The sequence below is a fragment of the Jaculus jaculus genome, chromosome X (assembly GCF_020740685.1).
Source record: "Jaculus jaculus isolate mJacJac1 chromosome X, mJacJac1.mat.Y.cur, whole genome shotgun sequence".
NCBI classification, from domain to species: domain Eukaryota; kingdom Metazoa; phylum Chordata; class Mammalia; order Rodentia; family Dipodidae; genus Jaculus; species Jaculus jaculus.
Window position 1 is genome coordinate 54,536,466 of NC_059125.1, and position 144,179 is coordinate 54,680,644.

Here is a 144,179-nt window from a genome sequence, read left to right on the forward strand (position 1 = left end):
CAAAAGCTTAAATCTAGAGACATATACCCTAGGGGGAAACCTACTACTGTGCTTATGCTAAATGGACAGTATATCAAACTGCCTTCTAAATACCCACATTTGTTTTGTTTTGTTTTTTTGAGGTAGGGTCTCACTCTGGTCCAGGCTGACCTGGAATTCACGATGGAGTCTCAGGATGGCCTTTAACTCATGACGATCCTCCTACCTCTGCCTCCCGAGTGCTGGGATTAAAGGCGTGCGCCACCACGCCCGACCCTACATTTCTTTTGATAGATTAGTACTCCTTGAAGCATCAATCACAGATGGAAACAATGGACAGTGGTTAATGCAGAGGTGCATAGCTGACAAAATTGCTGAGAATAAGTGACTATTGTGTACTCAGCCTCAAAAAGAACATCTAAACCACCCCCATCCAAGGCTCAGGGGGTGGAAAGAATGTGAGAGCAGGAGAATGGGAAGGAGGGCTGCTAAATGCTGTCTTCTGGATAAGGCATGGCCATTATACTCATGAACTCACAGTGGCTGTGGTTTTCAGGACAAGATTGAGCCTGTGAATATATCACCATTGATGAGGGATGGATACATAGAACCCAGACCTCCCAGAGTAGCTGTGGCAGTTTAAATATATGGCCTTATGGTCTCAGGCTTGAATTGTGAGTCTCCAGTGGTTGGAGCCCTACTGGGGAAGAGGTGTCACTGTGGACAGATCTTGGAGTCCAGCCCTAAATTGTTTGGTGGGTGGATCTAAAATCTAGCCCAATGGTGTGTTCAGAGTATTTTGAGTTCTGGCAGTTTGTGCTTGCTGGTTTTGGTGTTTGCTTGGTGTAGTTGTTTCTCTCTGCTTGGATATATGGTAATAAGCAGCTTCTTCTGTCATTGGAGGAACTTACCCTGGACTCTGTGAGCCTGAAATAAATCCCTTCCTCCCATAAACTATCCAGATGGATGTTTGTCCCAGCAAAGAAGAACTGACTACAACAGTAGCTAATGGTTACTGGGAGAGGGGGAGTCAGGTTCATCAATGATGTAGCCACTGGTAAATTGCCCATTCTGCGGTAAATAACCTTTAAGCCATGATCATGCAAGCAACCCTAATTAAACTCAATGGGTTTTATAAAGCCATGAAAGTATGATGGGATTAATGGGGAAGAAAAACTGTGTTAATAGGAGGAGAAAGGGATTAATTTGAAGGATAAGATCAAAATACATTATATACATATATGAAAATATAAAAAGTGGGAAATAATATTTAAATATATATATTATATATATATTATAAAGTTACATAAATTAAAACAGTATGGCAGGACTGATAAAATGGCTCAGCTATTAAAGGCACTTGTTTGCAAAGCTTGTAAGCCTGGGTTCAATTCCCCAACACACAAGAAAGCCAGATGTACAATGTAGCACATCATCTGGAGTTCATTTGCAGTGGCAAGAGACTATGATGTGCCCATTCTATCTTTCTCTTGCTCTCTCCCTACTCACCAATAAATAACTATATATATTTTAAAACAAGATGGCAATAGTGCAGGCAAAAACACTCAAATCAATAGAATATAAGGGAAAAAGTAAAAATAAATACAAAGGCTGGAGAGATGGCTTAGCAGTTAAGGCATTTGCCTACAAAGCCAAAGGACCCAGGTTCAATTCCCCAGGATCCACATAAGCCAGATGCACAAGGTAGCACATACATCTGGAGTCCATTTGCGGTGGCTAGAGGCCCTGGCATGCCCATTCTTCCTCTCTCTATCTGACTCTCTCTGTCTCTCTCTCTCTCTCTCTCTCTCTCTCTCTCAAATAAATTACATTAAAAAATAAATACAAGCACATATGAAAACTATGCATGATAAAAACAATATTTCCATTCAGTTGGTCCAAAAAAGTCATTCAGTCGATGGTATTAAAATAGTAGACCTAGCATTGAAAATGAGAAGCTAGTTCCCTGTTCTAAGCACAACTCAAAATAAACTCCACATAAATCAAAGATTTAACTATAAAATTGAAACTATGAAAGTACTAACAGATTTTGGTTGAATCATTTTAATATGTAATATTTGTAATGTGATGGGCCTTTTTGAAGCATAAAATGAGACCCAGAAGGCATATAAGAAATTATCAACAAGTCTGACCTTTAAACTTTAAATGGAATTTATGTCTATATGACAAAGAAAATGTTAAAAATAACAAATGGATGTGAAGAAAACACACATGCACACACATACACACACACACATATATTTGACAAGAACATTTATTTCAGTATTACTTCTTACAATAAAAAGTTGGAAAATAGTAACCATTAAGAAAGTTCTGGTTACATAATATCCAATACAGCCATATATTGAAACACTGTAAATTTGCATCATTTTAGTGGTAGATCTTTATGTACTGATACATAAAGATGTTAATAATGTAGCTATGTGTTGTGCAAAACAACACGGTATAGAACTGCCATTGCTGTATAAAAAATGAAATGTTCATATTATCTTTATGTAGAGATATGTGAATATTCATATATTCAGCAAAAATGCCTGGAAAGAGATAGATGATCCTGCTAACAGTTAGTGTCTCTGAGAGTTGATATTGGGTGGGAAAAGGATTGACTACAGACTTCTTTCTTAGTTTAGACATTTATTCATTCCACAAATATCAGTTTAATTTCCACTACTATTTTAGGTTTGGGGGATCCAGATGAGGCTTCTGTTCTCCTTTGTTGAAGAAGAATCCTACAATAAGCTACATACCTGAAGAGGAAATTTTAAGCAGTAAGAAGGTCTAGGTGGAAAAGGGCAAATAGTGACAGCAGAAGGGGAAGAGTTGGGTGGTGATTTCTTGTTGCGTGGTTGAGCAAAGGCCTCTCCGAAGAGGTGAGGTGAGAGATAATCAGAGACTTAATTACATAAAGAAGCCCACCACTGCTGGAAAACCAAGGAGAAAGGTGTTCTAAAGAGAAGGACCACTCAGTGCAAAGACGCAAGTATAAGATAAACGTTAGTATATTCCAGAAACAGAAGCTAGTATAGCTGGAGTTCAGAAACTGATGGAAAGAGTGGGAGCAACTGAGTGACAGATCAGATGAGATTAAGTCTGTATATTTTTTACATCTTTATAAATAATTAATTGGTAGTCATTTTAAATAACAACTATCTATTCATACTTCTAAAACAGATTAAGAGAATCAGACCAACCAAATCGCTTAGTCAAGTTAATCTCACTAAGTGTTGGTTTCTTCATTTGTAAAATAAGGAAAAGTGCACTCACCTCAAGGGGCCGAAGCACAAATTAAATTTAAACCTAAATTTAAAGGACTGTTTTCATTAGTGCTCTTTTGGATGCAAGGAACAGAAACCAAATGGAGCTAGATCAGGAAGCAGGAATCCAAAGACAGGAAGTCACAGACAGATAGAACTTGTTACACTTGAAGCTGCAGAATATTTCTGGATATAGTAGCATGGTCCTCTGCTCTAGAGCTGTGCTGTGAACGTAACTCCATGCTACATGTCTGTTTCTCTCTGTACATCTGCCTCATGGTCTCTGCTCAGCCTACCACCTTCAACTGCTCCCCTAGAATTTCAACAGGGACTTAAGCTAGACCATAACACCTTCATCCCAACCAGCATCTTGGTATACTGGACCTGTTAGCCTAGCTCCCCACAGTTAACTGGTAACTGCTTTCTAGATCTCTTATTTCACATTCCCAAGACAGCAATCCGATTGGCCCGCTTCATCTACTAAAGCCAGCCATACAACTCACAGGTTGTGGGACTGGCCTTGGATCAGGTATTGTGCTTAAAGGAAGAAGATGAGTACATGGTTACTCCTTGCTTGACCATTTGGCAAGGGTCGTAAATAGAGGTGTCCCCCCCCCCCACACACACAAGGATGTTAGGATGGGCAGAAAAGAAGTGGCGTCCTTGTATGAGTATCACAGTGTGACTGGCACATGATAACTGCTCCAAATTAATGATTATCAATATCATTATGCCACCTCTTATAAGAGAACTTTCTCAAGCTTGCCATCCCCACCCCCAGATCAGAACTTTAACAGTAGAAATCATCCCATTAACTAACTAATGAAATTCCTCCAAACAAGACCTACTCCTGAAGTTTTCAAGGTGTAGAGTACAGTGCTGGGTACTGAAAGAGGGATACACAAATGACTCAAGCCCTTATCCTGGCCTCAAGGACTTTCCAGAGTAGTTCAAGGTAAAAAGCAACTTGAGACCGAAGAAATCCAGATACGGAGCTTGGGAATTCAGAGGAGAGTGGACTGTTGTTTATCCATATGTACGCTTGTCTCCTGGATACCTCCCCTTAGATGTCCTTAAGGCACTTGGAACGAAACATATTTAAAATTGATCTCATCTGTTCCCTCCCAAACCTGCTCCTCTTCTCAGATTCCCTCTAAGTGAGGCAAGTTCTTCCAACTCACTTGTTGACGCCCGAAACCCGAGCTGCATGGGCTCACGTCAGCTGTTGCAGTTGCTAAAGATGTCCCTGAACCGTTGGTGTGGGTTTGCCATGCCCCAAAGGTCAGAACTAAAAATAAACTTGAGTCGGGCTGCAGGACAAGGGAATTAAAACCAGCCTAGAAAGAGCCCCAGAGTCACCAGAGTTCATGTCTGATTTGGACTCTGATGTCAGTGGGTAGGAGCCCTTTTGGAAAAGCGGGTTGACAAAAGCCTCGAAAATGTTCGTGCCATTTTCCCCAGGGATTCTGCTCCTAAATCAACACCTATCTACCTCTAGTCCCAACTAGGAAAACTTCTAAGTTTAAAAAAACAAAAAAAGAAAATTATTCTTTTTTCATATGATCAAGTACTGGGGTGTAATCTTAATATTCAACAAAAGAAAAAGAGTTAAATGAACCATGGCACAGCTGTCTAGTGAAACATTCTACAATGATGATTGAGGGATGACAGCTGTGGGGATTCTATAGCAACAGAGAAAAATTATTATGCTGTAACTAAGGATACAGGGTTATGTGTACACGCAATTGCAACAATGTAAAAAAAAACGCATGGGCTCAGGATCTGCAAGTGGACATTTAAAATTTCTTCTCTACGAAGTAAAAGAGAGAGAGAGAGAGACATAAACTTCCTTTGGGTTTTATAATTCTATCAAGCTATTTATTTAGTCAGTCTCTTCTTTCAGCTAGCTGTCTTAACAGTTTTTTCCTGGGTCCTGCTCATTCAAAGGTTGAATCTCCCACTATCCCTTTTCTCTGGTATGGCAGGGCAGGAAAGGTAAGATGCAAAAATAAATGATTACAAAACCATATGGGGCAGACTAGTTGAGCCCATTTGCACACGTGCGCAGGCACGGTCACCCCCTGGCGGCCACCTGTCTACTTGCCCTTGGATGACTCTAACCGCCTCTTGGACAGCAACTTCACTTCTCTGAAGCCAAGCCCTGGCTCATTGTCCTAGAATCTCCTTCTGATCTCCCTCTTAGCAAGCATTTCTGCACCCTGCTATCCCCCTCCATCAAAGCTTACGTGGAACTATGATGACCAATAACGGAACGTCTCTGCTAAAGACCCCAGGGTTCTCCCCTTAACTTTTTAAAAATATTTATTTATTGAGCTGGGGAGATGGCTCAGCAGTTAAAGTGCTTGCCTGAAAAGCCTAAGGATCCGGATTCAATTCCCCAGTACCCACATAAAGCCAAATGCACAAGGTGGCACATGTGTCTGGAATTCGTTTGCAGTGGCTAGAGGCTCTGGCATGCCTATTCTCTCTGTCCATCTGCCTCTCTCCCCCCTCTCTGTCTGTCTTGCTCAATAAATAAATTAAATATTTTAATATATTTATTTATTGATAAGTAGATAGAGGAGAGAGAGGAAGAGTGTTATGGAGAATGGGTCCTCCAGAGCCTCCTGCCACTGCAAACCAACTCCAGACACATGCAACTTTGTGTATTTGATTTTATGTGAGCACTAGGGAATTGAACCTAGGCTGTCAGGTTTTGCATGTAAGCACCTTTAACCACTGAACCATATTTCCATCCCCACCCCTTTAACATTCCTAGTGACAGAAAAAGTGATAAAACTACACTAGTCATAGGGTGCTGCACACAGACTATGGCTGTAAGAGGCAATGCCAGCCGGGTATGGTGGTGCATGCACGCCTTTAATCCCAGCACTTGGAAAGCAGAGGTAGAAGACAGCTGTGAGTTCGAGGCCAACCTGGGACTACAGAGTGAATTCCAGGTCAGCCTCAGCTAGAGTGAGACCCTACCTCAGAAAAAATAGTAGTGCCTGACACTATCTACATAAGACCATCATAAAAGGAGGAAAAGACCATGATATCAAAATAAAAGAGAGACTGATTGAAATGGGGAGGGGGACTTCCGGTTAAGATGGCGGCGTAGGTACCACGCCAAAACAGCCTGGGGGGGGAAAGACCAAAATAAACTCAGCAAAATACACACTTTTACTAAAAAGTGAGGTGTATAGGAAGTTGAGGCGGCAGCGGAGAAGTGGAAGAGTTATAGAGCATCCAGAGCCTGCACAGCCGGGAACAGCGGCTCCGGGCCGCTCGGCTACCCGCCGCAACCGCGGAGCGGCAGAAAACCGCCGGTCTCTCGACTCGAGCCGCAGGACAAGCCAGGTGTGGGATTTTCCCCTCACACCGCGCTCTCCGCAACTCGGGAAACGTGAGGGGAGAGCGGCAGCGAGCAACGGAGGGAGGAGCAGACCGCGAGGTAAAAGCACACGATACAACCAGAACAGCCGCGGCTCCCTCCCCTCCCCTGCCGCCTGAACCCAGCTCCAGCGAACACAGCAGCGGCCCGGGACCCGGCCACGCCAACTTGGGCTGACGGCGGGACCCAAGCAGGAGCAGAATTTGGCAGCAACTTCAGCGGCTCCAGCACCGGTACCAGTGGCCCCAGCAGCAGCGGACCCAGGACAGCAGCGGCTTCGGGGTGAGCAGCAGCGGTGGACACGACAACGGCAGCTTCAGCAGTGGTGGGGGCTCCGGCGGAGGCACCTACAACAGCTGCAGAGGCGGCCCAGTTTGCCCCGTAGGAAAAGCCAGTGCCCAGCTCCAGAAACCAGAACAGCAGCCCGACGACCCAGGCAGCAACTTGACTGAGACCACAATCACCCAAGGTAACTGGGATTGCACCAGGGAAGGGTCTCACCTGGTCACAAGCTGACTTGGATACCTCAACAGACCAGAAATCTAAACCTCTTTGTTGATAGAGGATCTGGTCATTATAATAACTACTCTTGCATACATACTCGGGGCTGTTGTTGATGGAATGGGTACAGTGTTTAGCTAAATTTTAGAATCTACCAGTATATTATTCCACTCAGCCTGCTTGAATACTCCTATAGCAGGGAAACTCAACCCCTAAGAACATCTTTGTAGATACTCTGAGAGTCTTAAGAGCCACACCTAATACCTTAAGGTCCTACCCTGAAAATATTTTACACCAAATCAATTGATACAGCTAAGAATACACAGCTAGCTAGAAAATCCAAGCATTAACTTAATCCAAGATGCAAAAATATATACATTATAACACAAGAAACACTAAAAAGCAAGACGATATAAATCCACCTAAAAGTATTAATGCATCAGAAATGTCCTCCAGTGAGAAAGAGTTAGAGGAAATGCCTGAGAAAGAGTTCAAAAGAATAATTATAAATATGTTCAAAGAGGTCAAAGAACACATGAATACAACCAAAGAAGAAATCAAAGAGGAAATCAAAGAGGAAATCAAAGGAATCAAAGAAGAGGCAGGACACCAATTTAATGAAATAAAGAAGGCAATACAAGACATAAATAGAGAAATAGAAATAATAAAGAAAAACCAGTCAGAATTATTAGCAATGAAGAACACAGTTAATGAAATAAAAAACTCTGTAGAAAATCTCACCAGTAGGATGGATGAGGGAGAGGACAGAATATCTAAGCTAGAAGATCAGGTGGCAGACCTAATGCAGTCCAACAAAGAGAAAGACAAACTTATAGAAAAGTATGAGTGGGAATTTCAAGATATTCGGGACACTATGAAAAGATCCAATATAAGAATTCAGGGCATAGTAGAAGGAGAAGAATTCCACTCCAGAGGCATAGTAGGCATCTTCAACAAAATCATAGAGGAAAATTTTCCCCAAATTGGGAAAGAGGTGCCAATACAGATACAGGAAGCCTTTAGAACCCCAGCCAGACAAAACCCAGAAAGAAACTCTCCTCGCCACATTATACTCAAACTTCCAAACACACAAACCAAAGAAAAAATATTGAAAGCAGTTAGAGAGAAAAATCAAGTTACCTACAAAAGCAAGCCCATCAGGATTACAGCAGATTATTCAACACAAACTTTTAAAGCCAGAAGGGCCTGGAGTGATATATTCCAAGTTCTGAAAGATAACAACTGTCAACCAAGGTTACTTTATCCTGCAAAGTTATCCATCCAAATAGATGGAGAAATAAAGACATTCCATGACAAAAGCAGGTTAAAGGAATATCTGAAGACAAAACCAGCTCTACAGAAAATACTTGATAGAATCCTCCATGCTGAACAAAAGGAAAAGCACACATATAAGGAACCTAGAAAAAACCAGCCATACTCAAATACCAGTTAACAGAAGAGAGCACAGGTAGAACAAGTAACACACACACACACACACAAATGGCAAACATAAATACACACCTTTCAATAATATCTCTTAATATCAACGGTCTCAATGCCCCAACGAAAAGACATAGATTTGCAGACTGGGTTAAAAAGCAGGATCCTACAATTTGTTGTCTTCAAGAAACTCACCTTTCTACAAAGGATAGACATTATCTTAGGGTGAAAGGTTGGAAGACGGTGTTTCAAGCAAATGGGCCTAGAAAACAAGCAGGGGTTGCTATCCTAATATCAGACAGGGTGGACTTTAGTCCGAAGTTAGTCAAAAAAGATAAGGAAGGTCACTTTATATTGATTAAGGGCACACTCCAACAGGAGGACATTACAATCCTAAACATATATGCACCTAACATGGGGGCTCCCAAATTCGTCAAACAAACACTATTAGAACTAAGGTCACAGATAACACCAAACACGGTGGTGGTGGGTGACTTTAACACCCCACTCTCATCAATTGACAGGTCATCCAGGGAAAGAATAAACAGAGAGGCATCTGGACTAAATGAGGTCATAGAAGATATGGACCTAACAGATATATACAGGACATTTCATCCAAAGGCTGCAGAATATACATTCTTTTCAGCAGCACATGGAACATTCTCTAAAATAGACCATATATTAGGACACAAAGCAAATCTTAACAAATTCAGGAAAATTGAAATAATTCCTTGCATTCTATCTGACCACAATGGAATTAAACTACAAATCAGTAGCAAGAAAGGCTATAGAGCATACACAAAATCATGGAAGCTAAACAATACACTACTAAATGATGAGTGGGTCAATGAAGAAATCAAAAAGGAAATCAAAAAATTTATAGAGTCAAATGATAATGAGAACACAACATACCAAAATCTCTGGGACACAATGAAGGCAGTTCTAAGAGGTAAATTTATAGCCTTAAGTGCCTATATTAAGAAATTAGAAAGGTCGCAAGTAAACGACCTAATGCTTCGCCTTAAAGCCTTGGAAAAAGAAGAACAAGGCAAACCAAAAAGTAGTAGACGGGAAGAAATAATAAAGATTAGGGCAGAAATTAATGAAATAGAAACAAAAAGAACAATCCAAAGAATTAATGAAACAAAGAGTTGGTTCTTTGAAAGGATAAACAAGATTGATAAACCCTTAGCAAATCTGACCAAAAGAAAGAGAGAAGAGACACAAATTAATAAAATCAGAGATGAACAAGGTAACATCACAACAGATTCCAGAGAAATTCAAAAAATTATAGGGACATACTATAAAAGCATATACTCCACAAAGTATGAAAATCTGAAAGAAATGGATGATTTCCTTGATCTATATGACCTACCTAAATTAAATCAAAATGAGATTAATCACTTAAATAGACCTATAACAAACATGGAGATCCGAGCAGTTATCAATAATCTCCCAACTAAAAAAAGCCCAGGCCCGGATGGATTCACTGCTGAATTTTACCAGACTTTTAAGGAAGAGCTAACACCATTGCTTCTTAAGCTTTTCCAGGAAATAGAAAAAGAAGGAATCCTACCAAACTCCTTCTATGAGGCCAGCATCACCCTGATACCAAAACCAGGCAAAGATAGAACAAAAAAAGAAAATTACAGACCAATCTCCCTCATGAACATAGATGCAAAAATTCTCAACAAAATATTGGCAAACAGAATACAAGACTATATCAAAAAGATCATTCACCCTGACCAAGTAGGCTTTATCCCAGAGATGCAGGGATGGTTCAACATACGCAAATCTATAAATGTAATACATTACATAAATGGGTTGAAGGACAAAAATCACATGATCATCTCATTAGATGCAGAGAAAGCATTTGACAAAATCCAACATCCCTTCATGATAAAAGTCCTACAGAGACTGGGAATAGAAGGAACATATCTCAATATAATAAAGGCTATTTATGACAAGCCTACAGCCAACATATTACTAAATGGGGAAAAACTGGAAGCTTTTCCACTAAAATCAGGAACAAGACAAGGGTGTCCACTGTCTCCACTTCTATTTAATATAGTTTTGGAAGTCCTAGCCATAGCAATAAGGCAAGAGACACACATAAAAGGGATACAAATTGGAAAGGAAGAAATCAAGTTATCACTATTTGCAGATGACATGATTCTATACATAAAGGACCCTAAAGACTCTACTAGCAAGCTGTTAGAGCTAATCAAAACCTACAGCAATGTAGCAGGATACAAAATAAATACACAGAAATCAGTAGCCTTCATATATGCTAACAACAAACACACAGAGGATGAAATCAGAGAATCACTCCCATTCACAATTGCATCAAAAAAAATAAAATACCTTGGAATAAACCTAACTAAGGAAGTAAAGAATCTATACAATGAGAACTTTAAGACACTCAAGCGAGAAATTGCAGAAGACACTAGAAAGTGGAGAAACATCCCTTGTTCCTGGCTTGGGAGAATCAATATCGTGAAAATGGCAATCTTACCTAAAGCAATCTACACATTTAATGCAATCCCTATCAAAATTCCAAAGGCTTTCTTCATGGAAATAGAAAAAACAATCCAAAAATTCATTTGGAATCATAAAAAACCTCGAATATCTAAAATAATACTGAGCAACAAAAAAGAGGCTGGTGGTATCACCATACCTGATTTTAACCTATACTACAGAGCCATAGTAACAAAAACAGCATGGTACTGGCACAAAAACAGACATGTAGATCAGTGGAACAGAATAGAGGACCCAGATGTAAGCCCAAGTAGCTATAGCCACCTGATATTCGATAAAAATGCCAAAAATACTCATTGGAGAAGAGACAGCCTCTTCAACAAATGGTGTTTTGAAAACTGGATAAATATCTGCAGAAGGATGAAAATAGATTCTTCTCTCTCGCCATGCACAAGAATTAAGTCCAAATGGATTAAAGACCTTAACATCAGACCGGAAACTTTGAAACTGCTAGAGGAAAAAGTAGGGGAAACCCTCCAACATATTGGTCTTGGCAAAGACTTTCTAAATACAACCCCAATTGCTCAGGCAATAAAACCACAGATTAACCACTGGGACCTAATGAAATTACAAAGATTTTGCACCGCAAAGGACACAGTGAAAAAAGCAAAGAGGCAACCTACAGAATGGGAAAAAATCTTCGCCAGCTATATATCTGATAAAGGATTAATATCTAGGATATACAAAGAACTCAAAAAGTTAACTAATAAGGAATCAAACAGGCCAATCAAAAAATGGGCTAAGGAGCTAAATAGAGAGTTCTCAAAGGAAGAAATACGAATGGCATATAAGCACCTAAAAAAATGTTCTACGTCACTAGTCATCAGGGAAATGCAGATTAAAACTACATTGAGATTCCATCTCACTCCTGTCAGATTGGCCACCATCATGAAAACAAATGATCATAAATGTTGGCGGGGATGTGGAAAAAAAGGAACCCTTCTGCACTGCTGGTGGGAATGCAATCTGGTCCAGCCATTGTGGAAAACAGTGTGGAGGTTCCTAAAGCAGCTAGAGATTGATCTACCATATGACCCAGCTATAGCACTCCTAGGCATATATCCAAAGGACTCATCTCATTTCCTTAGAAGTACATGCTCAACCATGTTTATTGCTGCTCAATTTATAATAGCTGGGAAATGGAACCAGCCTAGATGTCCCTCAACAGATGAGTGGATAATGAAGATGTGGTACATTTATACAATGGAGTTCTACTCAGCGGTAAAGAAAAATGAAGTTATGAAATTTGCAGAAAAATGGATGGACCTGGAAAGTATTATACTAAGTCAGGTAACCCAGGCCCAGAAAGCCAAGCGCCACATGTTCTCCCTCATATGGGGATCCTAGCTACAGATGACTGGGCTTCTGTGTGAGAATGAAAATACTTAGTAGCAGAGGCCAGTAAGTTGAAAAGGAGACATAAAGGGTGGAGAAAGGAAGGGAGGAGGATACTTAATAGGTTGATATTGTATATATGTAATTACAATGATTGTAATGGGGAGGTAATATGATTGAGAATGGAATTTCAAACGGGAAAGTGTGGGGGTGGGGAGGGAGGGAATTACCATGGGATATATTTTATAATCATGGAAAATGTTAATAAAAATTAAAAAAAAAAAAAAAAAAAAAAAAAGAAATGGGGAGGGGATATGATGGAGAATGGAATTTCAATGGGGAAGGTGGGGAGGGGGGAAGGGAAGATATTTCCATGGGATACTTTTTATAATCACAGAAAATGTTAATAAAAAATTGAGGGAAAAAAAGTAGTACCATAAGAAAAGTGACAAATCCCAAAGTAACCCTCCTTTCAGATTCCTGAGGCCTCCCTCCTCCAAGCATACAATTGAAGCTGTGGAGAAATATATTACATGTGTATGCACCCTGAGCCATATATATATATATACAAAATTAACATAAAATCAGTAGCCTTTCTATATACCAATAACAAACATGCTAAGGATGAAATTGACAGTCCAATCCCATTCACAAGTGCCTCCAAATAAACCTAGCCAAGGAAGTCCAAAACCCTTTATAATGAAAACTTTAAAACACTCAAGAGAAATTGAAGAAATCTCTATGAAATGGAAAGACATCCCATGCTTGTAGATAGGAAGAATCAACATTATAAAAATGACTAACTTACATTCAGAAACCATAAATTGTTATTAGAAACTTTTCAGGGCCAGACATGAGATACCTTCCAGTGAGTTGTTGACCAGGGAGGTCCTTGATATTCCCAAAACATTATAGGCCATTGCTAAGGCCCTTGGTTTCCCAGCAAGAATGGGTGTAAGACCCTATTGCTAAAGCATCCACATGCTTGGGCTGCAAGGTCACTGAGAAATCCTGCTGGAGCTGAGCTGAAAACTTCCTCCATGTAGACCAGCTAACAGAAAGCTGGGAAAAGCCACACTGCATGAAGTTCAATGAGAGAAAGAGAAATCACCAGTGAAGATATCCAACAATGGACACTACACGCCTTATATTTGGCCAGGCAGGCCAAATGAGCCAACGGGTACAATAGTGGCACATCTGTTATGGGGAAACCAACCACCCTCTAATTTGACTGGAGGCCTGCTCCATGAAAGGGAATATATCCCTGATACATAAAACCTACAATAAGGGTAGTCATGAGCCCTAGAGGTATAATGTCTGCTGCTATCTGACTAAATGTATATACTATGCTTATCAATCTGCCCAGAAAGCACTTCTGTTAGTGTTCATACCCATATATTAATGATACTCTCACTTTTGGTTAGAGAACCTTCTATTTTCAGATAGCAGTGACCTTGAGATGACTTAGAAGGCACCATGGTGCTGAGAAGAAGTGACAGAGGAGTGCTCAGCACTGCAATATCTCCATCACACCTTCCAAGGCTCAGGCTCCATTGTGGAAGAGGTGGTGGAAAGAATGTAAGAGCCAAAGGAATGGTAGGACTCTTTACAACGTGCTCCTCTATACACAAAATGGCCTGGATATCCATGACCTCACAGTGCCTGACACTACCTACACAAGACCATCATAATAGGAGGAAAAGATCATGACATCAAAATAAAAGAGAGACTGATTGAGAGGGGAAGGGGATATGATGGAGAGTGGAGTTTCAAAGGGGAAAATGGGGAAAGGGAGGGAATTACCATGGGATATTGTTTACAATTATGGAAGTTGTCAATAAAAAAGTAAAATTTAGGGCTGGAGAGATGGCTTAGAGGTTAAGCACTTGCCTGTGAAGCCTAAGGACCCCGGTTCGAGGCTCGATTCCCCAGGACCCACATTAGCCAGATGCACAAGGGGGTGCACGCATCTGGAGTTCGTTAGCAGTGGCTGGAAGCCCTGGCGCGCCCATTCTCTCTCTCTCTCTCTCTCTCTCTGTCTCTTTCTCTCTCTGTCACACTCAAATAAATAAATAAAAATGAACAAAAAAAAATTTAAAAAAAAGTAAAATTTAAAAAAAGTTAGCGTACCAAAACCAATCTACAAATTTCATGCAATCAAAATTCCAATGTCAGGAGATAGCTCAATGGTTAAAGTCACTTTCTTGCAAAGGCTCAGGGATCAATTTCCCAGTTAAAAAAAAAAAAGCCAGAATCACAATATGGTGCATACATCTAGAGTTTGTTTGCAGCAGCAAGAGGTCTCGCTCTCTCTCTGTCTTACACACAAGTTAATAAAATTTTAACTTCCAATGCCAGTCTTCACTTAATTTGAAAAATGAAACTTAAAATTCATTTAGAATCACAAATGACTTTGGATAGCCAAAACAATCCTAAAGAAAATAATACAGCTAAAGCTACCAGTATATGTGATTTCAAGATATATTATAGAGCCAGAGTAAAAATAACAACATAATACTGGCACAAAAGCAGGTGTGCAAATCAATGAAACCAATATAAACCCATGCAGCTACAGTAATAAGATTTTTGATGAAAACACTAATTGGAGAAAGCCTCTTATAAACATGGTGTTGGTGGGCTGGAGAAATGGCTTAGTGGTTAAGACATCTACAAAGACTAAGGACCCAGGTTCAACTCCCCAGTGCCCATGTAATCCAGATTCACAAGATGGCACATGCATCTGGAGTTTGTTTGCAGTGGCTGGAGGCCCTGGCATGCCCTTTCTCTCTCTCTATCTCCTTCTCTCTCCCAAATAAATATTTTTTTTAAAAAAAAATGAAAGATGTCATGAATAAGCCATATAGAAACCTATTACTTTGCTAGCTAAATAATATATATCTTAAGAAAGAAGTTTGGTCAGAAATACCCTGTGGGGAAAGCCGTATACTGTTATTGGAAAATTTTCAGTGTCAGGGTTGGGATACCTTCCAGTGAGTTATTTTTCAGGAAGGTCCCTGATTCCCCCAAAACATTCTAGGCCATTGACAATGCTCTGGTTGCCCACTAGAAGTAGATGGTAAGACCTAATTGCTGAAGAGTCCACATACTTGTGTTGCAGGTAATGGAGAAATCAAGCTAACAGTTTTACATTGATGGGATGAACGTCCAAACCAGACACAGCTTAGAGAGCTTAGAGAGAAAGGAATTTATTTCTATAGATCCAAGGGAAGGTCCATAATGGTGGAAGAAGCTGGCTCCCATTCATAAATCCAAAGAAAGTGAGAAACCACGATCAGCCAGAAAACACCAGAAGTCACAAGGACAAACCAGACAGCAAGCTTGACCCCCACCTGAGCTCAGACTGCTCTCTGACAGCTTAGGGCTGTAATTCAGATCTGCCCCCAGTGACACCTCCTCCAGCCAGGTGGCTGGAGATCCAAGTTATAGGTTTTAATAAAACACCTGAGTCTATGGGGGACATACATTCAAACTACCACAGGAATCAAGCTGGTGCTAAAGCTGGAAACCTCCTCCCTTTTGACTATCTGTCAGGATGCTGGAAAGCACTATGCTGCATGCAGCCTATTGGGAGAGAGCCATCATCAATTGTGTTAAACAGCAGTAGAGTCTGTAATCCTTACAGCTGCTCAGCCAGGCCAAATGTGCCAACTGGTGCAATAGTGGCCTGTCTGTTTTAGGGGAAACCAACTGACATGCATATTCTGTCTCTTTCTGTCTATCTGTTTGCAGATGAGTAAAATATTTATTGAAAAACAATTGAGGACTAGAGGGATGGCTTAGCTGTTAAGGCATTTGCCTGCAAAAGCCAAAGGACCCAGGTTCAATTCCCCAGGACCCATGATAGCCAGATGCACAAGGGGGCGCATGTGTCTGGAGTTCATTTGCAGTAGCTGAGGCCCTGGCATGCCCATTCTCTCCCTTCCCCCCCCCTTCTCTCTCTCTTCTCTCTCTCTCTTTCTCTGTCAAATAAATAAATAAATAAAAATAAAATATTTTAAAAAAAATTGAGGGGCTAGAGAGATGGCTTAGTGGTTAAGATGCTTCCTGCAAAGCCTAAGGACTCAGGTTCATTTCCCCAGAACCCATGTCAGCCAGATGCACAAGGTAACATATGCCCACAAGGTCACACATGTGCACAAGGCGGCATGCACATCTGGAGTTTGATTGTAGTGGCTAGAGGCCCTGGCATACCAATTCTTTCTCACGTGTACACATGATCTCTCTCTCTCTCTCATAAATAAAATTAAATTAAATTAAAACAATTGAAAGAGAAAAACAAAGTTAAAGTTATGAACTAATGTGTTTGGCAGACAAAATTTCAAGACAGAAAAGCACTGAGTCCATGGCATGATTAAATGTCCATTGTCTCAGTCCTGTACAGGAAACCATAGCTGCTGTCAGTTAATGAGTATAATGGCCATATTATGTCCAGAAAACAACATTCCACAGCACTCCCCCCATCCTCTGGCTCGTATATTCTTTCTACTTCCTGTCTACAATGTTCCCTCAGCCTTCAGTGGGTGGACTAAGCACAAAGCTGTTACTTATGCTCAGCACTTTTGCTAACTATACATCTCTGCCTTAACCTTTGCCCTCTGCAAAAAAAGAAACTTCTGTGATTAAGGCCACGAGCTGTACTAATCTATGGGTATAAACACAAATAGCAGGCAGTTTGACAACTTGCTCTTTGAGCATAGCAACAATAGTAGGTTCCTCTCCCCTAGGGCCTGTTCCTTAGCCACATTAGCCACTGGCTTTTTCACCAACTTTACAGTACTACACATGAATTAATTCCCTCTTATGGAATGGACCTTAAATCTCATCAGAATCTTGCATGGCTAGTCATTTGTGTAGCTTACAGAGTCCATTGCTGATTAGAATTTTTAATGACTTTTCTCCCCCAGCAGCCTACATAACATCTTCCAGCACAATGATAGCTGGCCAGCAAGAAGGATGCTTCCAGCTCAATTCCAACTTGATTTCTCTATGCCCTGCCATTGAAGTGAGTGGTATCATTAGCAATAGGGACTTACCAGCTAGAGCACTGGCAATAGTCTCTATTGTTTCCCTCATTACAATAAAGTCTTGGTCCTCCATTGTGAAAAAGTTTCACGAAAAAGTTATCCTTTTTTTGAGGTACGATCTCCCTCTAGCCCAGGCTGACCTGGAATTCACAATGTAGTCTCAGGTTGGCCTCGAACTCACATGGATCCTCCTACCTCTGCCTCCCGAGTGCTGGGATAAAAGGCATGTGGTCCCTCACCCAGCTGTATTTATCTTATCATTGCTGGAGTAAAGCTCCCAATCAAAAACAGCTGATGGGAGGAAAGTTTTTATTATTATTTTGGCTTACAGTCTCAAGGGGAAGCTTCATGATGGCAGAGAAAAGCATGGCATGAGAAAGGACTGAACATCACCTTTGCTACAGTGAGTAGAAAACAGCAACAAGGGAACGAGCCAAAGCCTACCCCCCAACAACACCTCCTCCAACAAGGATCCACTTCCCAAATTGCTACCATCCAGGGACCAAACATTCAAACATGCATTTATGGGGAGGGGGATCTGATTCAAGCCACCATACCCCTTTATACTAATTATAACTTATAGTATTTTTTCCAATTCCCTAAAAATTTCACTTCTTCATTTTTCTTTATGGCTGAGTAAAATTGCATTATGTATATGCACCACATTTTCATTAACCACTCATCAGTTGATAGACATCAAGGTTGATTCCATTTTCTAGCTACTGTGACAACAGCAATGAGCATGAATTTGAAAGTATCTCTGTTACAGAGCATAAATTCCAAGTCCATTGGGTATATACTCAGGCATGGTAGAACTAGATCATCTGATTTTTAGCTCTTTGAACAACCTCCATACTGATTTCCATAATGGCCACGCCAGTTTACACTCCCACAACCTTGCTACATTTGCTGTCATTAGTTTTCTTATTAAACATTATGATAAGAGTGGGATGGAATCTAAAAATGGTTTTAATTTGAAATTCCATGATGGGTACAGATGTTGAACATTCAAAAATATATATCTGTTGGCCATTTATGCTGCCGCTTTCTTTGTTTTGTTTTGTTTTGTTTTCTGATCGTTCGAGGAAGGGTCTCACTCTAGGCCAGAGTGACCTGGAATTCACTAGGTAGCCCTAATTATTCATATGTAAAAGTCCTAGTGTAATCTGCATGTTTACCTGTACCAGTCATAACATGTGCTAAATGGTACATTTGTATAGTTTCTATCAGTCCCAGTCCAGTATTCTCTTTGATTTATGTGGAATGATTGACTATATTAGACTAAGAGATTAGAATGCTGCCTCCTTTTCTGTAATTTGTCATTTTTATTGAACTATCACACTCTATGTCCACGAATTGTAATTTACAAAAATAGACAATAAGCCAGGCGTGGTGGCACACGCCTTTAATCCCAGCACTCGGGAGGCAGAGGTAGGAGGATCACCATGAGTTCAAGGCCACCCTGAGACTACATACCGAATTCCAGGTCAGCCTGGGCTATAGTGTGACTCTACCTCAAAAACCCAATAAATAAATAAATATATAAATAAATAATAAAAGAGCCTATGGCAGAGAAGGTCATGAGACTTAGAGGTATAAAGTCTGCTCTTGTCTGGTAAAATGCATATATTATGCTCACCAAACTGCCCTGAAAGCACTACACTTAATGTTCATATTCATATATGAATTATGCATTAATGCTACTCTCACTTTATTTTCGATTTTTCAAAGTAGAGTCTCACTCTAGCTCAGGCTGTCCTGAAATTCACTCTGTAGTCTCAGGGTGGCCTTGAACTCACGGTGATACTCCAACCTCTGCCTCCTGAGTGCTGGGATTGTTACTTTCACTTTTGGTTAGAGAAGCTTCTCTTTTCAGATGGCGGTGACCACTGGGATGACCCAAAAGGCAACATAGCGCTGAGAAGTGACAGAGGAGTGTCCAGCACTGAAACATCTCTATCACACCCTCCAAGTTTCAGGGTCCATTGCAGAAGAGGTGGTGGAAAGAATGTAAGAGCCAAAGGAAGGGTACCACTCCTTACAATGCAACTGTCCAGACAGAAATTGGCCTCAAGTAACACCTGCTGCTGTCTGGCTAAATGTATATACTATGCTTATCAAACTGTCCAGTAAGCACTTCTCTTAATGTTCATACCTTATATTAATGCTACTCTCAGTTTTGATAAAGAATCTTCTCTTTTCAGATGGCAGGGACCTTGGGATGACTCAGAAGGCATTATGGTGCTGGAAAGAAGTGACAGGAGTGCTCAGCACTGCAATATCTCTATCACACCTTCCAAGGCTCAAGGTCTATTGTGGAAGAGGTTGCAGAAATAATGTAAGAGCCAAAGGAAGGGTAGGACTCTTACAACATGCTCCTCCAGACACAAAATTGCCTGGGTATCCATGACCTCACAGGGTCTGACACTACCTACACAAGACCATCATAATAGGAGGAAAATATCATGACATCAGAATAAAAGAGAGACTGATTGAGAGGGGGAGGGGATATAATGGAGAAGGGAGTTTCAAAGGGGAAAGTGGGGGGAGGGAGAGCATTACTATGGGATATTGTTTATAATCATGGAAGTTGTTAATAAAAAAATTTGAAAAGAAATTGGCCTCGATACCCATGACCTCGCAGTGTCTAGCAATACCTACACAAGACCTTCATATTAGAAGAAAAAGATGATATATCCACTTAAAAGAGAGACTAACGGAGAGAGGAAGGGGATAGGATGGAGAGTGGAGCTGTGAAGGGGAAATTGGAGGAGGAAAGGGGGAACTATCATGGTTTATTGTCTGTAAGTATAGAAGTTGTCAATAATAAAATTATACGGTACAAATTATCAATACTGATTATGGTAAAGTCAACTAGTCAGATGTTGGAATGTTATATTTAGCATAAACAAAATAAGATAATGAAATAAAAATAAAAAGAATGTTGTCTTCTTTTCTGTACTTTTATCATTTTTATTGAAGTATCTATCCCACTATTTGCCCACTAATTATAATATAATTTATAATAATAAATTCACTTACATGATGTTTTCTCCTTGACACGCATTATTCTATAAAACTCATACCCACCTATAATTCTTTCAAATAGCATTAAATCCATGATACATGTGATAATATTTTTTTTTTCTAGATACAGTATCACTCTGGTCCAGGGTGACCTGGAATTAACTATGTAGTTTCAGTCTGACCTTGAACTCATAGCAATCCTCCTACCTCGGCCTCCCAAGTGCTGGGATTAAAGGCATGCGCCAGTATGCCCAGCCTAATATTCTTTTTAGTTTATAGTTTGGATTAATTAGCTGATATATGATCACACATCCTTGAAATGGTAATGCCCCACTAGTTTTAACCCATATGTTTATTTTTCCTGATTTCCTTGTAAATCCTAGATTTTAACTCCCTGTCAGATATTTAACTGACAAACATTTTCTTCCATTAGATCTATGATGCCATTCAACTCCAGAGTTTCTGTTTATTTTTTGCCCAGATAATCTTTGTATTGGTGAGAATGGGTTATTTAAGTCAGCCTCTATTACTGTGTTGAGGTTAATCTATGCCTTTGTGTCAAATAATACTTATCTCATGAAATTTGGTACAGCTATGCTCAGTTTACATGTGTTTAGAATTACAATGTCCTCTTGATGAATTGTTGTCTTAATCAGTATTAAGCAGCCCTCTCTATCTCTTCTGACAAGATTTGACTTGAAGTTTATTTTGTCTGATATTAGAATAGTGATACCTGCTTGTTTTGTGGTTGCATTTTTTTTTAAAGCTAGGTTTTTAATTTCTTTCATTTATTTATTTATTTATTTATTTATTTATTTATTTATTTATTTATTTGAGAGTGACAGACACAGAGAGAAGGACAGATAGAGGGAGAGAGAGAGAATGGGCGCGCCAGGGCTTCCAGCCTCTGCAAACGAACTCCAGACACGTGTGCCCCCTTGTGCATCTGGCTAACGTGGGACCTGGGGAACCGAGCCTCGAACTGTGGTCCTTAGGCTTCACAGGCAAGCGCTTAACCGCTAAGCCATCTCTCCAGCCCGCTAAGCCATCTCTCCAGCCCAGGTTGCATATTTTTTATTTTAGAGACAGTGAGAATGAGAGAGGCAGAGAGAGAGAATTGTACATCTGGCTTATATGGGTCCTGGGGAATCAAATCTGCATCCTTTGGCTTTGCAGGCAAGCACCTTAACTGTTAAGCCATCTCTCCAGCCCACTATCTTCTATTTTAATATCCTGAATTGACTTCCTTACTTCATTCGGCTGTTTGTGTTTGTTGTAATTCATTCAGAATTTTGTTCACTTCATCTTTGAATTCTTTGAACACACTTACAATTGCTCTTTTGAGTTCTTTGTCTGGAATTTCATTTAAATTACTCTCATTGGTAGACATTATTATGGGTTTGTTAATTTTTGTAAGAGACATATTGTCTTGGTTTTACATGCTAATTGTGGTTTTGCTTTAGGACTCATACATCTGGAGTTTGTTGGTTGAGGGTTTTTTTTTTCTTTTTTTTCTTTTTGTACTCAAGGCATTTTTCTTCTTTCGGTTGAAGTATTTGTGAAATTCAGGCTGGAATAGTTTGCAGTAGACTTGAGGTGGTACTTTCCTGGTACACTGTTCACAATTCCAGGGTCTATCTTCAGTCCTCCTCTGAAAGTTGAGTACTTTTTGTAACAATAGTTAGTAGTAATAAGTAAACCAATTATGAAAATGGAGCAGTTGTTGACTCCAGAACAATCACTCCATAAGTTAGGGACTACAAGACACTAATAGTACTGTGGGTACTAATATATTAGTTATTGTGGATATAAATGGAAGGAGAAGGAAGAAAAAGACATGATGGGAGTAGTGATTAGTATTAGGTTATTAGACAGAAAGTAGAGGAGGGAAACTTAAATAGAAGGAAAAATTTTATAAGCAAAAGCAGGAGGGCAGATGTTGGGCTTTTTGTTAGAGGTAGATTGAGAAGAGAGGAATATATATATATAATTAAGTAATAGAACTGTCTCATTTCTCAGGAAGTTGATGCACAGTGACCCTGCATACCAAGCTAGCCTATGTTCTTTGGAGAGGAAAAAGAGAAAGGAAAGGGCATGGAAAAACAAAACAAAAAGCAAGAACAATAACCAAAAAGAGAAATGTAATGTGAAGCAAGAACAGTGGGGAACCAGGCTGGACTCTTAACTTGACATTAGATATCATAAAAGGAAGAATAGCTATGGGGGAAAGCCAGATGAGTAGAGATATAGGATATTAAAACCAACTGGCCTAGTTTTTTATTTTCCTCTAAGCACTGTGAATCCCTCTGAGTCATTCTCCCAGACCCAAATCCTGTTCTGGACTATTCTCTGTGTTTTTGACTTTTCTTGGAAGTTTTCAGAGCCATATCTGTGTGAAGTTTACTTGTGGAAATAATTGTCACTAGCGCAGAAGCTTGGGGCTGACAGATGATCTCCACCCAACTACCATTACTGCAATCAGTTCAGACAAGTGACTATTTCTCTCCATTTTCTGGATTCTGGATTGAACCCTAATTTGTAGAAGGGAAATACCTTCTCTATCATTTACATATATTATTTGGAACACTCAAAGAAAATTGCTTTGATGCATTTATTAAGATCAGAATGGACTCATGTATATTTATTTAATTCTGTGGGCCATGTGCTTGTCACAGGCATGTGCATTAGGAGTGCCTGTGTCCCTGCAATATGCCCAACTTCGGGTATGTAACCACTTCTGCTCTTGCTCAACAAGAAGCTCTAGGTTCAGCATAAACATTTCCTGCCCCAACCCTAAGACCAGACTTTCCTCCCAGAGTCCTGTTTATTTGGATCTTTTTGCCTGTAGAAAAGCCTACATGAGATTTACAGTGTGGCTGGTGACATTAGTTATTGCTCACCCAACTCTCTAACAGGAAAGCTGTGTACTACAAGTGACTGAACTGTGTCTACCTCCATTTACAACAGCTTCGTGTTCAACCTTCACTCACATGGAGGAATCTGAACTTCAGTGAATCAGCTGGATTAGTCCACAGCAGAAGCAGCAAGAGAAAGGATTTAACGTAGTTGATTTTCTTTTTAAAATATTTTCATTTAGTTATTTGAGAGTTGGGAGAAAATGGATGTACCAGGGCCTAATGCCACTGCAAACAAACTCCAGATGCATGTACCACTTTGTGCATGTGGCTTTATGTGGGTACTGGGGAATCAAACCTGGATCATCAGGCTTTGCAAGCAGGTGTCTTTAACTGCTGATCCATCTCTTCAGCACTGATTTAGTTGATTTTTCTATGATTGTTGGTTGTTTGCTAGTCTCACAGTGATAGAAGCTGCACATTTTTCAAAGGGAAGGAGAAACTGCTGGCCGTTTGGTTCTCTAGGTAGCAATTAGATGCAAGCCAGAGATCTGGGGATTATCACATCACCCCAAGATCTCAGTGGAATTTACTTTTGAAGGATGCTCCATGTTCACTCATCAGTGTGACAGAGGCTAACAAGAAAGAAGCTTCTTTACTCAGTGAGGATAGCATGTGTGTCTCCAAGAGATGCTTCATTTTAAAGACGTGCAACAGATCCTTTTGCTGAAAGAAGTAGTTCCCCTGTTGAAGCTTGCTAGGGATTACAGTGAGGTTGACTCAGTTCAAGGCTTCTTTCATTTTCATAAGAATTTCATGAAGCCTCTTCACCAAGCCGGAATTTCCAAAAAGAAATAGAGTTTCTGTCAATTATTTTTCCAATTTTTTTATTTATTAGAAAGCAAGAGAAATTAGGCATGCCAAGCCCTCTATTCACTGCAAAGACTTCCAGACACGTGTGCCACCATGTGCAGCTGGATTATGTGGATTCTGGGCAATCAAACCTGGGTCTTTAGGTTTTGCAAGCAATTTAACCACTAAGCCACCTCTCTAGCCCCTCTGTCAACTTCTTTATTTTTATTTTTGCTTTTGTTTATTTTAATTAATTTATTTGAAAGTGACAGACAGAGAGAGACAGAGGCAGACAGAGAGAAAGAGAGAATGGGTGCGCCAGGGCCTCCAGCCCCTGCAAATGAACTCCAGACACGTGCACCCCCTTGTGCATCTGGTTAATGTGGGTCCTGGGGAATCGAGCCTCAAACCGAGGTCCTTAGGCTTCACAGGCAAGCGCTTAACAGCTAAGCCATCTCTCCATCCCTGTCAACTTTTTTAAAAAATTTGTTCATTTTTATTTATTTGTTTGAGAGTGACAGAGAGAGAAAGAGCCAGGTAGGGGGAGAGAGAGAGAGAATGGGCGTGCCAGGGCTTCCAGACACTGCAAATGAACTCCAGACGCAAGCACCCCCTTGTGCATCTGGCTAATGTGGGTCCTGGTGAATTGAGCCTTGAACCGGGGTCCTAAGGCAAGCACTTAACTGCTAAGCCATCTCTCCAGCCCCCAACTTCTTTTTTGTAACAGAGTCTTGCTCCGTAGCTCACCTCTGTCCTGAACTCACTATGTAGACCAGGCTGGCCTTGAACTCATGGGGATCTGCCTCCCTTAGCCTCCCAAGTGCAGGAATTATGGGTGTGAGCCACCTCACTCAGAAAAAAAAAAGTTTCTTAATAAAATTTTCACACATGGGTCAACGTATTGTATGAGATGTATGAATTCTGACTGTTGGTGTTTGTATACTTTAGATTTGCCAGAGAATTGGTGGTGTAATCAGCTCCACGTTGCTGGGAGGAACATCTAAACCAGGCACAGTTTAGGGGAGGAAGGGCTTTATTTCAAGCTTACAGACTCAGGGAGGGCGTTCCATCAGTGATGGAAGAAACTGCTCCATACATCCAAGCAGAGAGAAACAACCAAAAGCCAGAACAACCCAAAAGCAATATCAGAGAACTGCAGCAAGCAGGAGCCCTGAACCCTGAGCTCAGACCTCTCTGCACACCTTTTGGCTAGAATTCAGATCCGTCCCCAGTGACATCTTCTCCAGCCAGGCAGCTGGAGACCCAGGTTACAAGCTTTAATAAAACACCTGATTCTATGGGGGACATACTTTCAAATCAGCACAGTTAGGTAATCAGTCAGCCAGATCAAACCCCAGAATTTCTGAGGAGTGAGCTGGTTATGATCTAATTCTTTATGAAAGATGGTGTTACTGCAAAGGATGTCACTAGGAAGAGTGGAATTTGTGAGCAGATGCCAGGTTCTGTCATTGAGGCCACACTGTTCAATCCTTGGGGTTATTTGAGGAGTGGAATGAGATTGGACAGAATTTATTGGACTATTCACATCACTCCAGAACCAGAATTTTCTTTCTTTCCATTTTTCGAAGTAGGGTCTCACTCTAGCCCAGGCTGACCTGGAATTCACTATGGAGTCTCAGAGTGGCTGCAAACTCACAGCAATCCTCCTACCTCAGACTCCTGAGTACTGGGATTAAAGGTGTGCGCCACCAAGCCCAGCACAGGCCCAGAATTTTCTCATGTTAGCTTTGAAACAAGCTGAAGTCTGACCTCCTATAATGATCTGATCAGGAAAGTTGTGGAAGTCTTTAAGCAAGGAAAAATTGTGACCACCTTGTTTGTTCTAAGTGTCGCACAGTGCTTTCTTCACCCTAGAAGATTGAAGATTTTAAATGTCTTGATTGCCAGAGTGCTATGTTCAGTGATTACAGTTTTGTTTTCATCAGCTTTGATAAGCAGCAGGAACAACAGCAAAATTGATTAAGACAAATGAAGACAAAATGCAAAGAGAGAAAACACACAGGTGGCTGCTTTGTACATGTTGATACTGGGGACCATGACCACCTTGCAGTTACCAAAAACCTTACATGTAATGATAGTGTAATCATCTTGAAGTATATACATTATTCTATTTAAGAGTTAAATAGGGGCTGGAGAGATGGCGTAGCAGTTAAGCGCTTGCCTGTGAAGCCTAAGGACCCCGGTTCGAGGCTCGGTTCCCCAGGTCCCACGTTAGCCAGATGCACAAGGGGGCGCACGCGTCTGGAGTTCCTTTGCAGAGGCTGGAAGCCCTGGCGCGCCCATTCTCTCTCTCTCCCTCTCTCTGTCTTTCTCTCTGTGTCTGTCACTCTCAAATAAATAAATAAAAAATTTTAAAAAAAAAAGTTAAATAGGGGGCTGGAGAGATGTCTTAGTGATTAAGGCACTTGTCTGCAAAGCCCAAGGACCCAGCTTTGATTCCGCAGTACCCACGTAAAGCCAGATGCAATAGGTGGCACATACGTCTGGAGTTTGTTTGCAGTGGCTAGAGGCCCTGGGGTGCCCATTCTCTCTCTTCTTCCTTCCCTCTTTCTCATCCCTTAAATAAATAAATAAATTTTTAAAAGAGTTAAACATGCTGGAAAGATGGCTTAGCAGTTAAGCGCTTGCCTGTGAAGCCTAAGGACTCCAGTTCAAGGCTCAATTCTTCAGGACCCACGTTAGCCAGATGCACAAGGGGGTGCACACATCTGGAGTTCGTTTGCAGTGGCTGGAGGCCCTGGCGTGCTCATTCTCTCTCTTTCTCTAGCTCCTTCTTTCTCTCTCTCTCTGTCCATCTCTTTCAAATAAATAAATAAAAGTATACAAAAAAAAAAAAGAGTTAAACAGCTGACTTCTGTGTTTAGGTATTTTGTGCCATTCTAGTTGTGAAATTGAAGTGCACTTAGAAAAAAAACTTTTACTATGTGAAACTTTATTTTTTTCATTTTTTATTATTAGATATGATCATATTTTGTATGTAAACATCACATGTTGGTACCATCCTTTCCCTCCTCCCTGCCCCTTTTCTGAAGAGGCCTTCTTCATTGGGGATGCAAATCAACCCCATGCGGATTGTGGGTCACGCATTGTGGGGCAGCAGTCAGTTATGGGGGAGAGGCAATGTCTCTGTGCAAAATGTTGCAACTTGTGGCTCTGACAATCTTTCCGCCCTCTCTTCTCCAAAATTCCCTGAGCCATGCTGGCAGCATTTTAAGTCTACTTCAGTGGTGGGCACTTAGGAGCCTATAGATGTCTGGTTTAATCATTTGCGAAAACTATTATGTTTATGCACAGTATATTTCTGCCAGCATCACCCAAAATTGCACATAAACAAGACTTTTCATCATCACTAGGTGCTAGCCTCAGCTAAGTACCTAGGGCTGTTCTATTAAGTTGTCACCAAAATTTTATATCCAGTTACCTCCACTTTCTAGAACATACTCATTACTGATATTATTAAGAATCTATTTGGGCTGGAGAGATGGCTTAGCGGTTAAGCGCTTGCCTGTGAAGCCTAAGGACCCCGGTTCGAGGCTCGGTTCCCCAGGTCCCACGTTAGCCAGATGCACAAGGGGGCGCACGCGTCTGGAGTTCGTTTGCAGAGGCTGGAAGCCCTGGCGCGCCCATTCTCTCTCTCTCCCTCTATCTGTCTTTCTCTCTGTGTCTGTCGCTCTCAAATAAATTTTTAAAAATTTAAAAATTTTTAAAAAATGTTGTAAAAAAAGAATCTATTTATGCCAGGCGTGGTGGTGCACTCCTTTAATCCCAGCACTCGGGAGGCAGAGGTAGGAGGATTGCCATGAGTTCGAGGCCACCCTGAGACTCCATAGTGAATTCCAGGTCAGCCTGGACCAGAGTGAGACCTTACCTCAAAAAAACAAAAACAAATAATAATCTATTTATGCTTCATACAAGTTTTTTGTGCAATGATAATTAAAGTTTTTCTTACACCAAAACCTACATGAGTTTTATGACAATGGCATCGGCATTCTTGACAACCCAGCATTGGTCATAGTACGCAGAATGAACCTTGGCTTTAGTGCTCAGAAAGTACTTCCTGCTCAGCCTCCTATGCGGCCATTATTGCTGCCGCTGGACTCAGGTGAGAAGCAGCAGTGGACAGCTCTGATCCAGCTGTCATATGACGGTCACACTGAGTGAAACTAAACTAGAGAAAAGTGGTTGTAGCCGGGCGTGGTGGCGCACGCCTTTAATCCCAGCACTCGGGAGGCAGAGGTAGGAGGATCGCCGTGAGTTCAAGGCCACCCTGAGACTACAGAGTTAATTCCAGGTCAGCCTGGACCAGAGTGAGACCCTACCTCGAGAAACCAAAAAAAAAAAAGAAAAGTGGTTGTGAAGCGACTATTCTTTTTCCCACGTGTTCAAATAAACCTACAGATCAAATAAAAAGGTCTTTCACTAAGTCAAGCCAAAGCACACTCACGTTTCTAAATACAAGTCTGATCACATGTTGCATCTTAATGCTTTCTTTCTCACCCTACCCAATCTCTCTGCTTCCTATCTCTGCCTAGGGGACCCTCCTTGCTCGAATGACTGCTGTCCACTGAGACTTGGCATGACATAGACAACACGTCCCTCCCCTGAGATATCTCCATGACTACCTAGCACGTCACTTCTGCCACTACATTCTGAAAATCTCCAGGTAGGCTTTTTGCTTTCTCCTGGGACCTGTGAGTGTCTCCTGGCACGATGCGTGGGCCACACACAAGCAAATGCTCAAGAAATGTGCCACACGGGGAGGGCTTCATGAAGGGCTATAACAGTCATATAACACACCTGTACCACCCTGTCCACTCTTAGCTGCACAGACCAGCAGCAGTGGCTTCTGTGAGAATAGTGGCTTTGTGCACCTGACCCTGGGCATCCTGCCTTGGGTGGGCACATGTTGATGTTTTTGTTTTGTTTTTGCTGATTCTTGATTGTGTCATGATAGTGTCACATCACTACATTGTTTGCAAAATGCTCAAGCCCAATCTCAACACAGACAGTTAGCAGGCTCTTCATTGACCATTCTCCCTGCCCTCCTATCTGCACAATGTGAAGCAGAGCCTTCTAGATGTGCCTGCACTTACATGTGTAGATGATTTTAGTAGTAGAGTTGTTTGTTTGTTTGTTTGTTTGTTTGTTTGGAACACTGGCCTCTAGCATGACATGGCTATTTCTCTCTCAACATCAAAGCAACTACGATTACCCACATGATCATAATTATCACCTTCACAAAATTGGGACTAATATCTTCTGGTGGGAACGAAGTAGAGTAGATGAGGCCTCGCCTCCTATTGAGGGCATGAAAGTGGTTCACAATTGCTAGGGGACACTTCTTCAGTGGTTGTAGCTGCTCATTATTTGCCCATGTCACTGTAAGTAACCCAATTAAACTCATTATGTCACACAGCTGAAATTGGGTCGAATCATTTCTTGGTTCTGTTGGTGTCCTACATATGGTGAATAGATGTTTGTTCATGTCTCCCCACGAAAAGTCATACAACTGTGGCCCCTCATCTGCCACAAAGCCTTTCACTCCACGGCTATTCCTTTATGACTCCCCACATCCTTGGAAGCCTAACACTTGATACCTCTGTTTCTGCGAGGCTAGGAACTTAGGGATGCCTCACTCCTGACAGCTACAAAGCCCTGCTCTTGGAGTCAGAAAACCCTGGGGTGGAGTCCAGCAAGCCTCTGACCTGCATATCACCTGGAGCAGCCAGTTTCTATCTCTGAGTCAATAACTCAAACAGCAATCTAAAAAATCAAACTTTCATGGGGCATGGTGTCACACGCCTTTAATCCCAGCACTCGGGAGGCAGAGGGAGGAGGAACACTGTGCGTTTGAGGCCACCCTGAGACTATACAGTGAATTCCAGGTCAGCCTGGGCGAAGCAATACCGTTCCTCCAAAAACAAACAAACAATCAAACAAAAATCAGACCTTCTAGCCCAATACAATCTGAAGATATCCTGATTTGATACATAATGAGAAATGCCAGTAGAAAACTATTGAGTTTTCTTTCCTATCATTAAGCCATTATATAAGAACAGAAAACTGTATGTGCAGTAAAACCACTATAATTCATAACATCTAATAATCTCAGATCTGAGCAAAGGCGTTTCAGGCAGTGTTCTTTAGTGTTACATGACACTAAAGGCTCGGTTCCCCAGGTCCCACGTTAGCCAGATGCACAAGGGGGCGCACGCGTCTGGAGTTCGTTTTCAGAGGCTGGAAGCCCTGGCGCGCCCATTCTCTCTCTCTCCCTCTATCTGTCTTTCTCTCTGTGTCTGTCGCTCTCAAATAAATAAATAAAAAATAGACAATAAATAAATAAATAAATAAAGGAGTATGTCTCTGCTGAAGAGATGGCTTATCAGCTGAGGTGTTTGCCTTCAAAGCCAAAGGACTTTGGTTCAATTCCCCAGGACTCACGTAAGCCAGATGCACAAGGGGACACATGCATCTGGAATTCCTTTGCTGTGGCTGGAGGCCCTGGTGCGCCCATTCGCTCACTCGCGCTCTCTCTCTCTCTCTCTCTCTCTCTCTCTCTCTCTCTCCCTCTTTCTCTCTCAAATAAATAAATAAATACAATATATTTTTTAAAAATTCAAAAAAGGGCTGGAGAGATGGCTTAGTGGTTAAGCACTTGCCTATGAAGCCTAAGGACCCCAGTTCAAGGCTCGATTCTCCAGGACCCATGTTAGCCAGTTACACAAGGGGGCGCACGCATCTGGAGTTCGTTTGCAGTGGCTGGAGGCCCTGGTGCGCCCAATCGCTCTCTATCTGCCTCTTTCTCTCTCTGTTGCTCTCAAAATAAACAAAATAAACGAAAAAAAATTCAAAAAAAAGAGTATGTCTCCAACAGATTCTCAAGTGATTCAACAATAATGAAATAATGGGAAAATAATTTTCTTTACTTAAATTATACTTTGTTTTTGGTTTTTCAAGGTAGGGTCTGACCCTAGCCTAGGCTGAACTGGAATTGGTCTCAGGGTGGCCTCAAACTCACACTGATCCTCCTACCTCAGCCTCTCAAGTGCTGGGATTAAATGCATGCTATGCCAGGCTTAAACTATACTTTTTAAAGAGGGACCAAGGGAAATATTAAACCTACCTCATTCTATTTTAGGCCTAGAAATTGAAACTAATGTCTCTACCACCAAGCTATATCCCCAGCCTTTTTCGTAAACTTGTATTTTAAGACAGGCTCTCACTACGTTGCCCAGGCTGGACTTAAATTCAAATTTACAATTGTCCTGTCTCATATCTCCTAGTAGTTGGAATTGCAGCCAATACCAGGTTTTTTTTTTTCTTTTTTTAATTTGAGGAAGAGAGAAAGGCAGAGAGAGGGAGATAGAGAGAATGGGCATGTCAAGGCATCCAGCCACTGCAAATGAACTCCAGACACATGTGCTACCTTGTGCATATGGCTAATGTGGGTCCTGGGGAATTGAACCTGGGTTTTTTGGCTTTGCAGGCCTCAACTGCAACTTAACTGGAAAGCTGTCTCTCACCCTACGTTTTTTGTTTTTGTTTTTAGTATCTTAGCACATTTATTATTAGGCTTAATCTTAATATCTTGGTATTATCTTAAGATCTTTTACGCATTACTTTTTTTTTTTTTTTTTTGGTTTTTAAAGACAGGGCTTCACTCTAGCCCAGGCTGACCTGGAATTCACGATGAAGTCTCAGGGTAGCCTTGCACTCTCTGTGATCCTCCTACCTCTGCCTCCCAAGTGCTGGGATTAAAGGCATGCACCACCAGGACCAGCTTCATTACATTTTCTTTTTTCATAGATTATAGTCTTATATCTCCTATCCCCTCATCCTCATTTCCCTGAGGGCCCTCCTCAGCAGGGTTATTGGTGCTCACTGTGGTAATTAGGGCCTCAGTCACTATTGGGAGGGCTGTGGCAATAATTTTTTAAAAAGTATGTATTTGCAAGCAGAGAGAAATAGAAGAGACAGACAATGAGGATAGGTGTGCCAGGGCCTCCAACCACTGCAAACTCCAGACACATGGGCCACTTTGTGCACTTGGCTTCATGTGGGTACTTGGGAATCAAACTCAGGTCGTTAGGCTCTGCAGGTAAGCACCTCAGCTGCTGAGCCGTCCATCAAGCCCTAGCACTATTATTTTAAAATATATTTGACAGGGCTGGAGAGATGGCTTAGTGGTTAAGCACTTGCCTATGAAGCCTAAGGACCCCGGTTTGAGGCTCAATTCCCCAGGACCCACGTTAGCCAGATGCACAGGGGCGCACACATCTGGAGTTCATTTGCAGTGGCCGGAGGCCCTGGCCTCTCTCTCTCTCTCTCTCTCTCTCTCTCATAAATAAATAAACAAAAAAAATTTAAAAAAAATAAAATATATTTGACAGAGGAGGAGAGAAAGAAGCAGAAAGACAAAGAGGAGACAGAATAAGCACAGCAAGGCCTCTATCACTGCAAACTAACTCCAGATGCATGTGCCACCCTGAAAATTATTTTCTTTTAATATTTATTTGAGAGAGGGGCAGATAGAGAGAGAATGGGTGTGCCACCACAAATGAACTACAGATGCATATACCACCTTGTGCATCTGGCTTACCTGGGTACTGGGGAATCGAACCTGGGTCCTTAGGCTTTGCAGGCAAGTACCTTAACCACTAAGCCATCTCTTAAGCCTCCTAGCACTATTGTTTTTGAGTTGGGGTAAGGAATGGTCTATTAACATGCCTCAGAACCCTTATCTCCTTCCTTTTGTAAAAATCATTTTCCGTATTTATTTGAGAAAGAGAGGGAGAGAAAGAGGCAAATGGAATGAAAGAGAGAATGGGTGTGCCAGGGCCTCCAGCCACTGCAAATGAACTCCAGACACATGCGCCACCTTGTGCATCTGGCTTATGTAGGCACTGGGGAATCAAACCTAGGTCCTTAGGCTTCACAAGCAAGTACCTTCACTGCTAAGCCATCTCTCCAGCCCCTCCTAGCACTATGATATATATATATAATGACTATAATTTTAGATTTTTTGAGATAGGTTTTCATTCCAGGCTAGCTTCTAACTCTCTATGTAGCTGTTGCAGTCAGTTCCATGTTGCTAGGACAAACACCTAACAGACAAACAGCTTATGGGAAGAAAAGGGTTTATTTCAGGCTTACAGAGCCCAGGGAAATACCATTAGTGGTGAAAGAAACTGGCTCCCTTTCATAGATACAAGCAGAGGGAAATGACTATACATCAAGCAAACACCAACATCAGTTATCACACTTCTCTGAACATACCTACCAGAGCTGGACTCAGATCCACCTCCAGTGACACCTCTTCCCCTGTAGGGGTCTGTCCACTGGAGACTCAAATTTGGGACCATATATTCAAACTAGCACAATAGTCAAGGATGACTTTGAACTTAAAAATACAAAATTTACTTATTTGCATGTGTGTGTGTGTGTGTGTGTGTGTGTGTGTGTGTGTGTGTGTGCATGTACAAACCAGAGACTCTTTCCCCTGCAAATGAATGTCCATCCAGCTTTACATAGGTGGCTGAGGAATTTAAACTGTGCTTGTAGGCTTTGCAAGCAAGCTGAGCCATCTACTCAGCCCCAACTTTGAACGTTTGGTCTTCTTGCCTCCACTTGCTGATTGCTGGGATTATAGGACTGTACCATCCCATTCAGCCTAACTGAGAATTTTTATTGACAACTTCCATACTTAGAGACAATAAACCATGGTAATTCCCTCTCCCCCACTTTGTCTTTGCAACACCACTCTCCATCATATCCCCTCCCCCTCTCAATCAGTCTCTCTTTTATTTTGATAGCATCATCTTTTCCTCCTATTATGATGGTCTTATGTAGGTAGTGTCAGGCACTGTGAGGTCATGGATATCCAGGTCATTTTGTGTCTGGGGGGAGCACATTGTGAAGAGTCCTACCCTTCTTTTGGCTCTTACATTCTTTCCGCCAACTCTTCAACAATAGACACTGAGCCTTGGAAGGTGTGATAGAGATATTGCAGTACTGAGCATTCCTTTGTCACTTCTTCCCAACACCATGATGCCTTCTGAGTTATCCCAAGGTCACCACATCTGAAAAGAGAAGGTTCTCTAACCATAAGTGAGAGTAGCATTAATATATGGGTATAAACATTAAGAGAAGTGCTTACCAGGCAGTTTGGAAATGGCCATGGGCAGTGTGAAGCAGGTTTGCTGGTTGCCTGCATGGAGACCCAATAGAGCTATGAGGATGAACCGTGGATTGCTACTAGTAGAGACCCAGAGGAGATGCTGGGATCACGAGATGGCTGTTAATTAGCTGCCGGCCCCAATGAAGTTTTCCAGGACTGTGAGTAGCCTAGCTGGAGGGGCGGAATTGGAATGTCAGAGACTTGTTGCTGGTTAGAATTACCGGACTTGGAGATTTGTCACTGGCTAGAGTTGTTGGACTTGAAGCTACAGAGTTTGATGTTTGCCCTGGTTGTTTTAAATCTTGTATTGGTTGAATATTTCTTTGCTATGCCCAATGCCATCTTTTTGCAGTGTGAATGTTTATTCTGTACCATTACGGGTTTTTGAGGTCATTTTTTTGGTATTATGGCTCATTTAAAAGATATTGGACTTGGGCTGGAGAGATGTCTTAGCAGGTAAGCGTTTCCCTGTGAAGCCTAAGGACCCCGGTTTGAGGCTCAATTTCCCCAGAACCCACGTTAGCCAGATGCACAGGGGGGCGCACACGTCTGGAGTTCGTTTGCAGTGACTGGAGGCCCTGGCGCGCCCATTCTCTCTATCTGCCTTTCCCACTCTGTCACTCTCAAATAAATAAATAAATGAACAAAAAATTTTTAAAAAGATCTTGGACTATGGGGATGTGTGAATATCATCAGAATTGATAAAAATTATGGGGACTTTTAAAGTTGGATGAATACATTGCATTTTACATCATGTATGGTTATCAGTTTATGGGGGCCAGGGGCAGAATGTGGTGGTTTGATTCAGCTGTTCCCCATGAACTTAGGTGTTGTGAATGTTAGGTTCCCAGCTGATGGAGTTTGGGGAATTAACACCTTCTGGAGGCAGAGTATTGTTGGGGGCGGGCCTATGGGTGTTATAGCCAGTTTCCCCATGCCAGTGTGTGGCACACTCTCCTGTTGCTATTGTCCACCTTATGTTGGCCAGAGTGTGATGTCCACCCTCTGCTCATGCCATCATTTTCCCTTGCCATAGTGGAGCTTCTCCTCAAGCCTGTAAGCCAAAATAAATCCTCTTTTTCCCAGAAGCTGCTCTTGGTTGGGTGATTTCTACCAGCAATGCGAACCGGACTTCAACAGTAAAGTGGTATCTAGGAGTAGGATTGCTGCTAAACACCTGGCTGTGTGTGGCTTTGGCCTTTTGGAGCTGATTTTTCAAGAGGAATGTGGAAGGACTTGAAACCTTGACCTAAGAGACACATTGCAGTGCCGTAAGTACAGCTTGATGGACTATTCTGGTCAGAGTTGAAAGACCTGAATGCAATAAGAACTGTGGACTATGAGGTTTGGCTTATGAGGGTGAGAAAGAGCTTTGCTTGTACTGGGCTGGCAGTTTGTATGAGGCTTGCTGCTATGACCATGTCCTGAGAACTTGTGTAGGTTTGCTTTGCGTAGAAATGAACTGGGGTGAGCAGAGGGATATGGCACAGAAAAAATGAAATCTTTGGGTGAACTGCTGCCCATTCAGCTGCAATTGAGAGATTACAACCTTTGAGATTGGGCCAGCTGACCTGCGTTGGGGTAACAGGAAGAATGTAGACTCTTAAAGGGGCCTGAGTGCTCAAGGAGTGTCCTGTTCTTCAAAGTCTGCTTTATTCCCCCCTGGATTAACGAATTGGCACCCTACCTGGTATTGTGGAGTATAAGAAATGCAGGAAAGAGAAGGTCATTGAGTTTGCAACACGGTCTTGTGTTTTGGAAATGGCCATGGGCAGTGTGAGGCAGGTTTGCTGGATGCCTGCATGGAGACCCAGTGGAGGCATGAGGATGAACCGTGGCTTGCAGTGGAGACCCAGTGGAGATGCCGGGACCATGAGATGGCTGCCAAGGAGCTGCCGGCCCCGGTAAAGTTTTCCAGGACTATGAGTAGCCTACCTGGAGGGGAGGAATTGGAATGCTAGAGACTTGTTGCTGGTTAGAATTGTCGGACTTGGAGATTTGTCACTGGCTAGAGTTGTTGGACTTGAAGCTACAGAGTTTGATATTTGCCCTGGTTGTTTTAAATCTTGTATTGGTTGAATATTTCTTCGCTATGCCCAGTGCCATCTTTTGCAGTGTGAATGTTTATTCTGTACCATTACAGGGTTTTGAGGTCATTTTTTTTGGTAATATGGCTCAGTTAAAAGATATTAGACTTGGGCTGGAGGGATGTCTTAGCAGGTAAGCGTTTCCCTGTGAAGCCTAAGGACCCCGGCTTGAGGCTCAATTTCCCCAGGACCCACGTTAGCCAGATTCACAGGGGGGCGCACGTGTCTGGAGTTCGTTTGCAGTGGCTGGAGGCCCTGGCGCGCCCATTCTCTCTATCTGCTTTTCCCACTCTGTCGCTCTCAAATAAATAAATAAACAAAAAAAAATTTTTTAAGATCTTGGACTATGGGGATGTGTGAATATCATCGGAATTGATAAAAATTCTGGGGACTTTTAAAGTTGGATGAATATGTTGCATTTTACATCATGTATGGTTATCAGTTTATGGGGGCCAGGGGCAGAATGTGGTGGTTTGATACAGGTGTCCTCCATGAACTTAGGTGTTGTGAATGTTAGGTTCCCAGCTGATGGAGTTTGGGGAATTAACACCTTCTGGAGGCAGAGTATTGTTGGGGGCGGGCCTATGGGTGTTATAGCCAGTTTCCCCATGCCAGTGTGTGGCACACTCTCCTGTTGCTATTGTCCACGTTATGTTGGCCAGGGTGTGATGTCCACCCTCTGCTCATGCCATCGCTTTCCCCTGCCATCGTGGAGCTTCTCCTCGATCCTGTAAGCCAACATAAACCTCGTTTTCCCAAAAGCTGCTCTTGGTTGGGTGATTTCTACCAGCAATGGGAACCCGGGTACAACACACCCCAAGCAGATAATTTTTAAAAAAATATATCTTACTTTGTCTCATTTGAGACAGGCAGAGAGCAAGTGTGTGCAAGAGTCACAGAGAGAGAGAAAATGGGTGTGTCAGGGCCTCCAACCACTGCAAATGAACTCCAGGAATGTACCACCTGGCTTACATAGGTCCTTGGGAATTGAACAAGGATCCTTTGGCTTTGCAAGCAAACATCTTAACCACTAAGCCATCTCTGCAGCTCATTACTGAGAATTTTTGTTGAAACCTGCAGATTTCAAGTTTTGGTGGCTTCATAAGTCACAGGTTCTGAAGATTTATCCAAATCTAGTGTTAGGTTTCATGTTTTGAAGTGAAGGGCCAATATGGGCAGTTTCTTGTATCTGAGACTTTATTGGGGGTGAGAAAATGGGGGTAGACAGAGAAAGAGAGGGAAAGAAAAGGGAAATAAGTAGAGAGAGGAGGGAAGAGAAGGGGAGAAGGGGTTGCATATACCTGGCAACAGAGCTAAAAAGAGAGAAAAACTACCTCGCAAGAGAGGCGCCTTGGGTGGCATGAAGAAGTAGATTTTCCTTCTCTTAACCCAGAGGTAATGGAAATTATCATACCAGGAGACAGCTCAGGGTTAGCATGGGCAGGTGATATGGGGGGGGTGGGTGGGATTGAAGAGCTCTGAGACTCTAGCATACCAGCATTTCTGTTTATATGAATAAAAGAGGGCTGGAGAGATGGTTTAGCAGTTAAGGGACTTTTTTTTTTTTTTTTTTAAGGCCTGCGAAGCCCACGAACCCAGGTTCAATTCTCCAGGTCCCACGTTAGCCAGATGCACATCGTGGCACATGCCTGTGGAGTTCGTTTGCAGTGGCTAGAGGCCCTGGTGTGCCCATTCTCTGTCTCTCTCTTTCTCTCTCTGTATCTAATAAATAAATGATTATGAAAAGAATGCTGGGCATCGTGGCACATGCCTTTAATTCCAGCATGCAAACACAACAGGATTGCCAAGAGTTTGAGGCCACCCTGAGACCACACAGTGAATTCTAGGTCAGCCTGGGCTGGAGTGAAACCCTGCCTCATAAAACCAAAATAGGGCTGAAATGATGGCTTAGTGGTTAAGTGCTTGCCTGTGAAGTGTAAGGACCCCGGTTCGAGGCTCAATTCCCCAAGACCCACGTTAGCCAGATGCACAAGGGGGTGCACACATCTGGAGTTCGTTTGAAGTGGCTGGAGGCCCTGGCGTGCCCATTCCCTCTCTCTCTCTGTCTTAGTTTCTCTCTCTGTGTCACTGTCAAATAAATAAAAATAAACAAAAATATTTTTAAAAACCAAAATAATAATATTAGTAGTAATAATAGAACAGAGAAACAATTCTTTGGGAGTGAGGAGAAGCTTTGTGGGGGAATGGGTGACATCATCACATTTCTAACTGCTTTGAGCTGAAATTGGGCATTGTGCTGAGATGGAGGCTCCATCATTTCAGGGTGTCTGAGTCAGAGGCCCATATCTGTATGCTTGCATCAGGAGGGCAAGGAAATCCATGTGGCATGCTGATGTGGTTTGAATAAATCAACTTTGCAGAGTGATACACAGAGGCCTATGAACATAAGAATTTGAAATAGTTGTTGAGGAAGTGATAACAAGTGTTTATGAAATCATTTGGAATTGGATCTGCTGAAATAAATTCTTAAGTAGGCAAATAACAGACTGATTCATGACATTTGAAAGCAAAAAAAAAATAAATAAAAATCTCAGTAAATAAGAGGGAGCCCTGGCATGTAAGAGAATGAGTTTTACCTCAGAGGAAATCAACAAGGTCCCATGTATAGGTCTAGCTTAATAGGAATGTATCTAGAAATATAACTCAGGACAATAAATGTTTCAGCTGGTCGCAGAGATTTCAAGTCCTACGCAGAGAAAGATGATGAGCTAATAAAAGGCTAATAAAGCTCCAAATAATTTTGACTCTGGACCTGTAACATTTAACTCTCCACAATTACTGGAGCTCATCATTGAAGTTCGTCCAGCCATTATATATCTATGTATGAATTTTTCTTTCTGAAAAAAATAATTTTTTAATTTATTTTGAGAGAAGTAGGCAGGTAGAGAGAGAGAGAGAGAATGGTCCCGCCAAGGCCTCCAGCCACTGCAAACTAACTCCAGATGTGTGCGCCCCTTTTGCATCTGGCTTACGTAGGACCTGGAGCGTCGAACCTGGGTCCTTAGGCTTTGCAGGCAAGCGCCTTAACCACTAAACCATCTCTCCAGGCCCCCCCAAAATATTTTTTTTATTTACTTGAGAAATATCTTTTTATTTACTTGAGAGAGATGGGGGGGAAATAAAGAAAGAATGAGCACACTAGGGCCTCTAGGCACTGCACATGAACTCCAGATGTATGTACCACCTTGTAAATCTGTTGTTATGTGAATACCGGGGAATCCAACCCAGATCCTTAGGCTTTGCAGATGAGCACCTTAACTGCTAAGCCATGTTTCCAGCACCTACATATGAATTTTTCTGTATATGACATGACATTCAGTGGTGACATATCATGTGAGTAAGTTGGAAAATAGAAGAAAGAATACAAAAGTTCACTAACCCTTTATACCACAGGCATCTTCAGCTCTCACTTTTTTTTTTATAGTTATATCTTTTTTATTAGCTTTGTATTCAGCAAATACAGACAGTTTGGTACCATTATTAGGCTCATCCACGACTTACCCCCTCCCCATTGGCCCCTCCTTGTTGGGGTATATGAGTCGTGCATTGTGGATTTAGCCCACAGTTATTGGTATGATAAATGTCTCTGTATATCATGACCCAACATGTGGTCTGACATTCTTTCCGCCCCCTCTTCTGCAAAATTTCCCTGAGCCATGTTGGGCTCATTTTTGGTCTGCTTCAGTGATGAGGTGTTGGGGGCCCCTGGGGCTCTGGCTCTCTGATTTGGTAGGAGTTGATTTTTCTCTGTGTTGGTCTCCTTCCCCCTTGTGCTGGTACTGGTTCACCAGGAAAACAGCACCCTTGCTTGTTTTGCCATTTTTTTTTTCTTAGTTTCAGCTGGGGCCCTTTTGAGGTATGATGGGGTGACTCTCTCCTTAGGATCTACATCTATCTGAAAGAGAAGCAGATTCTCCAATGAAGAGTAAGTTAGCACCAGGACAAATGAAATAACCCTTACTTTTTTGTAGAGAATTTAATATGTGTAGGCCCTCTTGTAGCCCATGATTGATGGTAGCTTGATATTGGAGAGTGGGCTTGTGTTTGGATATGGTTCTGACTTGTTTCTCAGCTCCAGCTATGGGTACTGTACCACTGAGGGGATCAGTTAGCCAAATCAAGAGCAGTTGGTTCCCCACCATGGCTGTGTGCTACTATTGCACTTTTGTGGGCATCACAACAGGTTATTTGCTGCTAAGTAGGTTAGACCATGAGTTGCTTGGACAGATATTGGTCATTTCCCCCAGTCGCCCATGTAGCACCTTGTGGCACTAGACACGCTGACCGTCTGGGGACTGACTCTCTCCTGGCTTCTAGTCATGCCGTTCCATTTTACGTGTCAGCTGCATATGGTGTCTTCAGCAGTAGGGTCTTACCACTAACCTTTGGTGGGTCATCGAGTACTCTGACAGAAATCTGTCATTCTTTTAGGGAACCTTGTAGGTCTCTCTGATCAAAAGCTCATTGTGGAAGACAGCCCCATGCTGGTACTGGGAGTTACAGGTCAGTGCCCACTAAGAAAATGAGGAAAAAGATAACTCCATATACAAGAGTTATAGAGAAGAGTGAGGGAGAGGGAGGTAGGGAAGATGTAGAAGATTTAGGTTAAACTTGATCCTACCCTCTCCAGTGTCTTATGGTTCAGGTGCTCCCTCTAAGGGCCTGGTGAAGGTTCAGCCATTTGGTCTGCCTGAAGAACATGTTTTTCTTTTTGGTCCTTTTTTTCCATTGAGGATCCATTCTTTAACCTGCAAAGCCTAAGGACCCAAGTTCAATTCTCCAGTGCCCACATAAGGCCATATACACAAAGTGGCTCACACATCTGGAGTCTGCAGCAGCTGGAGGGCCTGGCACACCCATTCTGTCTCTCTCCACACCACGTGGCACAGGCAGCAAGAGACACTAACACAAAGCTCTCACGTTTGTACAACATACTTTAACCATCTAGTTTCTCTAAGTTTCTATTTGGAACAATCTTTTACCTTATGAATTCCTTTGTGGTCTAAAATATATCCACTTCTTTTAACCTTAACTGAAAATGCACTCCATGTTTGTAATTCGTATCTCATTTAAAATATATTTATAAGGTCTGGGAGTGACCAAGACCATGTAAACCACTCTGAGGCAAAGATGGGAACTTTTATTCAGGGAAAAGCACGAGCTGTCAGGGCTGGCTCATGAGAGAGCACAGCTAACCTGGGATTCCCAGATAGTGTGCTTTACAGGGCTTCTTCAGTTGAGGGAAGGTGAGAAAAGAAAAAATGAACAAAAAAGAATTTTTATTTATTTGAGGAGAGAGAGAGAATGGGTTGCCAAGGCCTTCAGCCACTGCAAACAAACCCCAGATGCACGTGCCCCTTTGTGCATCTGGCTTATGTAGGTACTGGGGAATGGAACCTGGGACCTTAGGCCTTGCAGTCAAACACCTTAACTGCTAAGCCATCTCTCCAGCTCTTGACCTGTTATTCTTTTTTTTTTTTTTTTTTTTTCTTTTTCGAGGTAGGGTCTCACTCTATCCCAGGCTGACTGGGAATTAACTATGAAGTCCCAGGGTGGCCTCAAACTCACAGTGATCCTCCTGCCTCTGCCTCCCAAGTGCTGGGATTAAAGGTGGGCACCACCACACCCGGCAACCTGTTATTTTTAATGGCACAAGCCTTTAATTTGAGCACTCAAGAGGCATGAAGATCATTGTGACTTCGAGGCCACCCTGAGACTAGTGAGTTCCAGGTCAGCCTGGGCTTGAGTGAGGCCCTCCCTTGAATAACTAAGACAAACAAAAAACAAAGACAACCCATAAAGAAAAGAACAAGTCACTAATAGCAATAAGCAGGAAATGAATTTGGTGAGAGGGTGGCTAAAAGAAGTAAGTTGAATCTGTTAAGCAACTTTAAAATCAGGATTAAAATATGGCAATTTTGTTTACCCAGATAGATATATGTCTGTCATTGCAGTAAATGAGTTTCTAACAATTTTAGCATCAGCATCATCTTAAAATACATCCATGAAAAAAAAATACATCCATGTACATATGTACATTTTAAAATGAGAGAATTTCATGGCCAAAGATTTAGTTATACACATTAAAACTACGTGAAACACATGAACATATAACAATAGGTAGCCAACCTTTGACATATGACAAAGAACAAGTAATACTATTAAAGGGAGAGAGAGAGACATCTTTTCCTTAAAGTTTTAGTTACACTTTAAACTGAGAGGAATTTTTTTTTTGGTTTTTTGAGGTAGGGTCTCACTCTAGCACAGGCTGACCTGGAATTCATTATGGAGTCTCAGGGTGGCCTTGAACTCACGGCGATCCTTCTACCTCTGCCTCCCAAGTGCTGGGATGAAAGGCATGTACCACCATGCCCAGCTTTGGGATTGAAACTTATGACCAAGCATTTATAAGCCAATGTTAATCGTATTAGTAATATAGAAAATACTTATATGTGCATCTTCATAGCCACAAGGACCAAATGGATTATGTAGTTTTTTAAATTTGTCATTTGTTAGTTTCTTGAGTACTTTACTTATGAAAAAGAGAGAGAGGCAAAGAGAATGGGTATTCCAGGACCTCTAGCAACTGCAAACTCCAGACACATGTGCTACCAGTGCATCTGGCTTACATGGGATTTGGGAATCGAACTTGGGTCCTTAAACTTCCCAGGCAAGCATCTTAAACACTAGTAATCTCTCCAGCCCCATTTGTTTGTTTTAAAGTTAACTACTATCCTGATTGTTTTCTTACATCTTAAAGACAGGGTAGCTACTAACAGTTTCAATTCCAAAGTGCCTCATTATTTTCTTTGACTCTGTGGAGACCCTTACATGTGGAAGAGGCCTGCATGCCCTAAAGGAAGTGGAGGGAGGAGTATCAGGAGTCATTCTAAGCTACTAGTAAATTTAAGGCCAGCCTGGACTACATGAAACCCTATCTCAAAAACACATGCTTGTAGACAGTCCTGAGTAAATAGTAGTACATCTCCACAGTTGAGTAAGATTCAAAAAAAGGGGAAGGGAGGGAGGGTATTACCATGGGATATTTTTGATAATCATGGAAAATGTTAATAAAAATTGAGGGGGAAAAAAAAAAAGAACTAAGCCGGGCGTGGTAGTACACGCCTATAATCCCAGCACTCAGGAGGCAGAGGTGGGAAGATCGTTGTGAATTCAAGGCCACCCTGAGATTACATAGTGAATTCCAGGCCAGCCTGGGCTAGAATGGAACCCTACCTCGAAAATCCAAAAACTATTAACTAAACTCGTGACATGGATAACTCTCAAATCTATTAATACAAAGTTATTCCCCAAAAGTTACATACTACATTATTCCACTTATATGATATTCTTCAAAAAACAATCCAGCAGAGCATGGTGGCACACACCTTTAATCCCAACACTCTGGAGACAGAGGTAGGAAGATCACTGGGAATTCAAGGCCACCCTGAGACTATATAGTGAGTTCCAGGTCAGCCTGTGCTTGAGTGAGACCCTCCTTCATATAACTAAAACAAACAAAAACAACCCATAAAGAAAAAGAACAAGACCTTAATAGCAATAAGCAGGAAATAAATTTGGTGAGGAGGAAGCTAAAATAATTCTTCTGCTCCTTCTGTTGACTACAACGCTCCATGCATTTATTAAAGTTTATGCAACTGTAGGCCAGAGTAGATTTTACTCTAATGCAAAACTTTAAATTGCAACATTAAAAGCTTAATAGTATAAAATAAGTCTCTGTGGAATTTCAAAGGGGAAATGGGGGGGGAAGGAATTACTATGGGATATTTTTTTATAATCATGGAAAATGCTAATAAAAATTAAATAAATATATATATATATAAATAAAATAAAATAAGTCCCTGGCCCGGTATGGTGGTGCATGTCTTTAATCCCAGCACTCGGGAGGCAGAGGTAGGAGGATCTCCATGAGTTCAAGGGCACCCTGAGACTACATAGGGATTCCAGGTCAGCCTGGGCCAGAATGAGACCCTACCTCAAAAAAAAAAAGGGGGGGGTGGGGAGGGAGGGAATTACCATGGGATATATTTTATAATCATGGAAAATGTTAATAAAAAAAAAAAGGGCTGGAAGAGATGGCTTAGTGGTTAAGCGCTTGCCTGTGAAGCCTAAGGACCCTGGTTCGAGGCTCGGTTCCCCAGGTCCCACGTTAGCCAGATGCACAAGGGGGCGCACGCGTCTGGAGTTCCTTTGCAGAGGCTGGAAGCCCTGGCATGCCCATTCTCTCTCTCTCCCTCTGTCTTTCTCTCTGTGTCTGTCGCTCTCAAATAAATAAAAATCAAAAAAAAAAAATAGTCTCTGCCTAATCAATACATTCATGCCAAAGCAAAACCATAGGGAAAGGAAAAAGTAGTTGCCAAGATTGAGGATAGGAGTACGGTGTTACTGCAAAAGAACTCAGGGAATTTTAGAGGCTGATGAAAATATTCTGCAACTTTTTTTTTTTTTTTTGACCTGGAATTCACTATGTAGTCTCAGGGTGGCCTCGAACTCACAGCGATCCTCCTACCTCTGCCTCCCGAGTGCTGGGATTAAAGGTGTGTGCCAGCACGCCCAGCTCTGTAACATTTTTATTTTAATTTATGAGGCAGAGGCAGACACAGCAAGCGAGAGAGTATGCGCATAACATGGCCTCTGGCCACTGAAAACGAACTCGAGATGCATGAACCAGTTTGTGCATCTGGCTTTACCTGGGTAGAAAGGAACTGAACCTGAACTGTCAGGTTTTGCAAACAAGTGCCTTTAATTGCTGAGCCATCTCCCCAATATATTCTGCATCTGGTTTTTTCACAGGTACACAATTTAATATTTATTATATGCATTATTGTCAATGGCTGTATGTTTGCTTTGTGGTACAATCTTAAAACTTTGCTGGTTCATAATCTGTAAAACAAAAACTCGTGAACTGATCAGAAAAGGTTTTTGGAAGACTAGAAAAAAAAAAAACTTTAGTGTCTTAATCATGCATTACACAAAGGAAATCTTTAGTTACACCATAAAATTAAAGACATCTAAGGAAAACTAGTCCAAACACAGCAGGCATCTGTATCCTGATTTAAGTAATTTTGTATCCTATTTGTAATGCAAAAAAAAATCTTACTCCAAATATTTTTAAACAAGATCACTGTGTTTGCAATCATGGTAAACCAAGATTCACATCTTGGTTGTAATTTAAACTATAAAATATCCCATCTTAGTCTGTTTTAGACTATTCAAAGAATTCCAAAATACACAGGTTCTTTAGCACATTAATAAAAAGATAGACCAACAAAAAGTGAAATAATAGGCCATTAGTAAGATGGATACTCCATGATAAACTTGTAAACACAGTAAGATGTACAAAATATCACACAGTGATAGGATGCTCAGAGTACCAAACTCCACTGTTTCATTTTATTATCTTTTTTTTTTAATTTATTTATTTGAGACAACAGACACAGAGAGAAAGAGATAGAGGGATAGAGAGAATGGGCGCGCCAGGGCTTCCAGCCTCTGCAAACGAACTCCAGACGTGTGCGCCCCCTTGTGCATCTGGCTAATGTGGGACCTGGGGAACCGAGCCTCGAACCAGGGTCCTTAGGCTTCACAGGCAAGTGCTTAACCGCTAAGCCATCTCTCCAGCCCTTTATTATTTTTTTTAATTTATTTATTTGAGAGCGACAGACACAGAGAGAAAGACAGATAGAGGGAGAGAGAACTGTTTCATTTTAATACACATAATACTCCATGTTTCATGAAGACATGTATATGATGGTCTTTCATCATCTTTATGGAAGGACTTAGCTGAGCTGTATTAGGCAAAAGAAGGAAAAGTGGCTATGGCTGGCAAGCCAGCGAGATGTGTTTTGGAGTCGTATAATGCAGAAAAACCTCATGTATTCTGTATCATTGAGAGAGAAAAAGGCAGAGAGGCATAGAGAATGGGCATACCAGGGCCTCCAGTTGCTGCAAACTCCACATACATGTGGCCTTACATGGGTACTGAGGAATGCAAAATGGGGTTTTTTTGTTTATTTTTATTTATTTGAAAGCGACAGAGAAAGAGGCAGATAGACAGAATGGGTGCACTAGAGCCTCCAGCTACTGCAAACGAACTCCAGACACATGCGGCCCCTTGTGAATCTGGCTAATGTGGGTCCTGGGGAATTCAGCCTCGAACCCGGGTCCTTAGGCTTCACAGGCAAGCACTTAACTGCTAAGCCATCTCTCCAGCCCCCCGCAAACTGGGTTCTTTAGCTTTACAGGCATGCACTTTAACCACTAAGCCATCTGTATCTTGATTGTGGTGGTGCTTCCCTTCTCTATATAGATGTCCAAAATCACAGAAATGAAAACAATGGTGACACTTGATTGTGCAGTTTTTATTTTTAATAATTTCATATACATGTACAATGCATTCTGATCCCCCCACTTACCCATTCTCTTTCCCCTAAAACCCTTCTCCCCATTAGATTCCCATCCTAGTTCCATGCCTTGTTTGACTTTTTTGCATGGGGGGGGCAGTTTCTTACTATGGCAAATGAATGCCAGTGTGGCTTTACATGGACAGCTAGCTAGGCAACTGAACCTGGGCTGGCAAGCAAGTGTCTTTGACCACTGATCCAACTTTCCCACCCTGCCCTGGTTTTTTGTTGTTGTTGTTGTTGTTTCGAGGTAGGGTCTCACTCTAACCAAGGCTGACGTGGAATTCACTATGTAGTCTCAGGGTGGCCTTGAACTCATGGTGATCCTCCTACCACTACCTCCCAAGTGCTGGAATTAAAGGTGTGGGCCCCCATGCCTAGCAGACCCTGTTTTTTATCCGTTGATTTAAATTAGTCCAAAGAATGTGTGGAAGTTTATATGGAAGGGCTAGGTGGCAAAGAGAGAGGGAATGCAGGTGCCAGGGCCTTCAACCACTGCAAACGAACTCCAAATGTGTGTGCCCCCTTGTGCGCAAGTGCGACATTGAGCGTTTGTGTCATTGCATCTGGCTTATGTAGATTATGAAGATTCAAACATGAGTTCTTAAGACTTTGCAGGCAAGCGCCTTAACCACTAAGCCATCTCTCTAGCCCAGGCCTGAAATTCTAACTCAGCCTCCCAAGTGTTGGGATTACAACCGTGTGCCACCATACCCAGACTCTACTGATATTTTTATTTATCTTGCAAAACACAGCAGGGACCAGGTATTGTAGTGAAAGCAAGACCAGTAGGTCAGGTTCAGCCTGGACTCTATAGTAAAACCTTGTCTCAAAAATACAAAATTGTGGGATGGAGAGATGGTTTAGTGGTTAAGGTGCTTGCCTGCAAAGCCAAAGGACCCAGGTTCAACTCCCCAGACCCACATAAGGCAGATGTATAAGGTGGCATATGTGTTTGGAGTTCGTTTTCAGTGGCTGTAAGCCCTGGCGCACCAATTCTGTGTCTCTCTCTCCCTCTTTCAAATAAATAAATAAATATATTTTTTTAAATACAAAATTGATAGAGCTATAGTTCAGTGAAAAAGCACTTGTCTAACATGTTTGAGACCCTAAGTTCAATTCCCAGTAGCACAAAAACAAATCATTAAAAAGAAAGTAAGGAGGGCTAGAGAGGTGGCTCAGCAGTTCAGGCACTTGCCCATAAATCCTAACGACTGGAGGTCAATTCCCTAGTACCCAAGTAAAGCCATATGCACAAAGTGGTATATGCATCTAAAATTCATTTGCAGCCCTACAGGCTTTGGTGCACTGACTCTCTCTCTCGCTTCTGGGTGTGGTGGTGCCTTTATACCCAGCATCCAAGAGGCTGGCATACAAGGAACAAGGATCACTGAGTTTGAGGCCAGCCTGAGAGTACATAGTGTATTCCAGAATTCCAGGTCAGCCTGGGCTAGAGGAAAAACCTACGTCCACAAAAAAAAAAAAAAAAAAAAAGGTGGGGCATGGTGGCACACACCTTTAATCCCAGCATTCAGAAGGCAGAGGTAGGAGGAGTGCAGTGAGCTCAGTGCCATCCTAAGACTACAGTGAATTCCAGGTCAGCCTTTGCTAGAGGGAGACCCTACCTCATCCCCTCAAAAAGAGTAAGGATTAAATAAATGGTATTAAGTTTGGTAGCTCTAGAACCTTGGGCTCTGTTTTGGGGAGAGGAGGAACTAATTCTTTAACTGCAGAGAGTGGAGGACTGAGGGGTGGTAGGAGATGCACGGCATTGGATGTGTTCTCCATCTGTACTGTATTCCACAGGAACAGTGCAGTGCCTGGAGAGCAAGGTGAGAGTGGTCAGCTGATCAGTCACCAACACAGCCATCACTGTTGCCAGAGAGGTCGAGGACAGACATCATGGAATCGGACAGCTTGGTGGCAATTTTATCTGTGAATAGAAAAATATAGGAAATCTTTAGGTGCCTGGCTCAGCCAACAGGCCTGCCAGAGCCTGCTTTATCTGCACCAAGCTCCTCAACGGACTCAGTTAACCCCCAAAACTAAAAGAAACAACAGAATGGCAGCTCTTAGAAGCCATTCAATTTCACAACGAGATCCATTTATCTGTGAAGTGACCACATCACCATCGCTTCTATCTCAAGGTTTCAGACTCATAGGGCTCTAAGCATATTTACGTCATTTCAGTACCAAAGCAGTCAATTTATTCTACCGCGTGAATTAAAGCTCTCACAGCAAAGGGTGGCAGAGCAGTAGTGGCTTTGTGCCTTAGTATACCACCTACAGCTTCCACCCTCCAACCAGACTTTTTGTTTCTTAAGATTCCCTTTAAGCCGGGTGTGATGGCACACACCTTTAATCCTAGCATGCAGGAGGCAGAGGTAGGTGGATTGCCTTGAGTTCGAGGCCACCCTGATACTACATAGTGAATTTCAGGTCAGTCTCAGCTAGAGTGAGACCCTACCTTGAAAAAGAAAAAAAAAAAATTCCCTGAGCCAGGAAGCCCTTGATGATCACCCTATTCAACCACCATCTCTAGGCTAAGATTTCTCACAGTTCGTGTCATTTGTATCTTCAGAGTAATCATTCTGCATTATGAATGTCTGTTCTGCCTCCTACCTACTTCCTAATAAGGCGAGGAGCTCAAGAGCAATTCATGTCTGGATTTCCAGGTCGTGATGTGGAGCCTAACCAAGAATGAACATTTGGTTATTAAATATGGCCTAATTAATAAGGATAAAAGGTCAGTCATCCTCATGAAGGTCAGGGTGGTAGTTTGAATGCATGTCCTCCCATAGACTCAGGTGTTTTATTAGAGCTTGTAACTAGGACTGACAGCTGCCTAGCTGGAAGAGGTCTCACTGGGGGTGGATCCTAGGGTCCAACCCTAAGGTGTGTTTGGGGGAGGATCTGAATGCCAGCTTAAAGGTATGCAGAGTAGTCTGAGCTCTGCTATGTTCCCTGCTGTTTGCTCCCCCAATGTGCTTGCTTGTGGTGCTGGCTGGTGATGGTTTCTCTCTCAACTTGTATCTGTGAAAGGAGGCCAGCCTCTTCCACTATTATGGAACTTCCTCCGGATCTGTAAACTGGAATAAACCCTTCCTCCTATAAACTGTCTGGTTTGGATGTTCTTCCTAGCAATACAGAGCTGACTACAACAGGTGGTATTTTGTCTATGAATAACTAGAAGCCTTACCTTGAATGTGTCACAATGTCTGTGGCCCTTAGTTTCCTCATTATAATAAGTTAATAAAGGTATATACAAATATCACACAGCATCTGTGGAGAATAACAAAACTACCTATATACCTGTATAGAACTCTATTTATCATACACCTTAATGTAAACAGCTATTGTACTATGCTATTTAATGAATAATAACAAGAAACATTGTATGTGTCTAGTACCAATGTAATTTTTTTCAAATATCTTTGACTTGAACTTGGTTCAATCTACAAGAATAGACACCAGACATGGAGGGCCAACTACATTGCCTAAAAACCTGAATGGATCAGCTATACATATTTAGGACCACCACTAAAATGAAGAGAAGTTCTTGTATGTATTAGTTTAAAAATATCCCTAAGCTATAGACTATTGAGCATATACTTTTTGCCTCATCATTTTCCTACACTAGCATATGTGCGGGGAGAAAAAGATAAAGACACTGGGCATGGTGGTGTACACCTTTAATCCCAGCACTTAGGAGGCAGAGGGAGGAGGATTGCCATGAGTTCAAGGATAACCTGAGCAGTACAGAGCTACAGGAGCAGAAACAAGGTGAGGGGATTTTCCGCTCACATCAGCCTCCTCGCAAAGGCAAGAAACCTGGAAGAGAAGAGAGCAGAGAGCAGCTAACTAGCTGCTAAAGGAGAATATAAACAGGACCAGCCAAGGAGCAGCTCTAGTACACATGCAGGAACCCTGCAAAGCCTCCCATCCCCCAGCTGTCAGAGCTGTGAACGTCTGGAGAATCTTTCACGCCCAACCTCCCAGCACTGAGATGGATCAAGGTGGGCACTAAGCATTGGTGAGATTGGAAGCCATCCCAAAAGGTAACAGGGCCTTATATTTATACAAAGCCAGGTATATAAGCCTGCACGAGAAATGCTAATCTCTCTTTCCATGTCAGGAAAGATTATGTATGTCATTTGAATGATATATTCCTGGATGGCTTTACCCTTCTCAAATAAGCTATATTTTGGTGATAACTATTATTTCCTTTGATGTTTGCTGAATTTTGATGCTTTTGTCTTTTTCTCCTGTCATTATTGGGAGCAGAGGCAGACTGGACCCAGGCTAACTCAGAACCTATTTCAGACTAGAAATCTCAGCATCATAGTTGACAGGACACAACATACAATGAAGGCAGTTATAAGAGGAAAATTCATAGCCTTAAGGCCTTGGAAAAAAGAATAAGGTAAACCAAAAATCATGTAGACAGGAAGAAATAATAAAGATTAGGGCAGAAATTAATGAAAAAGAAACAGGGCTGGAGAGATGGCTTAGCGGTTAAGTGCTTGCCTGTGAAGCCTAAGGATCCCGGTTCGAGGCTTGGTTCCCCAGGTCCCACGTTAGCCAGATGCACAAGGGGGCGCACGCGTCTGGAATTCGTTTGCAGTGGCTGGAAGCCCTGGCACACCCATTCTCTCTCTCTCCCTCTATGTGCCTTTCTCTCTGTGTCTGTAGCTCTCAAATAAATAAATAATGAACAAAAATATTTAAAAAAAAGAAAAAAGAAAAAAAAATACAAAGAAGCCAGGCATGGTGGTGCAGACCTTTAATCCCAGCACTTGGGAGGCAGAGGTATGAGAATCGTGAGTTCAAGGCCACCCTGAGAATACATAGTGCATTCCAGGTGAGCCTGGGCTAGAGTGAGACCCTACCTTGAGAAAAAAACAAAAAAAACAACAAAAAAAAGAATCAATGAAAAAAGAGTTGATTCGTTGACATGATAAATAAGATTGATAAACTCTTCCACAAACCTGACCAAAAGAGAGAAGAGATACAAGTTTTAAAAAATTAGAGATGAGGGCTGCAGAGATGACTTAGCAGTTAAGTGCTTGCCTGTGAAGCCTAAGGACCCCGGTTCGAGGCTCGGTTCCCCAGGTCCCACGTTAGCCAGATGCACAAGGAGGCGCACGCGTCTGGAGTTCGTTTGCAGAGGCTGGAAGCCCTGGCGCGCCCATTCTCTCTCTCTCCCTCTATCTGTCTTTCTCTCTGTGTCTGTTGCTCTCAAATAAATAAAATAAATATTTAAAAAAAATAGAGATGAAAAAGGCACCATCACAATAGATACCAGAAAAATTAAAAAATCAGAAGTAGATACTATAAGATAATATACTCCACTAAATTTGAAAATCTGAAAGAAGTGGATGATTTCCTTGATTTATGTGACTTAACAAAATTAAATCAGGACAAGATTAACCACTTAACTAGACCGATAACAAGTATGGAGATCCTAACAGTTATAAAAAATTTCCCAACTAGAGCTGGAGGATGGCTTAGCAGTTAAGGCGTTTCCCTACAAAGCCAAAGGATCCTGGTTCAATTCCAAGGACCCATGTAAGCCAGGTGTACAAGGGGGTGCATCCATCTGGAGTTTGTTTGCAGTGGCTGGAGGCCCTCGTGTGCCCACTCTGTCCCTCTCTCTCTTTCTCTCAAGTAAATAAATAAATAAAATTTATATTTAAAAAAATTCCCAGGGATGGCTTAGCAGTTAAGCACTTGCCTGTGAAGCCTAAGAACCTCGATTCTCCAGGACCCATGTAAGCCAGATGCACAAGGTGATGTATGTATCTGGAGTTTGTTTGCAGTGGCTGGTGGCCCTGGTGTGCCCATTCTCTCTATATATATCTGCCTCTTTCTCTCTCTCTCTGCCTGTTGCTCTCAAATAAATATATATTTTTTTAATCCCAACTAAAAAACTCCAGGCCCAGATGGGCTCACTGGTAAATATCACTAGACCTTCATGGAAGAACTAACACCAATGCTTCTCAAACTTTTCCATAAAATAGAAAAGGAGGGAATCCTCCCAAAATTTTTCTATGAAGCCAGCATCATCCTGATACCAAAACCAGACAAAGCCAGAACAAAGAAAAAAATTACAGACCAATCTCCTAATGAACATAGATACAAAACTTCTCAACACAATATTGACAAAATATAAGAATGTATCAGAAAGATTATTCACCCAGACCATGTAGGCTTTATCCTAGAGATGCAGGGATGGTTCAACATACACAATGTAATATAAATCGATAAATGTAATACTATGTATAAATGGACTGAAAGACAAAAATCACATGATCATCTCAGTATATGCAGAAAAGGCATTTGAAAAAATCTAACCTCTCTTCATGGTAAAAGTCCTACAGAAACTAGGAACAGAAGCAACCTATCTCAACATAATAAAAGCTATTTATGAGAAACCTACAGCCAACAATATAGTAAATGGGGAAAAACTTGAAGCTTTTACACTAAATTCAGGAACAAGATAAGGGTGTCTACTGGCCCCACTTTTACAGTACTGGAAGTCCTAGCTATAGCAATAAGGCAAGAGACGCACATAAATAGGATACAACTGGGAAAGGATGAGATTAAATTGTCATTATTTGCAGAAGATATTCTATACATAAAGGATGCTAAAGACTCGCCAACAAACTGTTAGAGCTGATAAACATTTTAGCAATACAGCAGGATACAAAATAAACACACGTAGTGTCACACGCCTTGAATCCCAGCACTTGAAGCCAGAGGTAGGAGGAGGATCACCGTTGAGTTTGAGGCCACCCTGAGACTACATAGGGAATCTCAGGTCAGCCTGGGCTAGAGTGAGACCCTACCTCGTAAAACAAAACAAAATAAACACACAAAAAATCAGTAGCTTTCCTATATACTAACAACAAATATGCAGAGGATGAAATCAGGGAATCTCTCCCATTCACAATTGCCTAAAAATAAATAAAGTACCTTGGAATAAACCTAACCAAGGAAGTAAAGGATCTCTACAATGAGAACTTTAAAACACTCAAGCGAGAAATTGCAAAAGACACTAGGAAATGGAAAAGACATCCCATGTTCAGGATTGGAAGAATCAATCTTATCAAATGCAATCTACACATTTAATGCAATCCCAATTAAAATTCCAATGGCATTCTTCACAGAAATAGAAAAAACAATCCTTAAACTCATTTGGAAGCACAAAAACACCTTGAACAGCCAAACCAATTTTGAGCAACCAAATAAGGCTGGTGGTATCACTATACCTGATTTAACACTATATTACAAAGCTATAGTAACAAAAACAGCATGGTACTGGCACAAAGACAGACATGTAGATCAATGGAACACAACAGAGGATCCAGATGTTAATCCAAGCACCTACAACTTTGTGATTTTTGACAAAAATGGCAAAAATATTCATTGGAGAAAAGACAGCCTCTTCAATAAGTGGTGCTGGGAAAATTGGGTATGTATATGTAGAAGGATGAAAGTAGATCCTTGTCTTTCTCAATGTACAAGAATCAAGTCCAAATGGAACAGGGACCTTAATACCACACCTGAAACTCCTATAGGAAAAGGTAGGGGAAACCCTCTAACATATTGGCATATGGAATATACCCCAGTTGCTCAGGAAATGAAACCTCTAATGAACCACTGGGATCTCATGAAATTACAAAGATGTTGTATAGCAAAGGACACTGTGAATACAGCAAAGAGACAACCTACAGAATGTGATAAAATATTTGCCAGCTACACATCTGACAGAGGACTAATATCCAGAATATCCAAAGAACTCAAAAAACAAAGCATTAAGAAATCAAACAACCCAATTTTAAAAAGGGCTATGATGCCAGGCGTGGCAGCACATACCTTTAATCCCAGCACTTGGGAGGCAGAGGTAGGATCACTGTGAGTTCGAGGCCATCCTGAGACTCCATAGTGAATTCCAGGTCAGCCTGGAACACAGTGAGACCCTACCTCAAAAAAACAAAAGGGGGGGGGGTATGGAGGGCTGGAGAGATGGCTTAGTGGTTAAAACATTTGCCTGTGAAACCTAAGGACCCAGGTTCAATTCTCTAGGTCCAACCTCAGCCAGATGCACATGGTGGCACATGCATCTGGAGTTTGTTTACAGTGGCTAGAGGCCCTGATGTGCCCATTCTTACTCTCTCTCCCCCCTGTCTCTAATAAATAAATAAAAATAAAACTTAAAAAATAGGCTATGGAACTAAATAGAGAGTTCTCAATAGAAGAAATACAAGTGACATATACACATCTAAAGTGTTCTACATCCTTAGGCATCAGGGAAATGTAAATTAAAACTACTTTGAGATTCCATCTCACTCCTGCCAGAATGGCTATCATCAAGAAAACAAATGACAATAAATGTTGGCGAGGCTGCAGAAAAAGGGGAACCCTTCTACACTGTTGGTGGGCATGTAGTCTGGTACAGCCATTGTGGAAATCAGTATAGAGGTTCTTGAGACAGCTAAAGATAGATTTACCATAGGATCCAGCTATAGCACTCCTAGGCATATATCCTAATGATTCTTCTCACTACCTTAGAGATACTTGCACAATTATGCTTATTGCTTCTCTATTCACAATAGCTAGGAAATAGAACCAGCCTAGATGCCCATCCACAGATGAATGGATAATAAAGAAGTGGTACATCTACACAATGGAGTTCTATTCAGAGGTAAAGAAAAATGAAATTTGCAGGGAAATGGATTGATCTAGAAAGGATTATTCTAAGTGAGATAACCCAGTACCAGAAAGCCTATGGCAGGGGAGGTCATGAGCCTTAGGGGTATAAAGCCTGCTCTTGTCTGGTCAGATGCATATATTATGCTCTCCAGACTGCCCTGAAAGCACTACATTTAATGCTCATCTTCATATATTAATGCTACTCTCACTTTTGGTTAGAGAAGCTTCTCTTTTGAGATGATGGTGACCCAAATGGCAACACAGTACACAGAAGAAGTGGCAGAGGAGTGTCTAGCACTGAAACATCTTTATCACACCCTCCAAGGCTCAGGGTCCATTATCAAAGAGGTGGCAGAAAGACTGTAAGAGCCAAAGGAAGGGTAGGACTTCTTACAATGCAACTGTTCACACAGAAATTGGCCTTGATATTAAAGACCTTGCAGTGCCTAGCAATACCTTCACAAGACCCTCATAATAGGAGAAAAAGATGACGACTTCAAAATAAAAGACTAACAGAGGGAGGGGGTATGATGGAGAGTGGAGTTGTGAAGGCAAAGTGGGGGAGGGGAGGGAATTATCATGGTTTATTGTAAGTATAGAAATTGTCAATAAAAAGTTTAAAATAAAAGAATGTTAAGGGCCAAAGGAAGGGTGAGACTTCTGACAACGTGCTCCTCCAGACACAAAATGGCCTGCATATCTGTGACCTTGCAATGCCTAATACCACCTACACAAGACCATCATAATAGGAGAAAAAGATCATGACATCAAAATAAAAGAGACTGAGTGAGCCGGGCGTAGTGGCGCATGCCTTTAATCCCAGCACCCGGGAGGCAGAAGTAAGAGGATCGCCGTGAGTTCGAGGCCACCCTGAGACTCCATAGTGAATTCTAGGTCAGCCTGGGCCAGAGTGAGAGCCTACCTTGAAAAACCAAAAAAAAAAAAAGAGAGAGAGATTGAGAGGGGGAAGGTGGATGATAACTGCATATACATCCCATAAATGAAAAAATCTTAACTGGCTGCCTATAGGAGGGGGTATTAAGAGATTTTACTGTAATATCCTTAACAAACCTACCAGGTGACATTGGTGTAAGTTATAGAACCACTCGCTAGTAGATGAGCCTCCTAACTCACCCTGCCCCTCAACCCTTGCCTGAACATGAACACATGTGAAGACGCATGCTCATTCAAGAGCACCTAATCCAGACCCCAGTGGGGCACTTTTCAGAGCACATTCCCCCTACCTGAACGCTTTTGTAGTTTCTTTTTATTCTTCAAGGCAGATGCCAGCGCCTGGCCCTGCTGGAGGGGGTCAGTCTCCATGATCTTCTGTAGCATCGGGCGGCGGTCCACTGAAGTGACATTCACTATGCCATTGTTTGGGGGACAATGGTGGTCGACACTGCGTTTAGCCCACCCCACCTGAATGTGGTTTGTGCTGGTCTCCAATCTGATGTCTCCAATCTGGGAAGAAATATAGAATATAATAGTGATGTCTTAACCTCCAGAAGACTTCTAGAGAGGAAGCAGGAACAGGATTATGGGACCTGGAGCCAGATAGAACTAAGTTCCAAGCCGGGTGTGCTGGCACATGTCCTTAATCCCAGCACTCAGGAGGCAGAGAGAAGGATCACTGAGTTCAAAGCCATCTTGGTCAGCCTGGACTAGAGTGAAACCCTACCTCAACACAAACAAAAAGCTTAGTTCCTTTTGTAGAGCACTCTCGTCAGAGCATGATAGCCATCTTTATAAGCAGCAGCTGTGATTGCTAGTAAGAGACCCTCAAGATTGAGCCTGTTGGATGTGAGGGCGATCTGGCTGGCTAGGCGGGTGCCCTCTTGCTCCCTCGCCGCTCCATGTGTGTCCCTCCTGAAGCTGCATGCTCAGGCAAAGAGAACAACCTTCCCCGGATAGAGCAGTCTTCAGTCAAGGGTATACCAGTAGCTGCGCTCCCCTGCTACAACCTCCAAACAAGCTCTCAAGATTGAGCCTGTTGACATTGTCTCACAGGAGGAGGAGGTGGAGCACATCATCAGAACCTCACCTCAAATCTCAGGTATTCCCTCAGGCACCTCCCAGCCTACTACAAGTGATTCGACAACCACTGCACCTAGTTTTGTAACCTTGGGAGGTGCTAGAGTATACACAGCGTGTGGAAGGGGGAGGGGATTCCATCTATGGAGCTATGGGAGAGGTTGTCACCCATACTGGGGTGACACTTTACATCAATGTGGCTGTTTGGGGGTAAGGCACATTCCTCACCTGTGGTCTAAAGTCCACTAAATTCATTGGTACCCCAGGTTAAACTTGGGAGGAACTGTTCTCTGGTCTGTTGTTCATACACTATCTGGGGGAAGGGGAGGGAGGAAACAGCACACATTTGCATGCATCTTCTCAGGAAAAGTTAATTCAACAATTCTAATACTAGCTGGTGTTTGGTCAGCCTGTTAGCCTCAGTTTATTCATTTATCAAATGTACATGCATAATGGGTCCCTTGAAGAGATTTTACAAGAATAAAATGGAACAGGAAAGCCAGGCACTGTAGCTCACATGTGAACTCCCAGCACTCAGGAGATTGAGGGGAAAAGATTGCCATTAATGTGAGGCCAGCCTAGGTTGGTTAGAGGTAGAGAGAGAGACTTTGTCTCAAAACAAAAGGGTAGAGTTACTTGACCAATGACAATGACCTCTTCAAGGTCTTTCTCAATTTAACAGGTCTTTTCTAACACCTATTTTGTGTGGGACCAAAGAACGAGTCAGACTGAGTTGCATCTTCAAGGAGCAACCAAGCTAAAGGGGAAATATCAAATACTCTAACAAGTCAGAGCATGTTGTCTACCCATTAGGAACACAAAGGATGAATGACTGAGAGGACGGAGAGAATGGTGACTGATGAGGAGGATCCTTCCTCACTGAACACGGGCTAAACACAGAATACACGTGGGCACCAAAAAAAGGGTATTTGTGCAGCAAGAGTGAAATGTACATGTTAGTAGTAAAACCTTCTATTAACAGAGCATTTACTATGTATACTCCATTCTAACATACAAATACTCATGCCTAAATACAAACATACTCACATAAATATGGCTGAGGCAACAATGAGCCATATATATACACATATATACATACTCATCTGATGGTGGTCCCATGAGATTATAATGCCTGCCATAGCCATCTTAGTTTATGTTAAGTACCCTCTAGGAAATTTCCACAATTAAGAACTTACAAGACCGGCATGGTGGTACACAAGGTAGGTGGATCACTGAGTTCAAGGACAGCCTGAGACTACAGAGTGAGTTCCAGGTCAATCTGGGCTACAGTGAGACCTCACCTTGACAAAAACAAAAAGAAACCACGAAACAGGCTGGGGAGATGGCTCAGGGGTTAAAGGTACTTGCATGCAAAGCCTGTCAGCCCAAGTACCCACATAAAGCCAGACACACAAAGTGATGCTTGCAGCTGGAGTTTGTTTGCAGCCATAAGAAGTCCTGGTGCTCCATTCTCTCTCTCCCTCTCTCTCACAAAGATGATGGATAAGTAGGTAGGTAGGTAGACAGACAGACAGATAGATAGGCAAGCAGACAGACAAAGAAGTCCTGGTATGCCATACATTTTTCTCTCTCAGGTATGTAGAGACAGGCAGGCAGATAAAATGTATTATAATAAAAGAAACCAAGCACGGTAATGCACACCTTTAATCCCAGTACTTGGGAGACAGAGGATTAACTGTGAGTTTCAGGCCAATCTGAGATGACATAGTGAATTTCAGTTAAAACAGAACAAAACAATAGAAACCACAAAACACATAGGCAGGAGCAAGCATTAAAGGCTAGCTTCAGCTACACACAGTTTGAGCGTAGCCTAGGCTACATGAGACCCTGTCTCAAAACACAACTTAAAAGAAAATATGTTCAGGCGAATTGAGAAGTGGAGGCTTATTATAATGCTATAGGAATGGTAGAGATGAAAAATAAAATTTGTAGCTTCTCAAAAAAAAAGGAAAGCCATGGGACTTGGAAACCAGCGATGTCATGTGCTAGAGTGACTAAGATGGTGATGCCCATTCTTTCTTTTTTGATTTTTTGAGGTAGGGTCTCACACTAGTCCAGGCTGACCTGGAACTCACTATATAGTCTCAGGGTGGCCTCGAACTCATGGCAATCCACCTACCTCTGCCTCCCAAGTGCTGTGATTAAAGGTGTGTGCCACCACGCCCGGTGGTGATGCCCATTCTATAGACTGGAACCAGGGCTAGGAAAGCTACTTGAAAGAGTACACCTTCTCCTCAGACATATCATTGTTTAGCAAAGGACACACCAGGTCCAACATCCAAGCATCCACAGTAAGCATGTGCATCACTTACACCTCACTACCTCAGGGGAAACAGGTAGAAAAACGACCATTTCGCCAGGCATGGTGGAGCACGCCTTTAATCCCAGCACTCGGGAGGCAGAGGTAGGAAGATCACCATGAGTTCAAGGCCACCCTGAGACTACAGAGTGAATTCCAGGTCAGCCTGGACCAGAGTGAGACCCTACCTCAAAAAAAAAAAAAAAAATTCCCAGAACTTTGTGCACAAGAGACAGTTGTCATGCAAGGGCGATACCTTATTTTTGGTGGTTTTATTTTCCGTGGTATCTGTTGTTTTCACCTTTGGAGAAGGAAGCAACTTGACCTCCATTTCACTTGGGTTCAGGTCATCTAACAGCTCATCCGATTCTCCCATGGCCAAGCCTTTAATACAACCAATGACACTGTCAGGACCTTGGCCCCTCCCTGCTGCCAGCCCCTGGTCAGGTCTCAGCAGAAAGGTTATGTGGGTGGTACCAAGGGAGGCAGGGTTCCTGCTGAGAGGCAACATGACAAATGATTAAAAGCATGAGTGCTAATTCAGGTGGCACACATCTAGAATCTTAGAACTCAGGAAGCAGGACAATCACGAGTTCAAGGCCTACATGGTAAGACCCTGTCTCAAACAAAATAAAAGCATGACCGTTGTGAGACACTTACCTGCTAGAAGCTGGCCTTGGAACCTCAGCTTGCTCATGTGAAAAAAAAAAATGCTGGGCTGGAGAGATGGCTTAGTGGTTAAGCGCTTGCCTGTGAAGCCTATGGACCCCGGTTCGAGGCTTGGTTTCCCAGGTCCCACGTTAGCCAGATGCACAAGGGGGCGCAAGCATCTGGAGTTTGTTTGCAGAGGCTGGAAGCCCTGGCACGCCCATTCCCTCTCTCTCCCTCTGTCTTTCTCTCTGTCTGTCGCTCTCAAATAAATAAATAAATAAATTTTTAAAAAAATGCCTGCACAACCACACTTGTCTTCAACATGGTTTAAAAAAAAATGCAACCTTCACAAGCTCTATTCGCCTGGCAAAGGATACTAATGGTGCTGTGGCTCAACTGTGATTGTACTCTGTAAGTGGCTGGCAACCAGAGATTCCCTTCCTAGGATCAGAAGTCTCTCTTTCCTCCCCTGTAACACCCAGACATGCACACTGCCCTGTACCATACTATCCTCACAGCCACCTGGATCTCTTTGACACCAATCCCTTCCTTGCGCCTCTCAATTCCTACTGGCCCTTTAAGATCCAGCACTGGACTAACTCTTCCATGGCATCTTTGACAGTAACCTTTCCCTCACCATCCTCTCAACTCCACACACCTCAAATCGTTGCCAAAAAAGCATTCACAGGGATGGGAGCTCCTCTTACCCTCACATCCAGCCAAGAACAAGCATCAACCTAAGTACATAAGCTCAAAGCTCCCTGTGCCTGCCTGACAGAAGCAGAAACAAAGCTCAGCAAGGAGGCTGACTTGCCTGAAGCCACACAGAATAAACTAGGAATCAGGCAAGGCACAGTGTTCTCATTGTATAATCCAGGACTCTAGAAGACTCAGGAGAGGAGGAAGATGACTAGCCCTAAAGAGAAGCAGATATGAGGGCTGGAGAGAGGGCTCAGCAGTTAAGGTGCTTGCCTGCGAAGCCTAATGGCCTGGGTTTGATTCCCCAGTACCCATGCAAGCCAGATGCACAAGGTGATGCATGCATCTGGAGTTTGTCTGCAGTGGGCTAGAGGCCCTGGTGCACCCATAATCAATCCATTCATCAATCCATCAATCCATCAATCAAGCACTCGCTTGCGTGCGCACGCTCACTCTCTCTCTCTCTCTCTCTCTCTCTCTCTCTGTCTCTCTCTCTCTCTCTGCTTGCAAATAAACAAATACTTAAAAAAAAAAAGCCAGGTGTGGTGGTGCGCACCTTTAATGCCAGCACTTAGGAGGCGGAGGTCTGAGGATCACCGTGAGTTTGAGGCCACCCTGAGACTACATAGTGAATTCCAGGTCAGCCTGGGCTAGATAGAGCAAGACCCTACCTCGAAAAACCAGATATGAAGCAGATATGAGAAGTCAGGTCAGCCAGGGCTTTCTCAACCACCTTCAAGTGTATCCATACGGCCACCACAGGCACCTTTCGTGGGCCAGGCAGGAAAAGAAGCAGGAGTTACAGGCCAAGGTACAAAAGAAAGTATCTGAGAAAAAACACTTTCTCATCAGTTTCTAAGTTACACTTCAATGTGCCCTAGAAAAATTTACTAAGCATTTATTTACGTTATGCTCTAGTCCATGCCTTTTAGTAGTTTCTGTTTCTTTGTCCGAGGTAACCCTAACCCAAACCCAGGCTGGTCTTGAACTCACAGCGATCCTCCGACCGCAACCTCCAAAAGTGCTGGGATTAAAGGCATGTGTCATCACGCCAGCTTCTAGCATTGTTTGTTTTTTGCTGCTGAGGATCAAACCAGAACCTTGTGCATTAGCTTACTACTGAGTTATACCCCTGTACCTCTTTTATTTTTTGAGAGAGTCTCATGTATCCTAGGCTGTCCTCAAACTCACTATGTAGCCAAGGATGATGTTGAACTTCTGGTCCTCCTACCTCTACCTCCGGAGTGCTAGGATTGCAGGCATGCACCACCATATGGAGTTTTTGTTTGTTTGTTTTTTCTAGTTAAGGTCTCACTCTAGCTCAGGCTGATCTGGAACTCACTCTGTAGTCCCAGACTGGCCTAAACCTCACAGCAATCCTCCTAACCCTGCCTCCTGAGAGCTGAGATTAAAGGCATGCAAGCACCATGCCCAGCACATATCAGGTTTTATCCAGTGTTGAGGATCGAACTCACGGCTTTGTGCATGCTAGGCAAGCATTCTATCAACTGAGCCACAACAATAATTCTTCTGCCCCCTGTACAAATTAAATAAATTCTCACGATAACCTTATCAAGTGAGTGCTACTGCTCCCACTTTACAAATGACATCACTGAGACAGATGGACATAAACTTGCTCAGGATGGCAGCTAACGAGGAATAAATCTTGGATTAAATTCAGGTCGCCGGGCTGGAGAGATGGCTTAGCGGTTAAGCGCTTGCCTGTGAAGCCTAAGAACCCCGGTTCGAGGCTCGGTTCCCCAGGTCCCACGTTAGCCAGATGCACAAGGGGGCGCACGTGTCTGGAGTTCGTTTGCAGAGGCTGGAAGCCCTGGCGCGCCCATTCTCTCTCTCTCCCTCTATCTGTCTTTCTCTCTGTGTCTGTCGCTCTCAAATAAATAATAAAAAATTAAAAAAAAAAATTCAGGTCGCCCATGCTTGTAACCACTTAGCTACTCTGAACTGGGGGGATCTTAGACAATTGTGCAGGGGAGCCAAAGCTACCGCTCACTGCCTGCCACTGTCTTATGTGCCTTTTGGCAAATATGATCGTTTTGTGATTTTGATACCACACTATCAATGGATGTTGAAAGGAAAAATGTAGAAATGAGTATGAAATGGCTGTGAAAATACTAGCATGGCAAGTGTGGTGTTACATACCTGTAATCTCAGCACTCAGGAGGCTGGCTGCCCCCAAGTTCAAATCTTTTTATAAAATATATTTATTTATTTATAAGAGAGCGAGAGTGAGAATGAGCATGTAAGGACCTCCAGATACTGCAACTCCAGATGCTCGTGCCCCCTTGTGCATCTGCCTTACGACTAGAATCCTTTGGCTTTGTAGGCAAACACCTTAACTGCTAAGTCATCTCTCCAGCTCAACCAAGTTCAAATCTTAAAAAAAAAAAAAAAACCTCTGTCAATAGAAGGCAGAGGGAGAGTGGGCTGGACAGATGGCTCAGCAGTTAAATGCACTTGCTTGCAAAGCCTGTTGGCCCAGTGTCAATTCCCCAGTACCCATATAAAGCCAGATTCAAAAAGTGGCACATGCCAGCACTCGGGAGGCAGAGGTAGGAGGATCGCCATGAGTTCAAGGCCACCCTGAGACTACAGAGTTAATTCCAGGTCAGCCTGAACCAGAGTGAGACCCTACATCGAAAAACCAAAAAAAAAAAAAAAAAAAAGTGGCACATGCATCTGGAGTTTGTTTTTTTTTGTTTTTTGGTTTTTTTTGTTTTTTTAACAATGGCAAGACGCCCTGGCGCACCCATACTCACCCTCTTTTCCTGTCTCTCCCATTTTTTCTCAAATAAATAAAATACAAGTACTTACTTTAAATAAGACAAGGTTAGAGAGATTGCTCAGTGGTTAAAGGCACTTGCTTGTAAAGCCTGATGATTTGACTCCCCAGTACCCAGATAATGCCAGATGCACAAAGTGGTGCATGTGTCTAGAGTTTGTTTCCAGTGGCAGGAGGCCCACACATGCCTATTCTCTCCTCTCTCTCTCTCTCTCTCTCTGTGTGTGTGTGTGTGTGTCAAATAAATAAATATTTTTTAAAAAATAAGACAGAGCCGGGCGTGGTGGTGCACGCCTTTAATCCCAGCACCCGGGAGGCAGAGGTAGGAGGATTGCCATAAGTTCAAGGCCACCCTGAGATGACAGAGTTAATTCCAGGTCAGCCTGGACCAGAGTGAGACTCTACCTTGAAAAACCAAAAAAAAAAAAAAAAAAAAGACAGAATGAGAGAAGGGGAGGGAGAAAAAGGTGAGGGAGAAGTATTTTAGTTTTTGAGACAGGATCGCAATATGTAGCCCAGGTTGGCCTGTAACTTACTACACAGCCCAGGCTCACCTTGAACTCTTGATCCTCTTGCCTTAGCTTTCCAAGTGTTTAGATTATAGACCTATGCTGCCATGCCTAGCCATAAAAGGTTTCTGTAGTATCTGTTGGGATGTTGCCTTTTTCATCTCTAATTTTATTAATTTGTGTCTCTTCTCTCTTTCTTTTGGTCAGATTTGCTAAGGGTTTATCAATCTTGTTTATCCTTTCAAATAACCAACTCTTTGTTTCATTGATTCTTTGGATTTTTTTGTTGTTGTTGTTGTTTCTGTTTCATTAATTTCTGCCCTAATCTTTATTATATCTTCCTGCCTACTTATTTTTGGTTTGGCTTGTTCTCCTTTTTCCAAGGCTTTAAGGTGAACCATTAGGTCATTTACTTAGGACCCTTCTAATTTCTTAATATAGGCACTTAACGCTATAAATTTACCTCTTAGAACTGCCTTCATTGTGTCCCAGAGATTTTGGTATGTCGTGTTCTCATTATCGTTTGACTCTATGAATATTTTTGATTTCCTTGTGATTTCTTCATTGACCCATCATAAAAGGTTTCTGAAAGGGATGTTTCAATCCACTCCATGTTCCAAGAGACAGGAATGGAGCCTCACATTTCCTGAACACCTAAAGGTACCAATCTACCAAAAGCTCAGTGTCAACCCCTACCCCATGGCCCAGATTACACTTCTCTACCTTATAAGACAGTGAATTAAGTTTAATGCTAATTAAACTTATACAAAGTCCACATAGCAGGCTGGAGAGATGGCTCAGCAATTAAAGATGCTTGCTTCCAAAGCCTGACAGCCCAGGTTCGATTCCCCAGGACCCATGAAATGTACAAAGTGGCACGTGTGCTGTGGCAGGAAGCCCTGGTGTGCCCATTCTTTCTCTCACAAATAATCAATAAAAATACTTTTTAAAACTCAAGGGACTGGGGAGATGGCTCAGTGATTAAAGTCCCTTTCTTACAAAGCCTGACAGCCCAGGTTCAATTCCTCAGGACTCACATAAAGCCACATACACATAGTGACGCCAGCATCTGGAGTGAGTTTGCAGTGGCAAGAGGGGGCCTGACACACCCATACTCACTCTCGTTCTATCTCTCTCTCTCTCTTTCACATGCACACGCACACACACAGAAATTTATAAATCTTATTTAAAAAGCAGTCTAAGTAGCATCAGGGCAGAGGAGATCAAATATTTGATCTACCATCAGATCTGGGCTCCGCTAGGACAAAACCATATGAACCCACCTGTCCACACTTACATTCCATGGTGTCTTCATTGGCCTGCTCAGTATCCTCAATGTCAAAGACCTCAGTCATCTCCTTAACAATTTCAGCACTAAGATGGGTGGGCAGAGTGTGGGTAGGTGGTGGTGGTATATAGAAGCTGATCTTCCCACTGCATTGGGAGTGAGGAGAGGTTGGTGGTAATGTAACTGAGAGAACAAATGACCAATCAAAAAGTAGATGAGCTTGCAAAGAAAACAATGAGGGACAAGAAAACTCCCCAGAGTGGTTTCTGAATAATGAGTTGAGTTGTCTGATAATTACTGGGCATAAAATCCTGAGGAAGACATGCCTGGTTCTTTGGCTGTCCCCTATCTTGGGACTCAGAAAGGGAGGCTGCCCCACGGGCTTCAAGAACATCACCTCACACGTAGCCCCTTCCTCACCTCACCCAGTCAGCCAGGACAGCCTTGGCAGCCTGCTCTTGACTGTAAATGCCTCCCTTCTTCTTCTTCCCCAAGCGATGGGCCACTGCAGTCAGAAAATGCTCGGTAGTCTGGAAGCCCGACACACCATAGTAGTTTGAAATCTGGTAAAAGGAGGAAGGAGAGAAGTCATGAGGGAAAATAAGGGGCCCTTGGAGTAGTAGGGCAGGGCATCCACCAGGGGACCTTGCTACATACCTCTTCCAAGTTGCAGCGCTGCAAAATAGTCTCCACTGGGGTCACAGGGTCTGCCAGCTTCTGCACATCAACACAGTTGCTCAGGATGGTACCCACCTCTGAACTGGGTCCTGGGACAATGCCTGGAGCATCCAGCAGTCTGATGTACTTGTCTAGGCAAATCTCCTGCATGAATCTGGGGCAAGAAAGAAGAAAGGCTTGAATGTATCTGGCCTCCAGTTACAAATGTTGTACCTATATAAATCAATAAATGAGGTAGGAGGATCACCATGAGTATGAGGCCACCCTGAGACTACAGACTGAATTCCAGATCAGCCTGGGCTAGTGTGAGACTCTACCTCAAAAAATATATATATATAGATGTGGTGGTGTATCCCTTTAATCCCAGCTCTCAGGAAGCAGAGGTAGGAGGATCACTGTGAGATCCAGGCCACCCTGAGACTATATAGTGAATTCTAGGTCAGCTTGAGCTAGATTGAGACCTTACCTTGAAAAAACCAAAAAATAAAATTAAATTAAAAGAAATGAACAAACAAATAAATAAATAGACAAAATTTTAAAAAGAGGGCTGGAGAGATGGCTTAGCAGTTAAGGTATTTTCCTGCAAAGCCAAAGGATCACAGTTTAACTCTCCAGGACCCATGTAAGCCATATGCACAAGGGGGTACATGCATCTGGAGTTCGTTTGCAGTGGCTACAGGACCTGGGATGCCCATTCTCTCTCTCTCCGCCTCCTTCTCTCTCTCAAATGAATAAAATATATATATATTTAAAAAAATTAAAACAAGAAGAGGGTGTCTTTTAGATAAGGTAGAGACATAAGACCAGGGGCATTTAGAGAGAGCCCTAAAGCCCTGAAGCTAATTCTAAAATGTAACCACTGTCACTGGGGACTGAGTTTCAGGATCTGGGCAAGCTGTGAACTGAGCCTTAGCTGCTTCAAGTAAACAAGGTATGCATGAGTAGCCAAATCTTGCAATTAGAAGGCTTCAATGAACTAATGAAGCAGAGAGCCAGGCCCACACCTAGGACAGGCCTGGTAAATGAGGGCTGTCAGTAGAGAGAAGGTAGGCGTGGTGATTAACACCTATAATCCCAGCACTTGGGGTAGGGACAAGAGGTAGGAGGATCACTGTGAGCTCAAGGCTAGAATGGGACTATAGAGTGAGCTCTAGGTCAGCTTGGGCTGGAGTGAGACTCTACCTCAAAAAATACATACAAGGGCTGGAGAGATGGCTTAGCAGTAAGTTCTTTGACTGCAAAACCAAAGGACCCCAGTTCAATTCCCCAGGACCCACATAAGCCAGATGCACAAGGGGACACATGCATCTGGAGTTTGTTTACAGTGGCTGGTGGTCCTGGAGTACCCATTCTCTCTCTGCCTCTTTCTCTCTCTCAAATAAATAAATAAATAAACAAACAAACTTTTAAAAACAGGAGGGGGAGGGGGGAGAAGGAAGGAGAGGAAGAGAAGCGGTTAAGGTGCTTGCCTGCAAAGCCAAAGGATGGACCCAGGTTCACTCCCCACATATATCTGAAACTTATTTGTGGTAACTGAAGGCCTTCATGTGACTGACGGCCACATGTGCCCCATTTTCTCTCTCTTGCTCTCAAATAAATTTTAAAAAAGAGAGACTAGTTGGAAGAGGGACTCAGTACTCAATGGAGTGGTTACAGGGGAGGGTGGTAGGAAGGGATTATGATCATGGTATATTGTCTATATGTAGGGAAGTTGTCAATAAAAATTTTTAAAAGGGGCTGAAGAGATGGTTTAGTGGTTAAGGTACATGCCTGCAAAGCCTAAGGACCAGGTTCAGTTCCCCAGTACCCAAGTAAGCCAGAAGCATAACGTGGCACATGCATCTGGAGTTCATGTGCAGTAGCTAGAGGCTCTGGTACCCATTCTCTCCCTCTCTCAAATAAATAAATAAACTATTTTTTGAAGTTTTTAAAAGGGGGCTGGAGAGATGGCTCATCAGTTAAAAGTGTTTGTGTGTAAAGCCTGATGACCCAAGTTTGAATCTCCAGTGCTCACATAAGGCAGATGCACAGTGGTGTATGTATCTGGAGTTTGTTTGCAATAGCAAGAGGGCCTGGCATGCCCATACTGTCTTTTTCTTCCCCACTCTCTCTCTCTGCTTGCAAATAAATACATTAGTTACTTATTTTTTCAAATTTTTTGTTTATTTTTATTTATTTATTTGATAGTGGCAGACAGAGAGAGAAAGAGGAAGACAGAGAGAGAATGGGCGCGCCAGGGCTTCCAGCCACTGCAAACGAACTCCAGACGCGTGCGCCCCCTTGTGCATCTGGCTAACATGAGTCCTGGGGAATTGAGCCTCGAACCAGGGTCCTTAGGCTTCACAGGCAAGCGCTTAACCACTAAACCAACTCTCCAGCCCTAAATTAGCTAATTTTTTTAAAGCTTAAAAGAAAGCATCAGATGATGGTCTAAAATTAGAAAGACACATGGGCTGAACGATGGGAGCTGGGGAATGGTAATGTGAGGGCAGAGGCTTACTTGGTGACCCCAGGAACAGCTCCAACATTGCACGCACGGCTGCGCTTCAGGCTGTTGATCAGACTGCTCTTCCCCACATTGGGAAGGCCTGCAAAGTCACAACAGATAGCTTAGATCATAAAGGAAAGTGCCCACAGGAACGCAGGCTAGCCTCTGTGAAAGAGGGCCCGGCAGAGGGAGTGACCAGGCCGTGGACAAGCCAAAGAGAGCCTGACTTCCTGTCTTCCTACCTTTAACAGTGCCTGAGCCCCAGTACAGCCTTTTTTAGCTCTCTCTTGATAGCCCTGAGCATACATGTCCCTCTAGATATGACACCCACCTCCCACCCCAATCAGTCTGGAGAAGTGCCACTCCATCTAAGGTCTTGCAGACATAATCCAACTGACGGTGAATATGAAGAAGGGCCTGCGAAACAGAGGGCCATCTGTTCTGGTGTGTTCTCCAGACACTCGTCTCTCTGTGCAGCTGTCTTTGCCTGTGGCGTGTCTTTGTATTTGAGCATCTGTGCACCGCTCTCGATCTAGGGATATCTTTGTGTGTTTCTCTACCCCTGGGCTCATTATCCTTTTGTTGTTGTTGTTCTCCTGTGTTTGTACTGCTGAGGTCTAAGTTCTACACAGGATTCATCCCAGGATCCTGGAAGTCTCCCTGGCTCAACTGGCCAGTTCAACAGCAGATTGGTAAGCCTAACAGCACAGCACATTTACTTTAGCTCAGGAACATTACATTTCTATATATTTACAAAATTCACTTGTACAGCAAACATCAGCTGCAAATTCAATGCTCAATTTGCTAAGTGCCTCATGAGGCTCCCCATATATCCTCCAAAGGTGAAAACGGACTACACCACGGGCTGCAGGTTTGTCAGACTCCTAGGTTTCACCCGAGCAGTCTTAAAAATGCATTTTTAGCCAGGCGTGGTGGCGCATGCCTTTAATCCCAGCACTCGGGAGGCAGAGGTAGGAGAATCGCCGTGAGTTCAAGGCCACCCTGAGACTACAGAGTTAATTCAAGGTCAGCCTGGACCAGAGTGAGACCCTACCTCGAAAAACCAAAAAAAAATGCATTTTTAGTGTCTTTTTAAAGAAATTTTATTTTGTTGCGCATGCACGCACAGACACACGCACAAATCAGTGCTTCTTGCTACCACAAGCAAGCGCCGGGTGGAGGCACCACTTTCTGTACCTGGCTTATGTGGGTACTAGAAAATCGAACGCGAGCAGCAAGCTTCACAAGCAAACTTTAACTGCTCAGCCATCTCCCCAGCCTGGAAATATCATTATTATTGTCCCGTATGTGTGGACTGTTTCACTGGTCCTACATGTGTGCCTGAGAGGATCTCTTGTACCTGGAAGTCTATACTTGGGAGTTTCTTGGTCATTTTCATTTCAAGTATTACTGCTTTTTCCTGTTATTGTATCTCTTACACAGTCTATTACCCTCATAACTCCTTGTTTCTTGGTATCGGTATCTAAGCATTGTTTCTTACTCTTGTCACTGTCCTTTCTCTCTGATTCTACCTACCTCACCAATCCTATTTGTTCGTGTGATTCCCTATATGCTAATTCCCTCAGCCTGTGACCAAGTTCTTCCTCTCTGGAGTTTGTCTATAGATATACTCCCATTCAGGTTCCATTATGGCCATTTTTCCTGTGTGCCTCCCTGTCTCGAATTTTTCCCTATATACAAATTTGACCTACCTCATTATAGATGTTATCTGTTTATTTGTCTCTTTCTGGAACTCTGGATTGCATCAAAGAGTTATACTGTATCTAGGCATATGTGAGTCTACTATGGCGTTATTTGCTTTGGGGGAACAGAGCCAGGGTGAATGTGGAAGGACTTGCATCACATGCATTTTGCTTCTGAGTTTGTATGTGCATGAAGATGTACAGCCTCTGTGTACACCCTCTGGCTGTGTACATGACTTCACACGTACAGATCTATGTATGTGTCTGAGGATCTGTATGTGTATGTAGGTCTATGATATATGTTCCTCCATGTCTATGTACCTCTCTCTGAATTGATCTGCATCCCTGTATGTTTTTTGGGGATCTATGCCTGCACGTGTACATATGCGGAGTATTTCTGTCCTTTCCATACTCCTCAGCAAGTCTCCACATATACAATTATGTTTGTTTTATTTTTGCAGAAACTGAACCCAGCGTCTCAGTGACACTAGGCAAGAGCTCTACCACTGAGTTACACCCCAGCCCTCTTTGCACTTTTTAGTTTTGAGACTGTCTCGGTAAGTTACCCAGGCTGGCCTTGAACTCAAAACTTGCAATCCTCTCAAGTAGCTTACAGGTCTGTGCCTAGTGAGGCTTACCCATGTATCTGTTTTGATGTCCCTTTTGGCATTTCTCCTGGGTGTTATTTCCTTTTCTCCCTGCATGTCTCCATCATTTAAATTTGTCTCGTGTCCATTCTCCATCAACTCTGTAATCTGGAATCTCTGCTCTTCTCCGGTCTTCCTGTGTCTATTCAAGTGTGTGCATCTAGATATTCTCAGTGGATCTCAACTTTCTCCAGTGTATCTCAGCTTGAGTTTCCCACCCTGATGATCTTCCCTTATCTCTCATAATCCCCGAATTCCCCTTTTATGATATCTCACACAGTATTGTGGTTTCATAAAACCTCAACTCTACCTTGCCCCTCACAAGGCTGAGGTCCACAGACCCCCTTTTTGGTTTTCTAGACACTATGAGGCATCTGAAAAAGGGTCACACTTCCATCTTACAGCTCTGACAAGATGAGATGTTGCCAACTCCAAGCTTGGCACCATGTATTTGAACCATGGTTCTAATAGTCAATACACAGTGGTGATTGTGAACACAATTCCCCATGACTACCACCCAAATTACAAATCCTAACACCATGCCAGAACCCTACCTTCTTCCTCAAAAAGGCAACACAAAATCCCCAGGACAGGATCCCTCAATGACATTCCTGCCCAAGGAAGGAGCCAGGGCCTCATGCTTATTTGCCCTTACCTACAACACCAACGCGAATATGGGTGCGAACTTCACCCAGATGGCAATAATTCCCCAGAATTCTCATAAGGTTTTCAGCTCCAAAGCAGGCTTTGCTTTTTAGCAGCAACTCAGGGGCATGCTCAACCGGAACACTACACCGATTCTGAAAAATGACAGATATTACAGAACAGGTGTCAGGGAAACGTTTAAGATCACTCTATGATCACTAAACTCCCTGGCCTGAAACAGGGCTGCTCACAAAGGCCCAAAATACCAGCTACTTTCCCACTATTCTCTTTTATTTCCAGTGAATGTATCTCTTTATCTCCAGTTTTCTCTGTCCTTGCTCCTGATTCCACATACATATCTTTTGTCTCCCACAACAGGCAGGTAGAACTCGAGCTTTGTTTGGTTAGAGCCAGGATATTATCCATCATAGTCTATCACAGACCTATGAAGCAAAGCTTATTTACCTTTTCTTTTCTTTTGAGGTAGTTTTACTCTAGTCCAAGCTGACCTGGAATTCACTCTATAGACCCAACCTGGCCACAAACTCATGGTGATCCTCTTACCTCAGAGTGCTGGGATTAAAGGTGTGCGCCACCACGCCCAGCTGTTTACCTTTCCTGAGCCTCTGCTTCAAGTACACAAAAGGGATGTTTGCCCTCTCTGTCAGTGCAAGGGTGACAGGGTGCCTGGCCCAAAACTGACTTTCCCTGGACTCCCTCACACTGTACAAGGCCATTCCAGTCTCCACACTTTTATGACTGATGACACTTACTCTGCCCAAAATACACTTCCTCCTCTTCCTTTTCCCTTATTTAACACATTATATTTTCTTTTTGAGGCAGGTTCTCACTCTAGCCCAGGGTGGCCTTGAACTCATGGCCTTCCTCCTACCTGAGATGCAATTAAAGGTATTCATCACTACAATCGGTGGCATGTTATTCCTAATGTCATGAAATTAGCAGTAACCTAAACATCTCATCAATAAGAAACAAGCTTAAGTTAGAAAACTGTTCCTCAAAAAGAATGTTTTCATTCAGTGGCAGCCATAGGACACTCTGAATGGTACACTTACTGCAGTGTTTTGTTTTGTTTTGTTTTGTTTATTTGAGAGCGACAGACACAGAGAGAAAGACAGATAGAGGGAGAGGGAGAGAATGGGTGCGCCAGGGCCTCCAGCCACTGCAAACGAACTCCAGAAGTGTGCGCCCGCTTGTGCATCTGGCTAACGTGGGGCCTGGGGAACCGAGCCTCGAACCGGGGTCCTTAGGCTTCACAGGCAAGCGCTTAACCGCTAAGCCATCTCTCCAGCCCTACTGCAGTGTTTTAACTACAATAAGTTTGCTGTTTATATCTCTGTGAAATTAGGAGAATTTGTGGTTGAATTTTGCCTTAGCTGCCACGGTTTTTCACAACATTCCTAATGGTTTTCAACTGCAGTTAAATGTACTATAATAGAAAATTTACCCTGCCATTGAAGTTGATTTCTGTATAATTCAGTATCATGTGGTTTTGTGAATTTTAGGTCTTAACATTCTTAGTGTTTTTTTCTTTATTTTTAAGGGAGAAAAACCAAAACACTAGGCAAAAAGGAATGGCTTTCTTGCAACTAGTCAGTTAAAACAGCAACTCTCACCACAAGTAAAGCCTCTAGTTTCTTTTGACCTCCTAATGGTTAATTTCAAAGGGCAGAAAGACTTCAGACTACTTACTAGTCAGTAGGGGAAGAGTGCGGGAAGAAAGCTTAAGCCACGTTTGCAGGGACAGACGATTACTGTTAGAAAGGGCCATTTTGTGCTAAACTGCAAATTATTGGAATTTGATTTTTTTTAACTAAATGAAAAATTTCATATCTCAAAGTATTTAAAACATCTTCCATCCACAGAATTTGTCTTTAATTTTGTAAATATCAAGTTAGATAATATTTATTTTGTATATTTCTATGGGAAAATAATGATTTTAATGTTCTGACACCTGTGATTATCTGTCAGTCTTTACATTTTAACTTACAGTTTTATTATTTAAAGTTGATATGTTTTTGATTTCTAAACAAACAACTAAATGAGAAAATTCTGACCCTAAAAAAAAAAAAAAGAAGGGCTGGAGAGATGGCTTAGCGGTTAAGCGCTTGCCTGTGAAGCCTAAGGACCCCGGTTCGAGGCTCGGTTCCCCAGGTCCCACGTTAGCCAGATGCACAAGGGGGCGCACGCGTCTGGAGTTCGTTTGCAGAGGCTGGAAGCCCTGACACACCCATTCTCTCTCTCCCTCTATCTGTCTTTCTGTGTCTGTCGCTCTCAAATAAATAAATAAATAATTTTAAAAAAATAAAGGTAAAAAAAAATGTTTTCAGGGCTGGAGAGATGGTCCAGCGGTTATGACACTTCTGTACAAAGCCTAACAACCCAGGTGCAATTCCCTAGTACCCATGTAAACCTGGATGCACAAAGTGGCACATGTATCTGGTGTTCATTTGCAGTGGCTAGAGGCCCTGAAGCACCCATTTTCATTCTCATATTCTTTCTCTCTCCTTCCAAATAAATAACATATTTGGGCTGGAGCGATGGTTTAGTGGTTAAGGCACTTGCCTAAAAAGCCTAACAACCCGAGTTCAATTCCCAACCTCCCATGTAAAGCCAGATGTATGAGTGGAACATGCATCTGTAATTTCGTTGCACTGCTATAGGGCCCTGGCATGCCTATTCTCTCTTGTCTCTATTCTCTCTGTCTGCTTACAAATATATGTGTGTGTGTGTGTGTGTGTATGTGTGTGTGTGTGGTTTTTTTGTTTTGCTTGTCGAGGTAGGGTCTTACTGTAGCTCAGGCTGACCTGGAATTCACTGTGTAGTCTCAGGGTAGTCTTGAACTCACAGTGATCCTCCTACCTCAGCCTTCTGAGTGCTGGGATTAAAGGTGTGTACCTACTACACCTACCATAAATCTTTTTTTTTTTTTAAAGGATGTTTTCAGCCCAGAGTGCTGGCACGTACCTTTAATCCCAGCACTCGGAAGGGGAAGGTTGTAGAATGGCCATGATGAGTTCAAGGCCACCCTGAGACTGCATAGGGAATTCAAGGTCAGCCTGAGCTAGAGTGAGCCCCTACCTCCAAAAAAAAAGAGGGATGTTTTGACTACAGAGATGGCTTAGCACCTGAGGCATTTACCTGTGAAGACTGGGGACTGAGGTTCCATTCCCCAGAACCAAAAGTAATGCATGAAGTGGCACAAGCATCTGGAGTTTGTTTGCAGTGGCTAGAGGCCCTTGTGTGCCCATTTTCTCTCTCTTTCTCAAATAAATAAATAAATAACATATATTTTTAACTTGGGCTACAGAGATGGCTTAGTGGTTAAGGTACTTGCCTGCAAAGCCTAATGACCCAAGTTTGATTCCCCAGTACCGGCATAAAGCCAGATGCACAAAGTAGCACATGCATCTGGAGTTCATGGCTGGAGGCCTTGATATGCCCATTCTCTCTGTCTGTCTGTCTTCATTCTCTTTCTCTCTCTGCTTGCAAATAAACAAATAAAATTATTTTTAAGAAGAAAAAAAGTGGCTGGAGAGATGGCTTAATGGTTAAGGTGTTCGCCAGTGAAGCCAAAGAACCCTGGTTCAATTCCCTAGGACCCACATAAGCCAGATGTACAAGGTGTCATTTAGAGTTCATTTGAAGTGGCTGGATGGCCTGGTGCGCCCATTCTCTCTCTCTCCTCCTTTCTCTCTCACTCTCAAATAAATAAAGATTTAGGGGGGGACACTTTAGGGCTACAGAGTTAAGAGCAGTTAAAGCACTTGCCTGAAAGTGAAAGGACCCAGGTTCAATTAACCAGGACCCACATAAGCCAGATATACAAGGTGGTACAAGCTTCTGGAGTTCATCTGCAGTATGCCCATTCTCTCTCTCCCCTTCCCCCTCCCTCCCTCCCTCTCTCTCTCTCAAATAAATAAAAAAAAAATTTAATTTTTTAAAAAAGATTTTTTTCACAACATTTTTGCCATCAAAAATGGCCCAAAAGTTGGATAGAGTATATAGCTCATAGGTAGACTGGTTGCCTAGCATGTATAACAGTACAACATCCTGGGTTTAATCCCCAGAACTAAAGGGGGGGAGGCCAAAAAATTTTAAATGAGATATATTATTTCTCAAAGACTTGAGATCTTAACGCTATCTGATACATTCAATGCCCATTGTAATATAAAATGACTGTTTTACATGAGGATCTCCAAAAAATATTGATTTGAGAGAGAATTACACGAACCCAGGAATCAGAAGGAGGCCTACTTATAAAAGCATAAAGTTTGAGCCCAGAAAGATGGCTCAGTAGCTAAAGATACTTGCTTAAAAGTGTGCTGGCCTGGATTCAATTTCCCAGTACCCAAATAGGACTAGATGTACAGAGTAGTGAATGCATCTGAAGTTTGTAGTAGTAAGAAGCCCTGGCACATCCATACTCTCTCTTACTCTTTCTCTCTCTCTCTCTATCCATCTATCTATCTCTCCCTCTCTGCTTACAAATAAGCAAATAAAAATATTTATGCTGGCTGTGGTAGCACTCGTCTTTAATCCCAGCACTCCGGAGGCTAAGAGGATCACCAAAACTTTGAGGCCAGTCTGGGACTACAGAGGAGTTCCAAGTCAGCCTAGGATAGATACAGTGAGACCATGCCTCAAAAAATAGAAAAAAGGGCTGGAGAGATGGCTTAGCGGTTAAGCGCTTGCCTATGAAGCCTAAGGACCCTGGTTCGAGGCTCGGTTCCCCAGGTCCCACGTTATCCAGATGCACAAGGGGGCGCACGCATCTGGAGTTTGTTTGCAGTGGCCCATTCTCTCTCTCTCCCTCTCTGCCTCTTTCTCGCTCTGTCTGTTGCTCTCAAATAAATAAACAAACAAACAAAATTTAAAAAAAATAGAAAAAAAATGGGCTGGAGGCAGATGCACAAGGGGGCGCACACGTCTGGAGTTCGTTTGCAGAGGCTGGAAGCCCTGGCGCGCCCATTCTCTCTCTCTCCCTCTATCTGTCTTTCTCTCTGTGTCTGTCGCTCTCAAATAAATAAATAAATAAAAATTTAAAAAAAAATGGGCTGGAGGGATGGCTTAGCGGTTAAGGCATTTGCCTACAAGGCCAAAGGATCCAGGTTCGATTCCCCAGAACCCACATTAGCCAGATGCACAAGGGGGCACAAGCATCTGGAGTTCGTTTGCAGTAGCTGGAAGCCCTGGCAAGCCCATTTTCTCTCCCCCTTTCTCTGTCAAATAAATAAATAAATAAAAATAAAATACTAAAACAATAAAGAATAAAAAGTTTTCATAAAGAATTTTAAAAAGGCCAGGCGTGGTGGTACATGCTTTTAATCCCAGCACTTAGGAGGCAGAGGTAGATGGACTTCCATGAGTTCAAGGCCAGCATGAGACTACATAGTGAATTCCAGGTCAGCGTGGGCTAGAGTGAGTCCCTACCTGGAAAAAAAAATTTTTTTAAGTAAAAAACAAAAAAAGAATTAGAAAAAGAATAAAAAGTTTAACGCTGTCAAGTATTAGCAAAGGTATAGATTAAGATGCCATCTCACACACTCATGTACCCCAGTGGTAGGAGGATACGTTTGTAGGGTTATTATAAAGGACAATTTACTAGCACCTAAGAAAATATAAAATGCATAAAGCCCACTTAACCCCATCTATCTACATGCCAAAAAGATATGTACAAAGCAATTTGTAGCAGCACTGGTTATGATAAAGAGCAAGTGGAAACTAACGGCTGGGGGGTACTTAGTGGCACAGCTTTGGTATAACAAGCAGCAGTCCTGGGTTCCATCCCCAGCACTACAAAAGAAAACAAAAAATAAACACCAAATTAAAAGAAAAAAATGTTCCCCAACATCCAATTTCCACAGAAGCACCACTGTTTCTGTAACACTTTTAATATTTTTCAAGAAAATGTATTTCTATATTAATGATATCAATAGGAAGTATCATGATGTATTTTAAAGAAAAAAATGGAGATATATTTGAAAAGTAAACAAGTAATTAAACATATTTTCCAAATCTCCTATAAACAGTTTGTATTACAATCCCACAGCTGAAAAAAAATGTTTCCTGCGGGGCTGGAGAGATGGTTCAGTGGTTTAAACACTTGCCTGCAATGCCTAAGGACCCAGGTTTGATTCCCTAGTACCCACGTAAAGCCAGATGCACAAGGTGGCGCATTCATCTGGAGTATGATTACAGTAACTAGAGGCCCTGGTGCATCCATGGAGGCCCCAATCCCATATTTACCAGATTTTTGACCTGATGCTGGGTACTAGCTTTGAAGGCCACAGTTGGCAGCTCATTGCGAAGGTATTCCAACCACTTCTTGACAACTTCCTTGGGAACCAGGTCTGAGAAAAGTAAGACCAGGTGGGACTCAAGAACAATGTTACCTCCATTGTTATCCCCAAAGATAAATCTACCCACACCTGAGTTGAGGCCTCCCTCCTACCAACATGTCTCTGCACGGACCCTATCAGTCCTGCCTAAGTCCCCACGATGGCATTACAAAGGACAGACTGGTCTCATAAAAAAAAAAAAATAACAAAAGTTGAGATGAGATTCACACCTAAGTGAAACCCATACCATGTCATCTTCTGCCCAAGTGTTTGGGTTCAAGATTGGGAGACAGAGGTTTCCAGGACTGGACATAGATAACTCAAAATGAGAAGAAAGGGGAATCAAAAAGCATATAGACCTTGAGAGATGGCTTAGCAGTTAAGGCACTTGCCTGTGAAGCCTGAGGACCCAGGTTTGATTACCCAGAACCCACATAAGTCAGATAGCTGCACATAGTAGTACATGCATCTGGAATTTGTTTGCAGTGGCTAGAGGCCCTGGCATGACCATTCTCTCCTTTTCCCTGTCTAATAAATAAATAGATAAAATGAAAAACAAACAAACAAAAAAGCCTGATGCAGCCAGGCGTGGTGGCACACACCTTTAATTCTAGTACTTGGGAGGCAGAGGTAGGAGGATCGCCATGAGTTCAAGGCCACCCTGACACTACAGAGTGAATTTCAGGTCAGCCTAGGCTACAGCAAGACCCTACATCAAAAAACCAAAAAACTTAAAAAAAAAACAGAAAAGGCATATGGGCTTGGACTCCACTCCTACCCCATGCTATACTCAGAATGTGTCTGTTTATGGATATCAGACAAAATTCCTTTGAAAACCAGAACAAGAGTTCCTACTGTGCATGACTGAGGGTACTGAGTTACTGGGTCTCAGTGTCTAATCTGAGTTAACCTTAGTTGGGGCCCCTTCCCTGTATCACCCAAACCTGCCCAATCCTTACCAATCTTGTTTAAGACCAGGACCAGTTTCTTGCTGCCTTCTGCTCGCAGGACAGCCTCCTCCATTTGGAAACAGCGGCAGCCCAATGGGTCTCTGGCATCCAAGACTTCCAAAATCACATCAGCATATTCTACCACCTGTGCAGCAGAGGATATGACGTTTGAAAAAGAGACTTGTGTAGCAGCCACACCAGCTAGTGAAAGAAAAGGTCTCCATCTTGGTCAGAGAAAAACAGAAATGAAGGGGAAATGAAAATGTACTGGCTCCTGCCCAAAAGGTGTTAAGAAATGGATCCCCATTATCCAGATGTGATGGCTCATTCCTGTAACCCTTGTATTTAGGATGCTGTGGCAGGAGGATTTCTGGGAGTTCTAGACCAGCTATACAGTGAGCTCCAGCCACACTATGCTAACATGGCCATGTTTCACAGATAGCAAGAGAAAAGAAAAGAGAATAAAAAGATAAAAATGGACCACTGTACCTTACGGAACTCCTTGTAATAAGCCTTCCTTGTGGCTTTGTCATCCAGCTGAGGGAACATATTTAATTCCTGTAAAACTTCCTCCTAAATGAGAAAAAAATAGAGAGAATGGCCCAAGGTGAGAAAGAGGATGAAGGTAATAGGAAGGGGGAAGGGAGGGAAGATGTACAAAAAGCTGAAACTGGGAATACAATGTGAGTCTCCGCCCACCTATGTAGCATCAAGCGAAAATGCTGGGAACCAGAACAAGAGTAGGAAAAAAACAAACAAAAACAACCAGGATTGGTGGCACACGCCTTTAATCTCAGCACTTGGGAGACAGAGGCAGGAGTATCACCATGAAATTGCGGGTCAGCCTGGGACTATGGAATGAGTGCCAGGTCAGTCTTAGCTAGAGTGAGACTATACCTCAAAGAAAAATAACAGAACAAGAGTAGATGGTACTAGGATGGAGAGATGGCTTAGCAGTTAAAGCGCTTGCCTGCAAAGCCAAAGGACCCAGGTTCGATTCCCCAGGACCCAAGTTAAGTCAGATGCACAAGACATAAGTATGTGTCTGGAGGCCTTGGCACTCCCATTCTGCCTGCCTCTCTTTCTCTCTCAAATAAGTAAATATGTTTTTAAAAAGAGTAGATGGTTTCATGTGGTACACATGTGCCTTTATGTGAGCATATTTGAGCACTAACCAGAGGCCTGCTGATGTACAAGGGGTGTGTGCAAGGGGCAATGTAAGAAGAAGGCATAAGAAAAGCAATCTATGGAAGACATGAATGAGGAGGCAAAATCTGTACCATACATCAGAGAAGGGAACCTGAGTTAAACAAATGCAGCCTGTTCATATTGTTTGTGAGACAACAAATGCCAGAAAAGGACAAAGAAGGTAACATCTCCAGTATATATGCTCCTGTCTCTCAATCCTTTCTTCATACTCTCTCTCCTACTCCCTACACAGCCCAGTCTTACTTCCAGTTCCCAACCTCACCACTACTCTTATCTTTGGGTTCATGCTTAAGAGTGTTTTCCACAGATGCCCATTATTATATTCTCTACACTCATTCACTTATTCCCCTCCACCAACCTTATAGCCTTCCTTTCTCTTTAGCATAACAGCAAACCCATCCCAATCCCCACTACCCCACCATACACACACCGTGCAGCAAGGGCTGCTCTCTTACCTTGTGTTCAAACTCTGCCTGGCGTTTCAGAACATCCTGACAATAGCTCTCGATGGTCCTGTGTCTCTGTTTCTCTTGCTCCCGGGCAATTTGCTGCTTCTCTCTCATCTCCGCAACCTAACAAGTGAACACATACTAGGACTGGACCTAAACAGGTCCATGGCCCAAGAAGGAATAGGTGACAGACAAAAGGAACAGTATAGCATGGCATTGTGAGAGGGCAGAGGTATGGGAAAGGCAGACAGGACAGCAGTAGTGTATCTGAGAAGAAAAACTCAAGATAAAGGAAGGGATGGAATAGTAGAAAAAAATAAAAAAGAACTGGGAGTGGTGACACATGCCTGTAATTACAGGACTTGGGAAGACTGCCATGAGATCAATACCAGCCTAGGCCACCTAGTAAGTACCAGGCCAGCAAAGCCTACACAGCAAGACCCTGTCAAGAGATAGTGACAGAGGGCTGGGTGTGGTGGCGCACACACCTTTAATCCCAGCACTCAGGAGGCAGAGGTGGGAGGATCACCATGAGTTCGAGGCCACCCTGAGACTGCATAGTGAATTCCAGGGCAGCCTGAACTAGAGTGAAACTCTACCTCGAAAAACCAAAAACAACAACAAAAAGAAGAGATAGTGATAGACAGAAACAGACACAGAGGGGAGAAAGAGGAAAGAGAAAAGAAAAAGAAGGTTTGCGAAAGAGCAAGAAAGCATTCTAAGCAGAAGAAACCACTTAAATATAAATAAGGAAAAAAGATATACCATCATTTGAAAATGAGAAAGTGGCACACAGTAGTACACACTTGTAGTTCCAACTACTCATGGGCTGAGACAGAAGGTTTTCTTGACTCTCGGCATTCAAGGCCAGCAGGGGCAACACAGTAATACTCTGTCTCAACAAATAAGCAAACAAAACAGGAAAAGAGGGCTGGAGCAATTGTTTAGCAGTTAAGGCACTTGCCTGCAAAGCCAAAGAACCCAGGTTCGATTCCCTAGAACCCACATAAGCCAGATGCACATGGGGCACATGTGTCTATTGTTCCTGTGCAGTGGCTAGAGGCTCCGGTATGCCAATTCTCTCCCTCCCTCCCCAACCTCTAGCTCTCATTCATAAATAAATAAATAAATAAATAAATAAATAAAATACTTTAAAAAGAACAGCAAGAGATGGAAAAAGGCTAGTCACAGAGGAAGAAAGAGGGACATCCATGAAAGGGAGATGCTAAAGTCAAAATGAGAGGGCTCAAGGGAAGGTATCAACTGCTGAGAATTCCCCTAAGATGAGGAAAGAAAACTATCCATGGGGGAGGGAGGGGATTACCATGGGATATTTTTTATAATCATGGAAAATGCTAATAAATTTTTTTTTAAAAAGGCAAAAAAAAAAAAAAAAACCAAAAAACTATCCATGAATATGATGCTGATGACGGAGGCTGAAAGACCAGCAGGGGAGGTTTCAGTGGAACAGTGGGGACATAAAGCAGACAAACATGGATTAGGAGGTGAGAGCTAGGTGAGCAAATGAAGACGTTAAATCCAGTATGAAGGTAATCTCACTCACTTCTCCCACCCACCAAGAGTCCCAACAACTCTGGCCTATGCCTTTCTGCCCAACACTTCTGCCTAGCAGGCATTCAAGGCAGACTCTCTTTCTCTAAAAACAAAGGGCTTACCCTCTTTTTCTTTAATTCAGCTTCCCGACTGGCATGATTATTGCAGTTAACAAACTGGGGCGCACAAGATGGTCCGGAGGTGGCTTTCTTCCCATTTTGCTTTGCAGGCTGGTCACCATGCAGGGAAAGAAAAATCAAACAGCCAATACCCTATGGAAATCACCCCACCCCCAGAAGGGCAAGGGTAAAAGCTACCGGGGCTTGCGGGAGGGTTCTGTCCCCCAAGATCTACCTGTCTAGCTGGGAAAAGGCCCTTCCCTAGCTGGGCAGAGATAAGAACTCCAGGAAAAGTGGTAGGGACAGGGGCAGCTAGGAGGGTTTCCCGTTTGGGAAACCCCCTTGACAAAAAACCTCCCCAAATGGGATCCTTAGACCTGCTGCAGCACCAGCACCGGCAAACCTTTTAGAAATAGAATTAATAGGCTAGGGGTGCAACTCAATGGTAGAGCACTTGTGATCCTCAGTAGTACAAAAATAAATAAATAAATAAGATGTCCGGGCATGGCGGCACATGCCTTTAATAGCCCCAGCACTTGGGAGGTAGAGGTAGGAGGATAGCCTTGAGTTCAAGGCCACCCTTGGTGAATTCACCCTTGGGTGAATTCCAGGTCAGCCTGGGCTAGAGTGAAATCCTACCTTGAAAAATAAAAACAAAACTATATATATACATACATACACACACACACACACACACGTGTGTATGTATGTATGTATGTATATAATTAGATGGCAATAATGTTAACAAGGTAAACCAAGCAAGCACAGAGCAACACATATGTTCTACCTGTGGTGGAAACTTAATATATACAGGTGACACTGTTGCAGTCATCCAGAGAAACCATATTTGCTAATCCCAATGAGATGCTTGGTCCAGAACCACCCAGTAACTACAGGCCAGACCCCTGGAAATGGCTTATTTCACCTAAAGGTAGGGTCAACTTACCTTTTTACAGCCTTTGGAACCTTTACAAGGTTTATTTTCTATAAAAAAAAAAAGAAAAAGAAATGAAAAGGGGCTGGGGAGATGGTTTAGTGGTTAAAGGCACTTGCTTCATTCATTCAAGGTGCGCCTAAACCTATTTCAACAAATAGACAGATACAAAGAAGGAGAGGCTGGAAGAATGAATGCACATTGCATTCATTCATTTGCAGAGGCAAGAGACCCTGGTGTACACACTCACACAATTTTTAAAAAAAGGAACAAAGAAGGAAGTAACCACCTATCTACCCAATGTTTGTTAACACTTTAATCAAGACCAGACCACACTAGGAAGCCTCGGATGCCATATTTGTCTAGATCCAGTACTAGAGACATCAATGGCAGAAACAATGTGAAGAGAAAGTACTGGAAGTTGGGCTGGAGGGATGGCTTAGTGGTTAAGGTGTTTGCTTGCAAAGCCAAATGACTCAGGTTCAATTCCCCAGGACCCACGTTAGCCAGATGCACAAGGGGGCGCATGCATCTGGAGTTCATTTGCAGTGGCTGGAAGCCCCAGCTCTCCCATTCTCTCTCTCTCTCCTTCTCTCTCTGACTCTAATAAATAAATAAAAAGAAAAAGAAAAAAAACATTTAAAAAAAAGAAAGTACTGGAAGTAATACTTGGAGAATTAGTTCAGTGCAAACACAAACAAATATTTTTATTTTATATTTGAGGGGAGGGTGAAAAAGAGGCAGAGAGTGAGTGGGTATGTTAGGGCCTGAAGCCACTGCAAACTAATTCCAGATACATGCATGCACTGCCTTGTGCATCTGGTTCACATGGGCCCAGGGGAATCAAACCTGGGTCCTTTAGTTTTACAGGCAAGCACCTTAACCACTAAGCCATTTCTCAAGCCCCACAAACTCAAACAATTACTAAGTGAATCCCCTAAAGTGGCCCCAATGTATGCTTGCTACTCACTCGTCTTACCACCCCCAAACTCCTGCTCAGGGCACCTGTGCTGATTAAATTTCATTTTCAACTTGACTGGATTTGGAATCTTATCTCTGGGCATGTATGTAAAGGTGTTTCCCAGATAAGCATAACTGAGGAGGGGAGATTGACCCATGGAACCATCCCATGGACTGGAGCACCAAGTAAAAAGGGGGTAAAGGAAGAAGTCAACAGAGTACCAACATATATCTCTCTCTGCTTCCTGACTGCAGACACAATGTAACCAGCATGCCTCCTCTACTCTGAAAGAATGTAAACCCTCCAACTGTAAGCTAAAATAAATCCTTCCTTCTAAGTTGCTTTTACCAAGTAGTGTGACAGAAAAGTAGCAAAGCACCTCAATAATTTCAGTGCCAGGCTGAATTGAGAGCTAGGAAGGTGATTTCAGGAGCCCTAGCAAACTAGGTCTGGGTAAGTTCCCTCAGTTTGTGTGTACACAATTATGCCTTCCTAAACCAGCGGTGGTGGTACACATCTATAACCCTAGGAATTGGGAGGTAAAAGCAGGAGGACCAGTTCAAGGTCATCAACCTCAGCTACATATAGAAATCAAGGTGCACCTAAACCTATTTCAACAAATAGATACAAAGAAGGAGAGGCTGGAAGAATGAAGAAATGGTAGGAGAATGAAGGAAGGACGGAGAGCACAAAAACACACTAGGAACACATGTGATACTGGAGCACATGCCTATAATTTGAGCAGTTGGGAGGCTGAGGCAGGAGGATTGCCATGATTTTGAGGCCACCCTGGGCTACACAGTGAGTTCCAGGCCAGCCTGAGCTAGTGTGAGACATTGCCTCAAAAAGAAAACGTATCCCTTGTTGCATGCAGACCCTGCTCAGTCTACTTCCTCCAAAGCGACTTGGAACTTTTTAGCACAAATGCTAAACAAAAACAAATCTCAGGAATTTAGTGGCTCCTCCCTGCTTCTAAGAGTATTCCCATCACCTATCATTGCCCCCCCTTTTTTGGTTTTTAAATGTAGAGTCTTGTTCTAGCCCAGGCTGACCGGTTATTCACTATGTAGTCTTAGGCCACTTGTCATCTCCTTTACAGCTAGCATCCTGGACAAGAACCCTGTAGAAAGTCTCACCAATAGAATGGATGAAGGAAAGAACAAAATTTCTAAATTCGTGCTCGCTTTGGCAGCACATATACAAAATTTCTAAATTAGAAGACCAGGTGGCAGTCCAACAAAGAGAAAGACAACCTAATAGTAAAGTATGAATGGGAATTTCAAGATATTCAGGATACTATGAAGAGATCAAATATAAGAATCCTGGGTACAGGAGAAGAAGAATTTCACTCTAAAGGCATAGTAGATATTTTCAACAAAATCATAGAAGAAAGTTTCCCCCAAACTTGGAAAGAGGTGCCAATGCAGATACAGGAAGCTTTTAGAACACCAAACAGACAAGACTTGGAAAGAACCTCTCCTCACCATGTATAATTAAAATACCAAACATGCAAACCAAAGGAAGTATACTGAAAGCATTAGAGAGATAAAGAAAGTCACGTGTAAAGGCAAGCCTATCAGGATAACAGCAGATTACACAACACAAACTTTAAAAGCGGGGGGGGGGGGGGGGGGGGGGAGGGGAGTCTGGAGAGATGGCTTAGCGGTTAAGCATTTTAAGCGCTTCCTTGTGAAGCCTAAGGACCCTGGTTCAAGATTCCCCAGGACCCACGTAATGCACAAACAAGATGGCACATGCAACTGAAGTTCATTTGCAGTGGCTGGAAGCCCTGGTGCGCCCATTCTCTCTCCCTCTCCCTCTCCCTCTCTCTCTCTGCCTCTTTCTCTGCTGGTTGCTCTCAAGTAAATAAAAATAAATGTACTCCAAGTTCTGAAAGATAACAACTGTCAATCAAAATTAATTTATCCAGTGAAGCTATACATCCAAACTGATGGAGAAATAAGGACATTCCAAAACGAAGTAGGCTAAAAAGAACATATAACAACTAACCTAGCTCTAGAGAAAATGCTTGAAGAGATGTTTCACACTGAAGAGAAAGCAAAGCACACACATGAAGAAACAGAAAAAAATAAACCATACTCAACAGTTAATACAAGAGAGTAAAGGGAAAACAGGAAGCACTACAAAACAAGAATGGTGAGAATTGGGCTGGAGAGATGGCTTAGCAGTTAAGCGCTTGCCTGTGAAGCCTAAGGACCCCGGTTCGAGGCTCGGTTCCCCAGGTCCCACGTTAGCCAGATGCACAAGGGGGCGCACGCGTCTGGAGTTCGTTTGCAGAGGCTGGAAGCCCTGGCGCGCCCATTCTCTCTCTCTCCCTCTCTCTGTCTTTCTCTCTGTGTCTGTCGCTCTCAAATAAATATATAAAAAAAATTTTAAAGAAAAAAGAATGGTGAGAATAAATACCTACCTTTCAATAATAACTCTTAGCCAGACATGGTGGCGCATGCCTTTAATCCCAGCACTGTGGAGGCAGAGGTTGCAGGATCTTCTTGAGTTCAAGGCCACCCTGAGACTACATAGTGAATTCCAGGTCAGCCTGGGCTAGAGCAAGACCCTACCTCGAAAAACCACAAAAAAGCCAAAATCAGTAACAAACTATCAATGGCCTCAATGCCCGAACCAAAAGACACAGACTTGCAGATAGGATTAAAAGGCAGGATCTTTCTGTTTGTTGCCGCCAAGGAACTCATTTCTCCATAAAAGACAAATGCTATCTTAGTGTAAAGACATGGAAAGTGGCATTTCAAGTAAATGGACCTAGGAAACAAGTAGGTGCTGCTATCCTAATATATCTAACAGGATAGACTTCAAAATAAAATTAGTGAGGAAAGATAAAGAAGGCAACTTAATATGATGGAGAGTGGAGTTTCAAAGGGGAAAGAGGGGGGAATGAAGGGCATTACCATGGGATGTTGTTTACAATCATGGAAGTTAATAAAAAATAAATAAATTTTAAAAAAAATTTAAAAAGAAGGCAACTTTATATTGATTAAAGGAAAAAAAATTTAACCAGAAGACATTACAGTTCTAATCATATATACACCTAACATGGGTGCTCCCAATTTCATCAAACAAACACTATTAGCCTTAAGGTCACATATAACACCAATCAAAATTATAGTGGTTAGCCAAGCATGGTGACACACACCTTTAATCTCAGCACTCAGGAGGCAGAAGTAGGAGGATCGTAATGAGTTTGAGGCCACCTTGAAACTCCACAGTGAATTCCAAGTCAGAGTGAGGTAGAATGAGACCCTACCTCAAACCACCAAAAAAAAAAATGTAGTGAGCCAGGCGTGGTGGCACACGCCTTTAATCCCAGCACTCGGGAGGCAGAGGTAGGAGGATTGCCATGAGTTTAAGGCCACCCTGAGACTCCATAATGAGTTCCAGGTCAGCCTGGGCTAGAGTGAGACCCTACCTCGAAAAAACAAAAAAAAACTGTAGTGGGTAACTTTAATACCCCACTCTCATCAATCAACAGGTCATCTCAGAGAAAAAAGAGAGAGAGAGAGAAGCATCTGAATTAAATTATGGAATAGAACAAAAGGACCTAACTGTTAGGTCAGGAAAAAATGGAGTCATCTAGGACAGGAGGGCAACAGATACCAGAGAGTAGGTCATCCACATTTCCCAAGGAACCACCCAAGCCATTATCCCTTCCTTGCCTAACAATGCCCCAGGTCCTATAGCTAATATAAAGAACAAAGGAGTTCTTTTCCCTTCCTCACCTTCCCCCAACTGAACAGCCCTATATAGCACACTATCTGTAACCCCAAGTAGACTGTTCCCCTCTTGAGAGTCAGACCTGGCAGCTCATTCCCCCTCCCCAATAAAAACTTCCATCTTAAAAAGCCAGGCATAGTGGTACACGCCTTTAATCCCAGCACTTGGGAGGCAGAGGTAGGAGGATCGCCATGAGTTCGAGGCCACCCTGAGATTACATAGTGAATTCCAGGTCAGCCTGGGCTAGAGTGAGACCCTACCTCAAACAAACAAAAAAAAAAAAAAAAAAAGAACTTCCATCTTTGCCTCAGAGTGGTCTCCATGGTCTTGGTCACTCCTGAACCTTACATCTGGTGCTTGACTCGGATAGGAAGGCTCCCGGTTGCCCTCTTGGGCGGCCAGAGTTCCTTTTCCCCTGACCGGACCAACAAGCTGTCATTCGACCCTCTGAAGGCCTCGGACCATTTCTGTCTGATACAGGCTCTCACACCCACTGCAATTCAGCCTCAATGTTCTTCCCTTCCTCATCTCCTTCCTTCTCAGTAAGTGTCCTGTCAGGGGGCTGGCTGCTTTTGGGTTTCACCCCTCCTCGTGGAAGCCGTGCCAGCATGCCAGGCTACACCCCTCAGCCACTAGACCCCAACCCCAGGTCTCCAGAAAGACACACTCTCGAAACCTTGGGTGTATTGCTCTCTGATCTACCATACCCTAAAGGGGTGCCTTTTAGTTCGGTTGCCATATCGGGGCATCCTCTCTCCCTCCCCTCCCTCTCCCTCCTGAGCTCTCATCTTTCACTGGCAGCCACTTTCACCATCAGGAGGGAGCACAGTCGCCCTCCTTGCCCACTAACGGGCTAAAAAGCCAACAGTTGTGACCTGTATGGCCTCTGCCCACGTGGGAGGTGCAGGCCCCATTCACCCTGACAGGCCAGGGGGTCATATTGGTGTTCTGTGTAAACCCAGCTTAAGCTCTGGTTTATTTTTCTCTCACCCTTGTTTTGCTCTTTCTCTGTCTCCTTAAGAACTTAAAGCCTCTATGACTCTTGGGCAACATCTTTCTCTGCAACTCGGCTTGGCCACATCCATAAGTGGGAAAATGGGTCCAAATGGCCTGAACATGGTATTTTTGACTTCCAAATTCGCACTGATTTAAAAAAATGTCTGCCAATATACAGGCAAATGGTCTGAAATACCCTATTTTTCACTCTACATGCACAGCCTTCTTTTTGCCCTACCTGCTTTTCTTACCAGGTCCTTCTAGCACCCCCCCCCAACCAAACTCATCCTCATCCTCTGCTTTTGACCCTGATGCCATAGAGGACCTGACAGCTCCTCTGGCTCCTCCAGCTCTCTCAGCCTCTCCTGATGATAACAAGGTCTGATTTTAATCTCCGGAGTTGTAAACAGAATAGAAATTTAAAATGGGAATATATAACTTCTGAATAAATGAATGAATGAATATGTGAAGGGAAAAAGGTTGTCTAGAATCTGTATGCCTGAATCTATATATATATGAAAAGTGCACTTGAGATGAATATGTGTGTGTGTGTGTGTGTGTATGTACGTGCTCACAGTCCTAAGGCTGCAGGATGATTTCTGTTCTGAGCAGCGCCATTTCACTATGGGGATGTTTTCTACCAAGCCCACTGTATAAGACAGCATAGCCAATTTTTACTGTTGAGTGCCCCCCAGAAAGAACACTAAAAGTAAGATCATAGAAAAAAATGCAAGATTCTCCTAATCATAAAAGAGGTGTAAAGTGGCAGGATTGTAAAGCAGCCTATAGCCCTGAGGAAAGATTAAAAATCTCCCTGGAATTTAGGGGGGGAAAAGGCTTCCCTGCCTTGCAAAGCCAGGGAACTGCAAGCATGGAGAATCTCAGGATCCTGGCCCCAGCATGGTAATGGATGAATGCCAAGTCGCTATGGGGACTCCTTATAAAAAATCTGTAACTGTTTTACGTTTACTTTATCTTTCTATGCTTATATGGTACTAGAAGACAATAGCCTCAAGATTTATGTTTAAATTTAAAAGTACTTCATACTAAATTGGTAAAAAAAAAATTCTAATGTTTAAATCTGCTTTCATATTTCTTTAAAAATGTGTTTCAGGAAAATTATAAGAAACAAAACTCCAAATCTATACGTTTATTCTGGATAAATATCATAAGTCAAATCTGATCTTTCTTTAAAAAATTATTTCAAAAGGCCTTTTGAGGGAAAAATGGTAATATTGAAAGTATTATGGTAAGAACAATAAAAGTGTTTTGTTTTTTTTTTTTTGGTTTTTCAAGGCAGGGTCTCACTCTGGTCCAGGCTGACCTAGAATTAACGCTGTCATCTCAGGGTGGTCTTGAACTCATGGCAATTCTCCTACCTCTGCCTCCCGAGTGCTGGGATTAAAGGCGTGCGCCACCACGCCCGGCTCCAATAAAAGTTTTTGAGGGTAGTTATGAGATAAACTGACTGAAAAAGATAAACTGGAGAGAAAACTTCATATGTTAGAAATGTTTGATAGGGTGGTTACATGGATTGTAAGGCAAAAGTATGTAGAGGAAGATATGAGTAAGCTTAAACAGAAGGTTAAAGATAAAGTACTTGATCAAATTACAGACTTCTTGAGATATAAAATGACTATCAGCCTAGGGTTTATATCAGACTAACAAAGTATGGCCCTGGCTGGTAGCAGGATGCTATGGTATTCAGGTTGTAAACTTAACTTTAAATAACTCACTGATGTTAATCTAGTCATAATACTGGTTATGAAAGACTGAATTTAGAGTACCCAACCAAGTTAACGAGGTTCCTCTATTTGTCAACCTTTTAACTAATTCTGAAGGTTAAAATTGACTCATTAATATTTAATTCTCTCCTAAGGTTATTATATCTAAAACCCTGCCTCCTCAAAAAAAAAAAAAAAAAAAAACTCACAGAGGAACTATTTACTCCTTTTTTCCCTATTTTAAATATTTTATCTTTATTTATTTACTTAAGTCATTTATTTATTTGAGAGAGGGAGAGAGAGAATAGATGCACCAGGGCCTCCAGCCACTGCAAACAAACTCCAGAAGAGTGTGCCCCCTTGTGCATCTGGCTAACGTGGGTCCTGGGGAATCGAACCTGGGTCCTTTGGCTCTGCAGGTAAGCACCTTAACTGCTAAGCCATCCCTCCAGCCCTTTTTTCCTATTTTGTAAGGTAAACAGACCACAACTGAAACATTAAACAGTACTTATCTGGCACACGGTTAAAACTATTTACTTCATGGTAAACAGTTAAAAAAAAATTCTAAACAAAATTATGTTGTGATTTAAGATGTAATGCCTCAATTCCTCCAACATTCAGGCTTAATACTTTAAATTTAACTTATGTCATTACTGAACAAGTTTACCAAAGTACCACAAATAGGATTATAGAGTTGATTAAGGTTCGAATAGTTAAAGATTATGCCATAAAGTTTTGTGTATATTAGGAGATTAGAAATATTTCACTTTGGCTCAGCAGTTAAAGGTGCTTATTTGCAAAGCCAGGTGCACATAATGGAACACACATTTGATAATTATTTACAGTGGCAAGGGGCTCTGGCATACCCATGCCCTCTTTTTCCATCAGACTTGTCTCCTTTTCTCATTAAATCATGTCAGTTTAATGCAATTCCTCTATACTTTGGGTATGTTAAATATGGCTAAATTAATTTCAGGAACTTATAGATAGATGGACATCTTACTTAGCTTTTCAAAGACTAACCAAAGTTGTTTTCAAACACAGATGATAAGTTTTTATACTGGCTTGTCTTTTTCCTGGCATACAATTTCTAGATTAAATCATCTGCCTTAAAGTTATTGATAAAATAATTAATAAAAATATTGTTTTCAGGGCTACTAAAATGTTCTGCCTATACTTATAACTGACAGATACTTAAAAGATAAAACATGTGGGCAGAAGAGATGGCTTAATGGTTAAGCGTTTGCCTGTCAAGCCTAAGGACCCCGGCTCGAGGCTCGATTCCCCAGGACCCACATTAGCCAGACGCACAAGGGGCACATGCGTCTGGAGTTCCTTTGCAGTGGCTAGAGGCCCTGGCATACCCATTTTCTATCTATCTGCCTCTTTCTCTCTCTGTCTGTTGCTCCCAAATAAATAAATAAATAAATAAATAAATAAATAAATAAATAACATGTATGCTTTCTATGTCCCAGTTATAGCTTATATGGTCACTTGCCAACTAAACTTAAATATTAAACAGAATGATTTTAAACTATTGTGTCATTCTCTAACCAGATCTGCTTTGCTAACCAGATATGTTCTGCACCCTTTTTACTAATCTGTTTTGCTAATAAGATAAGTACAGTCTGTCTGAGTGAGTAATAACCATATGTAGAAACCAAAATCAATTGGAAACATTGGACTTAAAAGGATAACCAATATTTTGGTTCCTGCTCCTGGATCAGATAGCCACAGGAGATGATAGGACACTTGCTAACTTCTATCCTCTGGTAAGTTACCTGTCTTCTTGATCAAAGAGGATGTGGAGACCCAGAAATAAGTTCCAAGTCAGTGTACCTCCAACAGGAGAGTCACATGGGAGGAAAACCAGTCCTCCAACCTTCCCAAAAGAGGGAAGGCCACTTGGTCAGCAATACCTTGATTTATCCTATCATATGACAATGCTGAGAGTCATAGAGTCCAACAGAGCCATTATTGACCTCCCAAAACATACAGTTAATTCTGGTAGCCTACATCGTCTTAATTACCCAAAGAAAAAATATAACTACAAAACATAACTACAGGGCTGGAGGGATGGCTTAGCAGTTTAAGCACTTGCCTATGAAGTCTAAAGACCCTGGTTTGAGGCTCAATTCCCCAGGACCCACATTAGCCAGATGCACAAGGGGGGGCACACGTCTGGAGTTCATTTGCAGTGGCTGGAGGCACTGGCATGACCATTCTCTCTCCCTCTTTCTCTGTTTTTCTGTCACTCTCAAATAAACAAAAATTATACATATATAACTACAATATAAACAATAATTCAGACTAATAGATTCCCCTGTCTGATGCTGACTTACAATATTAGACTTGAACATTAACTCATGCCTTCTGCCTCTTCCTGGCCCTGATTAACTTCACCTACCCTGACCCCAGCTCCTCCCACTTACTATTCCTCAGGCCCCCTCTTTCTTAGCCCTTACCCTATCTCATCCAGGGGTAAGGACACTGCCACCCTAACAGACACTCTTAAACTCTCTTGTGTTCCTACTTTTCCCCAATCCCAAAGTGCCCCTCTGCCTCCTCTCTCTTGCCCCAAGCCTCTATTTCTTGCCTCTGCATGCTCATCCTCCTTTTACACCTTGTCAAGAGTAACAAGCTTCTTTATTCTCCCTTCTGTCTTCTCACAGGGTGCACAGAGCCCATTTCACTCATCTTCTCTATAACAGGTTATCTGCCAGCGACTGCCCTGAAGCCAGCTCAATACAAGGATGGTATGAGAGAAGTCTGCTTCACTCAGTACCAAGTCATAACAACATGCTATACTGGTGCTATTGATCTCACCACTCTGCCACCTCTAGCCACCATGAAACTGCCTCCTCATCACCGGCCCTGAAGAGAGACCCATTGACTACATTATCCAGCCTCCCTGAGAAATGGCTTAGCAGTTAAGGTGCTTGCCTAAGAAACCTAAGGATCCCGGTTCAATTCCCCAGGACCCATGTAAGCCAGATGCACAAGGAGGCACATGCGTCTGGAGTTCTCCTGCAATGGCTACAGGCTCTGGCATGCCCATTCTCCCTCTCTCTCTATCTGGCTCTTTCATAAATAAATAAATAAATAAATAAATAAATAAATAAATAAATAAATAAATAAAAAAACACACATATACATATATATACATATATGTGTGTACATATATGTATTTTTTTTTTTTTGGTTTTTCGAAGTAGGGTCTCACTGTAGCTCAGGCTGACCTGGAATTCACTATGGAGTCTCAGGGTGGCCTCGAACTCACGGCGATCCTCCTACCTCTGCCTCCCAAGTGCTGGGATGAAGCCGGGCGTGGTGGCGCACGCCTTTAATCCCAGCACTTGGGAGGCAGAGGTAGGAGGATTGGCATGAGTTCAAGGCCACCCTGAGATGACAGAGTTAATTCCAGGTCAGCCTGGACCAGAGTGAGACCCTATCTCGAAAAACAAAACAAAAAACCAAGTGCTGGGATGAAAAGTGTGTGCCACCACGCCCGGCTCAAAATAAAATATTTTTTAAAGATTTTTATTTATTTATTTGAGAGTGACAGAGACAGAAAGAGGCAGATAGAGAGAGAGAATGGGTGCGCCAGGGTTTCCAGCCACTGCAAATGAACTCCAGACATGTACGCCTCCTTGTGCATCTGGCTAACGTGGGTCCTGGGGAATCGAACCTCGAACCGGGGCCCTTAGGCTTCACAAGCAAGCGCTTAACCGCTACGCCATCTCTCCAGCCCCAAAATAAAATATTTTTTAAAAGAGAGAAGAAGGGCTGGAGAGATGGCGTAGCGGTTAAGCGCTTGCTTGTGAAGCCTAAGGACCCCGGTTCGAGGCTCGGTTCCCCAGGTCCTACGTTAGGCAGATGCACAAGGGGGCGCACGCGTCTGGAGTTCGTTTGCAGAGGCTGGAAGCCCTGGCGCGCCCATTCTCTCTCTCTCTCCCTCTATCTGTCTTTCTCTCTGTGTCTGTCGCTCTCAAATAAATAAATAAAAATTTTAAAAAAAAAAGAGAGAGAAGAAGCCAAAATAAAATATTTTTGAAAAGAGAGAAGAAGCCAAAATAAAATATTTTTGAAAAGAGAGAAGAAGCCAGGCGTGGTGGCACACACCTTTAATCCCCAGCACTCGGGAGGCAGAGGTAGGAGAATCTCCATGAGTTCGAGGCCACCCTGAGACTCCATAGTGAATTCCAGGTCAGCCTGAGCTACAGTGAGACCCCACCATGAAAAACCAAAATAAAATAAAATAAAATAAAAGATACAAATGAATAAAATTAGAGATGAAAAAGGCACCATTATAACAGATATCAAGGATTCAAAAAAATCATATGGACATGCTTTAAGAATATATACTCCTCTATGGTTGAAAATCTGAAAGAAATGGATGATTTCCTAGATTTCTATGACCTACTGTGGTAGTTTGAATAGATGGCTGTCAATATATTCAATGTTGTATTACAGTTTATAATTTAGATCCACAGCCACCTTAGTGGAGAAGGTGTCACTGGGCAGATCTTAGGTTCCAGCTCTAAGGTGTGATAAGGGATTTGACATTCCAATCTAAAAATATGCAATGTACCTGGAGTTCCTGAAGTGTGCTTGTTTATGGTATGGTTTAAGGGATTTTCTCTTTTTCTCTCTCTTTTCTCCTCCTCCTCCCCTCCCTCCCTTCTCCCTCTCTCTCTCCTTCGATCTGTGAAAGCAGGCCAACTTCTTTTGACATTATTGTACCTCCCCTGGATCTGTAAGCATCAATAAAATCCCTTTCTCCATAACTGTGTCTGGTATGGAAGTTCATCTCAGCAACCTGAAATTGTCTACTACACCTACCAAAAATAAACCAAGATGAGAGAAACTATTTATTTAGCCCTATAACAAGTACGGAGATCCAAGCAGTTATAAAAAAAAAAAAATCTCCCAAGTAAAAAAAAAGTCCAGCCGGGCGTGGTGGCGCACGCCTTTAATCCCAGCACTTGGGAGGCAGAGGTAGGAGGATCACCGTGAGTTCGAGGCCACCCTGAGACTACATAGTGACTTCCAGGTCAGCCTGAGCCAGAGTGAGACCCTACCTCGAAAAACCAAAAAAAAAAAAAAAAAGTCCAGGCCCAGATGGATTCACTGGTGAATTTTACCAGACCTTTGCAGAACTAACACCAATGCTTCTCAAATTTTTCCATAAAATAGAAAAGGAAGGAATTCTACCAAACTCCTATGAAGTCAGCATCACCCTGACACCAAAACCAGACAAGGAGGTTGCACAGAAGAAAAAGATAACCCAGAAAAAACTGAAGAAACAAAAACTTATGGCACGGGAGTAAATTCAGCATGAAAATAAATGGAAATAAAAGGAAAAAATAAAGGGGATGTTTGTAACATAATAACTTATTTAAATGCCTTTCACATCAATAGGTTAGCATATACCTTAAATACCCTCTTAGAAACAAGAAATACAGACAATACAAAAAGACACTTAAGACCTTTTGATCCATATATATCACAATAGCCAATCTGAGGTATTAATGCTTAAAGAACATGGATAATCACACTCCTAAAATAATATACTAACCTTCTCATCTAATAAATAGCAATACTACTATCTTTTTTAATATTTTTGTTCATTATTTATTTATTTGAGAGCGACAGACAGAGAGAAAGACAGATAGAGGGAGAGAGAGAGAATGGGCGTGCCAGGGCTTCCAGCCACTGCAAACGAACTCCAGACACGTGCGCCCCCTTGTGCATCTGGCTAACATGGGACCCGGGGAACCAAGCCTCGAACCAGGGTCCTTAGGCTTCACAGGCAAGCGCTTAACCGCTAAGCCATCTCTCCAGCCCAATACTACTATCTTATGTTCTTGCAAGCAGAGAGAGATACAAGAGACAGAGAATGGGTGCACCAGGGCATCCAGATGCTGCAAATGAACTCCAGAGGCATGCACCACTATGTACATCTGGTTTTATGTGGGGACTGGGGAATCAAACCCAGGCCATCAGGCTTTGCAAGCAAGCACCTTTAACTGCTGAACCTCTCTCTGGCCCGTAACTCTTTTCTTGTTTTGTTTGTTGTTTTTGTTTTCAAGGGAGAGTCTCACTCTAGCTCAGGCTGACCTGGAACTCACTCTGTAGTTACAGGCTGGCCTAAACCCTCAGCAATCCTCCTTCCTCTGATTCCTAAGTGCTGGAATTAAAGGCATGTGCCACCATACCTGGCTAAAAACCTTTTCAACAAAAATATTTATTTATTTATTTATTTAAGAGCGAGAAAGAGAAGACGACTATGGGCACACCAGGGCCTCCTGACACTCCAAATGAACTCCAGACACATGCAACATTTTGTGCATCTGGCTTTACATGGGCATTAGGGAATCAAACCTGGGTCTTAAGGATTGTCAAGCAAGGGCTTTTAACCACTGACCCATCTCTCCAGGCCCCCAAAGCCTTTTATAATAACTATAATAATGAGTAGTGGTGGTAACAGAAGCTTTATCATTTGAACTTCGTAGATGCTATCAAACTGAGATGCTGTATCTCCTTTTACAAACCTTGAAGTCAAGATCCTACAGCTTCAATCTCCAAAGAAGCTTAGAAAATTATGCCTGGTCTTAAGCTCTTCATTAGGAAAAACAATGATTTCCTCTTTTACAAACCTTAAAACCTTGAGTAGGTATGTGGATCATTTAAATCCCTTCTCTAGTGTTTGACAGTTTGAAGTGAACAAGTCCCACTAGAGTAGCAGTTTTCAGCATGTGATGTGGATGACTATACTTGAATGAAGACTAATTGAAGAAACTTACAGTTTGGCTTCAAAACATGTACATTTTGGACTGGAGAAATGGCTTTGTGGTTAAGGTGCTTGCTTGTGAAGCCTAAGGGTCCATTATTTGACTCTCCACATCCCACATAAGCCAGACACACACAAAGGTGAGGCAAGCACAAGGTCACACATGCCCACTAAGTGGTACAAGCATCTGGAGTTTGGTATCAGTGGCTGAGGCCCTGGCATGCCAATTCATTCTCTCTCTCTCTCTAAAAAAAATTGTACATTTCTAGGTTTAAAAATAGTGAACATAAATTAGCCTCCCAGCATTCCAGCTGCAAGTCCTCACCAAACAAGCTACAAGCTGAAAAATTCTAATGTTGAGACAAAGCCTCACTATGTAGCCCAGGCTAGCCTACATTTGCTATGTGGATCAGACTGACCTTGAACTTGCTACAATTCTCTTGACTCTACCTCCTGAGTTCTAGGATGATAGGCAGGCACCACTGTGCCCGGTGAGACTAAATTTTAACTTTTTTATTGACAACGTCCATAATTATAGGCCATAAACTATGATTATTCCATTCCCTCCCCTACTTTCCCCTTCAAAAATACACTCTCCACCATATCCCTTTCCCCTCTCAATTAGAGACTAAATTTTTAAATCTATTACTTCCAACACAGATGGGCCTCTAAATCTGTAAGTGATGCATCCAGACCCAAGTGACTTTGAATCAAAAACCTACACCTGGAGCTGGAGATGGCTTAAGGGTTAAGGCCCTTGTCTACAAAGCCAAAGGACCCAAGTTCAATTCCCCAGGACTCATATAAAACAGCTGCACAAGGTGGCGCATGCATCTGCAGATTGTTAGCAGTGGGTGGAGGCCCTGCATACCTATTCTCTCTATCTGCTTCTTCCTCTCTCTATCTTCCTCAAATAAATAAATAAAATTTTGGGCATGATGGCACATGCCTTTAATCCCAGCACTCGGGAGGCAGAGGTAGAAGGATCACCATGAGTTCAGGCCACCCTTTGATTATACAGTGAATTCCAGGTCAGCCTGGTCTAGAGCAAGACCCTAACTTGAAAAACTAAACAAAGGAAAACAAAATTTTTTTAAAAACCCAAACCTGTACTGAAAATGACTTATCATTACTTCCTAAACAATAGTCTGACAACTACTTATATATAACTTATACTCTATTAAATATTACAAGTAATCTGGAGGTGTTTTAAAATATACAAGCAGGTATGTGCAGGCTACATGAGAACACTATGCTATATATAAGGGACTCAAGTATATACTGACTTTCTTATCTATCAGGGATCTTGAAACAAATTTCCTATGGATATAAAGGGAATACGGACTTACAAAAATTGCTCATAATGTACTTTCAATCAGGCACTGGTCTAAGCATTTTGTCTCTTTAAACTCACTAAATATTCATTAACTCAGATACTCGGGAGGCTAGGACAGAAGGATGGCTTAAGTTCAGCATTCTGAAGTCAGTTTGGGAAACACAGTGAGACCATCTCAAAAATATCCTCAGATTGGGCACGGTGGTTCACGCCTATAATCCCAGAACTTGGGAAGTAAAAACGGAAGATCAGAAGTTCAATGTCAGACTAGAGAGATGACTTAGTGGTTAAGGTGCTTGCCTGCGAAGCCTAATGACCCATGTTCGACTCCCTAGGTCCCACGTAAGCCAGATACAAAAAGTGACACAAGTTCACAAGGTCATACATGCGCAAAAGCTGGCGCACATGTCTGGAGTTTGATAAAACAGTAGCTGGAGGCCCTAGCATGCCAATTCTCTCCTTCATGTGTGCATGCATGCTCTCACTCTCTTGCATAAAAAAGGCCAGTCTATAGGGCTTGCCTCAAAAACTGAAAGAAGTTCAATGTCATACTCAACTTCATAGCAAGTTTGAGGCGAGACTGAGCTACATAAGCAGCTGTCTCAAAAGCAAAAACAAAAACAATTTCATGACAGGTATAGTGGTGTACACCTACAATACCAACAACCTGAGAGAGTTTGGTGGCCAGCCTGGACTACATGATAAGACCCTATCTCAAAACAACTAAAAACAACAAAATCCTAACATGATGCTATTAGGTATATGTTATAATTACCTGTTTTGCAAATACATAAAATAAATTTACAGGAATAGATGGTAAGAACCTATTGCTGAAGACTCCACATACTTGGGCTGCAAGGCCACTGAGAAATCCTGCTGGAGCTGAGCTGATAACCTCCTCCATGTAGACCAGCTGACAAAAAGCTGGAAGAAGCCATTCTGCACGCAGTTCAATGGGAAAGAGAGAAATCACCTGTGAAGATACTCAACCGTGGATACTGCAAACCTTATATTTGGCCAAACAGGCCAAATGAGCCAACGGGTTCAACAGTGGCACATCTTTCATGGTAGAAACCAGCTGCCCTCTAATTGGACCGGAAGAACATTCCATGTGAGGGAATACATCCCTGACACTGAAAACCTAAAACAGGGGTAGTCATGAGCCCTAGGGATGTAACGTCTGCTGGTGTCTGGCTAAATGTATAAACTATGCTTATCAAACTGCCCAGTAAGCACTTCTCTAAATGTTCATAAACATATATTAATGCTACTCTCACTTTTGATAGAGAACCTTCTATTTTCAGATGGCAGTGACCTTGGGATAACTCAGAAGGCATCATGGTGCTGGGAAGAAGTGACAGAGGAATGCTCAGCACTGCATTATCTCTATCACATCTTCCAAGGCTCAGGGTCCATTGTGGAAGAGTTGGCAGAAAGAATGTAAGAGCCAAAAGAAGGGTAGGACTCCTTACAACGTGCTCCTCCAGACACAAAATGGCCTGGATATCCATGACCTCACAGTGCCTGACAATACCTACACAAGACCATCATAATAGGAGGAAAAGATGATGACATCAAAATAAAAGAGAGACTGATTGAGATGGGGAGGGGATATGATGGAGAATGGAGTTTCAAAGGGAAAAGTGGGGGGAGGGAGGGAATTACCATGGGATATTGTTTATAATCATGGAAGTTGTTAATAAAAATAATAATAAATAAATTCAAAAAAGAAAAAGAAAATGGGTTTAAGTAACTTGCTCAAGGCTACCTAGCTAGTAAGTGAGAGGTGAGAGTGAAACCCAGTGTGGCTCCAAAGCAGAACTGGTACAACTTAATGATACCAACTGAAAGGTGTTAGATTTAAAGACAAATGCTAGAAGCCAGGTGTGGTGGCACACACCTTTAATCCCGGCACTCAAGAGGCAAAGGTAGGAAAATTACCATAGGCAAAGGTAGGAAAATTGCCATGAGTTTGAGGCCATTCTGAAACTACAGAATCAATTCAAGGTCAGCTAGGTACCATGACATGGTATGTTCTGGTATTTACTCCTGATGATTAAGTCATACAACCTTAGTGAGCTTCTATTTCCTTATCTTTTAAAGGCAATCAAAACAGCAATGATATCACATGTTTAAAAACCCAGATAGAAGCCAGGCCAGGTGGCACATGCCTTTATCCCAACACTTGGGAGGCAGAGGTAGGAGGATCGCCATGAGTCCAAGGCCACCCTGAGACCACATAGTGAATTCCAGGTCAGTGTGGCCTAAAATAAGACCCTACCTCAAAAAACTTAAAAAAAAAAAAAGTTGTTGTAAGCTAAGCATGGTAGCACATGCTTGCAAACTCATTTCTTGAGAAACTCAAGTCAAACAATACTTTGAAGCCAGTCTAGGCTACTTCAAGGGTTCCAAGCTAGTCTGGCACAAACCTTTAATCCCAGTACTCAGGACATAGAGGCAGGAGGATCAGCCAGCCTCAGCTACATAGCAATTTCTAGACCAGTCTGAGCTATATAAAACCCTGTCTCAAAAAGCATCAAGCAAAGTTGTTGTGGTCTACTATGATTATTAATTGAAACTATAGGACTAGAAGGGGATGGCAAAGGAAACTCACTGTGTCTAAACTTCATCATGATGATCAGACCAGCTGGAAAAGAGGTATGTTCAAATCTGCCCACTTTCTTCCTGTTGGAATGGAAGAGTAATTTGAAGACAGACTAAGAACAACAATGCCCCTTCAAGCCCCCCAAAAGGCACAATAAAATGTTAAAGAACATGATGAGGAATCTCTTACAACTGGGAAATTGGGAGGGTGGGCTATACAAGAGCTAGGACCTGATATGGCTGAGTAAACACAGGGAAGGCAGTACCTCATCACCCAAACAAGGTATGTCTGAACCTTTCTTCCTAGGTGGTGTCAGTGCTTCCAATACATTGAATAGGGTCTTTGATCACTACTCTTCAATCTTACAGTGTTGTACCCTAGGTAAGAGGCCAGTGTCAACCTGCAAACACAGTCGCATGAGCACAGGGGCACATGCCCAGGGTTCCACGGCAGTGGCTGGAGGCCCTGGCGCTCCCATTCTCTCTCTCTCTCTCATAAATTTTTAAAAGTCAAAAAGAAAAACGAAAAATGATTCCAGAAAACAAGAAAATGTGCAGCTGGGTCAATGATAAATGATCACTGCGGAGCTTTGAAAATCACTTGTGTCCTTGAATGATGCAGATGGATCTGCCCAGGCACGGTCCAGGCCCATGAGGAAGAGGATGGAGGCAAAAGCTTGAGTGTGAGGGCGTAGGCAGAGGGAAGGAAGGGGTATGTGTGCCATCTTCCCAGAAGATAGTGACACAGCCCGAGTGGGGCCAACACCAGATCTGAGCTGCAGTGCTTGGCTCAGAAGTCAACAAGGAAGTAATGGACTGGGAGCTCGGGGTTCCATGGAGAGCTCTTTACAGCAAGCCTTTTAAAACCGCGTTGCTAGTTTTTCCCTTCTTTTAATCAAGTATGTGTATAGCTCTGATTTTAAAAATAAAGATTGATGGGCCAGAGATACGGCTTGGGGGTAAAGTGCTTGCCATGTGTGGTAGTTTGATTCAGGTGTCCCCCATAAACTCAGGTGTTCTGAATGCTAGGCTCCAGCTGATGGAGATTTGGGAATTAATGCCTCCTGAAGTCAATGTATTGTTGGGGGCGGGCTTATGGGTGTTATAGCCAGTTTCCCCTTGCCAGTGTTTGGCACACTCTCCTGTTGCTGTTGTCCACCTTATGTTGCCCAGGGGGTGATGTCCACCCTCTGCTCATGCCATCCTTTTCCCTGCCATCACGGCTGTCGAGTCTGTAAGCCAAAATAAACCCTTTTTTCCCACCAAAAAAAAAAAAGAAGAAGAAGAAGAAGCCAGTGTCAAATCCCTCAACACTGGGAAGAGGAGGAGGCAGCCAATTTCTTAATGCGGTGGGGCAATAGTATGTTTTCCCAAGTAGGGCACTGTGAGTGTCCTCTACTGAAAGAGGTAGAAGGAGATGGATCTCAGGAGTCTATCCTGGAGAAAAAGGTCCTCAGAATAGGAACTCTTTTTGTTTGTTTGTTTTTATTTGTTTTTCAAGGTAGGGTCTCACTCTAGTCCAGGCTGACCTGGAACTCACTATGTAGTCTCAGAGGGGCCTCAAACTCACTGTGATCCTCCTCCCTCTGCCTCCCAGGTGCTGGGATTAAAGGTGTGTGCCACCACGCATGCCATGGAACTCTTACCTATGTTTGCGTGCACTGAGGTCACTGAAAAAATTTAGAGCCGGGGACTGGAGAAATGGCTTAGTGGTTAAGGCGCTTGCCTGCAAAGCCAAAGGACCCAGGATCCATGTAAGCCAGATGCACAAGGGGGCACACACATCTGGAGTTTGTTTACAGTGGCTGGAGGCCCTGGCGCACCCATTCTGTCTGTCTGTCTCTCTGATTTTCTCAAATAAAGAAATAAAACTATAAAAAAATAAAAACAACATAAACTTTACAAATAAAAAAATGAATGAGGGCTGCAGGGATGCCTTAGCGGTTAATGTGTTTGCCTGCAAAGCCAAAGAAGCCAGGTTCTTTGCCGCAGAACCCATGTTAGCCAGATGCACAAGGGGGTGAACACATCTGGAGTTCGTTTGCAGTGGCTGTGGGCCCTGGCATACTCATTCTCTCTCTCTCTCTCCCCCTCCCTCCCTCTTTCTCTGTCAAATAAATTTTTAAAAAATGAATGAGAATTAACCTGACTCCCCCTACCCTGGGGTCTACTTGATAGGCAGATGTGTGTCTATATGGAAGACATTCTGTCCCTACTTGCTGTGGGCCATTTTGGGGATGGACCTGCAGTAAACCAGCCCTGGTAGGGATTGGGAGTAATTCTGCACAATGAGGATCTATCTACTTATCCAGAAGAAGAAATAAATCTGTATGGTTCTCACAGGCTGAAGCCTGTGCCTTGTACCATTTTAGAAGAAAGATTTACAGGCTCTGTGAGAGGGGAGGGACTTTGTGGGTTACTCTGCAGGAATAGGCGAGACACGGGGAGGGCTCTAGGTCTCTACATCAGGAAAGAAGTTTCCTTCCTTCTGAATATTATGTTTCTGAGCTCCTCTATACTGATGTGGGGTGGTGGAAGAGATGCCGCGGTAGAGATCTATGTGTTTTAACACGAAGTCAGCCCTGCCCAGCCATTTACTGGATACCAAGTTCCCGCATGATGGAAACGCTATCAACCCGGCGGGTTGACATCTGTCTACATTGGGCAACGCCAAGTATAAACTCCAAATGATTTTGTTCCTACAGCGGGTGTAGAGGCGTCTTTCACTTTGCCCTACCCGAGGTAAGGAGGGTAACGGTAGCAAAGCAAAAAGCTTCCCTAGTCTGAGAGGTTGAAGGCAGCCGACGCTGCGTCACACCAATAGTCTGTGCGTCTCGACCATGTGTCCAAGGACTAGACCTTGGTAGCCTCGGTTTGGGACCAGCCAGCATGCAGTTCTGCGCATCTCCACGTATGGCGCTAGCCCTGCCCCTCCGGGCCCTTCCATCCCGGAAGAGAGCCAGCCCTTCTCCCCTCCACTCCAGAGCAGCAAGCATCTCAGGTTTGACCTTTAAAATAGACTGCCCCTACTTGCGCAGCCGGCCGGGTGAACGCTCACCACCAGAACTGAGGAAAACAGTCTCTTACCCACTCTTTCCGCAGAAACTGGAGAACTTGGGAGGGACACACAAACGTTCGCGCACTCGGACCACGCCGATCGAGCAGCTAGGTTCGCTCTTCCGCATCCGGGGCAGCGGCTCCGCCCGCTGTGCGCGCCGTGGGGGGCGGAGGCTCTGAGGAGCAGCCGCGCGCGCCGCCCCCTCAGGAGCTCCCACGCCCGCGCCGCCTCCCGGCTACGTAAACCGGCGCCGGGCCTGGGAAAGAAGGCCGGGAAGTAGTCAGGGAAGTCGGCGTGTGTTTCCTCGTGGCCGTGTAACATGTGTGTAATACATCTGTCCGCGGGGCTCTGGCTAGGATTAAATGTACCACTTCTCAAGTTTTAGTAGTGACCAAGCGGTAACGGTTTGCATCCCGATCAGGGTCTTTTGTCTGCCTGGAAGATGGCGACGGGCAGGGTGTGAGAAAATGGCCGCTTAGATCACGTGTCTGGCCGCATATTTCCCACCTGAAGTGAGTTTGGCTGAACATCCTTTCCGGCTCATCAGGCGCGGGAGCGTAATTACGGCAGCTTCTCCCCATTCTCTCTCTTTCTTCCCCCTCCTCCTCTCTCTCTCTCATTCTCTTTCTCTCATTCTCTCTCTCTCTCTCATTTTCTCTCTCTCTCTTTCCCTCCCTCCCTCCCTCCCTCCCTCTCTCTCTCTCTCTCTCTCTCTCTCTCTTTTCCAGAGAGAGCTGGATCCAGCCAGAGCAGGACCCACGGAAGAATCCAGACCACCGGAAGCGTTACCCACCCGTTTCCCCTGTGTCTGCAGAAGAGAATAAATATCTCTGAAATAGGAGCAGACAAGGGTTTCTTTGCAGAAGAATTCTTGACTTGCCTAGGGAGTGAGACGTCGCTCTCAAAATGTAGCTATCAACCTACAAAATGTCTTAATCTTATAATTCCAGCCCCTTCTTTTTCTTCCTCAAGCCTACATGGGTCTACACCATGAGGGTATATTTCTTCACTTTCAGCACAGCTGAAATTGACTCCCTCTGCCCTCCTTGCATTCACACTACTCCCAATGTCTGTGGAGCGCTTCTAACTTCTTATCCTAAACACACAAGATTCCTGTGGACTCCAAACTAGCCCTGCTCATCTTCACCTTTCTCCTGCCATTTGAGGGTTTTATTTATCTTAAGACTTAACTACTGTCACTTCTATGAGGTTTTTTTTCTGACATATTTATTTGAGACAGAGAATGAGAATGGGCACACCAGGACCACTAGTCCCTGCAAAGAAACTCCAGATACATGTGCCACCATGTGCATCTGGCTTACATGGGACCTAGAGAATCAAAACTGGGTCCTTAGGCTTTGCAGGCAAGCGCCTTAACCTCTAAGCCATCTTTTCAGCCCTCTATGAGGTTATTTTTATGATATGCTTTCTCTGGCTCCTAGTTGAGCAAGAGTCCCATAGCACTGTCTGTATAGCTGTCATATGATTTATCTCAATAGTTTTTATTTATTTATTTATTTGCAAGGAAAGAGACAGAGAAGGTAGATAAAGAGAGAAGGAGTGCACTAGGGCCTCCAGACTCTACAAATGAACTCCAGATGCATATTCCACCCTGTGCATCTGATGTTATGTGGGTACTGGGGAATCGAACCTGGATCCTTAGACTTTGAAAGCAAGGGCCTTAACCACTGAAACATCCCTCCAGCCCATTTTTTTTCTTTCTTTCTTTTAAATTTTTTTTGGGGGGTTGAGGTAGGGTCTCACTCTACCCCAGGCTGACCTGGAATTCACTATGGAGTCTCAGGGTGGCCTCGAACTCACAGCAATCCTCCTACCTCTGCCTCCCGAGTGCTGGGATTAAAGGTGTGTACCACCACACCCGGCTTTTTAAAAATTTTTTGAGGTAGTATCTCACTCTACCTTAGGCTGATCTGGAATTCACTGTATACTCGCAGGGTGGCCTGGATCTCACAGCAGTCACACATTTAATCCCAGCACTCAGGAGGCTGAGGTAGGAGGATTGCTGTGAGTTCAAGGCCAGCCTGGGACTATATAGACTGAGTTCCTGGCCAGCCTGGGCTAGAGCGAGACCCTACCTCAAAAAACAAACAGTATTAAAAAATAGACACACCCCAAAAAATAGACACAATGGAGCCACACACGTTGAATCCCAGCATTTAGAGGATGAGATAGGAGAATTACAATGAGTTTGAACCCATTTTGACACTACATAGTGAATTCCAGGTCAGCCTGGGTTACATAGGAAGATTCTATCTCAGAAGAAAAAAACTATAAAATTAATATAAAATATTCAGGAAAGTATTTTTATGATCTATGTGCAAAACTTTTTAAATAGTATTGTAAATGCATACAGAAAATGTATATATGGAAAATTTAACACAATCTCTCAATTGGTTCTTTTTCTGTTGCTATCTAAAAAATATTTTAAGGCTGGAGAGATGGTTTAACAGTTAAGGTACATGCCTGCAATGTCTAAGACCCAGGTTTGATTTCCCCAGAACCCACACAAGCCAGATGCACAAGGTGGTGCATGCATCTGGAGTTCATATGGAATGGCTAGTGACCTGGACATGTCTACTTTCTCTTTCTCTCTCTCTCTTTCTCACCCCCTCTCTCTCTCAAATAAATAAAATATTTTTATTTGCTTGGTGTGGTGGCGCATGCCTTTAATCCCTGCACTTCAGCAGCAGAGGTAAGACGATTGCCATGAATTTGAAGCCAGCTTGAGACTACATAGTCAATTCTAGGTCAGCCTGGGCTAGAGTTAGACCCGACCTTGAAAAAGCAAACAAAAAATTATTTATTTCAGAGAGAGTGGGTATGGGCATGCCAGGACCTCCTGCCACCCCAACCAAACTCCAAACATATGCACCACTATTAGGCTTTGAAAGAAAGTGTCTTTAACCACTGAAACATTTCTTTAGCCCTCTTTTTTCTTTTTTTTTTTCTTTTTTTTTTTTTGTTGTTGTTATTCTAGGTAGGTTCTCACTGTAGCCCAGTGAGAATTCTGGAATTCACTATGTAGTCACAGGTTGACCTCGAACTCATGGTGATCCTCCTACCTCTGCCCCCCAGGTGCCCCACTATGCCTGGCTATCTCTATTAGTTGTTTTGTTTTTGTTTTTCGAGGTGGGGCCTCACTCTAGCCCAGGCTGACCTACTCACTATGTAATCTCAGGGTGGCCTCGAACTCATGGCGATCCTCCTACCTCTGCCTCCGGAGTGCTGGGATTAAAGGCATGCACCACCATGCCCCGCCTTCTGTTTTTTTTTTAACTTTATTTTTATTTATGTGTGTGAGAGAGAGAGAGAGAGAGAGAGAAAGAGATAGACAGAGGGTGAGGGAGAGTGAGAATGGGCACACCAAGGCCTCTAGCCACTGCAAACAAACTACAGACGCATGTGCCCTCTTGTGCATCTGGCTTACCTGGGTCCTGGGGAATCAAACCGAGGTCCTTTGGCTTTGCAGACAAAATGCCTTAACCAATAAGCCATCTCTCCAGCCCCTTTCTGTTGTTTTTTGAGTCAAGATCTCTTCCATCTTGAATTCACCATCCTCCTACATCAAGTTCCTGATATTTCCAGGATCACAAGCATGCTCAAAATGACTTGCTGAATCCTGACAGGTGTGAAAATTGATACTGTTACTTTAGAAACAATTACAAACTCTCTAGAATAGTTGAAGATGGGATTGGGACACAGCAATTATACAATTAGAGATATATAAGTATAGAAAATAAAGATTAGTCCTATACAGTAAGGCCTAGGTAGATTTTTTTTGTGTTTTTTCTCAATTTTTATTAACATTTTCCATGATTATAAAAAATATCCCATGGTAATACCCTCCCACCCCCACACACACACTTTCCCCTTTGAAATTCCATTCTCCATCATATCCCTTCCCCATCTCAATCAGTCTCTCTTTTTTATTTTGATGTCATGATCTTTTCCTCCTCTTATGATGGTCTTGTGTAGGTAATGTCAGGCACTGTGAGGTCATGGATATCCAGGTCATTTTATGCTAGACAGATTCTTGTACATACATTCAAGAAAGTATATGTAGCCATGCATGGTGGTGCACACCTTTAATCACAGCACTCGGAGGCAGCGGTAGGAGGATCTCTCTGAGTTCGAGGCCAACCTGAGACTACATAGTGAATTCCAGGTCAGCCTGGGCTAGAATAATAACCTACCTTGAACACCAAAAAAAAAAAAAAAAAAAAAAAGGAAGAAGAAGGCATATTGTGGTAGTTTGAATAGATGGCCCCCAATATATTCAGTGTTTGTTTCTTAAAATGTTTTAAATATATTTTATTTATATATTTATTTGAGAAGGAGAAAGAGTTAGAGAGAGAAAAATAAAGGGTTCCACAGGGTCTCCATCCACTGCAAACGAACTCCAGTTGTATGCACCCCATTGTGCATCTGACTTACATGGGTCCTAGAGAATCGAACCAGGATCCTTTGGCTTTGCGGGCAAATGCCTTAACCGCTAAGCCATCTCTCCAGCCACCTTTTAATTTTTTTTATTAATTTTTATACTTACAAAAAGTAAGCCATGAAAATTCCCTCCCCTCTTCCCTTTTCCCCTTTGCAACTCCACTCTCCATCATATCCCCTCCCTCTCTCCATTAGTAGCTCTTTTATTTTGATGTAATCATCTTTTTCTCCTATTAGGAGGGTCTTATGAAGGTATTACTAGGCACTATGAGGTCATGGATATCAAGGCCAGTTTCTGTCTGGACTTTTGCATTATAAGGAGTGGTACCCTTCCTTTGGCTCTTATATTCTGCCACCTCTTCCGCAATGGTCCCTAAGCCTTGGAGGATGTGAGAGATGTTGCTGGGCTCGACACTCCTCCATCACATATTTTTCTTTTTCTTTTGTGGAGGTAGGGTTTCATATCAGTGCAGACTTACCTGGAACTCACTATGTAGTCTTAGGATGGCCTCGAACTCACAGTGATCCTCCTACCTCTGCCTCTCGAGTGCTGGGATTAAAGGCATGTGCCACCATGCCTGGCTACTCCATCACTTCTTCTCAGCACTATGTTGCCTTTTGGGTCACTGCCATCTGAAAAGAGAAGCTTTTCTAACCAGAAGTGAGAGTAGCATTAATATATGAGTACAAAAATTAGTTTAGTGCTTTCAGGGCAGTTTGATGAGAATAATATATGCATTTAGTCAGACAAGAGCAGGCTTTATACCCATAAGGCTCATGACCTCCCCTGTTATAGGCTTTTGATTAGGTTTTCAGTACCAGGCATGTATTCCTTCCCATAGAGCAAGCCTTCAGTCCAATTAGAGAGCAGTCGATTTCTCCCAGAGCAGACATGCTATATTGCACCCGTTTGATTATTTGGTCTGTCTGGCCAAACTTGAGGCTTCCAGTGTCCACTGTTTTCACTGCTGATGACTTCTGTCTCCCATAGGGCTACATACAGTGCAGTTTTTTTTCCAGCTTTCAGTTGGCTGGTCTATAGGGTTTCAGCACAGTACTAGCTTGATTTCTCAGTGACCTTGCTGCCCAGGCATGTGAAGTCTTCAGCAATAGGATCTTACCATCTGTAACTCATGGGAAACCAAGGGCCTTGGAAATAGCCTGTAATGTTTTGGAGGCAACAGGAACCTCCCTGGCCAAAAACTCACTGGAAGGTATCCCATCCCTGGCACTGAAAATTTTCTAGTAGCAATCTATGGCTTCTGGATGTGCCATTATCCAAAAAAAAGTAGGCTTTCATATGTCTTATTCAGAATATCTTGAATTTTGATTGACCCGCCTCCCACCCTTCTCTCACTCAATCTCTTCCCCTGACCTCGCTTGGGCCTTTTCACTCCCTGTAATCTGTTCTTCTACTTACATATATACAATACCATCCCCTTAAGTCCTTCCCTCTCCTCCCTCCCTTATAGCCTTTTTCTAGCTTACTGGCCTCTGCTACCGATTTTTGGTTCCAGCTCAGACACAAGTCTAAACATTTGTAGCTAGGATTCACATATGAGAGAGAACATGTAACATTTGGCTTTCTGGGCCTGGGTTACCTCACTAAGTATAATCCTTTCCAGATCCATCCATTTCCCTACAAATTTCATAATTTCATTTTTCTTTACCTCTGAATAGAACCCCATTGTGTAGATGTACCACTTCTTTATTATCCATTTACCTATTGAGGGACATCTAGGCTGGTTCCATTTCCTAGCTATTGTGAATAGAGCAGCAACAAACATGGTTGTGCAAGTATCTCTAAGGTAGTGAGTGAGTAGTGTCATTAGGATATATGCCTGGGAATGCTATAGCTGGGTCATATGGTACATCTATTTTTACCTGTCTCAAGAACCTCCACAGTGATTTCCACAATGGCTGTACCGGAATACATTCCTGCCAACAGTGTAGAGGGTTCCACTTTTTTCATGTCCTTGCCAACATTTACTGCCATTTGTTTACTTGATGATAGTCATTCAGTCAGGAGTGAGATAGTCTCAAAGTAGTTTTAATTTGCATTTCCTTGATGCCTAAGGATGTAGAACGCTTTTTATTTTTTATTTTATTTTATTTTTTTTTTTGGTTTTTCGAGGTAGGGTCTCACTCTAGCCCAGGCTGACCTGGAACTCACTATGTAGTCTCAGGGAAGCCTTGAAATCACGGTGATTCTCCCACCTCTGCCTCCCGAGTACTGGGATTAAAGGCATGAGCCACCACGCCCGGCTCTAGAACGCTTTTTTAGATGTTTATATGCCATCTGTATTTCTTCCTTGAGAATTCTCTATTTAGTTCCATAGCCCAATTTTAAAGATTTATTTTTATTTATTTATTAGAGACAGAGGGGGAAGAGAGTGAGAATGGGCACACCAGGGCCTATAGCCACTGCAAATGAACTCCAGATGCATGTACCACCATGTGCATCTGGCTTAGGTGGGACCTAGAGAATTGAACCTGGGTTCTTTAGGCTTTGCAGGCAAATGCTTTAACAACTAAGCCATCTCTCCAGTCCTCCATAGTCCCTCTATTAATTAGGTTGTTTGATTTCTTATTGTTTTGTTTTTTGAGTTCTTGGATATTAATCCTCTGTCAGATGTATAGATGGCAAAGATTTTCTCCCATTCTGTAAGTTGTCTCTTTGCTCTATTCACAGTGTCCTTTGCTACACAAAAGCTTTGTAATTTCCTGAGAGCCCAGTGGTTGATTCATGGTTTATTTCCTGAGCAATTGGGGTTATAGTCACAGTCATTGCCTATATCAATATGTTAAAGGGTTTTCCCCTACCTTTTCCTCTAGCAGTTTCAGAGTTTCAGGTCTGATATTAAGGTCCCTGACCCATATAGACTTGATTCTTGTGCATGGAGAAAGACAAGGATCTATTTTCATCCTTCTACATATAGATATCCAATTTTCCCAGCACCATTTGTTGAAGAGGCTGTCTTTTCTCCAGTGACTGTTTTTGGCATTTTTGTCAAAAATCAGATGGCTGGGCTGGAGGTATGGCTTAGTGCTTAAGGCATTTGCCTTCAAAGCCAAAGTACCATGGTTAGATTCCCCAGGACCCATGTATGCCAGATGCAGAAAGTGGCACATGCATCTGGAGTTCGATTGCAGCATCCAGAAGCCTGGGCATGCCCATTCTCTCCCTCTCCCTCTCCCTCTCTCTCTCTCTCTGTCTGTCTCTCTCTCTCTCTCTCTCTCTCTCTCTCTCTCTCACACACACACACACACACACACACACACACACACACACACACACACACACCACATCTGCCTCTATCTCTCTCTCTCAAATGAATAAATAAACAAAAATAAAATAGCCAGGTGTGGTGGCGCATGCTTTTAATCCCAGCACTCAGGAGGCAGAGGTAGGAGGATTGTGTGAGTTTGAGGCCACCCTGAGACTCCATTGTGAATTCCACGTCAGCCTGGGCTACAGTGAGACCCTACCTCAAAAAAACAAAAAAAAAATAATCATAATCATAAAATAAAATAAAAATCAGACAGCTGTAGCTGCCTGGATTCCACTGATCTATGTGTCTATCTTTGTGCCAGTATCATGCTGTTTTTGTTAATATGGCTTTATAATATAGCATAAAATCGGGTATGGTGAAACCACCAACCTTATTTTTGTCGCTCAAAATTGGTTTCGCTAATCAAGGTTTTTTTTGTGCTTCCAAATGAATTTTATGATTTTTTTTTCTATTTCTGTGAAGAATTCCATTGGAATTTTAATGGGGATTGTATTAAATGTGTAGACTGCTTGTGATAAGATTGACATTTTCACAATATTGATTATTCCAATCCAAGAACATGGGATGTCTTTCCATTTCCTAGTGTCTTCTGCAATTTCTCGCTTGAGTGTTTTAAAGTTCTCATTGTAGAGATTCTTCACTTCCTTGTTTAGGTTTATTCCAAGGCACTTTTTTATTTTTTATTTTTTGAGGCAATTGTGAATGAGAGAGATTACCTGATTTCATCCTCCTCATGTTTGTTAGTATATACGAAAGCCACTGATTTCTGTGTGTTTAGTTTGTATCCTGCTACCTTGCTAAAAGTGTTTATCAGTTCTAACGGTTTGCTGGTGAGTCTTTAGGGTCCTTTATGTATAGAATCATATCTGCAAATGATAATTTGATCTCTTCCTTTCCAATTTGTATCCCTTTTATGTGTGTCTCTTGACTTGTTACTATAGCTCAGACTTACAATACTATATTACATAAAAGTGGGGACAGTGCACACCATTGTCTTGTTCCTGAATTTAGTAGAAAAGTTCAGATTGTTCCCCATTTAGTATTATGGCTGTAGGTTTGTCATAAATAGCTTATATTTTTTATTGACAAGTTCCATAATTGTAGACAATAACCCATGATAATTCCATCCCTCCCCCCACTTTCCCCTTTGAAACTCCACTCTCCATCATTTCCTCTCCCCCTCTCAATCAGTCTCTCTTTTATTTTGATGTCATGATCTTTTCTTCCTATTATGATGATCTTGTGTAGGTAGTGTCAGGCACTGTGAGGTCATGGATATCCAGGCCATTTTGTGGCTGGAGGAGCAGGTTGTAAGAAGTCCTGCCCTTCCTTTGCCTCTTACATTCTTTCTGTCACCTCTTCCACAATGAACCCTGAGCCTTTTATAGAGATATTTCAGTGCTGAGCATTCTTCTGTCACTTCTCGGCACCATGGTGCCTTCTGAGTCATCCCAAGGTCACTGCCATCTGATCAGTTTTTAAAGTTTTAATCAACATCAATGTCACTAGGAGAGCTTGTTAAAATACTGCTTTTGGAGCTAGAGAGATGGCTTAATGGTTAAGGCATACGCCTATAAAGCCAAAGAACCCCAGTTCAACTCCCCAGGACCCATATAAGCCAGATGCCCAAGAGGGTGCATGCATCTGGAGTTTGTTTGCAGTAGCTGGAGGCCCTGGCATGCCCATTCTCTCTCTCTCTCAAATAAACAAATAAAATATATTTAGAGCCGGGTGTGGTGGCGCATGCCTTTAATCCCAGCACTGGGGAGAAAGAGGTAGGAGGATCGCCCTGAGTTTGAGGCTACCCTGAGACTACATAATGAATTCCAGGTCAGACTGAGCTAGAGTCAGACCCTATCTTGAAACCTCCCCCCCAAAAAAATACTGCTTTCTGGGCCTCATGGCTAGAATTTTAGTTCAACAAGTATGGTTAGGACACCAGGAATTTGCATTTCCAACAAGTTCCCAAGTGATGATGACTATGAAGAGTCCAGTTACTGCATTTTTGAGAACTGCTGATGGAAAAAATAAGATCATCAGTAAATTTTAATTTTCTTCCTTATTTTTTAAATTTTTTTTTTATTTATTTGCAAAGAAAAGAGGAAAGAATGGGTGCACCAGGGCTAACTGCCACTCCAAATGAATTCCAGACACATGTGCCACTTTGTACATCTGGCTTTACATACATACTAGGGAATGGAATCCAGGCCATCAGGCTTTGCAAGAAAGTGCCTTAACCTCTGAGACCTCTCTCCTTATACTTTTCTGTTTTCCATATAATCAATGAATGTGTATTATTTAGTGAACGGTCTTCATTGTTTAATAAACCCACTTTTTATTTTATTTTTTTATTATTTTTTTCTGGTTTTTCAAGATAGGGTTTCACTCTAGTCTAGGCTGACCTGGAATTCACTCTGTATTCTCAGCATGGCCTCAAGCTCACGGCGATCCTCCTACTTCTGCCTCCCAAGTTAATAAACCCAGTTTTATTTCTACTTTACACTTTCATTACCCACTAAATATTCTACATGATCACTGTCATACTTCAGAGAGTTTAACAATAAGCTAGGTCTAGTGAAGCATCCAGTAATCCTAGTTACTCAGGAAGCTGAGCCAGAAGGATTGCAAATTCAAGGCCAACATGGGCAACTTAATGGGATCTTATCTTAAAATGTAATGAAAGTAAAAAGGGGGCTGAGAACACAGTTCAGTGTCATAGTTCTTTCCTAGCATACATAGGGCCCTAGGATCTATCCTCAGTGCTATAAAAAATTAAAAGTAATTCAATAAAACCATCAATTATATTCCAGTGCTGGAGGTGTATCTCAGTAGTATATTACTTACTTAGCATTCACAAGGTCCTCAATTCCATCTCAAGTGCTGCCAAAAAATGCATATGTATATATCTAATACATAAATATATTCCCTGCATACAAATATGTGCATATCACATATTCATATTTCCCAGTTATTCTCAAAATGTTTTCAAAGCTACTTCTGGTTTTTTGTTTGTTTGCTTTTTCCAGGTAAGGTTTCATTCTAGCCCAGGCTGACCTGAAATTCACTGTGCAGTTCTAGGCTGGCCTCAACCTCACAGCCATCCTGCTACCTCTGCCTCCTGAGTGCTGGGATTAAAGGTCTGAGCTGCCACACCCAGCATACTTCTATTTTTTATCCTAGCATTTCATCAGGGTGTTTGCATTATATTTAGCTATATACCTTTAATTTGATTTAAACTAGAATTGTGCCCCTGCATTATAGTTTTTTTTTTCCTTTCTATTCTTGTAGCCTTCTCATATACTTATTAGTGTTCCAAGTCTTGTGTGTGTGTATGTGTATTATCTTTGTAATTGAGAACTTTGTTGTATGAACATATTGTATATTGGTCATATTCCCATTGGGTTATACTTTTATGTTCCCTCTCCCCTGTTCCCCTGAACACCCTCATCAGTGGGGTTATAGGTATTCACTGTGGGGTCATAAATGCATCAGTCAGTCTCTGGGGGGCAGCAGGGAACAGTGACTCAGGATACTCCTTCCCACCCTGTGCCTCTTATAGTCCCTTTCATTTTTAAAAAAAAATATTTTTTTTATTTGCAAGGAGAGAAAGAATGGGTGCACCAGGGTCTCTAGCCACTGCAAATGAACTCCAGATGGATGCACAACTTTATGCATCTGGCTTTATGTAGGTACTGGGAATTGAACCACGGTCATTAGCCACTGCAGGCAAGCACCTTAACCCCTGAGCATTCTCTCCAGTCTGATTTCATATTTTTGTGTGTTTAAAATATATTGATTTTTTTGAGGCAGGTTCTCATATAGGCAAGGCTGGCCTTGAACTCACTATGTAGCAAAAGATGACCATGAACCCCTGATCCTCTTGCCTCTACCTCTCAATTACTTAAATTACAGGCATAGGGCAGTGTGCCCAGCTCAAATGATATTGATTTTTTGTTGTTTTTTGTTGTATTTTTTTGTTGTTGTTTTTGTTTTTCAAGGTAGGGTCTCACTCTAGCTCAGGTTGACCTGGAATTCACTATGTAGTCACAGGCTGGCTTCAAAGTCACAGTGATCCTCCTACCTCTGCCTCCCAAGTGCTGATATTAAAGGCCATCAGGGTTTGCAAACATGCACTTTTACCACTGAGACATCTCTCCAGCCCCTAGCCTTCAGGATTACCTGGAACTCACAACGATTACTTCAGCCTCAAGCGCTGAAATTAAAGGCATGCACTACCACAACACAGCAACAGCCTTCAAGGTTTTTTGTTTGTTTGCTTTTGTTTTTAATATGTATTTATTTATTTGAGAGAGAGAGATACAGAAATAGGCAGAGAGAGAGAGAGAGAGAGAGAGAGAGAGAGAGAATGGGCATGCCAGGGCCTCCAGCCATTGCAAACGAACTCCAGATGCGTGCACCCCCTTGTGCATATGGCTTATGTGGGTCCTGGGGAGTCGAACCTGGGTCCTTTGGTTTTGCAGGCAAGCGCCTTAACCGCTAAGCCATCCCTCCAGCCCAGCCTTCAGTTTTTAAGATCTATGCACATTGTTATGTTATACATCCAATCCATTGCCTCTAACTACTGCTTCCAACCACAGTGGGCCTTCACTGCACTTTCTCTCTGTAGTAGTAATGGACAAGATTCCACCAGATCTCCAGTGATATAAATTGCACTTCAGTGAGCAAACCTGTATGAGGATTTCTGTCAGTTTAATTTAGAACACCAATACTTGACCAAACTTGGTCAATGCCTATAATCCAAGCACTTGAGAGGTAGGGGTAGGAAGATCACTGTGAATTTGAAGCCAGCCCAGGACTACAGAATGAGTTCCAGGTCAGCCTCATAACCCTCAACCCTGTGGTGAATACCAGGAATCCCTTTGAGGAGGGACCTCATTGGAATAGGGGCAGGAAGGAGGGAAATGATGATACCAACACATGATGTGTCCATACCAAGTTTCTACTTAATTAAAAAAAGAAGCTGTGTGTGGTGGCACACACCTTTAATCCCAGCACGTGGGAGGCAGAGGTAGGTGGATCGCTGTGAGTTCAAGGCCACCCTGAGACTACCTAATGAGTTCCAGGTCAGCCTGAGCTAGAGTGAGACCCTACCTCAAAAAAAAAAAAAAGTAATGGTGGGTATTTTGAGCAAAATGCATATACTATGTATATACATGAAAATTGTGACTTAAAAAGTTATTTTTTAAATGGCAGAAGCTATCTATGGCTTCTGTAATTTCAGCATGCTGACGGGGAGATGGGAGGCAAAAATGAGAATTTCTAGGAAGCTATGGCAAGTGCAGCAAAAGAACTGCAGCAAAGACAGAAACCCTGCCTCAAGCAAGGTGGAAAGGTGAGGATAACCCCAAAGTGGTCCTCTGAGCTCTACTTTGCACTACACGGACTTGGAGAGCCTCCCCCCCCAGACTTCTTCATCAGATATGAAGAAGTCTTTATCCCCACTTAATAGTTTCCAACCTCCTCATTTTTGTCAGTCTAGCAGGTAAAAACTTGTATTTTGTTTTAGCTTGTACCTACTTACCAGTGAATTTTGTTTTTTGAGATGGGGTCTTACTCTAGCCCGGGATGACTTGGAACCCACTCTGCAACCCCAGGCTGGCATTGAACTCATAGCATTCCTGCTACCTCAGCCTTTCCAGTAAGTACTGGGATTAAAGGCCTGTAATATTATATATATTATAACAAATTATACTCTTTTGTTCCCTCACCCCTGCTCCTCTTATCCTTGGAGCCCTCCTCAATGGGGTAATGGTATTTCTTAATCAGTCCCTGTGAGGAGGGGACACCATGCCTCAGGCTATTCCTACCCACTCTGTTGCTCTTAACAATCTTTCTACCCCCCTCTTCTGCAATGTTCCCTGAGCCATGGCAAGCCTGCTGGCAATCTGATTTAGTGTAGTTTTTTTTTGTTTTAATATTTTATTTATTTATTTAAGAGAGAGAGGACAAGTCAGAGAATGGGCATGTCAGGGCCTCTAGCTACTACTATTGAATTCCAGATGCATGCATCTGGCTTTACGTGGATACTGGGGAATGGAACCTGGGCATGAGGCTTTGCAGCCAAATGCCTTAACTGCTATGCCGTCTCTTCAGTCTCCCAGTGAACTTTTTAAGCATCTCTTCATATGTAGGTTAAATAAATTGTTTACTTATATTGTTGGCTGATTTTGTTTTTGAGGCACAGTTTCATTTGTAGCCCACTATGACCTGGAGCTCATAGTGATCCTCCTGTCTCATCATCCTCAGTGCTGAGATTATAGTCATGAGCCACCATGCCTGTCTTGTGGCTCACTTTTTGTGTTAGGTTTCCTATTTTTTCTGTTGACTTTCTTATGGTTTTCTTAGAGTTCCTTATAGAGAGTCTAGCTATTAGTCAATTTCAGGCTTTACAATTATTCTCATGCATTTTTAACTTTGTCCATGGTGTCCTTCTTGGAACAGAAATTGTTACTTTAAATTTTTATTTTTACATGTATGTGAATATGGGCATGCCAGGGTCTTCTGTCACTTCAAAAGAGTAAACACTGCTTTTTGCATCTGGCTTATGCAGGTGGCTTGGTTATTGAACTTGGACCACGGGCTTTGTAAGCAAGCACCTTTAACTACTGAGCCATCTTGCCAGCCCCCTAGAAATTGTTACTTTTTTGTTATTTCAAGGTAGGGCCTCACTCTAGCCCAGGCTGACCTGGAACTCACTCGGTAGTCCCAGGCTGGCCTCAAACTCATGGCAGACCATCTACCTCTGCCTCCTGAGTGCTGGGATTAAAAGCATGTGCTACCACACCTGGCTTTTGTTTTGTAATCAAAATTTTAATACCAAGGATTCTCACAAACATATTACAAATGACAACACGAAGAACAAAATCTTGCGCAGTAACTCAATAGTTCAGTTCTACAATGTACCCTTAAACTGGCAGACATTAGTATTTCGAATTCTAAAATTTTCAAATGTTACAAATGTATTATATAGTGATCACATACAGAATTTAGGACCCAGGCCAAGGTAAACTTTTTTTTTAATTTATTTATTTGAGAGTGACAGACACACAGAGAAAGACAGATAGAGGGAGAGAGAGAGAATGGGCGAGCCAGGGCTTCCAGCCACTGCAAACGAACTCCAGACGCGTGCATCTGGCTTGTGCATCTGGCTAACGTGGGTCCTGGGGAACCGAGCCTCGAACCGGGGTCCTTAGGCTTCACAGGCAAGCGCTTAACCGCTAAGCCATCTCTCCAGCCCCAAGGTAAACTTTTTAAATTTGTCAGATTCTATACCACCTGAGGAACCTCTGCCCAGGGTAAAAACTAGTTGGGATTTTCACACCACCCCTAGTTTCATGAATGGAGCAGCCTATGTTCACAGCAGCTTGCAAAGACTTATATGCAGCTGCACACTATTCCAGCCATGCAAGAGCCTACATCTGTTTAATTTCTGTCAATTTTGTTTCTATAATGATAACATGTCACACTTTAGCTGGGCAGGATTTAGGTTTATTTCAGACTATGAAAAACTAAAGTTCCAAGCAAATTCAATCTTGCTTAAGGGAACATTGTAAAGTAACAATTCTTGGTATTGCATGCCTCATATGATCCATTTCAAACCATAGACAAAGACATTGTTATATGTGTCACTGTTCCAAGAGACAGACAAATCTGAACAGCTAAAACATCTTAAAAATGCACCAAGCCAGGCGTGCTGGTGCATGCTTTTGATCCCAGCACTCGGGAAGCAGAGGTAGGAGGATCTCTATGAGTTTGAGACCACCCTAAAACTACAGAGTGAAATCCAGGTCAGCCTGAGCTAGAGTGAGAACCTGCCTCAGAAAACCAAAATAAATACATAAAAACAAATTTTTTTAAATATTTATTCATTTATTTATTTTGAGAGAGATAGAGAAAGAATGAGTGAGCGAGGGCCTCTAGTCACTGCAAAGGAACTCTGAACACATGTGTCACCTTGTGCATTTGGCTGACATGGTTACTGGGAAATCAAACCTGAGTCCTTAGGCTTCACTGGTAAGTACCTTAACAGCTAAGCTATCTCTCCAGCCCTTATCCTTACTTTTTTTTTTTTTTTTTTGCTTTTTTTTTAAAATTATTTATTTATTTGAGAGTGACAGACATGGAGAGAAAGACAGATAGAGGGAGAGAGAGAGAATGGGCGCGCCAGGGCTTCCAACCTCTGCAAACGAACTCCAGACGCATGCGCCCCCTTGTGCATCTGGCTAACGTGGGACCTGGGGAACCAAGCCTCGAACCGGGGTCCTTAGGCTTCACAGGCAAGCGCTTAACCGCTAAGCCATCTCTCCAGCTCTTTTTTTGCTTTTTTGACGTAGGGTCTCACTCTAACCCAGGCTGACCTGGAATTCACCATGTAGTCAGTCTCAAAGTGGCTTCAAATTCTCAGCAATCCTCCTACCTCTGCCTCCCAAGTGCTGGGATTAAAGGCGTGTGCCACCATTTCTGGCCATCCTTACTTTTGACAATACCATGTACATATATAATGTGTTTTGATCATATTCATTCCCCATTATTCTCTCATGCCTCTCCCACTGTTAAACCCCTTATTCCTAAGTAGTCACCTTCCTATTTTCATATCTATTTTGTTATCTACTAGGTTTAAATAAGGCTGCTTTCATGAACTGAGGGAAGAGGTTATTTACTGAGGATGTAGGTGACTTATTAGAAGCTACACTACAGAACTTAATTCTGCTTCCGCCCACCCCCAGCCACCATTAACTGCCAATAGCTCCTCAGGAAGGGATGGGGCCTAAGGAGCCCCTCCCAGATACACAGTGGAATGTTGAAGGGCCCAATCTTGTGAGGAAAACGTAGCTGCTAAGAGTTCAAGAGTATAACAGTCATGCCCCATGTTGTGAGTGTTCAGCAGGACTCTTCCCATCTTCCAGCTCTTGCATTCCACCCTACTTTAGTCAGCTTCACATTGCTGAAAGAAAACACCTGATCAAGAGCAGCTTGTGGGAGGAAAGGTCTTATTTTGGCTTATAGGCTCAAGGGGAAACTCCATGATGGTAAAGGAATATGATGGCATGAGCAGAGAGCAGACATCGCCTCCTAGCCAACATCAGATGGACAACAACAGGAGAGTGTGCCAAACACGGATGGGAGGAAGCTGGCTATAACACCCATATGCCTGGCCCCAACAATACACTGCCTCCAGGAAACTTCAATTCCCAAATCGCCACCAGCTGGAGACCTAGCATTCAGAACACATAAGTTTATGGGGAACACCTGAATCAAACCACCACAGACCCGTCTTCTTGATCTCTGGTCCTTGGAAGGGATGAGATAGATGTCCCATTTAGGGCTGGGCATTCAGTAGTCACTTATTCTCAGCACTTTAACCAGTTCTGAGTCGGTAGTAACCATGGCCCACTGAAATAAGAAGCTTTTCTAATCAGAGCTGAAAGCAGCACTTATCTATGTCTATAAGCATAAATAATTAGAAGGTAGTTTGTCAACTTTTCCATTTAGCAAAACATCAGTAGTTGGTCATCATCCCTTCACTTCCAGGGCTGGTGGTTTCTCTATGAACACACACACACACACACACACACACACACACACACACACACACACACACACATTGGTTTTTCGAGGTAGGGTCTCACTCTAGTCCAGGCTGAACTGGAATTCACTATGTAGTCTCAGGCTGGCCTCAAACTCATGGTTATCCTCCTACTCTGCCTCCTGAGTGCTGGGATTAAAGGTGTCCGCCACCACATCCGACTTCATGAGCTTTTTTTTTGAAAAAAAAATTTATTTATTTATTGTTTTTTTGAGATAGAGTCTCACTCTAGCCCAGGCTGACCTGAAATTCACTATGTAGTCTCAGAGTGTCCTTGAACTCATGGCAATCCTCTTACCTCTGCCTTCCAAGTGCTTGGACTAAAGGCATGTGCCACCACACCCAGCCTTTAATTGTTTTATTATTTATTTTTATTTGAGACAGAGAGAGAGAGAGAATGGGTGCACACTGGGGCCTCTAGCCACTACAGATGAACTCCAGACACATGCGCCCCCTTGTGCATCTAGCTTACATGGGACCTGAAAAAACTAATCTGGGTCCTTAGGTTTCACAAGCAAGTATCTTAACAGCTAAGTCATCTCTCTAGCCCTTTCCATGAGCTTTTAAAAATTATTTCATTGGACCAGGCATGGCAATGCACATCTTTAATCCCAGCACTTGGGAGGCAGAGGTGGGAGGATCGCCATGAGTTCGAGTCCACCCTGAGATTACATCACTCAGCCTGGGCTAGAATGAGACCCTACCTCAAAAAAAAAAAGAAAATTATTTATTTATTGTTAAGGGGTGAGAGAGAATATGAGCATGCCAGGGCTTCTAACAACTGCAAATGAACTACAAATGTATGTGCCACTTTGTGCATCTGGCTTTACATTGGTACTGGGAATTCAAACCCAGGTTATTAGGCTTTGCAGGCAAGTGCCTCAACCACTGAGCCATCTCTGCAGCACTCCATGAGCTTTTTGTTTTGTTTTGTTTTGTTTTTTTTCTTTCTTTATTTCAGAGTGACAGAGAGAGAGAGAGAGAGAGAGAGAGAGAGAACGGGCGTGCCAGGGCCTCCAGCCACTGCAAACGAACTCCAGACATGTGCGCCCCCTTGTGCATCTGCCTAACGTGGGTCCTGAGGAATCGAGCCTCGAACCGGAGTCCTTAGGCTTCACAGGCAAGCGCTTAACCGCTAAGCCATCTCTCCAGCCCCTCCATGAGCTTTTGAGCAGGCTTACAGTACAAAGTATGAATTTCTTCCTATGCATCAGGACTCATATCAAATAAGAAGGTATTTGGTTACCCCCAGAACAGTCATGACACTATTACCATGGACACTTCTTGCCTGGAATATCTTGTTTTGTAGCATTCAGGGTCTGTGGTGGTTTGATTCAGGTATCCCCCATAAACTTATGTGTTTTGAATGCTAGGTTCCCAGCTGATGGAGATTTGGGAATTAATGCCTCCTGGAGACAGTGAATTGTTGGGGGCAGGCAGGCTTATGGGTATTATAGCCAGTGCCCCTTGCTAATGTCTGGCACACTCTCCTGTTCCTGTTGTCCACCAGATGTTGGCCAGGAGGTGATGTCCGCCCTCTACTCATGCCATCATGTTCCCCTGCCATCATAGAGCTTCCCCTCAAGTCTGTAAGCCACAATAAACCTTTTTTTCCCACAAGCTGCTCTTGGTCACGTGATTTCTGCCAGCAGTGGGAAGCTGACTGCAACAGGGTCCATAGTTATGTAAAACTTTTGATGACTTTTTCTTTATTTATTTTTTTTCATTTTCGAGGTAGGGTCTCACTCTAGCTCATGCTGACCTGGAATTCACTATGGAGACTCAGGGTGGCCTCGAACTCATGGCAATCCTCCTACCTCTGCCTCCCGAGTGCTGGGATTAAAGGCGTGCACCACCACGCCCGGCTGATGACTTTTTCTCCCCCAGCAGCCTGCATAGCACATTATAGCACCATGAGTGAAGATTACTTTAGCTATAGTTGTTTAAGAAATTACCACCCCAGGGCTGGAGATATGGTTTAGCAGTTAAGCACTTGCCTGTGAAGCCGAAGGACCCCGGTTTGAGGCTCGATTCCCCAGGACCCACGTTAGCCAGATGCACAAGGGGGCACCCACGTCTGGAGTTCGTTGGTAGTGGCTGGAGGCCCTAACGTGCCCATTCTCTCTCTCTCTCTGCCTCTTTATCTCACTGTCTGTTGCTCTCAAATAAATAAAAGTAACCAAAAAAATTACCACCCCATTCTCTCTCTCTCTCTCTCTCTCTCTCTACCTGCCTATTTCTCTCTCTCTCTCTCTCTCTCTCTCTCTCTCTCTCTCTCTCTCTCTCAAATAAATAAATATTTTTTTAATAAAAGGAAAAAAAGAAAACATTACCACCACTGAAATTGGGCCAGCTGTTCTGCCTGAAGTAAGAATGTTGAAGTGGGGCTGGAGAGATGGCTTAGTGGTTAACCACTTGCCTGTGAAGCCTAAGGACCCTGGTTCGAGGCTTGGATTCCCCAGGATCCACGTTAGCCAAATGCACAAGGGGGCGCACTCGTCTGGAGTTCTTTTGCAGTGGCTGGAAACCCTGGTGTACCCATTCATTCTCTCTCTCTGTCTGTCACTCTCAAATAAATTAATTAATTAATGATTAAAAAAAGAATGCTGAAGTTTTCCTTCTCCTCAAAGTCAGCTTTACTTCCCCCTGGGTTAACAAGTTTGGTAGCTCACCTGGTACTAGTTTTGGAAGTATGGCAAATGCAGAAAAGAGAGAGTCATTGGATTGGCAACATGTTTTTTGGAGATTGTCACTAGGTTTTGTGGAGCAGGGTCATTGTAACTGCACAGAGGCCATGAGAGGCCATGACACGAAGCTACGAAGACGTACTATGGGTTGCATTCAAACCCGCAGGACTTTACAGATGCCAGGACTTTTGAAAAGCTACTTAGAAGATCTGCTCCCTCTGACCCAGGTGGATCTGTGTGGAAAGCAAGCATCCAAGGCAGGAGGGGTGTAGAGTCCTAGATGCCCCCCCACATGGAGCTGCAGGGTTTGATGTTTGCCCTACTGTTTCCTACCTTGCATTGGTCCAATCTATGTCTTCTTTGCACAGTAGGAAAATTTAGTCTATGCTACTATGTGTTGGAGGTATTTAACTAGTGTTTTTATTTTATGAGGTTCAAAGTTGAGAGACTGTCTTGGATCACAGATGAGACTTTGGCCTTTTGACTGGTATTGGGATTGGTGAAGACTACGGAAACTTTTTTTTTCAAGGTAGGGTCTCTCTCTCTAGCCCAGGCTGACCTGGAACTCACTCTGTAGCCCGAGGCTAGCCTCATAACGATCTTCCTACCTCTGCCTCCTGAGTGGTCAGATTAAAGGGGTTGCCACCATGCCCAGCTTGGAAACTTTTAAAGTTAGATTGAATAAATTTTACATCATGAGATGGTTACGAGTCTACAGGGGCTGGAGGCAGAATATGGTAGATTGAATGTGTAAAGTGTCCTCCATAGTTTCATGTGTTTGTGATTAAAACTCATACTCAATCTTCAGCAGGTTGCAATTTGGGAGGTGGAGCCTTTCTGGAGAAGCGTGTTGCTGGGGGGTCAGGCTTTGAGCGTTATAGCCCTGCTCCCCCTTGCTATGCTTTCCCTGCCATGCTCAAGAGTCCCCTCAAAACTGTAAACTGAAATGAACGCTTTGCTCCCATCAGATGCTTTTGGTCAGATGTTTTGTCCTAGCAACAAGAAGCTAACTGGAACAATTAAAGCTAATTTTGCACAATGTTTGTAAAACATTTTTATCATATTGATGCCCCATTACCCTCTCTAACCCCCTTCCCACTCCTGATAAACCACTTCTGAGCTACCCACTGAGTTTAAATAGGGCTGCTTGCATGAACATGGATGGGGTTTTATTTACTAGAGTATGAACAATTTACCAGAGGCTACACCTCTAAATAACATGACTCCCCTTCACCCAGAAATAGGATGGGGTCTATAGCAATTAATTTCATGTTGCTGGGACAAAACACCTGAACAAAAGCAGCTTATGGGGGAAAAGGGTGTATTTCAGGCCTACAATTTCAAAGGGAAGCTTCATCATGGCAGAGAAAAGCAACCGGCTCACAACATCACACATGCACAGCAGAGCGAGAGCAGCAAGCGTGAGCTATCTCTGACATCCAATAGGGCTAGATTCAAAGCCTATCCCCAGGGATGTACCTCCAGCAGGCCCCCACCTGTTGGGGACTAAGTAGGAAGCCTAAACCCAAACACCTGACATTTACATTCAAACGACTACAGGATCTTATGAGCTCCACCCCCCCATTCATGCTGAAATGTTGACAGCTTTAGCCCATTTTTCATTGGGTGGTTTCCTTTATTGTCAGGGTTATTTTTTTACTTATTCATATATTCTGAATTTTAATCCGGTCACTTGTATAGCTAGCATAGATTTTTCTCGCATTCTGTAGGGCTGCCTCTTTTTCCTTTGTTGTACTGAAGCTTTGTAATTTCATGAGGTTCCATTTGTTAATTGTTGGCCTTATTTCCTGGGGAACTGGTAACCTATTCAGAAACTCCTTACTTATACCTGTTTCTTGAAGTGTTTCCCCTACCTTTTCTTCTAGAAGTCTTAGTGTTTCAAGTTGTACATCAAGATTTTTGATTCATTTGGAGTTTATTTTTAGTCAAGTTGAGACATAGGGATCTACCTTCATTCTTTTACATAAATAGCCAGTTTACACAGCACCATTTGTTTAAAATGCTGTCTTTGCTCCAATTTATGTTTTTGTCCTCTTTGTCAAAAATCAAAAGACACCTTTAATCCCAGCACTTGGGAGGCTGAGGTAGGAGGATCGCTGTGAGTTCGAGGCCACTCTTGAGACTAATAGAGAATTCCAGGTCAGCCTGAGCTAGACTTTACTTCAAAAGAACAAACAAATGAAAATCTTCTTATCTTCTTATTTTTTTCTTTTTAAATACTTATTCATTTGCAAGCAGAGAGAGACATAGAAAAGACAGACACACAGTATGAGCATACCAGACTCTCTAGCCCTGCAAACAAACTCCAGATGCATGCACCACTTTGAGCATCTGGCTTCATGTGGGTATTGGGCATTCAAACTCGGGTTGTTAGGCTTTGCAGGCAAGCACCTTTACTGCTGAGCCATCTCTCCAGCCCTGTATTTCTTCTTTTAAGAATTATCTATATTCTGCCAGGTGTGGTGGTGCATGCCTTTAATCCCAGCACTCGGGAGGCAGAGTTAGGAGGATTGCCATGAGTTCAAAGCCACCCTGAGACTACATAGTGAATTCCAGGCCAGCCTGGGCTAATGAAACCCTACCTCAATAAACAAACAAACAAACAAACAAAAAACATAAAATAAGAGAATTATCTATGGTCATCTTTTTTATTTATTTTATTTTATTTATTTGAGAGAGAGAAAGAGGCAGATGGAGAATGGGCACAGTGAGCCAGGACCTCCAGCCACTGCAAATCAACTCCAGATGCATGTGCCACCTTGTGCATATGGCTTACGTGGGTACTGGGGAATCAAACCTGGGTCCTAAGGCTTGGCAGGCAAGCACCTTAACTGCTAAGTTATCTCTCTTGCCCCTAACACCCATTTTTTGATTTGGTTGTTTGATTTACAAAAAAAATAAATAAATAGATGAACTGTTTAAAAAATGTAGAGGATTACATAAGGGAGAACAAAGCAAAAGGTGCAAGAATAAGAGGGAAAGTGTATGAGATATGCATAGCAAAAACAGAGTACCCAAGAATAGACTAGTTGAAGAACCATGTTAAACCTAACTAAACAATATAAAAAGAAAACAACCTGAGACTATGGAGTGAAGTCCAGGTCAGCCTGGGCTAGAGTAAGACCCTACCTCTAAAAACCAAAAGAAAGAAAGAAAGAAATCATTATAGGATATATATGCAAAGGCGGAGATTAAAAAGAGAAAATACATTTAAAAAATACTTAGGGGCTAAATTTCTGGCATAGCTGTGTTGAGTTGAATGGTTGAATTCTCAGATCCTCCCATGGTTTTTGGAGGTTCTGCGGAAGTGCTATTAGAAGGAAAAGCAAGTGAGAGTCCTCTTTCTCGGCTGCCTGGGTGTTCTGTAAAGTTCTAGCATGGTGGGGGAAGGGAGATTGTTGTCAGTTCCTGTTGGTTCCTGCAGACCCACAGGGCTGGTGAATGTGAGGAGAAGCATTTCCAGACCTATTTCCATTGCTCTCCCCTGGGCAACATGACTCAACCAGCTGGGTGCCAATTTGAAAGGATTGGCAGCAGGGCACCAATTCATCTCCCATCTGCTTCCCTGCAGGGATCTTCCCTGGATTAATAACTTTGTTTACAGATCTTGTCTCTTTCAGGAAAATGGATTGTTATGTATGATCTTGACTCTTTTATTTCGTTAACCTTTAGTGATGGGGCTTCTAATCTACCATTTTACCAGAAAGTTCACCTAAAGACTTTGTCATACCTTGCTGTGTTGATCCTCCTCCTCCATTCCCCTCTTTCATAACATGAGCCCTTCTCACTGGTCCCCTTCTTCTCCATAAAACCCACCTTCTACTAAAATTTTCATGTATCTATGTATCCACAGCCTTTCTAATACCCTCCTATAGTGACTCCAAGTTTAGTCCTATGAGAAAATCAGTTTCTCTTCTCTACTTGTTTGGATCAAGAATTATAATGGGGCTGGAGGGATGGCTTAGCAGTTAAGGCGTTTGCCTGCAAAGCCAAAGGACCCAGGTTCGATTTCCCCAGGACCCATGTTAGCCAGATGCACAAGGGGGCACATGTGTCTGGAATTCACTTGCAGTGGCTGGGAGGCCCTGCGTACCTATTCTTTCCCCACCTTTCTGTCAAATAAATAAAAATAAAATATTTTTTTAAAAAATTATAATGGCTGGGACTAGAGAGATGGCTTAGTGGTTACAACACTTGCCAGCAAAGCCAAAGGATCCAGGTTCAATTCCCCAGTACCCACGTAAACCAGATGCACAAGGTGGCACATGTGTCTGGAGTTCGTTTGCAGTGGCTAGAGGGCCTCCTAAACTCATTCTCTGTCTGTGTCTGTCTTTCTTCTCTACCCTGTTACACCATTCTCTCTCTGTCTCTCTCCTCCCCTCCCTCTTCCTTTCTCAAAAAAAGTTAAATAAATAAAATATTTTTAAAAAAATTAATTATGATGGTTAATCTGTGTTGTCAAGTTGACAGGATTTAGAATCACCATGGGAAAAAATATCCCTAGGATTTTCTGTGGGGGGGGTTGTGTGTCTTTTTTTGAGGTTAGAGTCTCACTGTAGCCCAGGAGGACCTGGAATCCACTATGTAGTCTCAGGGTAGCCTTGAATTCATGGCGATCCTTCTGCCTTTGCCTCCTGAGTGCTAGGATTAAAGGCATGTGTGACCACGCCTGGCTGGATTTTCTTTTTAAAAATTTTTTATTTATTATTATTTCAAGGAGAGGCAGAGAGAGAGGAAGGAAGAAGAGAAAGAGAGACCAGGGCCTCTTGCCACTGCAAATGAACTCCAGACACATGCACCACTTTCTGCATCTGACTTTATGTGGTGTATGGCAAATTTCCTCCACAATGAAAGGTGTAAACAACCTTATCAAAAGCAGCTGGAGGGCTGGAGAGATGGCTTAGCGGTTAAGCGCTTGCCTGTGAAGCCTAAGGACCCCGATTCGAGGCTCGGTTCCCCAGGTCCCACGTTAGCCAGATGCACAAGGGGGCACACGCGTCTGGAGTTCGTTTGCAGAGGCTGGAAGCCCTGGCGTGCCCATTCTCTCTCTCTCCCTCTATCTGTCTTTCTCTCTGTGTCTGTCGCTCTCAAATAAATAAATAAAAAATTTAAAAAAAAAAAAAAAAAAAAGCAGCTGGATCAACTCATAAGAGAAGTTGTGGGGAGGGTCATTAGACTCCCCCCTTAGATTCACGTGTCCCCTGCACCAGCTATATACAATAACACACAAGATCTTGTAACCTATGGGGGAGATAGAGTAAGTAGAGAGTAAAAGATCTAGAGACAATGACCTTCATTGAGGTGGTGTTTCCGGCGTCTCCATGTTCTGTAAGTAAGTCCTCACCCTGAGACTGAGCGAGGATCATCCATGAGGAAAACCTACATACAGTGAGCCCCACTAAAGGGCTGCTCTGTGGTCTCATACTCCTGGACAGGGACAAGGAGCTTCTAGAAGTGGCCACAGGGAAGTTGTCATTCAGGGTGGAATGAGACTTCAGTCTTGCAGCTGCCCTGTGGTCCCCATGCTCTGTAAGTACGCCCTTATCCTGAGGCTGAAGGAGGAGCATCCAAGCAGTATTTTTTTATTTGTTTTTGTTTTTCGAGGTAGGGTGTCACTATAGCCCTGGCTGACCTGGAATTCACTGTGTAGTCTCAGGGTGGCCTCGAACTCAGGTGATCCTCCTACCTCTCTGCCTCCCAAGTGCTGGGATTACCACACCCGACCAAGGAGTAATTTTGACAGGAATCTCCATCAAGCAAGCTGCTGTTTGGGGGGGCCCATGTTCCTATATGCTCTGTAAATGACACCCCCCAAATTATTGATTCACCAAACTGCTTCTGATGTAATCATACTTTTTGGCCTGCCCTCGGCGGGGGGGTAGAGTTAGGGTGACTGGACCCCTGGAGGTAGAAAGGGCAGGAAAGTTTGCACTTGCCAGAAAGCAAAGATGATCTGATTTTTCATCTCTTGTGTAGTTCCATAGAGCTGTTTTTTCACAAACAGTCAGGATCCCTCCTGGGAGGGAGGTCTTTCGTATAGGATTTAAACTTTGTGGTTTAACAAGTTTAGCTCCTAGAACTTGGTGCCAGAGCTAATGTCTTCCTGAGACAGGCCCTAGCCCTAACCAACCAACTGGCCCTCTGGCTCACCTGGGCCAAAAGACAGCCCCCCTTCCTAAGGTTATAAATACCTTTGCAAGGGGAAGGCAGTGGCTCTCTGATCACTTGGGAACTTCCAGCTGTGGATGAATTTTTCCTTCAGCTGGTCCTGGGATGGCTTGGCCCAGGCTTAGGCACAGACCCAGGCGGAAGGGCCTCTAGCTCTTACTCTCTGCATGGATTCTTTATCCCCTCCAGCTCCCCACATGGCAGGAGCCATGAACTTTCTTTACTCTTTTCTTTCCACACTTTTTCCCCAGATATGTATCTGGTCACATGGGCTCCTGAGATACACGTGGCTCACATGTGCTTTTGGGCTCCACATGTTGTACTTCTCTTTTTCCCACTTTATCTCCCCTTACCTCCCAGCCTTCCCCTTTTCACACTCCTTTGTAAAATCTGAATAAAATGTGGTATTTTAAAAATCATTCTTTTATCAGGCATGGTGGCACACGTCTTTAATCCCATCACTTGGGAGGTAGAGGTAGGATCGCCATGAGTTTGAGGCCACTCTGAGAATACATAGTGAATTCCAGGTTCAGCCTCGGCTACAGTGAGACCATACCTCGAAAAACAACAGAAAAAAATTTCTCTTGAATCTGGAGTTGCCAATTCTTTTGTTGGTTTGCAGATACGAACTCAGAGCGTGGGGTTCCAGGAAGCACCCCAGAACCCCAATTTTCCTGTTACAATCTGAGTCCTATTTGGGGTGAAGACGTGTGTCTGCATCTCTCAAGGGGAACAGTTTCCCATAATATGTCGATTTGGGGGAATTGAACCCAGGCTATCAGGCTTTGCAAGCAAGTACCTTTAACTGCTAAGTCATTTCTCTAGTTCCAAGAATTTTCTAGGTTATCTTATTTGAAGTGGAAAGATCCATCCTAAATCTGAGTAGCCCCATTGCATGGAGTCACTGTCCTTGATTGCATGAAAAAGAGAGAGCTAACTGAGCACAAGTATTCCTCACTCTTTGCTTCCTGATTGCATATTCACTGTGACCATCCCTGCTTCAGGCACCTGACACCATGCTGGAAGTTCTCCACCAGAATGGACTGCAACCTCGAACTATAAGCCAAAATAACTACTTCTTTGAGTTGCTGCTGGTCAAGTATTTGGTCATAGCAATGAGAAAGTAACTAATTAGGAATCTAATAAGAGATATGTTTCTCAGGCAGATTGGTGAGGGCATTTCCAGGAAGGAGTAACTGATGGGGAAAGACCTGCCCCATAGTTGACAGCCATTTTGGTAGCAATCTACATATAAAAAGTTTCTAGGGCTGGAGAGATGGCTTAGCAGTTAAGCGCTTGTCTGTGAAGCCTAAGGGCCCCGGTTCGAGGCTCGGTTCCCCAGGTCCCACGTTAGCCAGATGCACAAGGGGGCGCACGCGTCTGGAGTTCGTTTGCAGAGGCTGGAAGCCCTGGCGTGCCCACTCTCTCTCTCTCCCTCTATCTGTCTTTCTCTCTGTGTCTGTCGCTCTCAAATAAATAAATAAATAAAAATACTTAAAAAAAAAGTTTCTAGGGGGCTGGAGAGATGGCTTAATGGTTAAGGCGTTTGCTGCAAAGCCAAAGGACCTCGGTTTGATTCCCCAGTACCCACATAAGTCAGATGCACAAGGTAGCACATGTGTCTGGAGTTTGTTGGCAGTGGCTAGAGGCCCTGGTGTGCCCATTCTCTCTCAAATAAGTAAAATAAATAAAATAAAATAAAATAAAAAGTTTCTAGGGAAAAAAATTCCCACTAAAAATTTTAGTACCATTCTTTACAGAAATTGAAAAAAAATAACTTAAAAATTCATCTAAAAGTCCCTGGATAGCCTAAACTCTCCTGAGCAAAAATATATCACAATGCCTGATTTCAAGTAATACTACAGAATCATAGAAATATAAACACCTTATAGTCATGGAAAATGTTAATAAAAATTTAGAAAAAAAAGAAATATAAACACCATCATACTGGCACAAAAACAAACATGTAAATCAATGGAATAGAATAGAGGATCCAGGTGTAAGTTCATGCAGCTATAGCCCGATCTCTGACAAAGAGGTCAAAAACACACATTGGAGCAAAGAGAGCATTTTCATCAAGTGATACTGGGAAATCTGGATGTCTACATATGGATAAATGAATCTAGACTCTTATCTCACCATGCACAGAAATCAACTCCAGAGCAAGGGAGATGGATGAATAGTTAAAATCACTTCCTTCCCAAGCCTTCGAGCCTGGCTTTGATTCCCCAGTACCCATGTAAAGCTCAATGCACAAATTGGCACACATGTCTGGAGTTCATTTGCAGCTTTGGTATGTCCATTTTCTCTCTCTCTTCTTCTAATAAATAAATAGGGCTGGAGAGATAGCTTAGCAGTTAAGCACTTGCCTGCAAAGTAATGGACCCAAGTTCGATTCCCCATACTCACATAAGCCAAATGCACAAGGTGGTTCATGTATCTGGACTTCATTTTCAGCAGCTGGAAGCCCTGGCACATCCAATCTCTGTGGTGGTTTGATGCAGGTGCCCCCCACCATAAACTGAGGTGTTCTGAATGCTAGGTTCCCAGCTGATGGCAATTTGGAAATTAAAACCTCCTGGAAGCAGTATATTGTTGGGAGTGGGCTTATGGGTATTATAGCCAGTTTCCCCTTGCCAGTGTTTGGCACCCTCTCCTGTTGCAATTGCCCACCTGGTGTTGGCCAGGAGATGATGTCCACCCACTGCTCATGCCACAGTTTTCCCCTGCCATCATGGAGCTTCCCCCCTTGAGTCTGTAAGCCAAAATAAACCTTTCCCCCCCCCCCACAAGCTGCTCTTGATCAGGGGATTTCTACCAGCAATGCAAACCTTACTGCAATTTTCGTTCTCCTCCCTCTCTCTCTTCCTCACTCTCAAATAATAAACATACAATATTTAAACAATAATAATTTGAAATTTAAAATCCAACAATCATCTCGAATATATCAGAGACCTTAATGTAAGAACCAAAACCCTGGAACAACTAGAGAAAAAAATGGGGAAAAAACATCAAAATATAGGCACTGGGAAGAACTTTCTGAATATGATCCTAATAGCCCATGAAATAAAGCAATCAATATATGGGAGTTCATGAAACTAAAAAGCTATTGTACAGCAAAAGAAACTGTCAACAGAGTAAGAGATAACTGCAGAATGGAAGAAAATTTTACCAACTATATATCTGACAGAAGATTAATACCTAGAATATATAAAGCCTGAACTTAACCAATAAAAAAATCTAAGCAATAAAAGTGCCAGGCATGGTGGCACACACCTTTAATCCCAGCACTTGAGAGGCAGAGGTAGGAGGATCGCCATGAATTCAAGTCCATCCTGAGACTGCATCATGAGTTCCAAGTCAGCCTGGGCTAGTGTGAAACCCAACCTTGACAAACAAAAAATCAAAACAAAAAAAAAATCAGAAAACAAGCCAGTCACGGTGGTGCACGCCTTTAATCCCAGCACTCAGGAGGTAGAGGTAGGAGGATCATCACCAGTTCAAGGCCACCCTGAAACTATACAGCGAATCCTAAGTAAGCCTGGGCTACAGTGAAATGCTACCTCAAAAACCAAAAAAAAAAAAAAAAAAAAAAAAAAAGTGTCATGGAACTGAACAAAGTTTTCAAAAGAAGGAATGCAAATGGAATGGAAAAATAGCATTTTTAAATGGGGCTGGAGAAATGGCTTAGCAGTTAAGGCATTTGCCTGCAAACCCAAAGGATCCCGGTTCAACTCTCCAGGACCCATGTAAGCCAGATGCACAAGGGGGTGCATGCATATGGAGTTCGTTTGCAGTACCTGGAGGCCCCGGTACACCCATTCTCTCTCTTGCTCTCGCTCTCTCTCAAATAAATAAATAAAATATATATTAGAAATATTTTTATATGTTCAACATCTTTAGCTACTAGGGATATGCAAATTCAAACCACTTTGAGATTCTATCTTACTCCAGTCAGAATGGTTATCATCAAAAAAATCAAATGAGCCGGGCATGGTGGCACACGCCTTTAATCCCAGCACTCGGGAGGCAGAGGTAGGAGGATTGCCGTGAGTTCTAGGCCACCCTCTGACTCCATAGTGAATTCCAGGTCAACCTAGGCTAGAGTGAGACCCTACCTCAAAAAAAAAAACAAAAAAAAGAAAAAGAAAAAAAAATCAAATGACAACAAATGCTTGTGAGGACGTGGGAATGTAAATTGGTGCCACCATTATATAAGTCAGTGTGAAAGTCTTCAAAACATTAAAAAATAGGGCTGGAGCCGGGAGTGGTGGCGCATGCCTTTAATCCCAGCACTCAGGAGTCAGAGGTAGGAGGATTGCCGTGAGGTCGAGGACTCCCTGAGACTCCATCCTGAATTCCAGGTCAGCCTGGGCTAGAGTGAGACCCTACCTAGAAAAACCAAAAAAAAAAAAAAAAAAAAAAGTAGGGCTGAAGAGATGGCATAGTGGTTTAGATACTTGCCTGCAAAGCCTTAGGACCCAGGTTTGACTCCCCAGAACCCATGTGAGCCAGATGCACATGGTGGTGCATGCGTCTGGAGTTCATTTGCAGTGACTAGAGGTCCTAGTATGGCCATTCTCATTCTCTATGTCTCTCTGTCTCTGATTAATTAATTAATTTATTAATAAAGGACATTAAAATAGATATACTGTATGATCCAGCTATACCACTCCTGGACATATACTTTAAGGGCCTACAATTTATTTTATTTTTTGGTTGTTTTTTTTTTTTTGGTTTTTTGAGGTAAGGTCTCACTCTGGTCCAGGCTGACCTGGAATTAACTCTGTAGTCTCAGGGTGGCCTTGAACTCATGGCGATCCTCCTACCTCTGCCTCCCAAGTGCTGGGATTAAAGGCGTGCGCCACCACGCCCGGCTACAATTTATTTTAGACATATGTGCTCGTCCATATTTATTGCGGCTCTATTCACAATATCTAGCAAAAGAAATCAACAGATGTCCATCAACTGATAAATGGATAATGAAGATGTGGTACATTACAGAATGGAACTTTTCCACTTCAAAGAAACATAAAACTGAAATTTGCAGAAAAATGTATGGATCTGAAAAATATTATACTAAGATAACCCATGCACTCTCTCATATGAGGATCCTAACATTGGGTTTTTAGAATAGTTTGCAAGATGGAATAAGAGTCAGTAGTCAAGGCCAACAAGCTAGAAAGAGGCCACGAAGGGGGAGGATAAGCACTTAAAAAGAGGAGATGGCAGATGTGTAAGTAGAGAGACAGGATACTGCGAGTGGAATGATCTAAAAGGGTTTAGGGGAAAGGGCAGGGATAAAATTTAATCAAAGACAAGGGCACTGAAGAGATAGCTGAGAAGTTAAAGGTGCTTGCTTGCAAAGCCTAATGGCCTGGGTTCAAGTTCCCAGTGCCCACATAAAGCTAGATGCACAAACTGGTGCACACAGCTGGAGTTCATTCCCGGTGGCAAGAGGCCCTGGCATGCCCATACTCATTCTCTCTTTGTCGCTCTTAAATAAATGAATAAATAAGTATTAAAAAAAAACAAAGCCAAGCCAGGCATGGTGTTGCATGCCTTTAATCCCAGCGCTCAGAAGGCCGAGTTAGAAGGATTGCCGTAAATTCAAGGCCACTCTGAGACTACACAGTGAAGTTCAGGTCAACCTGGGTGAGCAACAGATGCTTCCTCAAAGAAAAAAGTCTCAGTTTCTTTACTGAAAAAAAAAAAAAAATGCCAGGTGTGGTGGCACACACCTTTAATCCCAGCACTCGGGAGGCAGAGGTAGGAGGATCACCATGAGTTTGAGGCCACCCTGAGAGTACATAGTGAATTCCAGGTCAGCCTGAGCAAGAGTGAGGCCCTATCTCAAAAATCCAAAAAAGAAAAATAAAACATTTATTTATTTTAGAGAGAGAGAGAAAGAAGCAGAGAGAAAGAGGCAAATAGAGAGAGAATGGGCATGCCAGGGTCTCCAGCCACTGCAAACAAACTCCAGACATATGCACCACCTTGTACATCTGGCTTACATGGGACCCAGGTCCTATGGCTTTACAGGCAAGCGCCTTAAGTGCTAAACCATCTCTCTAGCCCTGAAAAGCTATTTCTTTGTTAGATAAATAAAAAATAAAATATAAGGGCTGGAGAGGTGGCTTAGCAGTTAAGGCATTTGCCTATAAACCCTAAGAACCTAGGTTCAACTCCCTAGAGCCCATGCAAGCCAGCTTCACATGGTGGTGCATATGTCTGGAGTTTGTTTGCAGTGGCTACAGGCCCTGGCATGCCCATTCTCTCCCCTCTCTCTCTAATAAATAAATAAATAAATAAAATATGATATTTTCTTTCAAAATAAAATAAAATTTAAGCCATAGGTTATCATAGGAAAATCTAAGTGCCAGGGTTGGAAAACATCCCAAATTGGTGTTGGTCCAGGAAGTTCATGAGCCCCACCAAATAGTACAGGCTATTGCTAATGCTTTTGTTTCCCACCAGAACTAGAATGTAAGACCCTATTGCTGAAGGCACCTCATGAGTAGATTGCTAAACACTAAGAAATCAAGCTGGGGGTTGGAGAGATGGCTTAGCAGTTAAGGCACTGGCCTGCAAAGCCAAAAGACCCAGGTTCAACTCTCCAGGACCCACATAAGCCAGATGCACAAAGGGCACATGCATCTGGAGTTCGTTTGCAGTGGCTGGAGGCCCTGGCATGCCCATTCTCTGTCTCTCTCTCCCTGCCTATTTCTGTATCTCTCTCTCTCACACACACAAATAAATAAAATTAAAATATTTTTAAAAAGAAATCAAGGGCTGAAGAGATGCCTTAGCACTTAAGCACTTGCCTGTGAAGCCTAAGGACCCTGGTTCGAGGCTCGATTCCCCAGGACCCACGTTAGTCAGATGCACAAGGGGGTGCACGCGTCTGGAGTTCGTCTACAGTGGCTGCAGGCCCTGGCGCACCCATCCTCTCTCTCTCTCTCTCTCTCTCTCTCTCTCTCTCTCTCTCTCTCTCTCTCTCAAATAAATAAATAAATAATAACAAAAAATTTTAAAAATACTGTGTGTTCATTAATGTCTAAAAAAATAAGAAAAGAAATCAAGCTGGTATTGCACTGGAAGCTTCTTCCCTGCTGGTAGTTGCTATAGCGCTGGAAAGTGCTATATAGGTTGTTGATGGAGAAAAGTCATCAATGGCCTTAACTATCTGAGAACCCTATGAACTACACAACCAGCAAAATGAACCAACCAATGCAACAAGGAGCCTGACTGTTTTGGAGATAACGAATTGCTCTCTGATTGAATTTGGAGCCTATTCTGTAGGAGGGAATTCAATCCTGGTACTGAAAACCAAGTCTAAAAACCTGTGGCTTGGAAGGTTGTAGGTATGGGTGGCGAGAGGGGGCAGGGGGCGACTGACACTGTTGTTTGGCTAAATGGATATGTGGTGCCCACCAAATTTCCCTCTGCGCGGTAGTTGGTGGCACACAGTTTTAATCCCAGCACTTGGGAGGCAGAGGTAGGAGGATCGCCATAACTTTGAGGCCAGCCTGAGACTACGTAGTGAATTCTAGGCCAGCTTGAGCTGGATTGAGACCCTACCTCAAAACAACAACAGCAACAACAAAATCCCCCCTAAATATTCATGTTTATGCTCATGTGGTAGTGCTGCCCTCACTTTTGCTCAGAGAAGCTTCTTTTTACAGACAGCGGTGACTACTGGGGACACTCATACTCAGCAAAGTGCTGTGAAGAAACAATAGGAAAATGCTCAGCATTAAATGAGACATCTCCATCACACTCATCAAGGCTCAGGGAACATTGTGGAAGAAATCCTAGAAAAAAACGTAAGAGCTGGACGATAGGGAGGAGTACTTTGTATATGTGGTGGCTGTTGCATTGATGACCTCACAGTAGCTGTTGTTGCCAGCATGGTATGGCATCATGGATGAGGAAGGAAGGTAAAAATAAAATCAAAGGGCTGGGGAGATGGCTCAGCAGGTAAAGCACTTGCCTGCAAAGCCTAACAACCAGCTTCAATTCCTCAAGACCCACGTAAAGCCAGATGCACAGAATGGCACATGCATCTGAGTTTGTTTGCAGAGGCTGGAGGCCCTGGCACACCTGTTCTCTTTGTTTGTCTCTCTTGGCTTGCAAATAAATAAAGTATTTTTTAAAAAAAATAAAATAACTTTGGGCTGGAGAGATGGCTTAGCGGTTAAGTGCTTGCCTGTGAAGCCTAAGGACCCCGGTTTGAGGTTCAATTCCCCAGGACCCACATTAGCCAGATGCACAAGGTGCGCACGCGTCTGGAGGTCTTTTGCAGTGGTTAGAGGCCCTAGCATGCCCATTCTCTATCTATCTATCTATCTATCTATCTATCTATCTATCTATCTATCTATCATCTATCTATCTATCTATCTATCTATCTATCTATCTATCTATCTATCTGCCTCTTTCTCTCTCTGTCTGTCACTCTCAAATAAATAAAAAATAAAAATAAATAAAATAACTTTAATCCCAGCACCCAGGAGGCAGAGGTAGGAGGATTGCCATGAGTTTGAGGCCACCCTGGGAATACAGAGTGAATTCCAGGTCAGCCTGGGCTAGAGTGAGACCCTACCTCAAAAAACCAAAATAAATAAATAAATAAATAAATAAATAAATAAATAAATAAAAAATATTTAAAAATCAAACCAGGAACTATATCAAAATACTACCGGGACTGATAGGAAGGAGGAAGAGGCTCAGTGGAACAGTCATGCTCCCATGAGGGAAAGAGATAAGGTTGGGAGGGGGACTATGATCAAAATACATTTTGTACAAATATGAAGTTGTCAGTAAATTGTCTCCAAGCTTGGCATGATTGAGCACCTTTAATCTCAGCACTGGGGAGGTGGAGGTGGGAGAGTTGCAGTGAGTTTGAGACCAGCCTGGGCCTAGAGAGTGAGTTCCAGGTCAGCCTGGGCAAAAAAAAAAAAAAAAAAAAAAAAAAAACCTTTTCAGATATTTCCACATAATAGTGACCATTTTTCTTTGCCTGCCTTTGCTCATCACTGGTGACTAGATCTACCCTATTCAGCATCATCCTTTACTGACATCTGAACCCGGGTTCTTTAGCAATCTATGTGGACTGAAGAAAAGTGGCTCTCCAGGAACTCTCCAGGCCTTCAGCGTCAGATTTTAACTACTGAGGAATCCAGCTTCATAGACCGAGCTGCACCCAGGTCATCAGACTTCCACTCATTGTACTACGTACCACCCAGCCCATATCATGTATGCTAATCTAATAAATACACTTTATTCCCTCTCGTTCTCTTTCTTCCTTCCTTTCTCTCTCTCTCTCTCTCTCTCTCTCTCTCTCTCTCCCTTTCTTTCTTTCTTTCTTCCTTCCTTTCTTTCCTTTTTTTTTTCTTTTTTTTTTTCAAGGTAGGGTCTCACTCTAGTCCAGGCTGACCTGGAATTTACTATGCGATCTCAGGGTGGCCCCGAACTCATAGCGACCCTCCTACCTGTGCCTCCCAAGTGCTGGGATTAAAGGTGTGCGCCACCACGCCTGCCCCCCAGCCCCCGCGTTTTTTCTTGTTGTTTCTTTCTTTTTGTTTTTCGAGGTAAGGTCTCACACTAGCCCAGGCTGACCTGGAATTCACTGTGTAGTCTCAGGGTGGCCTCGAACTCATGGCAATCCTCCTACCACTGTTTCCCAAGTGTTGGGATTAAAGGCATGCACCAACACACGTGGCTCTATTTATTTTATAAATTCTGTTGGTTCTGTTCCTTTAAAGAACCCTGACCAATGCAGATTATGGTGCCAGGAATGGGGACTCTAAAGAAAAATAATGGTAAAGATGAATTTCTCTAGGCCTTGGTGGTATCTGGATCTGATTCTCTAACGTGACTAAGCCTAGAGTTACTAAAGACTGCCGTGGTAGCGAAAAGAGCACTGATATTCCATGGTGTGGTCTATTTAAAGTACTATGCAACATAGATGAATTTGATGATACTGATTCATCTCATGTAGAAATCAAGAAATTTAGACACTCCCTATATAAAACATGAATATTTGTGGAAAAGTTAGGAATATAATGATGCTGGCTGGTTGCTTCTCACATCTCTAGATAAAATAACAAAGAAAAGAATGAGTTCAGAGATGAAAACTCCAAGCTCAACATACAAGAAAGAATCTATGTATATGGGCTGGAGAGATGGTTTAGTGGTTAAGCGCTTGCTTGTGAAGCCTAAGGACCCTAGTTTGAGGCCCGATTCCTCAGGACCCACGATAGCCAGATGCACAAGGGGGTGCATGCGTCTGGAGTTTGTCTGCAGTGGCTGGAGGCCCTGGTGCACCCATTCTTTCTCTCTCTCTCTCTCTCTCTCTCTCTCTCTCTCTCTCTCTCTCTCCCTCTCTCTCCCTCTCTCTCCCTCTTTCTCTCTCTCTACCCGCCTCTTTCTCTCTGTGTCTGTAGCTCTCAAAGAAATTTAAAAAAAAAAGAATCTATGTATATGTGAAGGGGAAAATGAGGGAGGGGAGGGAATTATGTGTTATTGTCTATAATAATGGAAGTCATTAATAAAAAAGCTAAAAAAAATAAAAGAATATAGCCAGGTGTGGCATACACCTTTAATCCCAGCCTTCGGGAGGCAGAGGTAGGAGGATCACCCTGAACTCAAGGCCAGCCTGAGACTACATAGTGATTTTCAAGTCCACCTGTGCTAGAGTGAAACCCTACCTCGAGGAAACAAAATCTAGGTCTGGTGGCACACGCCTTTAATCCCAGCACTCTGGTGACACGGGTAGGAGGATCTCTATGAGTTGGAGACCAGCCTGAGACTACATAGTGAATTCCAGGTCATCCTGGGCTAGAGCGAGACCCTACTTTGAAAAAAAACAAATGAAAGAATCTGGAGGTTTTTAAGCCCTCATTATATACACAAGTGCAAGTCTTAACCTCAAAGGGAGTCAGCACTTGACTGGAGAAAAATGGGATCCTGTAATGTGGGGGTTTTTGTTTGTTTGTTTTGTTTTTTTGTTGTTGTTGTTGTTTGAAATAGGGTCTTGCTCTAGCACAGGCTGATCTGGAATTTACTATGTAGTCTCAGGCTGGCCTCAAACTCATGGTGGTTTGCCTACCTGTGCTTCACAAATGCTGGGCTTAAAGGTGTGCACCACCACACCTGGCAAGATCCTAGGTTACAACCTAGGATGGAGATGTGTGGAAGAAGCCTGATGAAGCTATGGACATTGAACTCACATTCTGATGGGCTTATTTTGACTGAGAAAGTAGTCTACAAGCCCTTAGCGAAGGATGCATCACCTGCAACGTTGCCTCTCCACCCTTGCTTGAGAGAATTAATCCTGCATTGTCGACGGACCCAACAATGACATCTGCTAAAGGAAATACCAAGCAAAGACAGTGTGGATGCCCTTCAGTTCCCACCCATTTTTGTCTCTAGACACATAACCAGACTCACAGACCCTTAAGAGGTGAGGTAGAAAGTATGACATAGGAGGTGGTGTAGTACACCCCTAAAGAACTGCATGAGTTTTCTAACCCAGACAATCACAAGTCTGGGGACTATGTAGGAGAATGGATTTTTTTTAATTAATTAATTAATTTATTTATTTATTTATCTATTTATTTATTTATTTGAGAGCAACAGACACACACACATACAGAGAGAGAGAGAGAGAGAGAGGGAGGGAGGGAGGGAGAGAGAGAGAATGGGCGCGCCAGGGCTTCCAGCCTCTGCAAATGAACTCCAGACGCGTGCGCCCCCTTGTGCATCTGGCTAACGTGGGACCTGGGGAACCGAGCCTCGAACCGGGGTCCTTACGCTTCACAGGCAAGCGCTTAACCGCTAAGCCGTCTCTCCAGCCCGGAGAATGGATTTTTAAGGGTGTAGCATAGTGGCAGAAGGAACATAAAACTGGATCAGGCTGAGATTATTGATAACAACTTGTTGAGGAGAGGTTCTAGGTTGAATGTTGCAGCCTGCACAGTTAAACTAATGCAAAGTGTTTGATTTGTTGACTGGATTATGGGTCAAAAGATGGGCCACTCTGAATGAGTTGGAGCTGCCTATATCCCTTGACTTAATGTTGATGAAGGGATTCAAAGGCTCAAAAAAAAAATGGAATACTGGAGTGGAATTGTCATATAAATCCCAACTTTCCAAAACAGGAAATGCCCTTCAAAACTACAATAAGAATCATAAATAAATAAATAAAATATTTTAAAAAAAGAATCAGATTTGTGAGAGGCACCGTATAGCATATTTGAAGAGCTATATTATTACTTTTTCTCTGTAAGGCAGACCTTAACAGTGGGAGCAGCATTTGCTCAGTTTTATGCCTTGTATTCAATGGATCTAATTAGATCCCGGAGTAACAAGGGTCAATTGGCAGCAATGAAATGCCAAATGTGAAGTGAGCATACTTATCATAATGAACAGCATAGGCAAATCAACATTCATAATGGCCTGACTCATGTAGACCTTTGGCACTGACTAACTAATCATGATGTTCCCAGAAGTGAAATAGTGTGGTGGTTTAAATGTAACATGTACCCCATGGTCTCATGTTTTTGAATCGTTAATCCCCAGTTGATGGCACTGTTTGGGAAGGGCATGGAGTCTGTAGGAGGTGGAGCCTTGCTGGAGGAAGTGTGTCACTGGGGGTGGGCCCTGGAGTGTTATACCCCAGCTCTGCTTGCCATAGCAGCTCCCACACTCTCTCTGTCTTTCTCTGTCTTTCCTTTCTGTTGATGAAATGTGATACCCAGATGTCTGCTCCTGCCATACATTTCCCCCCAGAATGAAACATCCCTTTAATACCGTAAGCCAGAAATAAACCCTTTTCATCCATCAGCTGCTTCTGGTCAGGTGTTTTGTCCCAGCAATAAGAAAGCAATGCTACAGAAAATTGATACTGTGACGTGGGGTTATTGCTGCAGTAAACCTGATCATGTGGTTTTCAGTCTTTTGGAAGCAGTTTGAGGGAGGACTATAGAAGGATTTGGGAC

The 144,179-nt window shown here is 42.8% G+C and overlaps 1 protein-coding gene and 1 pseudogene across 2 annotated transcripts; one reads left to right on the plus strand and one right to left on the minus strand.

Moving 5' to 3' along the window:
* The first annotated feature begins 23,876 nt into the window (after window positions 1–23,876).
* Window positions 23,877–26,221, plus strand: LOC101608178 (annotated as a pseudogene).
* Window positions 26,222–48,476: 22,255 nt separating this feature from the next.
* Window positions 48,477–105,077, minus strand: Gnl3l (G protein nucleolar 3 like). 2 transcript variants are annotated; one of them, XM_045140975.1, is made up of 16 exons: window positions 104,971–105,077; window positions 101,894–101,964; window positions 83,735–83,772; window positions 82,792–82,899; window positions 81,122–81,238; window positions 79,947–80,030; window positions 79,467–79,602; window positions 78,416–78,519; window positions 72,159–72,303; window positions 69,166–69,253; window positions 66,645–66,819; window positions 66,408–66,550; window positions 65,997–66,133; window positions 60,297–60,424; window positions 56,931–57,150; window positions 48,477–48,904 (listed from the first exon to the last, which is right to left on the minus strand). In XM_045140975.1, the coding sequence occupies exons 1-16, from the start codon at window positions 105,066–105,068 to the stop codon at window positions 48,822–48,824; spliced, it is 1,875 nt and encodes a 624-aa protein (XP_044996910.1). In that variant the 5' UTR covers window positions 105,069–105,077; the 3' UTR covers window positions 48,477–48,821. The 2 variants fall into 2 exon arrangements, with proteins under 2 accessions (XP_044996910.1, XP_044996911.1); XM_045140976.1 differs by lacking the exons at window positions 101,894–101,964; window positions 104,971–105,077 and adding an exon at window positions 81,881–82,007 and having other exon boundaries at window positions 83,735–83,751.
* Window positions 105,078–144,179: the final 39,102 nt, after the last annotated feature.

What these genes read in the sequence shown, in the direction of transcription:
- Gnl3l (XM_045140975.1), bottom strand. Translation starts at nt 105,068, where the DNA reads ATGCGGAAGAGCGAACCTAGCTGCTCGATCGGCGTGGTCCGAGTGCGC. An exon ending in GCTGTTCCTGGGGTCACCAA is followed by an intron (nt 66,820 to 69,165) that starts GTAAGCCTCTGC and finishes TTCTTGCCCCAG; the next exon opens with ATTCATGCAGGAGATTTGCC. An exon ending in GTCCTGGCTGACTGGGTGAG is followed by an intron (nt 66,134 to 66,407) that starts GTGAGGAAGGGG and finishes CTCCCAATGCAG; the next exon opens with TGGGAAGATCAGCTTCTATA.